Here is a 119729-nt window from a genome sequence, read left to right as displayed (position 1 = left end):
CCCTCCTGAGTCACCTGGGGTGATGGTGATGGCTGGTGACGTCAACAGGATCCTAGCAGCAGTATTTTGTACCAGCTGAAGTCTGTTAATTGTGTGTGCTGGGAGATCAGCCAAAAGGCCATTACCACAGTCTAAAGGAGATAAAATAGAGGCCTAAACATGGTTCTGTGCATCAACAATCAAGAACTATTCCTAAGGCAGTAAAGGGAGATTTTCACTCTACCAGAGATATATAATTCTTATGTTAAGCTTCAAAGCCTAAGAAGAGAATAAAGATGTGCTGGAGCCTGGAAGTTCCTACTGAGATCCAAACTTTCCCAAAGTTCAAGGGTGATCCCTGGTTCTGATTCAGGCCTATCTCTAGAAGAAACTTCATTAGATAGTTACAAAAAAGAAAAGAAAAAAAAGACAAAGATGGAAGCCAGTGTCTCGACTGGACAAGCAACAGCTCTGGTTTGGCTGAATTGAATTAAAGCTCTAGACATCTAAGCCTTTATATTGGGTAGCCAAGCAAACAGCACAAAGATGTGAGAAATATTAGAACTATTTTAAAATTCACCCTAACATATGTATCATTAGAATAGGAATTCAATTTCAAATCCACATTGATTCATTCAATTGCTGACAGTGACTTGCATACACAGATTAAAAGCAAGGATCCAATCTCACAGCTCTTTGGGGCACCCAAGACAATTGATTTTACTGTCTGGGCAAAAGGTCAATGTTAATTATTTCAGTTTAAGTGTTACTGCATATTATAGCCCAATTCCCCCATTTAAAAAAATAGAAGCTATTGACTAGAACTGTACAAAAAGGAAGGAGGAGGGGAACCACACACACAAATCCATACTATTGCAAGCTATCTGGGTTTGAATTAGAAAAAGATAATGGAAAGGTTGCAGGTTTGTGTAAAATTAGCTCTGCAGTTAGCAGTCTACTTTGCAGGCGTCACAGTTCAGGGCAACTGCACCTGTATTTCCCCTCCATAGTTCAGCAAAGGTATCCACTCTAGGCTCTCAGCTGTCGCCTCTCTTGGGTAGAGAGCCACGCTTCTGTCCTTCCTGACTGGGGTTCTTCCAAGCCACACAGTTTGGATATAAAAGGACCTATTATTTTCTGAGAACAGTAGGAACCATCTCGGATTCACAGATAATATTGTCTCAGTTGTAGACACAGCCTTAGAATCTATTTCCAATCTCTACCTAAAAATCTATGTAAGAAAAGAATATCCTAAGTGCCATCTACAAACTATAATGTGACATAAAAAAGCCATCTTTCTATATGATAGAACTGGTTCTAATCTTCCCATTAGAACAAATGTCATCGTAAAGAATATCTGCCAACAATGTGATGTAAAACCGCACCATGCATCATGAAAAATAATTGCAATACAATTACTCCTGAATTATAAAAATGTCAAATAGGTGCAATAAGACAAGAGCCTGAGAACATATGAAAAACTGCTCAGCATAGATAATTATATATGTTTGAACAAAATCTCAAGAAATAAAACCTCTGCTGCCCAGTGTAATCATGCCAAAATCATTCTTATTATAGCAGTGGTTTTTGGATCCGCAATTTTAAAATCAGCTCCCCGCAGAGGACTTTATAAAGGCAAAATTAGTTGACTTTTCTCTCTGATAGTTATAAACCATGTACTCAGCAGCAGAACCAGTAGCCATCTTCTCCCCTCCTTTGCTTTCTCTCTATAGTTCCGTTTCAGCAAGGTAGAGTACCTGTATAACTGTAAGCAGGTGAGTAGTCACATTCACTTCTGTAGGACTGCTCGTACTTAAAATTACACATGTGCTGAAGTACCTGCTAGATTGGCCTGTAAGGATGGCAATAGAAAACTTGAAGGTTATTTATAACACTTTGTACTTCCATAGCTCCTTTCATCTAGGATCTCAAAGCACTGTACAAATTTTCGTGAACATGGCCTCATACCACTACGGTGAGGTAGATAAATATTATCCCAATTCTGAAGATGGAGAAAGTAAGGCCCAGATGAGGTAAACGTGACTTGCCCACAGTCACACAGGAAATTTGCAGAAGAACCACCATAGAAATCTTGTCTCCTGACTCTTTTCATTATTTAGGGCCTGACTTTACAAGGTGACAGGAACCTTCAAATTCCATTCACTCGCACGACAGTTAGGAGACACAGGATTGGGTCCTTAGTTTTAGGAGGTAAAAATATAAACTGGGGCATTTTAAAATGATCAAAAATTATTCTGAGGGCAAAGGGACACAGTACTCTTTGGAAAGAAAAGTGTAGAACACAAGGGGAAAGGAAGACGAGTAAATTTTTTGCTACCTTATGAAAGTTCACTTCACATGTTTTCAGATTTGGGATCTAATATTTGAGGCAATCATAAAAATAACTCAACATTATCCAGCTTCCACTCAAAAGGGGGGTTATACGATATCTAACCCCCTAGGGATGCTACAGATTATTCTCATTTGAGAGTTAATATGAAACTGGTCCTGTCTGCACACTTCACTGTTGGTCTGGAGTGATGCTCACTTCAGGGATTTGGTTCCAACTGTTGTGGTGTTTCCTTCAAGCAGAATAAGCAAGAATTGCAAGGGCTTCCCCAAAAGTCCCAATTTAATTATGGCTGGAAAGTGAAAAAATAAACAAACATCTTTTTTATATATTCCCCTGCCCCAAACTGAAATCAAACCTTGTACTGGTGCTGCACTTCTGAGGGCCAGTCTTTGCTACTGTCTTTGAAAAGGGGGTTATTCATATCCTGCAGCAGGGGGGAGGGGGGAATCAGACCTGGGGTTTTCCAATTCCTCTAAGAAGTTGAAAGTTTTTCCAAGAATACACATACCAAAGAAGGAATAAAACTATGCAAATGTTATTTAGTAGCATAACCACATAACTTCTGAGGGTATTCACAGAGCAGTTCTCTTATAATCAATAGTCTTAATAAACTAGTAATTTCGTAGCTGTTATCTTCCAGCCTTCAAAGTGTATTTTTATCACATTTAATGGTTGTTTATAGCTTAGAGAACTTTGAGTAGATGTGCTGGTTTTCCCACTTTCACAAATATGCGTTCTCAACTCCTTGATAATTGTATTTCAGGGTTTTAATTGGTCCTTAACACTATTTACAAAGCATTCTGGTTTTAATATGTGTTTGCTCTTCTGGTATGTATAGTTCATAGTCCTACGGACATTATTCAACATTATTCATTGCTGCTGACAAGATTTATCAGCACTGTTGTGTATTAGGATTTATTCCAATTATTCAAAATACAGATTCAAGGTTCTGTGCTCATAGACTATAGTGCCTAAATACCATGGGGATGAGCAACACAGAAATGGATATGTTAAGTGGAAGATTATAATGTTTTTAACCTACAGATAGCCTTTACTCTGAGGCTGTCACAACAATCACACATTTTATTGAATCAAGTCTCATCTTGCTTCTTTACCTCACAGGAGGAGTTATCATCCCTGTTTTCCAGATGGAGAAACTGACCTTACGAGACCCTGCCTGAAGTGAGGCCACAAGCCTGAGTCAAAGCTGGACTCAAACCCAATTCTTCTGCCTCCCCGTCTGTGCTTTAACCACATGGCTATCCTATCACACCTTTTAATTTATTTTATTTTCAGAGCCACTTTGGAGTCTTCCGAAACAACTACATAAGTAGCAGGTTATCTTCAGACTGTCAAAGACCATTGCTTCCAGTAATTATTTTTGTGTCTCAGACAGACTGAAAGATATTCTACTTTTTCCTTTCCTACCAAGGAATCAACTGTAGAGAGAAGAAGAGGAGGATTCACCTAATAATTGGAAGAGTGACCCTTTCTTTGAGGTGTGGAAATAGACACTGTGCACTCCACTAAAACAAAGTAGTCATGAACAGTGCCTGTCTAGCATCATGATTATTCAGCTATTCTTACTAGAAAACATCTTGTAGGGAACTATGCTTCATTGGCAGGGAGATGAATTAGTCACAGCTACTACCTACATTAAGTTAAACAATTCTCACACACACAAGAATGATTAAAGTGGTAATTTTCAAAAACATGAGATTCTAGTCTTTGCCTCTCCTATCACATCTCTGTTTCCTGTCACTGAAGTGGTCACCTTTTTAATCACATTGAAGTCTCTGGATCAGTATATACAGGACCAAATCCTTGTCCCATGGAAGTCAACTGGAATTCTGGCATTGACTTCAAAGATGGCTACTGTTGGAACCATAGAATATTTCTGCTTTAACCACTATGGTCCAGATTTTTAAAGGTATTTAGGTGTTACTCTGCTCAGTGTTGCAAAGCCTAACTGACATACAACTCTAAGTCCCATTTTCAAAAGTGACTTTGACACTTCAGCTCCTAAGTCTCACTGAAAGTCAATAGGATTTAGGTGCCTAAGTGCCAGAGCCTCAAAGGTCTTTAGGTGCTTAATTTCCATTGAAAAAAACCAGTGGAAGTTAGGCACCTAAATACCTTTGAGGATCTGGGCTTACATTACTTTTGAAAATGAGACTTAGGAGCCTAAGTCAGCTAGGACTTGCAACACTGAGCAGGGCAACACCTAAATACTTTTAAAAATCTCGGCCTGTGTTAAAAAAAATTACACTTGTACTGCCAAAGAAGTCAGCGAAATGTCCATGAAGTTTTCCCCTCAAGAAATGTGGCAAGAGCTAATTTGACTTTTCCAGCACATGAAGAGAAGTTTAGATCATTTGCCCTTTAGCCATAAAACCACATAGGCAACCAGTACTCAACCAACTCAAAGCAGGTAGTAGGTTAGTACTTGTTGGAGTTGAGCCAAACACAAGTGCCTGGGCTACTTCCTGGCCAGTTTTTACTATTTTAAATGGACTCTAGAACCAAGAGATTTCCTTTCTGGTGCTGGCCTATTCACTTGACAGATGGCCTGCCAAAATATAACTTGTACAGACAGTCAGCCCTCTGTTACACCAACCGTGACCACTAGGAGCCCTGGAAAGAACAAGTGCTTTTATAGCAAGCCCCACTGCAAGAACTAGTTGTCCCATCTTCACAGAGCTATCCCTTTAAAGAAGATGCTTTCAAGGATTTCAAGATCCAGATCCACAAAGGTACTTAGGCAACTAAGCCCCAAACTTACACAACATTGCGATCCACAAAACTCCCACGCGGCTGCCATCTAACCCTGCAGGGGCCTCAACTCACTCAGTGTCTAAGTTTGTGCAGTAAAAGTTCCCTCAGTGCCTATGTTTCTGGCTGGGGGCATGCGCATTACTGCCTCCCTCTAGAAGTCCACATGCTCATCTCACATATAAGCCCCAGTGCAATTTTCAAACTGTGGGAAGATAGGCACTTCTCTTCCTAAGCCGTGTGCAGGGCCTGATGCAGTAGGTGTGCTCAGAGGCCACATAAAACAGTCAGGACAGAGGAGGTGGTAGCCCAGTGGTTAGGGTGCTCACCTGGGCTGTAGGAAACCCTCAGTTCAAGTCCCTATTCTGCCTGCTGAAGATACCAGATTGGAACAGCAGTCTACTAACTCTCAGGTGAGTATCCTCACCACTGAGTCTCAGTCTCCATGGCCCAATTAATATTGAGTTAATTAAAGTGGAACAGCTTCAATTGAATAGCATATCCCCTAAGCTAGTGGTCCAGATTTGTCAATCTGACCCAAAGCCTTTTGCTGGGGGCAAAGGGGATTTGTCAGAGGCAGGACTTCTTTTTGAACCCACTTCAGTCCTGAGCTGCTGTTGTTGGTTTCCACCTAAAATCTCACCTGCTTCAATACTGGTGTAACCCTAAATATATTATTAGGTCTATTGCCACCTTTCCTCAATCACTTTGCATTAAGCATTCTAAGTACTATATTAAGGGGTAAAACCAGTGAGCAGATTGACTAAAGGGTTTCATCAAGACCATACAGCAGTTATTCTCCCTGCCTGACCCCAAAATCAGGCAAACTAACATCAAATAAGGAATTGTTGTCATCTACCCCAATTGGCAAGCCTTCTAGCTCTACCCCTCTTCCCATGATCTCATTTGCTCTCAATCAGCAACACCTGTGAGAAACAGGTGCCCCACCCCAAATAAAAATCCTTTAAAGACAAAAATCAACAGTGGAATAGGGAATATTCCCCATTAAAATGTGTGTAGGAAGCAGAGTGTATTTACTATAGTGTTTTCAATCTGGTTTTATACTATAGTTATATCTTCCAAGATAATAAAGAAAGGGCACCCTAATGCACCAGCAGCTATGTAAGAGGTGCTCCCCAAAATGGAATAGGTGTGCATTCTGGTCATAGTACTTTCTTCTTCCTTGTGGCTTCTTCCCTGGTTTGGGACCAGGTTTGTTAAACTATGAAAGAGAACCCAGATGGGGCTGCAGGTGATCTCTGTAGCTTGCTTTTCTCCAGCCATCAAAAATGAATGAAACTCATCCTAGTCCCTTTTAGAGAAGGTGGCAGACATAGATACTGGTATGATACAAAGTTTCCCTCATCCCCCACAGTCCTACCCAGAACTAAGCAAACTCTGTGATACCGCTAGCCAAGTTTTGGCTTTAGAACCCTGTTTGAATTTAAAAAGAACACTGGTTGAGAAAGGGGCTCAACTGATGCTTGGATGTGTGTTTCAGGGCTTCTGGATTTGGTATTTATGGGCCATTGCAGAAATAAGTTTGGTATCAGGTGTAAAGGTTACTGCCCTAAGTTCAGTGAATTTTGGATCTGGGATTCTGACTTGGGCCTATCCATGTCATTTATATACTATCTTGCATCTCTATTACTTAATAATAGGTAGGTATAACAGCTGCTAAAGGGTAGGAAGCATGTGTGCATATAAGTATCTATATAGTTAGATGAAACCAAAAAAGAATCTCTGTTCCAACAACTTGCAAAGTGAGGACTTGATAGTTCTATTTAGAAACAGGGGGTCTGATTCACCATTGCCTTTCACCCTGTGTAGTCATTTACACCTGTGCAAAGTGGGTGCAGAACACTACCATTTGGGACAGGTATAAAAGGCTATGCACAGTAGTGGAGAATCATGTCTAGGAGGTCGGACAAGTTTTCTGTAAACTTCTTAATGGATTGCCCAGTGGGGACATTGTAAACTTGTAGAACCTTCCCAATTTCTCTTTAAGTTGACTATATATTGGTCAGGCTAAAAAAACTGTGCTGGTTTTGGATCCTCTTTTATTGCTTTTTCTCTTCATTAATACACTGGAATTACTTTCTTGTAAAACCTGCTTATTGTACTTAAATGTACTAGCATTTCTTACTTTTCTAATTAACTTTATCTGAATTTCAACCAAAAATAACAAGAAATGTAATAATGATAAGATATTGTTCACCTAAAAACATGCATTCTTTCTATCTTTATCTCTTTGCTTGCAGTTTCTCACTTGTTGCTTAATTAAGGTATCAGAATATTAGCCCCAAATTATTTTCTTGATCTAGTACTTGAATTCTACTGAAACAATTTAGCCTTTCTCAGTATTTAACCTTTATCTGTAACATGCAGATACAATTTGGCACATATTGTATTCGATTCACATAATTTAATGGGTAATATTATTGGGGGGGGGGGGGCCTTGTTCATAACCAGACAAACTAATTAAATAAACAGATTGGATTCAGCAACTTTGTGCACTCAGAGAAGTTTAAATACTGGTGTCCCTCATGCTCCTTGATCTTGAATGTAACAGCACTAAAGTGATAAGTACCCTGAGGAATTGTGGTAGTAAGGTGTGGAATTCAAAGCAAGGGTTTTACCAGTTTGTTAATTACAGTGGAGGATAACAGAAGTGTACATATAACCTAACCCACTCAATTTAGTCTTGCTCAGCACAGCTAAGTATGCCTGTTACAGACCTTAGAGACTTACAAGAAAAACAACTTCTGAACCACACTGCTGAGAGGGAGAAAAGGAAATTCTCCAGGAAAGGCAAGCATGATGGAGACTCATCTGGGTTCAAGTCTCAGAAGAAACTTCAGGTGGCCATTTGCCTGCTGTTGATGGAGCTGTGTGAGAGGTTTACTTTCTTTGGCATTGTCTGCAATATGATTCTCTTTTGCACTATCAAACTTGGCTATCCCAACTACCAGGCAGCCATCATAAACATGTGCTTTATAGGTGCCTCCATGTTATCGCCTGTGTTTATGGGCTGGCTTGCTGAACATCTGGTGGGGAGGATCAAGCTGGTGTATATCTGCATATTTCTCCACTTTCTAGGTAGGTGCTATGCCATGATTATTTCATCTACAATGTGCTTTTTGTATGCAATTCTGCTCTAATAAGTCAGTTTTTTAAAAAGTACTATAGAAACATACTATTCCTTACTTATATGCAAATCCAATAATTGTCTCCAACCTGGTGGCATTACCAAAGTTCTTTAATAGCTAAGGACTTAACTTTTCTTTCACAAAATGTACTGGAGTAGATTTGCTAATATACCTTAACGAAACATTATTTTGAACAATACTAAATAATGTTTGTAAAATAAGGTCTACATTTTCAAAGGTGACTAGAGATTTTGGGTGCTGCAGTCTGAGAGCCTAAACTGTGATGCCATAAAGTGGCTTAACTTTTCAGAAAGCAGGCACTCAGTATTTTCTGAAACTGAGCCCCTTTAAGGTAGCAGGTTGGGCACCCACAGTCACTAGTCACTTCTGGAAAATTCAGTGATATAACCACTTGTTAAAGTCCATAATTTGCAATGCATTTCTCCAATTGGTGCAAATTTATGGGGTTCTGCTGTATTTAAAAGCTACATGGTTGTTAATAAGACGTATATGTTGCATAGACAAACTTTGAACTCGGAAGCCACATTTTGATGCTTACCTTTAGGGCCTGACTCATATTAGCACTATCTGACTCCTTTGCCCACCCAATGGGCTAAAATCTTTTATACAAAGTTCAGGATACACTTCTTAAAATAGTTTTCCAGGTAACTTACATGTGTGAATTTTACTGACCCATGATTTTCTGTACATTTGAAGTCCTTTCAATATACAGATATGTAATATATGGACACCTCCTACTGATCCTCCACATAGAGGCTGGAATGGGGGACAGTATGAAACTTTAGATATGCACAGCTATTAGTATGGGTTATCAAGGAGATTGGGTGATATAGAGGGTGGAGCCACTCCCCTTCCTAGACAAACTGAGTTTGCAAGTCTCTGCTCACTTTGTATAACTGTCATGTGGAATTTAGTAAATGTCAAAGCTGATGATTGCTTTCTCAGCCTGAGTTGAGCTGATCTAAAAACTGAATTATCTTTTGTCTCTAGGACAGAGTTGAGGTGAAACAGGGACCTTAAGATTGATACTCAGATCAGGCAGGTACAACTAGACAGTAACAGTCGATCTCTGATGCTGCAGCCTGTCCTTTAAACTACACAACTACTAGAATTAACTTCATAAAATCACCAACTTTTAAGTGAACAGCACAGGCAGAAGATGAGGGCAGAACAAGTTATTGCTGCTCCAGGGCCACATTAACATAAACATTGGAAATTCACCCAGATTTCCATAACTCTATACTAAAATAGATATCATTTGCATTGCCACTTGATGTATAGCAGACACACAAGCTTATTCACATTTACTCATCCCAAGAGTTTGTTTGCATGCAGGCAAATAAGTTGTTATTTAGATAGGCATCAGAATAGCATTGGAGTAATTGAGATAATTTCTGAATTGGTCTTCTCTCAAGGCAACATTTATGTCCTCTTGACCTCCATCCAGAAGTGTGAGTTTGAATTCAGTTGTGTGCAGCAGGTACCCTGAGGTCATGTTTCAGAAAGCTTTGCACTGGAAACTCTAGCGCCTCCTTTAGAGTGCTGCCACAGCAGGAAATAATTCTGTGTTGTGTGCATCAGCTATAAAAACACCTGCTGTGGATGACTGAAGAGAAATCGTCGCAAGAATTTAAAAGAAAAAAATGACACAGAGGATCAAGTGGGTCAGTGGAAAGGAGGAAGAAGGGGGCCGCTTTGTCTAGATTGCCAAGGCACTGTATGAACTACCTGAGAAAATGACTTCCTTTGTATCCTCTTCCTTACTCCATAAACTTCCTGTTTGGAATCCCCTTGCCCTTTGATTCTAGATTACAAAAAAAAAAAAGACATCGCAGTGGGACAAATTGACTCTAATGGTAAAACAAGGATAAATTGTTGAACTGTATACTGAATATACTGCATCAGACCACTTAACCGTCCATTGACAACTGTCAGAGGTAGCACAAAGCATTTTCCAAAGAGGAACAAATGTCACTATAGCAAGGGGAAGTTTCTTGGAAAATAAACATAAAATATTAGGGATGATGATTTGATACTAGACTTGTTAGTGTACGTACAATGCATGGGATATGACTCTTTATTGTGGGAGCTTATTACAAATTTTTGCTTAATCCATCATCCTGGGGCCGGAGTTTCAGATTTTGATGTTTAGTATCACAATCCTGGTCTCCTGTTGCCATGCTTGAAGCAGACATGTGTGCAAATATTATGTAAATGATGTATTTGCAATCTCACTCAAAATACACTTAAAAGGCTCATCAAATATGGGAGCATCACTTTGCTTATAGAAACAACGCTGTAGATTGGAGGTGCCAAATCTCAACTACAGAGTCCTAAAATGTGTTCTGGGGCTAACTTTTTCTGAAGCTGCAAAGGGAAGAGTAAAACTGATAAAATAAGTAAAAATAATCAAATAGCATATCTGAGAATACATCATAACATTTGCCAAATTATCTGATGAATATTGTTCATCTAGCTATAGTGATAAACTACAGCTTTTGAGTTCAAGCAAGCAATTTCTATTAATCCATCTAGATAGATAAAAGAGTAGCACAAATTATGGTCATGTTTCTTTATTTGTAAAGAGAACTTCTATGCCACTTAACTGCAGCCCTCTGGCCCCAGGCCAGCCCTGAAAGCAGTGAAGTTCAGGTACTTCTGCCATATGTAGTCAATATTCTTGCCTAATAGTAGTATTCAGAAAAGTTCTGGACTTGTAGTTGTACCCACATCTCACTCTAAAGGAATGAATAATTTTCTCTCCCATTGCGTGTTTAGATTTTTTTTTTTTTTTACTAATTTAGAGACTAATTCCAATATAGCTGTTAATCTAGAAAATAAATACTGGATTCAATGCTTCATCATTTTAACCAGTTACATATGTCCATTTTCTTCCCCATTGCAGGTACAGCCCTACTACCTGTTGTTGCCTTCCCCTTTGAAGATTTTTATATAGACAGACACTATATCTTTCACCCGCTAGCCAAAAAGGAGCAGAAAATACTCTTCTACTTTGGGCTATTAACAGCCTGCTTTGGATCAGGAGGCATAAGAGCTGTAGTTTGTCCACTGAGTGCATACAACCTTGAGGATTTTGAACCAAAGGAACTTCTTTCTTTTTTCAATTGGTGAGTTTCTTAATATTGCAATAGAACAACTGTGTGAGATGATGGAGCTTAATTAAAAACTCAAGTGCATCTCAATTTTTTTTAAATGAATTTATATAGAAAATCTCATTTTTAGCTGTAATAATTAGTTTTCAAAAGGACTACCTAAATTTCCTTCCAGGAACATAGATTCATAAATCTTAAGGCCAGAAGGAACCACTCTGATCATCTAGTCTGACTTCCTGCATAGCACAGGCCAGGGACTTTCACCCAGGGTGAATCAAAGTCAAGTGATTTGCCCAACTTGACACAGAATTAATAAGCAAGTTGCTATTTAGAACCAAGTTATTCTATTTGAGTTCTTACACTATGGTACTTAAAGGCCTGTCAGGGATGTGGTGAAGTTGCTTGCTGGGTCTCAATCCTTTGTTCTAGGTTGAGTAGACTCCGTAGAGGTGGCAAAGTTCCTTGAACACATATAAGTACCAGCACTAAAATAAAAAAATCAAAACATCACATTTGGAACTGTCGTTTACTTCAAGATGTGGTCGATTTCCTCATGTGAGCAGTGGTGATAGAAAGATAGGCCTCAGAGATTCTCTTTCCAGCTGTGACTGACAGTTTAGGACATCAGGTAAGTCACTTGACTTCTGTTCTTCAATTTAAACATCTATATAGTTACCAGGGCTGGCTGGAAAATTTCAGACAAAAACATCTTTCATTGGAAAATGGGGCTTCATCAAAATCACAATTTTCTACAGAAAAAGAATTTCCATTGGAAAAATTGACATGTAACATTTTGTCAACCCAAAATGAACTGTTTCCTTTTGGTTAACAAGCTGAAATGGAACACTTTGACATTTACAAATTATTTTTTTCCTGGACACTGTTCCACAAAATTTCAACAGTTCAAGATTTTTGTTCTGATTTGGGACAAAATGATGAAATACTAGAATTTCCCTGGGACAGAAATTCCTTTATTAGATATGCACAAATATTTACCTACCTCAGAGGGAGTTTTGTGATACTTAATGTTTGCCAATTATCCAGAAATTCTTGATTGAGAGGTGCTATACATGTGCCATGAATTGTTGGTACTACTAAAAATAAATCAAAGTGTATCTATTATGAACTGAAACTGAGCACATTTGAATATTGATAATGCCTCACTGATGAATCAATGAAGAATTTATTAGGTCATATTTCTGTTCGTATGGGGATGGCTTCAGGGCCGGCGCAACCCATTAGGCGACCTAGGTGGTTGCCTAGGGCGCTGCGATTTGGGGAGCGGCGACCGCGGTGGTATTTTGGCGGCGGGACCTTCCGCCGCCTCTGTGGGGAGGCGGCATTTCGAGGTGGGACCTTCCACTGCCCTAGGGCGGCGGAAAAGCTGGCGGCGCTCCTGGATGGCTTTCAGGGCTATTCTTTTTCCTCCCCGCAGTTATGTTAATATTGAAGATTTTTGGATTAAATCCAAACTTCAGTGAATAGTGTAGCTTTACTAAAGGTGGAAAAGATGTTTGATTCCTTAAAACAGATTCTGCCTCCTTGACCTGCCCAAAGGAGAGAGAAAAACATCCTCCTTTTTTATTCTATTCTGAGTTTTAATCCTTAATTAGCAACATCATTTTGATTAAATAAGACTCTGGAGGATTAAGACTGGAGAGCAATCAGTTGTTCTGAAAGATTGCTCTGGAGAATTTATTGTACTATGGTTTTAGTCATTCAGACTTGTGTTTAATCAAAGTGACATTTCTCAGTGTTGATTACAAAGGAGACATAACGACAGAATGAATAAAATATTTCCTTGGGGGAATCCAAATGGGTCAGTTCTTGGGGCTTTGGAAGTATCAGGAAAGGTGTGTGTGATTAAAAACTAATTTCTGCAGTTGTTTGGCATCTGAGGCAGGAACCATATGATTTGTAATCTTAAAACTAACAAAATGGGGTTTACTTCTTCGCATTTCCTGGTCTCATTACAACCTCATAAGTATATAATCATACGCTGTTTTCTCTTCTTGGTAGATTCTTTGTCACAAGAATAAATGTTTAAAATACATATATATTTAATGAGACAGTTGCACACTGTTGCTTTTTAGCAAAATCTAGATTCTTATCCAACCTGCTTTACTTCAGAAATCAAGCCTAACAGCTTTTCAAAAATCAGACTTCTTGCAAAGGAGTGTGTAACTATGATCTTAACCCTAGTGTGTGGTGAGGGCTGCATTACACTTCTAGGGCCAGAATCCAATCTCTGGAACAAACTAGGTGTAAAATCATGGAAATAAATGGAATTTCACCAATGTTAAACTAAGAAGAGGAAAACTGGGTCCTGAGAGTCTGAAGCCTGGGGCTGTAAGTTAAGGCTGTAAACTGGTACTACTTCTTGATGCATGAGAACTCCCATTGCTATCGATGGGAGCTGAGCAAAAAGGTCGGGGACAGAAAATGGTCCTTAAATCCTCACCAGCAACTGAGCTGGTAAAACAAAATTGCCTTGAGCATTGAGGTGTTGGAAAATTGTGGTTTGTATAGGACCACTTCTATATCTGTCCTTGTCTTCTATTCCTTCTCCATCTTGCTTGGTGTTTCCCTTTTCCTTCTACTAATATTTCTTTCCTTTTTTGTTTGCCTCAACTCAATCTCTCAATTATTTTCATCACTCCTATTTTGTATTTATCTCCTTTTTTGTTCCTTTCTCCCCATGTTCACTACCATGGCCACTGAATTTTTGTTCCCTGCGGGTGTCAGAAGGGCTTTCCTTTCTGCAAAGCCTCATTGTCAAATGAAGAAAAGTATGGTAAACAAATGTTTCTGCATAGTTTTGGAAATGGACCATTATCTGGTACTTGAGTGTATCTTAGTCCAAACTCCATTGTCTATAGCTAGCCTAGCTTCTGTATAACACTCTTCATCAGTAGATATCAAAACACTTTACAAGGAGGTCAGTATCATTATCTCCATTTTACAGATGGGGTAACCGATGCATGGAGTGGGCGAGTGACTTAGCCAAGGTCACCTAGCATATCATGGCAGAGCCAGGAATAGAACGCAGGTCTCCTGAGTCCTAGTTCAGTGCTGTATCCATTAGGCAACACTGACTCTCCTAAGCTAACTTTCTCAGAAATAGAGTCAGAAACAGAGCTGGTCGAAAAACAGAATTTCTATTCCACAGAAAATTGAAACAGGATGAAACAAAATTTCAGCCTCAAGTTCAAAAGTAAAACTCAAAATTTTTCATGAAACGAAACATTCCAAAGCACATCGCTTTGACCCTATAGAATATAATACATACATAAAAGTCAAAACAAAACATTTGGCTAACTTCCTATTGAAAACATTGGCATGATTGGTATGTTCCCGTGAAACTTTTTGATTTTGTCAATTTCCCATCGCCTCTAAACAGAACCTTGGGGCAGAATCTGTGCTACTTCATTTTTTAAAAAGCAGCCACCAACCCCTTTTCTCCCAATAAAACTTTGCATTTCTCAGAATGGAAATCAAGCTGTTTACCTGGCAAGTATGAAGGCCTCAGTCATCACTGCTGGAATGTGAACCTGTGATCTCAGGGAGTATAAGCAAACCTGAGGTTCAGACTTCTGAGCCTTCTGGAATATCTTGATTAAAGCTTAACACTCCAACACTGATTTATCTGACCTGAATGTGTACCACCAAAATATCCCTGGAAATCCTGTAATACCTGGTGCATGAAAAATGCTAAAGCAACTAGTAAATGGCCAAACTACCTCAGAGTAAGAGGTTGCAGAAGCAAGTATTGTGATCAAGGGCTGAACAGAATGGGGTTAGGCTTTTCTTACTCCACTCAAAGGCAGCATAAAATACCTGGCTGTTCCTGGTATAATTATTTGAAGTGAAATACTTAAGATGCTGACATTTAAACTGTAATTATAAAGCTTCTAAGCTAACACCCAACTGAGATGAATAGGGTAGTTCTCACCAGAAAGAGAGTGTTTTTCTGGATGTCTGTGGACTTTATAGGACAACGTGGAAGCTATTCAAATTTGGACGGTGTCTTCACAATAGACCTACAGCCTTGCTTAAAAATGAGAAAACAAACTGCTGGGGCCAGCAGCAAAGTGCCAGTATGACATTCCAGCCAGTTCTTTTCCCTCCCCACCTTCCACCACCAATCACATGAATCATGCTGTGGCAGACTAGCCCCACCTGCCAGATAGCCCTTTTTACTCAGCATATTGTATGGGCAGAACTACTAATAGGGGAAGCAAATTTAAGTCATTTGAAAGATGCTAGTGGAGATTTCCCACCTCCCCAGTTGGCCTTGAAGTAGTTCCATAGTCATTTCATAATTCTGCCCAAAGGCTTAGCAGGATCTCTTGGGTTACAGGTTGATTGTATTGATGACCGTTTTTGTAGAGCCAGGGGCCTTTAGTGGCTGTAGAACCCGTGCTTTGCCATAGAATAATACTCTAGCAGGAATGCTTTCTCTTCTATATACATACATATTTCTAGTTTTCAGGGTTGTGAAGAACAGATTTAAAAATTTTATTAAAGTGGATGTTTAAAATTAAATTTACACAAGTTAAAAGGGAAGGTACTGGACATCTGGAGTCAGTCTTGGTAGTACAAATCAATGCAAAGATGTCTTCCTGAATCTGCAGGTAGTCTGAAACAATAACTTTGAAGAGTTGAATGAATCCATTCTTTTCAGTGATTAACGCTAAAAACTAAATACGATTTAAATGTCAACTATTTTACTGATTCTCATTTAATCAGAAACAAGCAGCTAATTATATTAATGTTCAGATCTAATTCATTTAAAATCTCCTTTATACAATCTAATAATCATAGCAGTGTAGGACCGGATGGGACCTCGAGAGGTCATCTAATCCCCTGCACGCAAGGCAGGAATACATAATAACTAGACCATACCTGACAGGTGTTTGTCTAACCTGTTCTTAAAAACCTCCAATAACAGAGATTCCACAACCTCCCTAGGCAATTTGTTCCAGTGCTTAACTAGCCTGACACTTAGGAAGTTTTTCCTAATATCCAGCCTAAACTTTCCTTCCTGCAATTTAAGATCATTGCTTATTGTTGTATCCTCAGAGGTTATCAAGAACAATTTTTCATCCTCCTCCTTGTAATAACTTTTTATATACTTGAAAGCTGTTGTTATGTCCCCCCTCAGTCTTCTCTTCTCTAGAATAAACAAACCCAATTTTTTTTCAATCATTCCTTATAGCCATCTTTTCTAGACCTTTAATCATTTTTGATGCTCTCCTTTGGACTTTCTCCAATTTGTCCATATCTTTCCTGAAATATGGCACCCAGAACTGGACACAATACTCCAGCTGAGGCCTTATCAGTGCGGAGTAGACTGGAAGAATTATTTATTGAGTCTGGCTTGCAACACTCCTGCTAATATATCGAGAATGGTGTTTGCTTTTTTTGCAACAGTGTCACACTGTTGACTCATATTTAGCTTACAATCCACAATAACTCCTAGATCCCTTTCTGCACTACTCCTTCCTAGGCAGTCATTTCCCATTTTGTATGTTTGCAACTGATTGTTCCTTCCTAAGTGGATTACTTTGCATTTGTCCTTGTTGAATTTTATCCTATTACTTCAGACCATTTCTCCAGTTTATTTTGAATCTTCCAAAGCACTTGCAACCCCTCTCAGCTTGGTATCATGCACAAACTTTATAAATGTACTCTCTATACCATTATCTAAATCATTGACTAAGATATTGGACAGAACAAGGACTGATCCCTGTGGGACCCCATTTGATATGCCCTTCTAGCTTGACTATGAACCACTGATAACTACTCTTGGTGAACAGTTTTCCAACCAGTTATGCACCCACCTTATAGTAGCTCCATCTAGGCTGTAATTCCCTAGTTTGTTATGAGAAGGTCATGCGAGACAATATCAAAAGCCTTACTAAAATCTAGATGTACCACATCTACTGCTCCCCCCCACACACACACACATCCACAGGGCTTGTTACCTTGTCAAAGAAAGCTATCAGGTTGGTTTAACATGATTTGTTCTTGACAAATCCATACTGATAGTTACTTATCACCTTATTATCTTCTAGGTGTTTGAAAATTGATTGCTTGATTATTTGCTCCATTATCTTTCCGGATACTGAAGTTAAGCTGACTGGTCTGTAATTCACCGGGTTGTCCTTATTCCCCTTTGTATAGATTGCCACTATGTTTGCCCTCTTCCAGTCCTCTGAAATCTCTCTCGTCTTCCATGACTTTTCAAAGATAATCACTAATGGCTCAGATATCTTCTCAGTCAGCCTCTTGAGTATTCTAGAAATGTATTTTATCAGGCCCTGATGACTTGAAGACATCTAATTTGTCTAAATAATTTTTAACTTGGTCTTTCCGTATTTTAGCCTCAGAGTTTGCCTCATTTTCACTGGCATTCACTATGTTAGACATCCAATTGCTACTAAATGTTTTGGTGAAAACTGAAACAAACCCATTTAGTACTTCTGCCGTTTCCACATTTTCTGTTATTGTTTCCCACACCTCACTGAATAATGGGCCTACCCTGACCTTGGTCTTACTCTTGCTTCTAATGGATTTGTAGAATGTTTTCTTGTTACCATTGATGTCTCTAGCTAGTTTAATCTCATTTTATGTCTTGGCCTTTCTAATGTTGTCCCTACATGCTTGTGTTGTTTGTTTATATTCATCCTTTGTAATTTGACCTAGTTTCTACTTTTTGTAGGACTCCTTTTTTGATTTTTAGATCATTGAAGATCTCCTGGTTAAGCCAGGGTGGTCTCTTGCCATACTTCCTACCTTTCCTATGCAGTGGGATAGTTTGCTCTTGTGTCCATAATAATGTCTCTTTGCCAACTCTCTCAAATTGTGCTTTCCCTTAGCCTTGCTTCCCATGGGATCTTGCGTACCAACTCCCTGAGTTTGCTAAAGTCTGCATTCTTGAAATCTATTATCTTTATTGTTCTGTTTTTCCCTCCTACCATTCCTTAGAATCATGAACTCTATCATTTCATGGTCACTTTCACCCAAGCTGCCTTCTATTTTCAGATTCTCAGCTATGATCCTCCCAGCCTTGGGGGTACAGAGCTTTTCCTCCTCCCTCTTTGGGGGTGATTCCTCATCACCCATTGCCAAGGCAGCATAATGGTTCTTCATCACCATGGTTGGTGGGTTGTTCATAGCTAGTTCATGATGCTACCATAGAACTTCCAGTCTGCTACATCAGGGTGCCACAGAATCTGGGGCCTTGTCATAGAAAGAATTTATGTAGTCTGTGAAAGGTCTTACCTGGTGATTTTTTTTGTTTGTTTGTTTCTCTCACTACTATCCTGACCACTAGCCCTACAACTCCATTATAGTCATCCTCAGAGGGGGAGCTATTCCACCTATACAGTAATGATGTTTGAAATATGAAGGGGCGCTAAACAGTGATTAGAGTGTTTGGCCTTTCAAACACCCAACACCCCCTCCCCTCCCGCCAACCCCAGCAGATGTGTGGTCTCCAACAGTGCAGTTTGCTGCACTGGTGCCTGTAAGACTGCTTAGCTACTGAATCCAGGGCTCGAATCTCAAGTATCCTGCCTGTCTCTACCCCAAAGTGGTCTCTCAGATGCTCTGAAGAATGCAATGGAATGTCAGGAAAGGAGGTGGGGCATCAAAATCAGAAACAAGCCATAGCCTCATGTCTGTCTAGGTCTTATATACAATTCATCACTGTGACATGATGATCATGATGGTCCCTTCTGGTCTATGACATGAGCACCTCTCGGAATTTTGAAATGTGCACATCAAGATACATTTCTCTTTCTCTCTTCCCTCCAGTCAGCAAAGACTCGATATTTTTTCTTTACTTATTTTGGTGGCAGTATTGTGAGAAAGCTAGATCAAGGAAGTGTGCTTTAAATTTTGATCTCAGGGCACCAAGATTTATGGAGGTCCTAATTTCTTCTCAGAATGAGTTCCAGTTGCTGAAAAAAGTCCATCTTCTGCACATATGGGTTTCATTCTTTAGGCTGCCATTTCTAGTGGAACACAATGGACATTATAGTCATGTAGGGTGAGACAGCCTGGGCTGATCTCATGTAGAGCTCTGGAGACCAGGATTAAAACCTTGAACTTGGCCAGCATCTGGAGCTGTTTGCCCCTATCGTGCAATTTTAAACTTAAACACAAAATTGCCAGAAGAGGGCCAAAGCCAATGCAAAACGCTTCCATAATCTTTAATACCTTATTTCCAAAGTGGCTAACACCAAACCCCAGACAACTGCTTTACATTTAAATTTTAAAAAAACCCCTCTAATGGTATCATATCTCATTGCAGAAATGGTTTAAAAGACACAGCACTAGCTAAAAATAATTAAAGTTGAAATTTTCAGGGACTTTTTCAGATGGCTTTGGAGGATGGTTTAAGCCTGGAAGTCCCTGCTTCCTGGCATATGTAGTATTGCTAGTCCCCCTGACAACTGCCAAATGCTTCTCGGCAGCACTGAGTTCATCCAAATTGGATTTGTCATTATTCTTTCCTCGGCCACTGCCTGTATTACACTAGGCTTGCTGCTTAAAAGTGCCCTCCTGCCCACTGCTTCTAAGCCACTGTCAGATGCTCTTCTTCCCTAACAAGGCAAGAGAGATTATTTTGTTTTGAGTTGAACAAACTCGGGTATTGTCACTCCTCCACGTCTTCAGCATTATAAAGGCTTTTCTTCTTGGTTCTAGCTAGTTAGGCCAATGACAGAGTAGTCAGAAGCACTACAGTAATGATCTCAACATTGTAACTTACAGTGATGCCACTACAGTTTTCTGGGCAATTACAACAGACTAGCAAGGAGCCTTTTAAAGGGAAGAAGCAGAGGCAACGCAGATGGGCCTTTGGTGTTTAATAGCAACTGCTTTTTCTCCCCTCCCGCCCCTTCCCCTCTCCTCAAGGTTCACAGCCAAAACATTGGTCTGATCTTTAATACATGTTCTCTGATGTAGAGGACAGTGATACTAGACAGATTTGCAGCTCCAGCTGAGCTGATAGTATGCCCTGCCCACTCACTTGTGCTTAAGATAAAAAGTTGTAAAGCCAATAAGGGTGAGGTGAGCAAGAATAGCTAAGGTCATCTCTCCTGCTTGTTTATTTTAAGTGAATTCAAGACTAATGATGCATGCTAGATTGACAGCGCAAAGACTCAAGTTCTTTGATCATTATCTGCAGGACAGGTAGAACCCAAGGCAATAGCAATACGCGCTCCTCCAGGCTTCCTCAATGTGTCTCAATCTCAATACACAGAGTCCATCTGTGGGTGTGGGGGTGGGTGTGAAATCAGTTACCTCCATGCTCAGTCAGTCCTTGCTCTCAGTGCAGTGGCTCTCAGCAAGGGTGACAACTGTGGTGGTGCTCTCACTTTGATACTGAAACTGCATACAAAAGAAATCTAAGCAATGTGTTCTGTTGATTGTTGAGTTCTTGTTTATATTCTTTAAAATAGCATTAGCTTTTTAACCCATTCAGAAGTTTGAGACATGTTTTAAAGAGGCTTGATTTTTGTCATTTTCATGCTGAGCATCCACTCTCTGAAAATCAGGGCAATAATAAGGTGTCTCAAGTTTGATACAGAGATTACTGAGTGAGATTTCTTTGGCCTGTGTTATGCAGGAGGTCAGATTAGATCAGTGGTGGGCAACCTACGGCCTGCGGGCCGCATGCAACCCATCAGGGTAAGCTGATTGCGGGCCGCGAGACATTTTGCAGACGTTGACCATCTGCAGGCATGGCCCCCCCCCCCACAGCTTCCAGTGGCCGCGGTTCACTGTTCCCGGCCAATGGGAGTGGCAGGGCAGGAAGCAGCGTCCCTGCATCCTGCCGCTTCCCGCAGCTCCCGTTGGCCGGGAACAGCAAACTACGGCCACTGGGAACTGCGGGGGACCATGCACGCAGACGGTCGATGTCCGCAAAATGTCTCGCGGCCCGCAGTCAGCTTACCCTGTTGGGCCGTAGGTTGCCCACCACTGTGCTAGAGTCAGCAAGGAAACACTTTCTCCTTGTGTATAGAATTATACATTCGGCATGGGGCATTATGGGTTTTTTCATCTTCCTTCGAAACGGTGTTGCCAACTCCACACATTCAAAAACCTTATTCAGGCATCCATAAACCAAGAGATTGACTTAAAAATCATGAGTTTAAAAAAATGGGGGTACTTTTTGTCTTCTGGCTTTTGAGCCTTTAGGCATCAATATTTTTTCTACAACCATGCAGGCTAGAAACTTGGTCTGTTTTTATAAGTAAATGCTGAGACTCTCCCATAATCAAGTGAAAGTTCATGTAAACTGTCAGGCTATGCAGGATCCAGTGCAGTGTGGTGCATACCATACAGATGTAAAGACACCCCACTCACTGTTGTTAAAGTAAGTAAACTTTTTAACTTCAGAATGCTTAAAACTACTTTTTGCAACAGAATTGCATTCTTAATTACTTGCATCTCTTCACCAGTTTCCCTCTTAGAATAACTTTTGTCTGTTTACCATAGGTTTTATTGGCTGGTTAACTTAAATTCAGCAGTTGTCTTTGTTAGCATTTCTTATATCCAGCAATCTTTGGCCAAGAACCTTGGTTTTCTTATCCCATTTGTGTCTGTGCTTATGGCCCTGATCACAATTCACATGGTGCGCAGTGAAATGATTTACCAGCCCAAAAAAGGTAAGATGCAAATATCTGTCTCTTAGAAATGTTTTAAAGGTGACTTTAAAAAATTGTTTAACTGTTCTTTCCCCAAAGCTACATCCATTCTGTCTGCACTCATTTTGGACTTAATCCTGCTGAGCGCCTCCTGTGAAGGGCTGAACATCTTCTACTGCCATTAACTTCAGCACTTTGCAGTATCAGGCCCATACAAAACCAGTTAAAACAGGCCCTTACCAGGAGGTGGCTGCATCACGGGAGATCTGATGCTGATTTTCTATTTTAAAGCTATCATTGCTGCAATGTAGGCTATTACAATAGAACCTCAGAGCTACAAACGCCTCCGGAATGGAGGTTGTTCGTAACTCTGAAATGTTTGTAACTCTGAACAAAATGGTATGGTTCTTTCAAAAGTTTATAACTGAAAATTGAGTTAATACAGCTTTGAAACTTTACTATGCAGAAGAAAAATGCTGCTTTTAACCATCTTAATTTAAATGAAACAAGCACAGAAACAGTTTCCTCACCTTGTCAATTTTTTTTTTAACTTTCCCTTTATTTTTTTAGTAGTTTACAGGTTTTGTTTTTGTTTTTTTTGTCTCTGCTACTGTCTGATTGTGCACTTCCGGTTCCAAATAAGGTGTGTGGTTGACTGGTCAGTTCGTAACTCTAGTGTTCATAACTCTGAAGGCCTGCTGTATCCCTAAAACTAAATATTAGAAATGTTGAACTGTTTAAACATGCAGATAGCTTTGAGTACTTTAAAACAAAGAAATTTTTACAGCATCTCCCAGCTTGTTGCAACATTTTAACATATAGCAACTCCTTAAAGTACTTTGATTCTGCTTTATAACTTGTAAAATGCAATTTGTATGCAGTAGGAGGAGGTGAACCCTACCAAATGCAAGAAATTAAGCTACCAAAAAAGAGAATAAAAGCTTAATGTTAAAATAAACCCTGATTGTTTAATCAGTGGAAAAATATAGTTAATAGAAATATAGTTAGATGGATGTTGGCAGTGTTATTGTTGCCATGTTGGTCCCAGGATAAGAGAGAGAGTGGGTGAGGTAATATCTTTTATTGGACCAACTTCTGTTTGTGGAAGGGACAAGCTTTCAAGTTTTACAGAGCTGAGAAAGACCTTGGTGAAGCTCAAAACTTTGTCCCTTCTCCCAACAGAAGTTGGTCCAATAAAAGCTATTACCTCACCCACCTTGTGTCTCTTACTTTTGAATGACGGCTATTGTTTCTGGAATTTTCAGACACATTAATTACTCACATATATGAAGCATCTTTGAGTTCCAAGGTGAGATTAAGATTCAACCCCATGATGCTGTGATCAGGTGGCTTCTCCTACCTGCTTCAAATACAATTCACCTAAGCTGAGACAAGACAAAGCTTCCCTGGAATTTGTGCTATTTCCTTTTGAGGATAAAACCAGTTGTGACGGGTTGGATCACAGAAACCCCCTTGGGAGCTGCCACCCGATGTGCCAAGACTACCCCTGCTTCTGTTTTCCCTGCCAGCTTAGGGCTCCAGCACCCTGTCTTGCTGAGCCAGCCACTCCTGTCTGGCTCCAACACAGACTCAGGGTCTGAATCACTTGTCCCAAAACTGCAAGTTTACCCAAAAACAGCTCACAGGAGTGTGCTTGTCTTTAGCACTCAGATGCCCAACTCCCAATGGGGTCTAAACCCAGATAAATCCGTTTTACCCTGCATAAAGCTTATGCAGGGCAAACTCATAAATTGTTCGCCCTCTATAACACAGATAGAGAGATATGCACAGCTGTTTGCTCCCCCAAGTATTAATACATACTCTGAGTAAATTACTAAATAAAAAGTGATTTTATTAAATACAGACAGTAGGATTTAAGTGGTTCAAAGTAGTAACAGACAGAACAAAGTAAGTCACAAGCAAAATAAAATAAAATGCGCAAATCTATGCCTAATCAAACTAAATACAGATAATCTCACCCTCAGAGATGCTTCAGTAAGTTTTTCTCAGACTGGACACCTTCCAGGCCTGGGCACAATTCTTTCCCCTGGTACAGCTTTTGTTCCAGCTTAGGTGTTAGCTAGGGGCTTCTCCATGATGGCTCCTCTCCCCTCTCTGTTCTCTTCCACCCCTTTATATATCTTTTGCATAAGGCGGGAACTCTTTGTCCCTCTGGGTTTTCACCCCCCCTCACTGGAAAAGCACCAGGTTAAAGATGGATTCCAGTTCAGGTGACATGATCACATGTCACTGCAAGACTTCATTACTCACTTGCCAGCACACACATATACAGGAAGACTCACAGGTAAACACAGCCATCTGCAGACAATGGGAGTCATCAAGATTCCAAACCATCATTAATGGCCCACACTTTACATAATTACAATAGGCCCTCAGAGTTACATTTTATATTTCTAGTTTTAGATACCAGAGTGGTACATTTATACAAATCAGATGATCATACTCAGTAGATTATGCACTTTGTAATGATACCTTACAAGAGACCTTTTGCACGAAGCATATCCCAGTTGCATTATATTCACTTATATTTTTATAAAACCATGTAGACTGCACAACATCACACCAGTCTCCCTGACAAGGCTGGCTACTGTCAGGGCTGCTCAGGCCCCATGCTGAAGTCATAGAATCATAGAATATCAGGGTTGGAAGGGACCTCAGGAGGTCATCTAGTCCCGCCCCCTGCTCAAAGCAGGACCAATCCCCAGACAGATTTTTACCCCAGTTCCCTAAGTGGCCCCCTCAAGGATTGAACTCACAACCCTGGGTTTAGCAGGCCAATGCTCAAACCACTGAGCTATCCTCCCTCCCCCCCCGAGAACTGCGTCCTCTGAGAACCATTCCCTGTACCCTAAGGTCAAGGTGTAGGGTGACCAGATTGTCCATTTTTAAAGGGACAGTCCCATTTTGGGGGACTTTTTCTTATATAGGCGCCTATTACCCTTCACCCCGTCCCGATTTTTCACAGTTGCTATCTGTCACCCTATCAAGGTGGGGCAATGTCACGTGCAACAATGAGTCAGCAAATCACACACCTCTTCTGAGTCTCTACTACTTTGCGCTCTGGATAGTATTTTACTCCCGTTTTGCACAAGTATAAGCTTTATCAAATCACATTGGTAGTGTTGCACGTAATGTGTACAGGTGCAAAGAACAGAGGCTGGGATTTTCAGAGGAGCCTCAGGAAGTTAGGGACCCAAATCCCATTGATTTTTTTTCAGTGGACTCTTTTGAAAATTCCTGCCAGAAACTGAAGACAGTGGAGATTCTGGCTCATGGCATGTTGACACCAAGGACATATCTGAACAAAAGCCGTGGATCTGAATGTACTTAGCATGAGGAAATTTGTATCTGAACTTTGCAGCTTGAGCCAGCCTGTCTGTTATGGAAAATTCACAGCACCGAAGCAAGATTTACTCGGTTCCTTATGGTCACAGCAAAGAAAACAAGAGATACCAAGAACTTTTTGGTAATAGAAGTGGCCTTACAAAAATGTTAATTGCCCTACAAAGTCAGCACAGGCAGCACTTGTTTGTATATCATTGCTTAATGTTTTTCTGAACGAATGTTGTTTGGTTTAATTAATATTTTGCAAGTTTCAACAGAATTGCCCATTTTTGGAGTAGTAATCTGAGGGCTTTTAATCCTTATTTTGGCTCCTTCCAATAAAATGACTACATTGGAAATTCTTTAGAGCCATAATTCAAATTCAGAGGTGACCTTAAAGAAATGATTTTTATATATGCTCCCTTTTTATTTTAAGGTAACATTTCCAATGTGGACCATGCATTCCATCATGTTTAGCGGTCAAGCATTGACTTCATTTGCATTTCTTCCCACTGCTATAATTTTAAGAACTGGCAGGTGACCAAAGATGAGAAAAAATGTGTGTCTACCATCTAGAGTACAATGTAGGCTTTTTATTATAATTAAGTAGCATAGATATTCATGATTAGATCAAGGTCAGAGTAGCAGAACATCAGAGCCAAAAGCTGTAAGTATAAAGAAGGGGAAAGATTGCTTTCTAAACGTTTTTATTTTAGTGTCTAAACAGATGTACATTTCCAAGGAAACGTTAAAAATCTCAACATGTATAAACATGAAATGGATAATGTTGATATATACTGAGGTACATGGTTATGTCTGTAGAACAGATATCTGTTGCAATGATAGTGCTGCATATCATATGATTTCTGTACCTTCTCCCTTTGCCCTTCTTACCCCATGCCTTCCTGAATTACTGCTTCAATTAATGTCAAAATTCGAACAGTGTATTTCTCTGAAATTACACTCCTCCTTAAAAAGCAGGGGTGACTCCTGGCACTACTAATATCAGTGGCAAAGCTTTTATTGACATCACTGAGGCCAGAATTTCACCCAAGTTGTTCATTTAAACAAAACTGCAACTACAGATAAACAAGCTTCATACACAGGTTGAGTTCCAGATTTGTCTGTCTTGTTTACCAGGGAGGGACCACAACCCGTCTGGAACTCTACACATTGTTCAGAAATATCTAGTAGCTAAATAGTATACTGCAAGTAAATACATCATTGCCTTCTTACTCTTGTGCAGAACAAAATATTTTCTAGATCTTCATAAGCGGTTGATTCTCAGATTGTATTATGAAAGGAGGGAAATTGTTCTAATAAGAAATGCATTGAAATGTCGGGGCTCGACAATAACCTGTCATCCATGTTAAATCTTCTTTCCAATGTGAATAATGGAACTTAAGTCTGAATTTTTTAATGGTGGTTGTTTCCAAGTGTAATCTGCAATAAACTGGATATGCTACAACGCAAACATTTCTTAAGGTGTAACATTTTTCTTTATTCATCTTGTCCACCTATTTAATAAATGGGTACAGCTGTCTAAGACCTTAATCTCCTGAAAGGGCTGATTTCAAGAGGAGTCTAGGGTTCCTTACTTCTCACAGGACTAGGCTGTAACTGCACCTCCTGTAAATGAGTGCATTCTTTGTAATGACACAATGTCAACTGTGGGGCAAAAAGCTAGAGATAGCTAGCTACAGCCCCAAATCACGACAGCTGATGAAAACTATACCCTTACGCAAGTTCTCTAATGTCCATTTTCACTTCTAAAAGGCCTCTTCATATTGATTAGAGAATCCAGAATCTATACCCTCTTCCTTTTTTCTGATCAGTTTATCTTAATTTGAACACTCCTATAAAGATTGCTTTTTCTTCTTGGTTATGTTTTTAGACCTCAAAACTTTTTTTTTTAAAAAGAGTACGTAAGCCAGAAGACTCGATAACTTGGATCCATATTGTATATTTCCCTCTCTGTTAGGGAGATCTTATTTATCAATGCCAACAGTCCAGCTGTGGATACTAAGCAGCCAGAGAGTGGGTTTAAATCGTGATTAGCCAATAGCCATTGCTTTCTTAGTTCTTTCCTGGCATTAAGTGAATAAATACAGTGTTTGTGATAGGTGCCAACTCAGGAGATGAACTCCACCATGAATAAATGAAATAGGCCCCAGGCAGCAGCAGTGCAAACTTACCTCACACCTCCCTGTCAGTATGTCTCAACCCTGGGATGACCTTTGTGGGATAAAGGCATTTAAGATCTATCTATCTATCTACCTATCTATCTATCCAATCATACTCATATTACCCCTCCTTTACTGTAGTATCCAAGTGACTCAAACACCACTGTGAGGTAGAGAAGTGCTATTACCCCGTTTGACAGATTGGGAACTGAGGCACAGAGAGTAAGTGATTTGCCTGAGATTGCACAGGCAGAGCAGGAATGTGACCCCAGGACTCCCAGGCCCTAGGCTAGGACCGAATGACTGAACCATCCTTCCTGTCTAAGTTTCCATACTTGTACCATTGCTGGTTTCTCTGAGACTGACAACAAGGATGGTAATTGCGGTTGAGGTTTTTGTTGTTTTGCTAGGAACTAGACTGAGAACCCCTAATTTATTTCAGACAGCCTATCACATGGCCATCAGAAGGTAATATTTTTAATAACGACTAACCTGGCCATGAAATATGACCATAACAAGTTCTCTATCCCATTAGCATCCGCTGAGCCATACCTCAATCCACCAGTGCCTCCCTCTTTCATTGACAGTATTGTTGGCGGGCTCACTACTGGCTTTAATGGAAAACGACCCAGATCAAATCAATACAAAACACATTCAAAGGAAAATATTAATATAGTACCTGCTCAGCCATAACAATAAATCATTCCAAAGTGTTAACGGGTATTAAAAAAAAATCATTCTTCCTACTGAAGACAAGGCCACAACCTGTATACCTTCAGTAGGGCAGTTTAGGGTGGATGCTGCAACCAAACTTGGCCCTATATGTTCAAGTTGTCTTGTAAAGATGAACGCATTGGAACAAATCTGGTCTGCTACATCCTTTGGAAATGACCAAGATAAATCATACCCAGTTGTATTTTGTTCCAAAAGCGATTTGGCTTGTCTTCAGTTTGGCAGCAAGTAAAACGTACTGATGCATGATGTCTCTGATCATTCGCAGGTAGTTCCCAGCTGACCACCTTTGGGGTAGTTGCTAATGCACTGAAAATGTGCTGTGTGAGATACCGCCACCTTCGTGGAGATGTGACAAGCTGGTTAGATCTTGCCAAGGAAAACTATGGTGGCTGGTACAGTGAGACTCATGTGGAAAGCACTAAGTTGCTTGTCAGGCTCTTTCCGCTCTTTGCCTTTCAAATTCTATATAGAATGTGCATCATTCAGGTGAGTAAAAAGCTTTTAATCCTAAATTCCCATGATTATTAAAATATGATGAAATATATTTAATACAATTGTATATCTAGTTTCTTGGTATGGTCTTCAACAGCTGCTTTACCAGTACAGTAGTCTTGATTTACTAAAACTTACCAGGCTATGGCCACATTGACTCTCATAAACTAAGGATGATTGGCTTGGTCAGCACTTGGGAGAGAGCCTCAGGTGACGCAGGAAGACCAGTACGTGCTACTTTTTTCTTTGAATCATTATTGTTCTAGTACCCAGTGCTAGGGTGCTCTGCTGCTGGAGTTGCTGTGATTCAGGTGAGGACCTACGCACTTGTGGTTATTAAAGACAGAATACCAGTGCTCGTTAGAAATACCATTATCTCCAATTTCCTCAACAAATTGTAATTCATTTGATATTTTCCACCGCAGACTTTCTCTGTAGTCCTAGTTGTATGCTCTTTATACTGCGCTGGAGGGGATGTGTTGCTGGTGTGTCCCGCCCCAGAGGTGGGTGTATTTCAGTGGTGGATAAAGTGATCCTTTCACAGCCTGTGTAGGGGGTCTCTCTGCTTCTGGGGAAGAGGTGCTGTATAAATGTGAAAGTGTCATGCAGATCTACTTAGGTAGACATGATTTTTTGACTGGATGTTCCAGGTTAAGCAGAAGTTTTCAAGGTAGTTTACCCTGTGGCAACCTGCTTAGCTGTATGTTACTGAGCAGGCTTTGCACTTCACTTCCACTGATTGGTGCTAAAATTAGTGCATAGTGCTAGGCTGCTTGAGGAAAAAAAATCTTAAAATACCATATCTTAATTATACTGCTATTATTGACAGTCATTCCTGAGACAGCCTTTTCCTAAAAATAAAAAAGTTGATGTTGACACTTGACATTACTAGCCACTACAAGGTGACAATGAACCTCTATTGACATTGATTATAGTCAGAATATTCAGGCATGTATTTGAAAAGGGAGTCAAAAATTTTGAAGGGGATGATTTTTGTACTTGATGCAGAGGAAGCAATGATTTCAAGGCTTGAGCTTTTTCTTTGATTAGGCAATCGATTAATATTGCTTCTGTAAAGATGAATAGCGCTTTCTCTATATTATGAACAGATTTGTGTGCCTGTGATTCCTGCTGATAATGTTATTCCTATTAATAACATCAACTTTCATGTGCAATTGGTAACAGAAACCAGAGGTCTATAAGTTGTGCAGCAACCATTCTGAGTTCAGCCACCATTTCTTTGTTCACCTTAGGTTTTTGCATAGTTTGTATCCTCCTCTGGAGATGAGCAGTGGAAAATCTTTTCTTTTTTTTTTAAAGAGATTTAACATTCTGAATAACCCTAAAAGTCCTGAACAAACTGGAATCATTGACTTTGTCCTCACCCACAACTATTTCACATTTGGGGACAATATATAATATATACCTTCAAGTCAGCGGCACTGCTATGGGTACCCGCATGGCCCCACAGTATGCCAACATTTTTATGGCTGACTTAGGACAACGCTTCCTTAGCTCTCGTCCCCTAACGCCCCTACTCTACTTGCGCCACATTGATGACATCTTCATCATCTGGACCCGTGGAAAAGAAGCCCTTGAGGAATTCCACCATGATTTCAATAATTTCCATCCCACCATCAACCTCAGCCTAGATCAATCCACACAAGCGGTCCATTTCCTGGACACTACTGTGCTAATAAGCGATGGTCACATAAATACCACCGTATACCGGAAACCTACTGACCTCTATACTTACCTACATGCCTCCAGCTTCCATCCAGGACACACCACAAGATCCATTGTCTACAGCCAAGCTCTAAGATATAACCGTATTTGCTCCAATCCCTCAGATAGAGACAAGCACCTACAAGATCTCTATCAAGCATTCTTAAAACTACAATACCCACCTGCTGAAGTGAACAAACAGATTGACAGAGCCAGACGAGTACCCAGAAGTCACCTCCTACAAGACAGGCCCAACAAAGAAAATAACAGAACACCACTAGCTGTCACCTTCAGCCCCCAACTAAAACCTCTCCAGCGCGTCATCAGAGATCTACAACCTATCCTGAAAGATGATCCTTTACTCTCACAGATCTTGGGAGACAGACCTGTCCTCGCTTACAGACAACCCCCCAACCTAAAGCAAATACTCACCAGCAACCACACATCACTGAACAAAAACACTGACCCAGGAACCTATCCTTGTAACAAAGCCCAATGCCAACTCTGTCCACATATCTATTCAAGTGACATCATCATAGGGCCTAATCACATCAGCCATACCATCAGGGGCTCGTTCACCTGCACATCTACCAATGTGATATGTGCCAGCAATGCCCCTCTGCCATGTACATTGGCCAAACCGGACAGTCTCTACACAAAAGAATTAATGGACACAAATCTGACATCAGGAATCATAATACTCAAAAACCAGTGGGAGAACACTTTAACCTGTCTGGCCATTCAATGACAGACCTGCGGGTGGCTATCTTACAACAGAAAAACTTCAAAAACAGACTCCAATGAGAGACTGCTGAGCTGGAATTGATATGCAAACTAGACACAATCAACTCAGGATTGAATAAGGACTGGGAATGGCTGAGCCATTACAAACATTGAATCTATCTCCCCTTGTAAGTATTCTCACACTTCTTATCAAACTGTCTGTATTGAGCTATCTTGATTATCACTTAAAAAGTTTTTTTTTCTCTTACTTAATTGGCCTCTCAGAGTTGGTAAGACAACTCCCACCTGTTCATGCTCTCTGTATGTGTGTGTATATATATCTCCTCAATATATGTTTCACTCTATATGTATCCGAAGAAGTGGGCTGTAGCCCACGAAAGCTTATGCTCTAATAAATTTGTTAGTCTTTAAGGTGCCACAAGTACTCCTGTTCTTTTTGTGGATACAGACTAACACGGCTGCTACGCTGAAACCTGGAATCATTTTGTCCGCCACTGACTTGCAGACACCTTTAAAGGTGAAAACATGGCAACTGTTTTAGGAATGCCTAACAACACTGAACAACAATTTAGGACAGCAATTGGATACTAGATCTAACTGAAGCAGCAAGAGGCTTAAGTAATTGGAAAGTAATTATCGGAGTTGGAATTTCCCCAGGAAACCAAGATTAACATGATGATGTTATGAGAAGCACCATGGGGTCCTCTGTGTAAGTGCTCCAGACCTCAGTTTTATGTCTCATCTGAAAGAATTATGGAAAACAAAGCTAATGTAAATAACATTAGTTTCATACATTTGTCAAATCAGAGATTCTTGCTCAAATGCATTTAATTGAATTGATTTACATTGGGTTTATCAGCAGATAACTGGGTTTACTGAGAGATTCATCTTATTCTGGAGAGTTAGCAGGAGTAGAAGGCATAGACTTGTGGTAAAGATACAGGGGTAGGCATCAAGAGATCTGGGTTCTATACCCAGCTGTTCTGTGTGACCTGGGCAAGTCATCTCTCTCTCTCTCCCCCTATCAGTCTGTATAATGATACTTCCCTGCTGCATGTAGGGATTGTGAGGCTTAATTCATCAATGTTTATAAGGTATGAGGCTAGAAAAGAAAGAGACTTGTTTCTTAACTTTGGTAAGAACTGCTCTGATACCATGATGATGAGTGACTTTGTAAAAACCTATGTGGCCCCCAGGGAGATTACCTGATTCCTGGGACTCTGTCTGCTGGCATCTCAGGGAGAGGCACATTGTCCCTGGTAGGGAGGGGGGGCCAATGCAAACTCGGAGTCTGCCTGGCAACCAAAAGGGAGTGAGATGCCCTTCCTAGGGAGTTCAGGAAAGGGGATAAACCATTTTTTGAGTCAGTCTGGAGCCAGCCAGGGCAAGGGCAGGACTGGCTGTGTGGTGAGTCCCAGGCCTGCATGCAAGGTTCCTCCTGAGAACTGGCCTCTAGGGACCTGAAAGCAAGATCCCTCAGCTGGGCTTTTCCTTCTCCACTGTTGATTCCCAGTTTGTAGAGTTTTGCTGAGAAACTTCCCCAGCCAGGCTGAGTTAGCCCTCCAGCTCCCGAGGTGAGACCAGTCACCACATGGTCAGCTCTGCTCTGTCCACTAGTTCAGGGCTGTTGCCTGTTGTGTGTGTGTCTGGACACTTGGCTAGGAGACTACAGTTTGGATTTTAGTACAGTTGTGTAATCTGCACCTTGAGCCCTGTACCCCTTTGTGGTGAGGGGAAATCCTGGGACCGAAGCAGCCTGATTCCTGCCTGAAGAGGATCCCAGCCAGCAGAGATCAGCCCCTCTGCAGTGACTGAGGAGTCCAGCGTCATCTCCGAACCTGAGGATCATTCGTGGAGTTTGTGAGTGCACCATCTTTTAGTTAGTCAGTCAGGGAATTTGTTTTGGGGACCCCTACTCCCTGAACTGTGTCCTCAAGCCAGGGAGTGAGGGTTTGGGGATTTTATAACCTGCTGCATATTAAACCTCTGGAGGGATTTACCACCACCTCCCACTTGTAAGTCCTTTGAGCTGTACTGAACCCCATCAGCCACACTGCTAAACCACTGCAGAGAAGAATTTTGTGGTTATAGGTCATCAAGGGCTCCAACAAAGAATGCGTACCAATGGGACACTAATCTTACATTTGCTACATCAAGTCACATGACTGGGGAAAATCACAGGTATTAGCAGCGTGGGCACTGGTGAACCTAAAAATAGTGTTTTACCCTGTTATGTTATATTTGTCTCCTGTTTAATATAATTATTGTGTTGAATATATTGTATGTGTTTGTGTTATTTCTTGGAAGTCTCCAACTATCTAGCAAATAAGTGGGGAATTACCCTGTGGTTAGAATTTTCCTCCCAACCTGCCCTGCTGACCTTTCCAGGAAAGAGCGAGGGGGTTGGAGGCACCACCAAATAAATTCATAGGAAAAGATAAAGAAGATACACCCTGCTGAGTGGGTGGCGGGATCCAGAAGAACCCAGACCTGTCCATCAAAATCTGTAAGCAGATTGGCATTAAAGAAGGTAACCGGGTGGAGGGGAGCGCTACACCTAGATAGACCTTCATTGTAAGATACAAAAGAAATACAAACTGTCCCCTGTTGTGGTGGGATACACCAATCGGATCCTATAAATCTACTTTGATTTCACTGGACTTGGGGGACTGGCACTAGTGGGCCTCTCTCCTTCCAATTATCAGTTTCTCTCTTCATTTACTGACCTAGAAATACAGAGAAATGCTGTTTATTACTGTTATGCTTATCAATCAAGTTTTGCAAGTGTTAGTCTGGTTCTAAAGAGCATGGCCAAATATTCATCCTGTACATCATACTGGTGCATCTGTTAGATATGACTTGCTGACATGGGTATCTAAAAAATTACTGCTGTCTTTATAATGATATATTCCTGCTTGTTTTTTTCTGTAAAATAAGTTCATGTCTCACTTTCCTATGGGAGGTTTGTGGCTGATCAATTCTATTAAAAAAAATTGTTTTCCTGCAGTATAAGGAGCAACTAAAACTTCTTTCAGAGTTACTGCTATGAGTTCAATCAATCGCTTTAATGAAGGATAGACAAAGAAGCTGATACTCAATGGTCATATTTGCTGATCCTGTTATACTGAGGGGCAATTGAAACGGAGGTAAAAATTTAGCTCTCAACAGAGGATGACGATGACAGCATCACAACAGCAGGCAGATAATTGATTAATTTTGTTATGGTTGGGCCTTCTCTTTGAGAGTCTAGTAACAGATCTGCAAGTAGCATTTCAACTTGAAGAAGAGAAGATGGAACAAGATCCATTTGGAAGAGGTTTCCAAATATATTAGAATTTTGTCCCTTCAAAAAAGCCTAAAACTAGTATACTAATAAACAGGGTTTTTCCCCAATGCAGATTCCTTCAGGATATTATCTCCAGACCATGAATTCCAACTTGAATTTGAATGGATTTCTCTTGCCAATTGCAGCAATGAATGTGATAAGCATCATACCCTTATTAATCCTTGCTCCTGTTTTGGAATGCATCAACACTCATCTATTGAGTTCCAAGAGAGGCAGACGCTCTCCAACAGTTTACATTAGTGAGTATGAAATACATACGTATAGGGTCTTCATCTGCATTTCATTCCTGATTGAAATACTAAACTAGCTGATGGATAAGAAGGGTGCACTTGCTGGATGACGCTATCAGCGTATATGAAATTATGAACGCTGAGATGGAAAACCAACTGTTTTGGGGTTGTCCCCAGGATGGATACTACTTGAAATGATTGGCTGTAACTGAGCCAAGGAAACATGCTGGTGATTAAGAAAAGGTCTCCACCTCCATTTAGAGACAGGTTGGGGGAAATCATTTTGCCATGAGCCACTAAAAACAGACAAAAAGTTTTGAGACAGACCACTCAAGGATGTACTAGAGGGACAGTCCTGAGTCCCTCGGTGAGAATTTGCTAACCACCTAAAAGGTTTCTGCTAGTTCCAGTTTGATTCCTATAATGCCTGGTTTTCCGAGTATGAAAAGTTGTGTCTTGTCTTTACCCTCTGTAAATATAACCATGAAACATTTACAAATGTGTAGTTGTTGTGGCTGCGCAGTGCTAGAACACACCAAAGTCCTTGGGTGCCAGTCATGTGCTCGGTGTACACCACTCAGAGGCAACCAGTGTAGGTGCTTCAGCCGCTAGGCCTTGTAGGCAATAGCCCTGGTGGGGCCCAATAACCACTCAGACAAATGCCTAAGTGAAAGGGTATTTTACTGGGGCTGGTAGGAAAGGAAAAGCTTGCAGATGCCCTAGGTACAGAGTCTTTAACAATTACAGTTCAAAGTGAGCAAAAGCAGTTCTTGTTTGGGTCCCTGGGGCAGTCCAATTGAGAGTCAGAGCTTGTCAGACCTAGTGTCTCGGCTACCTTCTCCAGTCTAAATCTGGATCAAAATCTGAAATTCCCAGTAGGCTCTATTTCTGTAAGAGGTCAAGCAATAACCATGATTCTAAATCTCTCCCAAAATGTTGGTGCATTTCCCATCTAGAGACAAATTTTGCAAATTTGGAACTCATCCCTTGTCAGTTCATATCTGAGAAGAACAATGTTCACCCATTTATTTATTTAAATCTGTCTCCAGTCACAAGGATTTCCAGACAAAGCGAACTCTATTCCTGTTTATTTTATCATCCACCCTGCAGTGTAAACTTTTCAGACAAAACTGTTCATAAACCAGTATTTCCTCTTCTGTATTAATTCAGTGCCCTGTGGCATGGAGCACAGTCAGTGCTGAAATGCAGAAGTATTAATCTGACTAAAGTTAGACCAATTAAGGCTGTTATTAAGTCTTACACAAACTAGAAGCGTATAACCCAGCAGGTGGCAATTAACCCTGGTTTTCAAAAAAACATCTAAATTAAACCACAAAAAGTACATTCAGATAATAATGTTTTCCTTAAAACCATGGAAATTCCAAATGGGTGCTAGGGTGCTATCTTATTGTTCTTTACTGCAGCAGAATACATGAGGTGGCTTATTCTTAATGGTTCCATTTTTAAAAATAGCCTCCCATTTTGTGCCCACAAATAACTTGAGGTGCAATTAACTGTGGGTGCAAGCGATGGCTGTTAGATATCTAACTCATGATTGCACCTGCAAATCTGCTAGAGCTGAAAGTGCCAGCATTTTGTGCCAGAAGTTAATTAGGTTCACAATTATTTGCAGGAGCAAAATTGAAAGTGTAAATAGGCTGTTGGTTTTAAGCCAGGTCCTAATGCATTCAAATGCAAATTTCATAACAGAAAAGAAACCCAATAACAGTGATATTAGAGAAACTTTAAAAAAAAATTAAGACAAAGTTACAATAAAACATTAACCTACTACATTATATATTACTTATTCATGATCAGGTTAATATCAAAGAACCTGGCTAAAGACTAAAAATCTTTAAAGATGTAACTGCATAAATAATATAAACTATGCATTATTAATCCAACAGTAACATTACCTTTGGAACTATTGTGGTTTGTCATGTAAATCCTTATATGCAGAATGTTTAAAAATTCTATTTACCCAATAGACTATATTAGATCTTCCAAAAACATTGTTTTCTTTTTATAAATTAGGGATGATTGAACTGATATGAAAAATTAGCGAACCTAAATCTTATCCCCAAACTTATTCTGAACCTGAACCTCTCTCTGAGACATGCATGTATTCAGTCAACTTCTTTAAGATTATTTCTCATATTTGTGGAATTCTTATATTTCTTGATTCAATAAAGTGACAAGGATTCAAAAAAGAAATGGCCATATATGTGGATAATGATAATATCCAGATGTACAATAAGGATTTTTAAAAATAAAGTGATATTAATCCTTTTGCTGCAGGATATAAAGGGGAGTTAGGAATAAACTTTCTCTATTCCATAATTGCTTACTGTAGGATTTCATGCATCTTCCTCTGAAGCAACTGGAATTGGCTGCTGTTGCAGATAAGAGACTGGATTAGATGGACTGCATGGTAATTCCTAGGTTAGGTTGATATTTAATGCATTTTTGGCTCAACTAGAGGTAGGAAATGTTGTCTCTTGGCCAGTAATAACACACTTTAGGGCTCTTAAAGATTTCTGGTAGAGGATTCTTTAATTTTGCAGGCAAAAGTTTTCCCACTGGAAAATAGGTGAGGCAGAATCAAGATATTAGTGCAATTTGTTTACAGGATGTGCACAAGTTCTGTTCCTTTGAACGAAGATCACAAACTGCACTCAGGGGACCTTCTCTTGGAAAAACCTCAGCTAAAGCCCTGCTATTCTGTCCCTAAGGGCATGGCTACACAGGGATCATACATCGCATTAATTTAAGTTTATTCACCTTCAAGTGCCTTGCGTCCACACACAGCATTTTTTTAAAAGTGAATTATTCAGCATTTTAGGTCACAGTAATTAATCCCCTTTGGAACAGGAGTAACTCTACTTCACCATTTGTTCATGCCATGGTTCGTGCTACACATTAATCAATTCTAAGGCCAGAAGGGACCACAGTGATCATCTAGTCTGACCTCCTGCATAACACTGACTGTAGGACTTCTCTAAATGAATTTCTCTTTGAACTAGAACAGATCTTTTAGAAAAAAAACTACTAATCTTGATTTTAAAATTGCCAGTGATGAACAATCCCCACAACCCGTGGTAAGTTGTCCCAATACCTAGTTATCCTCACTGTTCCAGTCTGAATTTGTCTAACTTCATACTTCCAGCATTTGCCTGCTAGACTGAAGAGCTCTTTATCAAATATGTGTTCCCCATGTACGTACTTAGTCTGTGATCAAATCACATTCTCTTTGTTAAGCTAAATAAACTGAGCTCCTTGAGTCTGTCACTATAAGACAGATTTTGTTTTCTAATCCTTTGATCATTCTTATGGCTCTTCTCTGAACCATCTACTATTTTTCAACTTCTTTCTTGTATTGTGGACACCAGAACTGAACAGCAGTCACAACTGTGCCAAATACAAAGATAATATTACCTCCTTGCTGCTACTTAATATTTCCCTATTTATGCAGCCAAGGCTACCACTACATCCAATTCCTAACTACACTATTTCTGGCAGTACTCCAACTGCTATCCCACACCTGGATTGGCCTCTCTCTGTACCATCCACTGCTTCAGGGTCATCTTGGCCAGATGTTCTTTCTCCCTTTAAATGATGGCATGCAGTCAGAAGTGCCCCGTTCCAATACCAGGTAGTGGTAAGGTCACAAACCCATTAAAGCATCCATGCTTCCCTACAGACCGCTGCAGAGCTCCTGGACTTGATTGACCTTTTTGGAGAGCTAGTCCCATCTGATGAAGTTATCGGAATGCAAACCTCATCAGGACACAGTCAGAACAAATGAAGAGAGGTCATGCTCCCAGAGCTGGTTTCAGTGCCAAGTCTAAGCAAAGGAGCTCCAGCAGAAGTACCCAAAAGCAAGGAACAAGAGTGGGCCTCTAGTAATGCTCCCACTACCCACCCATACTACAATGACCTGGACCTCATTTTTTACAAGCAATGCTACCACCACACCTAAGAATGATATGATGGATAGTTTTCCACAAAGTGTCCAAGACAATATGGAAAGGGCCCTTGACCCCATGTGTAGGAGGAGGTCTGATCAGGAGGAGATTTTTCTGGGCACCCAAGAACAGTACGACACAGCAGATTCAGAGATTATACAAGAATTCCATGTGGCCAGCCATACTGAAACTGCTGTTGAAGAGAGCTCTACCAGCAGCCAACCTGAAAATGCAGTGGATGGGAGTTGTACCACTAATTACTGTGTGCCGTATTACAATACAACAATACAGAGGAATTCAAACAACTTTTTTTCTGGGTAAAGCAGCTGTCTACCGCCATGTTAGTTACACCAGTAGCCTCTCTCTTTCTGCTGGATTTTTAACCCCTTCACCCTGCAACTTGCTCAAAATGGCATTTGTGCCACAGATTTAAAGAGAGAATGTTTTATTTCCTTGGAGTATTAAATCCCACAACCATCAGCAACACTTGCTGCTTCATTTTCCCCCTTCCTGAGATGCTCTCCTTTCCTCCCCCATCATCCACAGCATCATCCCTTGTGCTTGGCTCACAGTGCCATTAGTGGCCTCAGCTTTTAGCCAACTTGAAATTTTGAAGTAAATGCAAGGGGAGTTTTAAGGCATTCATGGTTATCAGAAATCCTTGGAATTAGAGCAATTATTGCAGGATTCTATTTATTTTGCAGTATACTTTATGCTGATTTGTGAGTGTCATAAAAGAGAATTTAAGTCAAAGCCAGAGCCCTATTTTGACATGCACATTGCAAGGCAAAGTAGTTCTCTCAAGACTGCGTATATAACTAGTGTTTCCCGTCTACTCCTGCACTAGCTGGGAGGGACATCATCCTGGTCAAGGCCAGCACTGCATATTTTCTGGGTTTGCCCATTGCCTTTCTGAACGAGTCTCTTCTATGTGTCCTGAGGACCTGCCTGAGGGTAACATCCACCAACAGAAGGACAGCCAGCAGAGGTGCACTTGTAATTAACAATCTGCCCTTTGCTGACCCCTTCACCCACCCAGCCAGCATTTTTAAAGGGTCCTATACAAGAGGGAAGTAATTTGGAAAATGTCTTACCATCTCAAAATGAGCCAGAGTGGGAAGAGAATTCCACATTCCAAAATTGCGAGGAAAAGCAATATTTTATCATTGTCAGCATGGAGACTAGGAGTGATACAGTATGTACTTGTGTTTTTTCTGACTCCCTTTAGCACCTGTAACACACTGCTCCATGCATATAGGGGACTTATCACCTGCTGAGAGGCTGACAAACCTCTGATGGGAGGGAAAAAAGGACACAAGGATATGTTCAAGGAATGAGGCACTGCAAAGAGGGAAGTGTGTAGAAAAGGTTTCCTGGAGCAATCACAAAGGCTCAAAATGGAGTAGCTGACCCTAGAAAAGGACACAATGCAGAGGCAAACAGCTGTGATGGAGCACCTTTTGTTACAAAGGTCACGACCACCTCCTGACTCCCGTGCTTCAGAGCCAAGCTCCAGCCTGAGCCACAACTTCAAAGCGCTGTCTACACAGCTGTTTTTAGAGCACAAGCCCTGCAAAGCCAAGTCTGTTGACCGAGGCTGGGAGGGTCGCTTCTGTGAGCTGTGTAGACATACCCTCCAGGATCCTAGAGGAAAACTGAGGATTATTATCAGAGATGTTCACAAGCTTATGCAGTGGCTAGGGCTTCTTTTTCTGTTTGTGCAGTGCTGCTATGTATTGGTTAGTGCTCATGAGACATATGCTACTGGGCACCACAGTGTTGATTGTTCCTGAAGGAGGTCTGTCCCATCCCCTAAGATGAGGCATCAGCTGAAACTGTAGTGGTTTTATTTGGCTTACATAGGACTCAAACTCGTGTATTGCTCAGGTCTTGCTTTATTTCTCTGAATGTCCTCAATACCGAGCATTTTGTGAATTCATGAATTCTCATAATGGCTTCAAACTCACCACCAGGTGAAGTAGGAATTTTCCCAGGAGTGTCACCATACCCATGAATCAACATACTTCATTGACACTTTGAGGCTCCTTTACCTGGGTAATCACTTGCACTTTCTCTGGATCTGATCTGATCCTTGCCCATCAATGATCTGGCCTAGAAATGAGATTCTGCCTTTTTACAATTTGCACTTGTCATTGTTAGTCCTGCTTTCTCCAGTTTTTCCAGGACTGTAAACAGATGTTGGTCATGTAGGGTCAATCAGTAAATAATGAGATAAGGATCCATTTGGCAGAAAACCCCTTCCAGGAGTTGACATTGTCCTTTGGAAGTGTTCAGGAGCAGATGGTATTCCAAATGGTAGCCTATTGAAATAAAACTTTCCAAAAGGTATAATGAAGATCATTAACATTGCAGATTCTGCAGCAAGTGGTATCTGCCAAAACCCAGATGGAATATCCAATTTTAAGACATCTGTTTCAGTTAGTTGTCCAAGACTGTGTTCAACATATAGGAGTATATGTTGCTCTCTACTACAGATATTCTTATTGGACTTAGTAAGGTTTACACAGTTCCAAACTTTGTCATTTGGCTTTGGGACCACTACCATGCCAGCACACCATTCAGGTGGGTGTCTATTCTGGAAATTATACCCATCTGATCTACGCAGCTGAACTCTTCTTTCACCCTGGGCAGTAATGGGAGGGGGTGTCAACAGAGCAAATGGTATAAGTTTAATGTGGTTTCTCCCTCCATTTCCCCCAGTTCTTGGAATAATTTTGGGAACCTCTTCCTGATCTCAGGTTCTAGGGCTATGATTAGTAGGTGGCTAGTAGCGCAGTGCATAGGCCATCTACAATGTAGACCTCTTTGGATGTAGTCTTCTTTCTGAGTTAGTGGCCAAAAATTTTCCTTTCACATTTAATGGGGACTGTCCTAGGAGTTTCAATATCTTTTTGTTAGCTCTTGACGTGTTGGTGGTTTCATCCTACTGAAAAATTATTCTGAAATCACTGTTATAGCAACGCCTGTGTCTATTTTGGAGTTTGCTTTATATTTTCACAAGGCAATTGTGGATGATCAATGGTGGTTCTTTTTGGTTATCTCCTACGGCTCTAAAGTAGGAGTGCCTTTTGGGTCGTGTTCTTGAAAGACAGCTGTTACCATATATTTAGATTGGCAGACTGCTGCATTATGTCCCTTTTTTTAAAGACCTTTTCTGCATTTGGTGTTTCTTGTTGGACAAAGCTGTTTGCTGTGAGGTGGTTTGCCACACCATGGGCATTCTTTCATGCTCTTGCTGTATTCCTTTTCTTTACTCCATGTTAGCAATCACTCTCCTTGGGTCCCTTTGTACTTGTACTGGTCTGGGTAGGTTTGGTTTCTGGGCATTCTGAGAGATTTTCCTCCCCATATCTGTGGTATCTACAGTGGATTCTTCCTCAAAGTTACTCCTGAGAAGAATGTCTTGCTTCTTTATGTATCGACTTTGGAGGACTATGTTCTTGGCTGTCTCTAGTGTGAGATTAGGATCATTTTGAAGTGTTTCTGATAGTTGGCTGTCCCTCAGCCCTCAAGTAAGCCTGTCTCTGATAAATTCTTCACTCATCTCCCCATAGCCACAGCGTTGGATTAAGTTGTGCAGGGCTGTTTATGAAATCATTCACTGACTCCCCTTCTCTTGCTTGTATAAGTGAAATTGTGCCTGCTCAAAAAAATCACATTGCAGTGTGGCAAGAAATACTTATACAATTTTTCAACTGTATTGAACTATTTCATCTGAGCAGTTGTGAGGCTTCTGGGAATGATAATATTCTCTTCTACAGATCCCATTGTATACAGCAGGGTATTAACTTGTTTCTCCTCTAACTGCTGGTGTAAACTGGAAGCCTGACAGAACATCTGGGATCTGCTTACCCAGAGTGGCCATCCCTCAGAGTGACGAAAATCAAATTCTGCTGGGGTTGGTATTTAAAAAAATGCTGGGTAAGATGTAGCCACTTCTACTACTTTACCTATACTATAGTGTTTCCACCCCCACACCCTTTTTTCTTGCCTCTGTGTGGATTGAGGTGATGTGGCCCTTTAAGGGAGCAAACTGTTGTTGCTGTGTCCCTAGCTTTAGCTTCACTTTCTTACCCTCACTCACTGTTGCAGCTTGGACTCACTATAACAGAGTTCTCTGGGTTCTGTGTTTTCAGGCTTCTTTGCATTTTCTCCCAGCTCCGTTCAGTTTTTTGGCTGTTCTGGCTTGTCTGGAGGGCTTGTTTCTCTGTTTCCCTTTCCCCCCTTTTTGTAGGGGTGTTCTGTTATCTTATGGATGTTTATTTAATCCCACTCTGACACGAGGTAGAGATTAGAGACTCACCTGTGGTTGGGGTGAATGCAAAAGAAGACTGACTTTATTTCCTACACAGTCTTACCTCCTTGTTCTATGCCCCCTAGTGGTCACGCTAAATGTTGACAACTAATACCACCCCACCAACCTCCTGGAGATGGAGAAGAACACATCATCACTTACAGGAGATTGTGACCACTCCATAGTTTGGCGATGCTATAGTTCCATTGGTCTTAAATTTGCACTATGTTCATGTTTAATTGTTTTTCTTCAATTAATATAATTTGTTACCTATGTTATTTGTTACCTCAATAGATATTTTTGATAAAACTTGATTAAAAAATGTCATTGAGGAACCGCTCCCCCATGTAAATTCTTCATAAAACTCAATACACAAACATATTTTAGTAGTTTTCTTGGTAACAATACCTTTATTACCCACAACTAACCCCTGGCCTCATAGTAGGAGCACAACATTTCCCTGACCAGTTGGGTCATTTTTCAGAAGCACCCACTCCAGCTGTACATGAAAGAGCAGTATGCTAAGCCACACTCTGTGACTTCCACTGCACTGCAGCAATGTCTATGCAGGTTGTTTCTGCCCAGCAAGCTTGTGTGCACTAACCTACCATACAGTCAGTCCTTGAGTGATGTGTGAAGGAGGTCTCAGGCTGCCATCCTTGGAATCTCTAAGTAATTATAGATGACAACTTCCTAACTCAAGAAGCGTTGCATCCAGCACAGAGGGGATTTTATATTAGACTTTGTCATGATAAATAAAGAGGAACTGATCACAGAACTAAAAATTAGTGGTAGCTTAGGTACAAGTGATCATGACTTTATTCTGCTTGCACATAAATTGAATCAAATCCAAACAATTAATACTTGGTGCTTTAAAAGGGCCAATTTCACAAATCTAAAACCAACTATGAGCTAAATCAATTGGGAGAAATAATTTAAACAGAAAAATGTAAATGATAATTGGGGATTGCTTAAGAACATTTTACTAGATGTCCAAAAAGCCACAATCAAGCAAAAAGGCCACACTTTTAAAAAATGGCTTAAGGGGAAAGGGAAAGCAGTTATAATAAGAATAACATATAACAAATGGAAGAAATCTTGATAGTAATGACTAGAAACCAGAAGTTAGGAATTATAGAAAATTGCTAAGGGACGCAAAAGGACACAAGACAAACTCTCTGGCCAGCAAAGTAAGGACACAATTTTATTTTTAAGTATATAAGGAATAAGAGAAATCCTAACAATGGTACAGGTCCATTTCTAGATAGAAAAGGTAGCATTGTCAATAATAATACAGAAAAGCAGAAGTGTTCAATAAATATTTGTTTTATATTTGGGGAAAAGCCAGATGATTTATTACTTTCCATTCCATCAGTAACTGAGGATGTAAAAAAAGCTGCTGCTGCTGCTAGACATTTTTAAATCAGCAGATCAAGATAACTTGTATCCAGGAATTTTTAAAGAGCTGTCTGAGAAGCTTTCTGGACCATTAGTGATGATTTTCAATAACTTTTGGAATACTATAGAAGTTCAAGAGGATTGGAAGAAAGCTAATGTTGTTCCAATATTTAAAAAGGGTAAATGGAATGACCCAGATAACAATAGGCCTGTCAGCATGGCATTGATCCCAGGCTAATGAACAGTTGATATAGGAGTTCATTTATAAATAATTAAAGGAAGGTAACATTAATGCTAGTCAAGATCAGTTTATGGAAAACAGATCCTGTCAAACTAACTTGATATCTTTGTTTAATATGATTACAAGTTTGGTTGATAAAGGTTATAGTGTTGATGTATTCTATTTAGACTTTGTAAGGCATTTGACTTGAACTGCATGATATTTTGATTCAGAAATTAGAATGATACAAAATCAACACGGCACACAGCAAATGGCTTAAAAACTGGCTAATTCAAAGGTCAAAATATAATCATAAATGCAGAATCATCATTAACTATGTGTGGTCAGGGATTGGTTCTTGGCACTATGCTATTTAACATTTTTATCAATGACCTGGAAGGAAACAACAAGTCATCACTGAATGTTTGCAGATGGCAGAAAGATTGGGGGAGTGGTAAATAGTGAAGAGGATGAGTTACTGATATAGAGCTGTATCCATCACTTGGTAATTTGAGTGCAAGCAAATACTATGTGTTTTTAATACTAACAAATGTAACATTGTACATCTAAGAACAAAGAACATTACCCATACTTACCGGATGGGAACTATATCCTAGAAAGCAGTAACTTTAAAAAGGACTTGGGGTCATGGTGGCCAATCAGCTGAACATTAGCTCTCTGTGTGACACTGTAGCCAAAAAGATTAATGAGATCTGTGGATATATAAACAGGGGACTATGGTGTAGGAGTAAGGTGGCTATATTATCTCTTTATTGGGCACTGGAATACAGTGCCCATTTTTGGTGTCAACAATTCAAGAAGTATGTTGAAAAATTGGAGAGGGTTCAGACAAAAATCATAAGAATACTGAATGGTTCAAGACAACCTGCTATCATAAGTATAAATCCAAGTATCCAAAACCTCTTTTTTTTTGTGGGGGGGGGGAGGGAGGCAAAGGGCTTAGATATGGGAGTGAGGTCCAGTGGCTAGAAGAGATGAGTGGAAACTGGGTCTCTCTTGGTTTCTCTGTTCCTAGCTCTATCAGATTTGTGACCCTGGGCAAGTCTCTTAACTTCAGTCGTCCTGGATACCTAATAGTAGGGTATTCAGATGTTAAATACATATTTGTGAAGTGGTTTGATACCCAGGGTGAAAAACACCATATATAAAATACCAAGTAGTAATATTTTTCTATCTGAATCCTCTGTGGCTTGCCCAACACTAACATAGCTTTTTATTTGGGGAACTTTTGACATAATAGATTGCAAGAAGCTCCTTGAGGGCTTTATACCTATCCTTGACATGATGCATCTGCTATAAAATTCTCTCCTGTCATTGATTTTCAAGCAATAATTCGTCCAGGTTCCTAATAAACACTAAAGGGGCCTTAATCAATGATAAAATCTTCCCAGAAAGCAGTTTTTGTTTTTAAAAAAGTGTATTACGAGTTCTAGAAATGCAAGAAAGCTTCAGACTGGTGGCAGGGGTTAGAAAGAAGTTTTGCTGGGGGAAAGGAGACAACACGACTTTATTTTGGGTCATGTGGCTACCAAAACCTTCAATGTTCTATCTCTTTTGTCTCAACTTCGGTGTAATCTTGACTTTGGCATAATTTAAACAGTCTCAGAAACAACCACCCTTTGAATATTGTAGTTCAGGTGGTGAACAATTTTGGGATACAGAACACCATGAGGCTTCATAAACCAAGGTGAACCAGCACACAGCTCAGATATTTGGGCCTGAACTGTCACAAGTGACCCCTAATTCTAAGCAAATACAATTTTTTGTAGCCAGCTCCGGTATCTTAGGGCTTGATTCTCAGGGATATTGAAATTTTGCAATTCCAGATTAAGTCAATTAGAGCTGCAAGTGCCCAGGACCTATGAAATGCAGGTGTCCCAAATTGGGCACCTAAAATTAGAGGTCACTTCTGAAAATTTGGGCCTCAGTATAAATTTGTGGAGTTACAACAATTTCTGTCTGTCTACTCAATAGATACCCAATAGCATAAATGTGTGGTATACGTACTGTTGCTAGCTACCATCCCTCACACCTACGTTGCAGTCCATAGCATTTAAAACACCACCTGGTCAGAAGGATAGTGTTTTATAGCTACTTTACACTCATCTTGCACAGGTCGGGAGGGTGAGTAGAGAAGCAGACCCCACTTTTAATCATTTCTGCAACAGCATCTAACAATGGTTCATGAGTCATCCAGTGATATTATTGGATGCTCAGAGGCAACTGTAGTCATGTGATCTCTTGTGATCAAGATCTTTGAGATATGAGTGGAAACTAGAGAGCTGTGAACTTTCAAATCCATATTATAGCTTTTATGCCATTTCCTCTCTGTTAAGAACCAAACTTAAGGGGATTGCTTGAATCTGGGTTCACATGAAAACTTCTGCTTCACTATAACAAAAACAAATACAGTTATTTAAGAATGAGATTACTTTTCTTTTCCAGTACTGCAGCCTCACCTTATCTTAAAATGTTAAACAATATAGCAAAAAGTGTATCTCTAATAAATGTATTTTCAAAAGATTAGGTCAGTAGAATTCACCCAGATCAAGCCAAGCTCAGTTAATATGTATGGGGACGGTGTGAAAAGGCTGAGCTAGTTAAAGGGGCCCCCCCAAAAAGTTACCTGTCCTGTAATGTTAAATAAGATATTTTAACTCTTAACTCATAAGTATGGATACAATTTTGTTGTGGTAAAACTAAGCAAAATTCATGGAACAGTTATGGGGAAAAGGTACAAAATCAGAGTATGGTCATGGTGGGGCTGAAGCTGAAGCCAGAGCCTGGCTGCCCAGGGCTGACAGCCAGAGCTCAGCAGCCTGGGGCTAAAGCTGAAGCTGAAGAAGTCACAGAGATCTGTTAAAGTCACAGAACCCGTGACCTGTGTGACCAAATCATATCCTTCTTCATAAGCTACTAAATAGATTTTCTGCACCCATGTGGAGCCCTACTGAAATTGAGGGGGCCTCATGAGGATGCCAGGTGTCTGCCAGTGCGTACTGCAGTTCAGAATCAGGGACAAGGGGGCTAAAACCACCTTTACAAATTAAATTAAATGCAACCTTAACTATGGAGCTGCTAATGATACCTTGCTAATAAGAGCTTCAAAAAAGCTCTGAGTGGTCCTAACTGGGTCTTGTGCTCTTCCACATCTAGTGAATGCGCTGACAAGACACAGATCATGTGGGTACATCCCTTGATCAGACCATTACCCTTTTACTGGCAATGTAAAATGCATCCAGGGGAATTTCCTCATGCTCTTTGTAGCCTTCTCACCTTACTCCCACCCTCTTCTCCTCCTGCTTTATGCCTTCACTCATGTGACCCCTCATACCTTCAAAAGTCTCCTTTTCCTCCTCCACTTACCATCTTCTCTCTCCCTTAAAATGCTTCTTTAAAAAATGCCATCTCCTTTCTCACAGTTTGTGACCCCCAAAGCTGACGTCCCTGTGCTCAACTCTTGCCCTTTGTCTTATCTTGTTTAGACTGTAAGCTCCTGAGGGCAGAGAACACTTCTTATCTATGTGCTGAAGTGCTGTGCAAATGTGTTGTGCTGTATGCATGAATAATTAAGAACTCACTGAACTCCATTTTGTTACCATGTTTTTGTAAAGAATACATTACAATCATATGTCACTTGACTATACTGGAATCCTATAACTTCATTCTTGTCAAAAAGCCTCTCTCTCTATTTGCTCCATTTACCCAGTTGTAGGTCATCTCTCTGCGGCTCTGTCTGTGATGGTTGCTGGCTTTTCTGAAATACACAGGAAACACTTCCCTCAGGTGGAACAGACTCTGTCAGGCCAGGTGCTTCCAGTTTCCTCCATGCCTTGTTTTCATCTGGCTCCTCAGTACATTTTACTTGGAGTGGCTGAAGCTTTGGTAACTCCCACCTGTAAGTACATTTTATCAGCTAACAGGGAATTACATTAACTTCACAAGAAGAATTAGAATGACTGGCATCTGATTTCTCACCCCTGGCTCTCTTCCACAGGTTTTCTGAATAGGCCTATTCATCACCTGCACTGAAGGAGCTTAATTTCTGTTCTTTGCTGTACTACAGAGTGAACAATAATGTTCTCTGAGATTAGGAGGAACTTAGAATTTGTCAGACCTGGTCAGCCCATTGGACCATTAAATCTAGTAATCCACTCATGAGCAGTGGAGCCAATAACTGCACTAGGCAAACTCCATCCTTTCCCGCTTGTATGTTGACTTTCTACCCTCTGCAAGTTGTTAATTTATACTGAGAAGTATGAGATTTGATTACTCTTATTTTAGCTCGCATAACTACAAATGTTGTTCGCCTTCAAAAATTATGCAGAGCTCTTTTAAAACAGTTGTTTTACACTAACAGTAGTTGACTAAATGACCTTCTCAAGCAGTGAATTCCACAGAAAGAATAATATATTGTGTATATTTCTCTTCTTGTTTTTATTGTTCTAAAACAATTTCAGAAGTGTTCAGACTTTACATAGGGGTAGGAAATAGCTTGAATATTTTGAGTGTTTGAATTGTCATTCTTATACTCTTAGATTTCTAGGAACTGAGGGTCATGGTCTCACTCAAAAGATAATTTTCCCTGGATGTAATGCTTAGTACATACATAATGCCTCTTCATCCATACATTTCAAGCACTTTACTGAGGCAGGTGAATGTGGTTTCTAGGTTACAGGCTAAGTGTAACAGAAAATTGTGACCTTCACTATTTAGCTTAAAAAAGAAAGGGTTAAGAGGTGACTTGATCGTAGTCTATAAGTATCTGTATGAGGAGAAGATTTTTTGATGATAGAGGACTCTTTAATCTAGCAGACAAAGGCTTAACAAGGTCCAATGGCTGGAAGATTAAACTCGATAAATTCCAACTAGAAATAAGGCACAAGTTCCTAAAAGTAAGGGTAATTAACCATTGGAGCAACTTACCTAGGGATGTAGTGGGTTCTCTATCACTCAGTCTTTAAATCAAGAGTGGATGGCTTTCTATAAGATATGCTCTAGCTCAACTAGGAGATATGGATTTGATGCAGGAACTGCCTGGTAGCATTCTATGGCCTGTGATATGCCGAGGTCAGATTAGATGATCATAGTTTTAAGACCAAGACAAATGTTCAAAAATGTACACAAATTTTGGACATCTTGGGTTTGGTGTATTCAATCTGAGGGCCTAGCTTTGAGGTGCTGACCCTTAGGACTCCCACTGATGCCAATGTTCCCATGATACATTAGAGGGGTTATTTATTATCTTGTCTAAAACAATTATCTGTTAGTTACCTTTTAACACAGGGTTTTGTGAGAATCCCTTTCCCAGGCTGATCCCTCTAGTTCTGTTATTACCTTTAAAACATTACATTAAAGGAACATTAAGGTTGCAAAGTCAAGTTCTAAAAAGGTAGGAAATGCTGGAATTAAGGTTGCTGGTGCATCCTGTTGGTAGGGTTGCTGAGGCTCTTGAAAGCTTGATTTTGCAACCGTCACGTTATTTATAGCTGTTCTTTTACAGTGTAATTTCCTAAGCTTTTTTAAAAAAGCAACCTGAATAAACAAATTCCATCATGTGGAACAACACACACACATGCACACACATCCTGCCATGGGTCATCAGCTGGGTTAAGGATCTTTAGATTCACTACGCAGACATATGCCACTTAAGCTAATGGAGTAACTGGTAGTGTTAGGCTGTTATCCACTTCTTCCATCAGCTTTCTAAGAGATTCTTCTACTTCTCTGGATATTTCTAAGCCAAGCATGAATAAAGTGCAGCCCATGGAGTTCTGCCCTTTGCCACTCTCACCGCACAGCTGCAGAGTGAAGACAAAACTGGTGAATTCAGGCAATTCCTGTTCTGTTAAAGATACAAACATATTATTATGGTTGCATTAAACTTAAGATACAGTTGAAAGTTTTAAATTTATCTCTGTGGCTCCTAGCATTTTGCCCACTCCTAGCATTTTGCCCACACCAACTAAACAGAGGAACTTTGTTCTTATGTGACCCTGATGTAGGCTGCTAGTTGAAGCAGCTACCCTCCTGTTACCAGGTCAACTCAAATCCTGAACCTGTTCAGGAGGAACAAAATTTCTGCAAGAAATCCATGGCTGCCTATGGCTTTATTCCTCAAAAACTCTTAACATTGTTCCTTTAAAAACATCTACAGAGAGTTGAAAGATAGGACTCCTATAATAAATCCTTCTAGGAGCACTCAGTATCTCCAAGGAGTTTTGTGGGGTGGTTTCAAGCCCGCAAAGAACACCTGTTCTTTATTAAGGAGTATTTAGTTCTTGTTACAGTACTTTCATCTTTTAAAATTTGCTAAATTTAAAGCATGTTTCAAATATGTTGATTGGTAGCTATGGCTAAAGACACACACAGACTGGGAGCAAAAAGTCAACAACAGAGAGAGCAAGAATATAATAGAGCTAAATGAACAACCTGAACTAGTTCACACTAGCTAAGTTAATCTGCCAATAGAGAATTTATATACTGTGACTGTTTTGTCAAACAAAGGGTAACCACATCTGCAATGTCTGATGATGCATTGCAAAAATATCTGCATTTCTAGTACAAGTGTCTCAAAGTACTTTGCGAATGCTGAGTCTCATAACAAACAGTCTCTTAGTTAAGGAATATATAGGGGATCACTTCGCCCACCACTGAAATGCAATAGTCTCTCTAGGGTAGAATGCAGCAGCTGTTTAATAGCTCACAGAAACACTGTGGGAGAAGTGAAGAATACGAGTGCAATTGAAACATCAGGAGTAATTTAGGTAAGCAGAATGCAATTACCAGAGCTGAATTTGTCCAGGACGTGTGCTTTACACCCCTACTCTTGCAAAAAGAAAGCTCCATCTGCACTTAATGATTACAAGTGGTCTGGATATTGGTTTTACAGCTTCTTAGGCTTTGTCTTCCCTGCTAAAATAAGTGTCTTTTTTATCTTGGGGTAACTAATGTGTGCAAGCTATCCTGAGGTAAAACAAACAAACACAGTGAAGACTCGGAACTTCAGTTTTACCATGAGGTAAACTCACCAGTGTCAACCCCTGGAATGGGTATAGGGACATTTACCTCATGGTTTATCTCATAATACAACTAAACAATCCTATAGCCCTTCTGTTAGTTACCCCACATTTAAAAAAAACACCTTTTTTTTTTCGGCAGTGAAGACTAGGCCACAGACTGTACTGTCATACACACAGCACACCATATGGTCACCTTCCCCTTCCCCACAAATTCTGGTTTCACTCCTAAGTGAGGTAAAAGCACCACTTACTGAAATCAGGTTCAAAACCTAAATTCTTAATAGGATTTCCAAATCCTTCATTTGGACTTCCAAATCAAGGATGGGGACAGTGATTGTATTGTGTCAGTTGTACTCCGTGATGATTCAAGCATCCAAATGTGGAATTGGGATCTCCCATCGACAGTCTTTGCATTGTGAATTCTTTCCATGAAGGTTGCTGCAATATCAGCTAAGGAGGGGGAAAGGGAGAGGAGACGGAGGATTGGAGTTCCTAGGAGTAGATGCAGCAGGAGCTCCAAAAATGAGATTATGAAGACTAGAGACTTTGGCAACAGTTGAAGCTGATTCTGAAGAGAACAAACAGCTGTGCAGAAAACTGGGCAGGAAACATTTGTGAATCATAACAGAAATTCTAGTGAGGCAGAAGTCCAAATTAATAATTGGCAAATAGTCTTGATGGGTCACTTTTCATGATGAAAGAAGCAGTTCTGCTCATTATCAACTGTTTTTTCTCTGATATTCTTAAAAATTGAAATCCAGGAGGAGGCAAGTCCCTTGTTCAATTTGGCTTGTTCACATAAAGACACCTTCTGTACCTCCCTAATAATCTAGTTTAATAACTTATTTGTAATTAGGCTAAAGGCGACGAACTGGTTTGCTTCACTCTTTTTTAAGTAATTGCTGGTTTTGTACTAAAGGTGCAACTACCTAAACATCACTGTGAAGGAGTGAATATATGGCAAATGATGAGTTACCAGGGGGAATTTACTGCTTGTTGAAGGTGTTGCATTGATAACCACAGAGACTGAGTTCTCTATTTGTTCCGCAGAAGAGGTATAACACAGAGAGGTGATGCAAGCCTGCTCCATGAGGGAGGAGGCTTCTCCTTAGAGCAGGGGTTGGCAACCTCTGGGGGAAACGGCACGGGCAAGGGATGTGCTGGCCGCGGCTTCCCGCCACCCCCATTGACCTGGGATGGCGAACCGCGGCCAGTGGGAGCCGCGATCGGCTGAACCTGCTGACGCGGCAGGTAAACAAACTGGCCCGGCCCACCAGGGTGCTTACCCTGGTGAGCCGCGTGCCAGAGGTTGCCGACCCCTGCCTTAGAGACACGAGATTGTTTCAATACTGGGCTTGGGGTCTCTCCAAGGCTGCTCACAAGGTTCCCTGCCAACAGCTGTCTCCAGACTAGTCTCTCTTCCTATAAGCAAAGAGTCTTTGGATAGTAAGGAGTCTAGGTCACTGCCATCCAGGACTGCATTTACACAGGTGACCTAAAGATTAAAGGCTCTATTCCACATTCTAGTTTTGATCTCTAGAGCCATATAATTTCCTTTAATAGCATTGCACAAAAGTATTGTTCTACTTAAATGAAAAAAAAGGTCCTTTATTGATTACTTTGATTTGAACTTTTATTTTCTACTGACTCTCCTGACCACTGAGCAAAGCCATTGCAAAGGAACAGGGTGATGATTAAATCCCACTGCACCATTTCTGAAATGCTTGAACATCACTGTAGCATTAGGCTGTACACTAAACTTTTTTGGGGAAAGGTGCAAAAATCCCCTACTGATGCATCTCCACCTATCAGGGTGGGGAGCATGAATGTAGCAAAGTTGCTGAAGCCACTAGCATTGTTAACATATCATTAAATGCTGCTCAAAACAAATCTAAATGACACCATCTAAAAACACTGGTAACCATGTCATCCTTGTCTCCACTAGCACCCCCAATTGTTGGTAGCACTAGTGGAATTGCTGCTAATAACAGTGGAAAACTTTTGTGTAGATAAAGCAATGTAGTGCATTAAGAAACAGCTCTAACCTCTCTAAAGCCTCCCCAAGCTACCACATGTAGCCTCTGCTGTTTTTGTTTTGTTAGTAAGATCCCTCAACTAGAGAGGGTTAGACTTTTGGTTACGACATGGGACTGGAAGTTGGGATGGAGACGCAAGATTTCTCAAAACTGATTAGTGACTTTGTGAAGGAGAGGTCCTTAAGTTTTTTGGGTGCCTGGCATCAAATACCTTAAATTAAGAGTCTGAATTTCAGAGGTACTGATCTTCCACCCTCTGAAAATCCAAGCCTCTTCAAGGTTTCTCAAGGTGGGCCCCCAAAATCACTAGTCACTCTTGAAAATATGGGTTCTATTCCTAGCTCTGCCACTTGCAGTGACTTGCCTGAGGTCACATACAGCATCTCACAGCCTGCTTCCTCTTGTATAAAATGGAGAAATGAGAACTTTCCCACTTGAGGAAGTTTGAGGCTAAATTAAGTAATTGTAAAATGCACTGTGATCATTGGATGGAAAGGAATACACACATGCAAAGTAGCAGTATTACTAGATGACTGATTTTGGGATGGTCCATTGTATGATCATTTTAAGCAGGCTTAACTTAGAATGTGATACTTCAATAGGTTATAGGTTTGGTTGCCTTTCCATAATGAGTCAGTTTCACCGTATATTTAAAAAGTAGTGGAATATAAGCTTCATGTTGTATCCTGTTGCAGTAGGCTCTGGGCTTTTTTCTTTTTCAAATTTATTGCATTTCTAATGATTGTATCTTTCGCCTGGCCATCCCTGAAAGGTTATTTCCTTGTGTAACTTGTAACTATCTTCTGCTTCCTTGCAAAGGTTCCTTACTAACATTCAGGCTTGTGCCAGGCAGAATTCGAGGGATCGCCATGCACTTTTTGACCATCTTCAATGGAGCTGGTTGTTTTATGGGAGCCTTTATTGTTCAGACAACATACATAGGCTCTCAAGGTAAGAATGTGCTCATGCTGTATGTTTGCGAGATGAGTTTTCTAATCCTACTGGCTATTGATTTGGAGAAGCATGTAACAGCATAAGAGTGGCTGTCAAAGTTTATTGATTTACTTTCACAATTAAGATAGAATTAAGATAGGAAATAGACTTGCAGCTGTATTCATCAAATTGTAATGAGTCCTCTTACTTTTGATAGGTGGAGTAATTAGAGAATGGCATCTGTGAGGAGCCCCATGTTTTCTATTCTGAAATCATGGGCAATAAATTGGCTATCAAGCACCCTTCATCCACCAGAACCCTCAGCACGTGTCTATCCCCAGCCACATTTACTTGGGGATCATCCGAGCCACCAGAATGTGTGTTCAATGCTTTACAAAAGGTAGAATAGTAGAATACATTGTAGGTACATTGTACCAGGGTCTTGAGAGTACGGACAAGAAAAATAGGTTGAGATTTGCAAAACTGACTAGGAGATTTAGACACCCAGTTCCTATTGAAATAATGAGAAATGTGTGGCTAAATCCCTCCAGGACCATATTTTGCCACCCTATCTCACACAGGGTAGTATCTTACTCTGCAAATAGTCATTGACTTTAATGGGATCATCAATGGCATAAGGTACTACTCAGTGGGAGCAAAGGTGTGTCAGTCTGATGCTTAGTCAGCTATGAAAAGCTCAACCTTGAACTTCATGCAGCAGGCAAAATAAGGATAAAGTTGAACCTCATCCCAAAGCTGAAACCAAGCTCTGAACCTTTCTTTTGAAGTTAAAATATTTCCTTGGTCTTTCATTTTTCACACATGTCCAGGTGCTGCCAGAACCCAAAAGTAAGAAAACGACGTGACAATATATTTTCACAGTATTTCTATCCCACTTAGAAAAGAGCTAGCATTCCCAGAAAACTCATTCTCATGACATTTCTAAGCCAATTCCGTACATTCAACCAATTGAAAGCATTTATTATAAACCTGACCTTCTGGTTACTCTTCTGAATTGGTCATGGTAGGAATCTGGCGCACAGTTCTTAAAAACACCTTTTTTGTTAGATACACCTTTGTTAGATACAGTTAGTATGTAGGAGTTCTCTATTTTATAATTACCTTTAAAACATGAGGAAGTATTTAGAGAAAAGGGATAGGGCCTCCTCTGTTTATATGTCCAAAATAGTTACCATATTCGAAGTAATCAGTTTTACTGATTGCTTGACATCCATAAATTTGATCATTACCACATTTCAAGAAATCACCCTTTTTAACATGCTACTGTTGCTGGCTGTAGTACAAACTACAGCTGTAGTTAAAATACTTGCCAATTTTCAGAGCTGCTTGGGTTGCACCTATGTCTCCAAGAGACATTATCCTGGGGAACAGTGCAGTTAAAAAGATTGTGTATCATTGAAAAAGTATGCATCAGAAAATATTAATCCATGCTTCCAAGATCTGGATGTACAAGTAGTTGGTATGTTAATCTGTTTCACTTCTGTAATGAAGTTTCTCTTATATTTGCTTAAGTTAACAACTTCAACTAGATAGAATTTTATTTCAAGCCATGAGTTTCATCTAGAAATGGAAACGGATATTAAAATGATTAGCTCAACAAGTCACCTTCAAGTCTTCAAGCAGAAAGGCCAACAGGCATAATAGTTGAGGTTACAGCTGGTCAAAAAGTTTCCAATAAATAAATGGAGATATCCTATCTCCTAGAACTGGAAGGGACCTTGAAAGGTCATTGAGTCCAGCCCCCTGCCTTTACTAGCAGGACCAAATACTGTTTTTGCCCCAGATCCCTAAGTGGCCCCCTCAAGGATTGAACTCACAACCCTGGGTTTAGCAGGCCAATGTTCAAACCACTGAGCTATCCCTCCCCCCCAGGCACATTTCCTTTTGAAATGTTGATTTCATTAAATCAGCATTTTCCCAGAATGTAATCAACTTTGTCAGAATTTTCAGTGATAAAATTATCAAAATGATTTTTTTATGAAAAAGTTGGAATATTTTGTTTTGTTGAGGAAAAATGTTTTATTTCAACTATCATTTTGATATTTGTTATAATTAAATGTAACATAATTTATATGATATTATAAAAGTCAAAATGCTTAGACTCATATCATGTAACAACATGATGTCATTTTATATATTTTTGTTATACCAATTATAATAGGAAATTACTGATTATAAAGAAAATATAAAATCAAAGAAAAGTCAAAATGGAAACAAATTTTTTGAGGGGGAACAAAACTCTTTGACCCAAAACAAATGTTTTTTAGCAATTTTTGATTCACAGGTAATTTCGCAATTTCAACTTTTTGTTCCAATTCAGAACAAAAATATTTAGAATTGTCAGAATTTCCTATGGAAAGGAAATTCTGAGTTTCAACCAGCTGTCGTTGAGATTTTCAAAGGCAATTGGCGGATTTAACCATTCATCTCTTACATTTTTATGGGAGTTGTGTGGCTAAATCCCCATGTCAGCTTTGCAAAATCTCAAGCCACATCTTTATCTCCATTACTGACTTCCTGTGAGTGAACACAGGACTTTGATACCTCCCCAGAAGGGGAATGAACTGAACTGTAAACAGTGACTCATCTGGAGAGCAGGGGCAGTTGAGGCTTGCCAGGGGGCAAAGGTCTCCAGGGAGGAAGCCCTGGGGGCACTGCTCCATTCCAGAACTGGGATCACTTGAGAGCTAGCCCAGAAGAGGCTGAGGAATAAGTCCTGGGAGTGCTACAGGAAGAGACCAACTGAGCGTACTGTGATAGTTGGACTTGTTGGACTTGTACCCCAGAAGGGGTTTGTTTTGTTCACATATGGACTGTATATGACTCGGCTGGTGGGCTGAGTTGCCAAAGATCCGCTGAGGAGGGTGGTAGCCGGTGGAAGGCACTATGAGCAGCGCAGAGCTGAAAAAGGACAGGCACGCACATATCCGATAGAGGGCGTTCATGAGAGGTGAGTGGATCCCATCACAGGTCTCCATGATGTAAGATTGAAGGTCTCAACAATGCAGGAAATCACTTTCCTGTACTACTTCTCCTCAAAGGCAGCACTTCTGAGAATGACACTAGGGGCCAGTACCAATTAGCCAATACTGACATTAGCTACACCCCGATCCCTCAAAAAGTTAAGTTCCATGATAAAGAGTGCTAAAAAATAATCAATATCTGAACAACTCATGGTGCAGGAGGAAGGCAAACCAATTTGAATTGGTTGCTTTTAAACCAGCTGAACCTGGGTTAGGTTCTGAAGTCCAGACCTTGTTCTGTCACAGTGAAGTAGGATGACACGTGAATTGTGCTGTTGTGTGGATGTTAGGCTACCGACGCTTTTGCATTGTCCCATGATTCAGGTTTACTGGAACAAAAGCCTAAACTATTTTGCATTCTCCCACCCTTAGTTCAGTGGTACCTATGCTCTTGGGAAGCTGTTCAGAACATACTGAATTAGAGTCAGTGAAAGGATAAAACTTGTGAATTACACTGCTGAGCATGGAAGGTGTTGATTAAACTACTTCAACCTTTTTTGGATCGTGCTCCATATCACTAGCTTAGGATATTTTTTATTGGAACAGTTGATCAGCTATCAGTCACACAGAGTCTAGGCTGCATTAATCACATTTTAACTCATCTAAGGAGGATGGTGTGAATATGATAAAATAAGACTTCTTGAAATCTGATGAGTGCAAACAGATGACGGGTGACAGTGATATTTTCAGTACGAGCTGGGAAACTGATCTCTTTTGCATCTTTTACCTCTCCTGACATTTTAATGGAAGAGATGCAAAACTAAACCTGTCCTCCTTTGCTAATCATTTCAGAATAAATGTATCTAAAAGTAGTAATGCAAATATGTAAAGGGGGGGTGGGTCAGAGGGGAGGAAATTAGTCCAGATTGCCTCTTTCTGTTAAGATCTCTGGTACCAATATCCTCACTTATGAGTTTTAACATACCTGTGTGATTAGCACCAAAATATGATACTGCCAAAAGACTTTTTACAGTCCAGATGGCAGTGTCCACTGATACCTGTTTAACCAATAAGGATTCGAGACAGCATGTACTAAGACTTAGACTTGGGCGTGATAAGCATTAACTATATCCCATCACTTGATAAATTGATTGAGGGATATGTGAAGCTCTTGAAAGATTTGAATTTAAGTGGGTTTTTTTAACTCCAAGTCTCAGTAGTGGGTTAAATGTAAGTATCTGGGATTTATTCAGGATAGTCTAGTCTGTGGGATGGATTCACTGTGTTCTATATGTACCTTTTAACTATGAGTTTATGGCATTATCTATATGGCAGTAAACAAACTGCACTATCCATCCAGCTTGGGGCTCTGCTGTGCCTTCACGGTACAGCCCTGCAAGGGAGGTGGTGTAGCTAGAGCTCCAGGCACAGCCCTGAAGATGCAGCATCCATTTTTCTCTGTATCCAGGTGGACCTGCTAGCTTGTGTGGACAAATGGAGGTTCTATAGCCTTGCCTTTCCCTACCGGCTGTGGAGAGGCTAGTGCCTGCAACAGCACTAGCTTCATGCATATGCTTTGTGCTCCATGCAAATCTGGCATAATGTGGTCCTTGCATTCCCCATATTAGGCCAGGCTTTGCATGGAGCACAGAGGGCATGAGGCTGCTCTTGCCCTCCTGCCCAACCCAACCCGCTACCTCTTTCTCTGTATACATGTGCAAGGCCAGGCACCATTGTCTTAGGGTAGATCTACATTGCAGCTGGGAGCAAGCCTCCCAGCCTGGGTAGACAGAGATTTGCTAACAGGGCTCAAGCAAGAGTGGTAAAAATAGGCGTGTGGAGCCCGCCCAAGCTCCAGCCCAAGCCAGAATGTCCATATTGTTATTTTTAGCATGCTAGCTTGAGCCCCACTAAGGCTGTGAGGCCTTTTATATTGCCACCCATCACTGTAGTATATGAGCATCTTCTATGTAAAATTGATTGCAATGGCTCTAATTAGGTTAAGTAGCTCTTCCAATCAGTCATGGAACACACACACAATTCATTGACACCCAAAAGGGAAAGGATCTCAATCTATCCATGGTTAGAAGTAGCTGATAACATTTCACAGCATGAATCAACAATGAGAATTTTCATGTTGGAATAAACTTGAAAATAGGGGAACTGTTGTGCAAGTCTAATTCCCAGCGAGCCAGTATCCACATGACAAACCATCCCCACAACTGGGACTTCTGTTGGCAATCTCAGTAGAAAAGCCCAGGACTTGACCGAGGTGTGGAGATACTGCCAACTAAAAGCACAGACACTACAAATCAGTGTCTGGGACACCAGCTCCTGGAATTCTGTGATTACAACAGACTCTCAGCTTCCATTTAAAACAATGAACAATCAAAACAGACCAAGTAAGGTTCTGTGTCTCATTGTGTAGAAGAAAAGCTTGAAAACATGAACAGACTTTAATCCATGCAGGGAGGCTTTGAGTCTTCAGACAGCCCGAAGCAATAGCGCCTAGCAGAGTGAGCTGCCTCGTGTGTCTCAATGGAATTTTAACTCCAAGCCCTATTGCTTTGTTGAGGCCACCTCAGCAGACGATGCTGAGTGGGTGCAGGATAGAACTGGATGGATGTCACACCCTCACTCCCCATGGAAAATTTCAACTTTTCGTTTAAAAGAAAATCTAAGTCAAAACTTTCTGTGGACATTTTTTTAAACAAAAGCCCAATGTTCAGCTGAAAAACCGTTTTGACTGAAAATTTTGGACCGTCCCTTGTGTATCAGGCCTGGGCCACCCACGCAAATACATGCTGGCTACTGGGTAAGTATTTGGAAGACTCCCAGTACTGCTGTCACCCCCGCCTATCTGGAGGAGGATCTCTGCTACTACTGGGGAGAGACTGGCCCCTGCTGCCAGTACTGGGGTGGTGGGGGAGAAGGGAGCCCCACTGCTGCCTCCCACTTTGAGTGCAGCGGGGGGCATGACACAGGGGCAGGATTTGTCACAGTGTGCCTATTGTCTGCCCTGAAGGCAGAACAACTTTCTCACCCCAAAACTAGCCCTTCTGATTCAGGGAAAGGGGTGCTTGCATTGTTGTTGCTTTCCTTGTCAATTTTCTATTACACTATTGTCTAAAGACCCCACTTCAGATCTGGGCCCCACTGGGTTAGGCACTGTTCAAACACAAGGCAGAGAAAGAGCACGAGGGAAAATAAACCCAGAGAGAAGTAACGTATCGAAGGTCACACAGGAGGTCAATGGCGCCGCATGGAGTAGCACCCAAGTCTCCTGATTCCCAGTCCAGTGTCCTAGCCACTAGATCATACTGCTTATTGCCAGGACCGGCTCTAGCTTTTTTGCCGCCCCAAGCAGCAAAGGGGCAAAAAAAAACAGAGAAAGCCGCGATCGGCGGCACTTCGGCGGCAGCTCCACCGCACCGCTTCATTCTTCGGCGGCAATTCGGTGGCCGGTCCTTCCCTCTGAGAGGGACCAAGGGACCCGCCGCCGAATTGCCGCCAAAGACCCGGACGTGCCACCCCTTTCCATTGGCCGCCCCAAGCACCTGCTTCCTGCACTGGTGCCTGGAGCTGGCCCTGCTTATTGCTATACTTGTTCTGCAGATGAAAAGAGGGCTTCCGTCTCCAACACTATTAATTTGGTGTCCTTCACCAGCACTGAAAACACAGTCTCAGGGACTCCATTTTGGGTCTGTTCTCTTGGAAGCCACAAACTCCGCAGAGCACAGGCGTGGAACTAAATTCATTTTTCTTATAATTCAGTAGTATTTTAATGACATCGTTTCTATTTGGATTTCTGGTAAACTCAGTTCCATTACGAAGCTCCTGCTGCTTACATAGTTAGACCAATAGATGTAAATAATCCAACAGACTGTGTGAACTCTGCTTTGACAAGCTGTAGTACAGAACCCCATGCTTGCTTTTCCTTTCATCAGATACACTCACTCTCCCTCCTTCTTCTATCGGCCACTGGGGGATGTAAAATGAAAAACTGCCTGATTGTGAATTATGACAGTAAAAGTTTATATGCTACTAAAATGAAGTTATGGTACCTGGGAGCTCAGTCAACTGACAATGTTAAATGATACGTTTTAAAACTAGTTCTGAGATAATACCACAAAGGGAGCCACACATGCAGAGGTGAGGTAGTGCTGCTCTCTGACAGGCGGCGAGGCATCGCTGTGCAGAACAAAGTCTGGAGAAGGATGAGGGAAAACTACTGTACTGATTACAGTTGATCCTTATTGATCCAGAGAGATCTAAAGGGGACTGCTTAGGGGAGCGAGAGATGTTTACAACCTTGAGGTACGGATGAAAGTGTATGAGGATGAAAGAGGAAAGCAGAGATTCTTTTTTCATTCCTTTGACTGGTCACTCTCTCAAACTGAAGTCGTTTCCTTCTCCTCCTCATTCTAATTAGGTTAAGTAGCTCTTGCAAACTGAGCTAAGAATGCCAACAGACAGCTTAGGTCAAGTAAGGCTATTAGTTTTCACTGGCACAACTGCAAAAGGAAAAGTTATTTTTTTCTTATTCCCCTTTTAGCAAAGGCTTCTGGGGAAAAGCTGCTTTCTAATGCTAGCGGACTTCACGTTGGAAATGGGGGAGTGATGAAAGCTGTTGTTTTTCTTGGTGATAAGCAGGCTGAGTTCCCAGTTAGAATAAGGGCTTGATACTGCCTTGTAGAGTTTTGCTCTGATATTTTAGCTCCTCTGCCACTCTGTGGTTTCAGTTTGGTTTTGTGTGTTAACTATATTTGATCATCCTTCAAGAACTGAACTTCTGGAAATCCAGTCTAACTAATGACTGGCTTCCTTCTGTGAAATCCAATCTCTACAGTTACCAAAAGCAAATCTGCTTCTGCAATTATGATGTGCACAGCATATCTGACAGGCAGGGGGAAACTTTTAAAGTATTGCAGTTACCCAAAATTCTTGAGGTGTTTTGGATTGTATGTGCATATGTGCCACTGTCCTTTACTTGATGGAACTTGAAGTGCTGAAATGTGTCAAAAGCTCTATACTACCAAGAGGCCAAGTGGTAGGGGTCTGTGCTTATAGAGTATTTACAAATAGCTATGGTGTGCAGCATAAAGAGGACCAGAAAGGCCTAGCTGTTGCAGATCCCTGGCCAGTATGTTAAGCAACAAAAAGGCAAAGCTTCCTATTTTTTCAGTGACTGGTGGATGGTGCTGCTGGAAGGCCTGAAGCACTTTGACTTTACCTTTCTCAGATATTCATTAGCACATTTCCCATTCACAGCAAAGTTTGAGAAATGTGGTTTTGTTCCAAATGGTGCGGGGGGGGGAGGGAGGAAGGAGAAAGAAACTGGGACTTGCTGGACAAGAAGACTGGATCTGGGTGCTGTGTTAGGGAGACTGCAAATGGCTGGGTGAACAGACTGGGATTGGGAGCCAGTAAGTGGGAGGGAGACTGAGATTGCATGAGGAGCTACAGAGAGACTTGGACTGGCTGGGAAAGGAGATGGGGACTAGGAACCAGTGGGGAGGGAAAGGAGGAGAGGAAGGGGCAGAGGCACATCCGACAAGGAATTGGTGTTGGGTGGAGAACTGGGACTTGCTGGACAATGAGCCTGAGACAATGAGCGGGGAGGGCGGGGAAACTGAGGTTGAATGAAGAGTTCAGGTAGAGAGACTGGGACTGGGAGCCAGTTAGGGCAGGAATGTGAGCAAGGGGGAGTGGCTGGATGCCAGGGTGAGGGAAGAGACAAATTGGATGAGGTGTATCGTTCTGAGACTGGCTGGATAAGGAAACTGCAGTGGAGTTAGGGGTAGACTGGGGTGAGACTAGGATTTGCTGGGCAAGGAAAGTGGGACTGGGATGAGACGTCTGAGGAGTGGAAAGTGGAAGATACTAATAATTTTGTCTCAAGAGCAGGGTTTAATAGGGTGCCATAAATAAGGCCTGGGGCACCTATTGCTCAATGAGAAAAAAACAAAATATTGAATAACTTCTCACAAAGTGAGCACCATTCATTCTGTGCACTCAGTGAGTGTCCTGTGGAAAAAATAGTATATGAGCATGTAACTAAAGACTGCATTGCATATACACATGAGGTTTAATTAAGGTTGTATGGGCAACCTTAGTTCTGCATTTCCCAACTTTAAAATACTTGACTTTGCAACCTTAATAATGTTCTCTTTAATGTAGATTTTTTGTGTGTGATACAAGTATATAGAAGATGATCGGAGAGGAAGGATAGTCCAATGTTCAGGGTGCTAAGTAGAGACCTAGCTCAATTCCCTGATCTACCATAGATTCCTTTGTGACTTTGGATATGTAATTTAGTTTCTCTATGCCTAAATTACCCATCTGTAAAAGGGTATAATAGATGCGTTAAAGACTGTGAGGCGCTCAGATAATGGGGCTATATAAATATCTATGATAGAATTCAAAGCACCCATCACTGTAGAATCTGTGTGATCTTACACAAGCTTATATTTCAGTAACTTATATGTGACCTACCTCTTAGCCAGTTGAATAAACTAACACTGCTTCAAATATTTGCTTCACTAGGCAATTGGTTCCCAAACTTCCTAAATGAGGGTAACTTGGAGAGATTCTACTTCTTCTTGGCTTCATTAATGGTGGTGAACACCTTGGGGTTCTGGACCATTTCACATAGGTAAGTACCAGAAAATGAGGCTCTGACACTTCACTAGTTTGTGTGTAGGATTTCTCATTAAAATTACAAGTAAACCTTATAACAAAGCGGTGCTGACTGAGCAGCCTAGAGGTAGTTCATTGGATTACCATGCCGAGGGTCAGAGATCAGGATTTTCCCTCTTCCCCCTTGGAGAGAAGGGGCTAGAAAGTACTTTGACTGGGATAAGATTAAAAACAAAATATACATCCTTTGTCCCAGTTGTTTAAGGGGTCTTAAAAATCTAAAATTCTGTGAAGAATGCTAACACTAAAGATGGAAGGGAACTGTTTAGGGGAATGTAAGTATAATGGGATGGAATAGAACAAAGGAATGCATAAGGAATGTTTCCTGCTTCTCAGCTGTATACTAATGTCAGCTAGACTCCCTGGTGGAGATGGTGGAATGACTCAAGTCACTCAAATGCAGGAATCAATTCTATATTGCCAGTAGGCCTTAGATTATATAATCCAGGGGTTCCCAAACTGTGGCCAATAGGACCACCAATAATGTTTGCAAAACTGTCTGGGGACATGGTGCTGTCTCTACCTCCTTGTTTCCAGCTGCTGAAACATATTAAAATCCAAAAATACATAACTAATATTTTCCCTCTAATCAACAGTTGTCATGGGGATGCTATTCAGTCACCAACAGAAGGACAGGCAGCCCACACCATTGCAAATGGGAAGGAAGGGGTCCAACAGATAAACTCTCTCTATTAAAATGTGATTCACACTATTAAAAACATCGAGAACCCTTGAGATAAACTAATTGAACTTTGCTAATTCTAATTTCTATGATTCTTCTGCTGGAAGGCTGGTAGCTTGATATGGGCACTAAGTATTCTTGAAGTGAATACCTCTGAGGGAAATGTGCTTCTAGTAACAGGGCCTGATTAAAAATCTGACTTGTTTTATTACAGATTTCCCTAACTTTGCAACACCAAGGACCACGCTGGCATCTTGCCAACCACATAAATGCCATATCTAATCCAAATCTGAATTTATACCACGAGGCAGCAATGTCTAGTTGCTAATCTAGAGGGTTAGCTCTGGACTATATTTTTGACTCAGATTCTTGCAATGGATAGATCAATTTCTTCTCTGTGTACCTCAGTTTCCCCCATATAAAGTGGAATACCATTATCCACAAGTTCAGTAAAGTGCTTTGAGGCCCATTGCTGAAAAATACAAGTACGAATTATTCAACAAGTACTGTATTTTCCTAAGTGTTCATTTATTTCATGCCTGTTCCTTTAAATTATCAAGACTATAGACTACTACCTAGCTTTTCTACAGCACTTTTCATCAGTAGATCTCAAAGTGCTATTATCTGCATTTTACAGATGGGGAAAACTGAGGCACAGGGAGGGAAGTGACTAGCCCAAGGCCACACAGCAAAATCCCAGCAGAGCAAATCCTTAAAAGGAGGGTCATATTGCTTTGGTTTTTTTTATTTGCAGATACAGCAATCTGAATCAAGAATATGACCAAGGGTTCAGAGGAAGCATCCTTGACAAGAAACTTCTGCAGCATGAAAAGTCTCCCAAGTTTTATGACAGTGTCCTAGAATATTCTTCCACTTTGTCTCCTATGGAGACAACCCTATAAAATTTTACCCTTAATTGACAGACCTGGCATCAGAGTGCAGTCTACCTGCTTTGTTGCAGTCAGTCATCTGGCATATTTTAATGAAACTGCCTATGTATTTATGAATGGCCTTAGCAATAATACCGATTTGTTGTTATATTTTTTACCAAGTACCACAAACAACTGCAAGCTTAGGGCCTGTCCCTGTAGCTGCTCCAGCAGCATAATTCCGGTTGCTGTCAATGAGAGCTCCACAAGCAAAATGGCTATAGAGCAGAGCCTTTTAAATGGTGAGGGGAAATGTATAATGTGTTAACATATGTATTTAATTATGGCTTAAACTGAATAAAGTCACTTAAAAATTTGTTTAGCAAATCATTGAGTCACACATTTACATATAAACAATTTTAAAATATCTTGTTTGGAGTCAGTGTTGCGTACTAGACGGAACAAGTGGGTTGGAACTCAGGAGATTTGTGTTCTATTCCCGGCTGGATCACCTTGGGCAAATCGTTTCACCTCTCTGGACCTTGATTTCCCCCTCTGTAAAATGGGGATAATACTGGTCTCTTTTGTAAAGCACTTTAAGAGCTACTAATCAAAAGCACTCTGTGCAAGAGTTAGGTGGTACTATTATAATTATTTAAATAACCCCAATTATTTTGCTCATCAAATGCATGTACAGGAATCACTTCACTCATCACCTCTGGAATACAGTAGCTGTTTAACAACCTCACCTGGCAAAAATACAATGGAGTTTTTAAATGTAAGAATACTATATCCAAAAAACCCCTGAAAGATAGGGAAATAACTCCCAACTTTGGAATTTGACATGTTGACAGTGGGGCTACTAATCATTCCCTTGTCAGCAGTGTCATGGGATTTTAATGACTACAAGTAGGTGAGACCCTTTTAAAATCTCACTGGGAACATGGAACAGTTAGCTTCACAGTTCTCTTCCCTTAAACACTGTGCTGGGGGATTTGCTGTACAGGGTACATCTACACAGCAAAAAAACAAACAAACAAACAAACAAAAAAACCCCACAGCAGTGAGTCTGAGAGCCCCGGTCAACTAATTCGGGCTTGTGGTATGGGGTAAAAATAGCCATGTAGTCATTCAGACTTGGGCTGGAGGCTGGGGTCTGAAACCCCATGATGCGGGAGGACTCTGAGCCCAGGCTTCAGTCCGAGCCTGAACATCTACACTGCTATTTTTTGCTCTGTGGCGCAAACCTGAGTCAGTTCACCCATGCTCTGAGACTCGTCGTTGCAGTATTTTTTGCTGTGTAGACACATGTGCCCATAGTGGTTCGGAGGGAAGAGAACTGCCTTCTATAAAAGTGACAGGTTCTTTTGCAATAGGGCTTGCATCCAAGTACTGACCAGATCTGTCACTGTTAAGCTTGTGGGATCTGATTTAATCCCTGAGAAAATCTACAGTGTGGTCAACTCTCAAGACTTACTATGTATTATTTCTATTGCAGTAGAGCCTAGGAGTCACAGCAGGACCTCACTATGCTAGGGAAAAAGAACAAAAAGACAGTCCCTGCCCCAAAGAGCTTATTGCAAATGTCACCATATTTGGTGTGTGACCCAGTGTGCCTGGGGCAGCCCTCAATATAAATGCCAAGATCAGGGCAATCTGCAAACGGGAGAGCAGATACTCCCAAAACTGGTGGTTATCACTGAAGTTAAACTCACTAACCAGCCACAGGCTGCACTTCTGATTTCCCACACTAGTTATCAAGAAGTTAAAAAAGGAAATCACACAGCGCCCTTATTGCATTCCAGTTCTCTGGTTCCCAATCAGCACCTAGGTCCAGTACAGTGAGAAGTTATTTTAAAACTCTGCTCACATAAGCAAAATGTTTTTCTGAACCCCAAAGGGTCAGCCACGTTACCAGGTCAGTATTAGGTTGGATCTTACCCAAAATACCATTCTGCCAGCCAATCCTTTACTGTCTAAAACTAAAGGTTTACAGTAAAGAAAAAAGGAAGAACAAGAAGAGACATGTTAAATGGTTAAGCAATCAGATACATACGGAGACTTCAAAGTCCATATATCAGGTTCTTAGCAGTACTGGTGAGTTTGCTGGCTTGAAAGTCCCTCTGGAACACATCCACAGCTTGGATGGGTCATTCAGTCCCTTGTTCAGAGCTTCAGTTTATAGAAAAGCATCCCAGAGGTCTGAAGCAGGAATGAACACAAAATGGAGAAGATGCAGCTGCCTTTTACATTCTTTTGCCATGTGACTGGTACTTCCTGTGTCCCAAACACAAGCTTCACAGCACATGGCTATCTGGCATGGAAAAGCCTTAGAGTTCTGTCCATAGACATGCCCCTACATATCTTGCTGACTCATAAGGTGTACTCCCTGGTCTTTCAATGGGTTTATTGTACAGCTGATGACCCTTGATGGGCCATTGAACAGGCTAGGCAGTGCTGATGCCAATCTGTCTGGAGTGTTATCCAGAAACACAGCACAAGTTTGTAAATATAGATATTCCCTAGATATCTATTACCCACAATACAAAGGTGATACAAACATATAAACAAGATTATCATATTTAGTGAATTATAACTTTTCCACTGATACCTGATGTAAGCAGAGTCAGGATGAGCTCTACCCTGACATCTGGTGGTGAATTATGGCGAGTGTGGAAAAGAACTCCAGGGGCTGATCTTGTTTGCATAGGCACACCCACTCGCCTGGCAGGAAACACAGCAACTGAAAGTGGTTACTTTGGCTGGTGTGGGATCCCCAGTTTCTCTATTATTGGGGCAGGAAGAATAAAGTTTTGTTACCCTGATTCTGTGAATCAAGGCCAGTGGAACTGTTGTATGACAGAAGGACTGAGTGAGTCCTTCACCATTACCTAAGTAGCACTTGCTTGACAAGGGGCATGGGTTACAAAACCCAGTGAATTGAGAGAGGATGGGGACAGGTATTTGTACCTGATGGTATGGGCCCCCTCTGAGGGTCCGAAACACCAATTGCACCACCTCCTCTCTCCACTGTTGAATGTCAGAGTTAACTTTGATTCCCTTAGGAGTCTAGTTACAGGCTGCTGAGCTGAATTCACTTTGGGCTAATGGTGCACCAGCACTGGGGCTCCCCTACTATACTATGAGCTGAAATCGCTAAGAGCTGAAATCACAAAAGAGCTGATGTTATTAAGAGCTGAGATCACTGAGGCTATGTTAACTAGTGGGGGAGCCTGAAGCTATATTGCTCAGCAGCTGGCGGAGCAATTTGTGGGGACGACTGGAGGAGCAGCGAGCGGCGTGGAGCCTTGCGGGGCCGGTTGGAGTGGCCCAAGGAACGGCGAGCGGAGCTGTTTGCGGGGACGGCTGGAACTGCTCACAGGTCGGTGAGCGGAGCGGAGTGGAGCGGAGCAGCTTGTAGAGCGGAGCAGTTCGTGGGATGGCAGGAAAGTGGACTGGCTCGTGGTAAAGGCTGCGGCGGAACCCCCACGGAGAAACAGACGGCTGGCCAGCCTCGGATCACGTAAGGTGCCCCTTAACACCCTGCGTGCCCCCCCCCTTTTACTCTGGGGCTGCACTGACCAGGGGCAGAGACTTTGGGGGTTGTTGAACTTTTGGGACTTTGGGTGGTTGCTGGACCCCAGAGACTTTGGGGATGTTGGACTTTGGGGACTCTGGGTGATTTTTGGGTTGCTGGATTCAAGAACCAAAGGGAAAGGACACAGCCCAATTTGCTGGGGTGGGTTTTGCTCATGGTTTGTGTTATGAATCCTGTTTGTGGTGTTTTTCCAATTTTATGCTGATGTCGTTTACCTCATGTTATTAAACATTTTCTGCTACACTCAGACTCCGTGCTTGCGAGAGGGGAAGTATTGCCTCTTAGAGGTACCCAGGGGGGTGGTATGTAATTGTCCCAGGTCACTGGGTGGGGGCTCGAGCCGGTTTTGCATTGTGTTATTGAAACGGAACCCCTAGATACAGAACCCGGCCCTTGTTGCTGCCAACTTAGATGGGCAGAAGGGTTACACTTACATGATATAGCTGGTAAGATTCATTGCACTTTTATAATGACGATGGGCAATCACTCGTTACCAAGTTTGATCATCTTCCATGGGAGTTATGGGTCCTCAGGTGGCTAATGAGGCCAATCCTTGAACCACAAGTTCTATTACAATGAGGGCAGATGTTTTCAGGCTCAGCAGGAGGCTGTTGACCATGACTGGAAACCAGTCTCTTCTTCCTCCTGCGCCTCTTGTCCGCTTCGGCTTGTCGGTGAGCAAGTTCAAAATGCAGGCGACCATCACGTAGGACTTCACTCCATTTTAAGCGATCCTGGGCAAGTGTCTCCCAAGTGTCAATGTCAATATTACACTTTTTTGTCCTTCAGCAAGTCCTTATAATGCTTCTGTTGTCCACCCACATTACGGTGCCCTTCTTTCAGCTGAGAGAACAGGACCTGTTTTGGGCGGCGATGGTCTGGCATCCAGACAATGTGACCAGTCCAGCAGAATTGCTGATGGATGATCATTGCCTCGATATTGGTGGTCTTTGCCTCTTCCAGAACACTAATATTTGGTGCACCTATCTTCCCTTTAATCTTCAGAATCTTACGAAGGCTGCGTTGATGGTGCCTCTCAAGGACTTCCAAGTGGTGTCTATAGGTTGTCCAAGTTTTGGACCCATACAGCAGTGTTGGGAGAATAACAGCTTGATAAACAAGAAGCTCGGTGTCTGTTCGAATGTTGTGATCTTCAAAAACCCTGTGCCATAAACTAGAAAAAGCTACACTGGCATAGCTCAGGAGATGTTGAATTTCTGCATCAATACCTGCCTTGGTTGAAAGATGACTTCCAAGGTAGAGGAAATAATTGACATTCTCCACTGTCACTTCATTGAGTTTGATAGATGGGGTATGTAATACCTCATTTGGAGAGGGCTGATAGAGCACTTTAGTCTTCTTGATATTAAGAGTTGAAACCAAGACATGCGTAAGCATCGGCAGACACATTCAAGATAGTTTGAAGATCTTTCTCAGAGTGGGTAAAGATTGCATTGTCATCAGCATACTGAACAGCTTTCCATCCATTCTGTAAATGATTTCAATGCCATCTGTAAATTTCCCAGCAATTAGGTAAAGAATGATGGCAATAAAAACCGCAAACATGGTTGGAGCGATGATACAGCCCTGTCTGACTCCTGTTTGTACTTTGAAAGGTTCACTCTGGGAGCCAGTGCTGCTCAGAACAGTCACTTTCATGTTATCATGAAGCAATTGAGGACATTGATGTATTTATCAGGACATCCGTTCTTAGAAAGTACAGTCCAAAGGGCACAGCGATTCACTGAATCAAAGGCTTTAGTTAGATCAATAAAAGCCATGTACAGTGGTCGGTTTTGCGCCCGACACTTTTCTTGCAGCTGCCGTGCTATGAAGATCATATCTGCAGTTCCACGACATGGTCGGAAACCATTCTATGACTCCAGTAAAATTTCTTCTGATAGGGGCAGAAGGCGGGTTGCAAGGATCTGCGCCAGAACTTTGCCTGCAATGGCTAGGACAGAGATATCATGATAATTTCCACAATCCACTTTATCCCCTTTCTTGAAGAGGGTGACAATCAGGGCATCCCTCATTTCACTGGGTATCTCCTCCTTTATCCAGATTTTAAGGATAAGCAGGTAAAGCTGCCAAATTAGCTCTGGTCCACCGTTTTTAAAGATTTCAGCGGGGATCCCATTTGGACCTTCTGCCTTGTTCTTCATCTGCTTGGTGGCATTGTGTACCGCATACAAATTGGGAGGGTCTCTGAGCTCATCCCTCAATGGTATCTGCTAACCTAGTGAATGTGAACCTGTTTCTCACTAGGGACTGGTCCCAGCAACTATTCCGCTTTCTACTATCATAGGTTAAGGTGATCTCTCTTTATGTCACAGGGTGGTGACCTGGGTTCTTGGTACTGATGAGCCTGGGTTCAGTTCCCGCTGATGAACATATATATCTACAGTCTCTCATATATTCACACTGATGGGCTTCAAACTTTATGAGAACAGTTCATGACAGGAGGAAAAGCCTGACACCTGGTGGCAGTACAGAATGCATTCCAACTACAAATATCAAACAATCTATTGTGATGATGGATGTATCGTATCCCCTTCCCCTCACAAGGGGAAGAAAGTTAACTAACTCCCTGCAAAGGAAAGAAACCCTGCCACAGTCATGATGGGAGGAGCAAGCAGCTCAACCTCATTGAGGGGGGGGGATGTGAAATGAGCTTTGGGAGGGGCCTTTCCACCCAGCAGCATCTCACTTGCATCCTGGACCTGGGCTGAAGAGGACCCTGTTTCTAGGGTTGGGTAGGCTGCAGTAGTAGATTTGCTTTTGGCTAGAGGGCTAAAGAAGTGAACTACCAAAAAATAGAGATTCCCTCCCTCCAGAGGAAGGACTTTAAGGCAGTGGCCGTGCACCTGATGGAGAGGTAGGCTAGGTGTAAGGTATTGTTTACCCCTTCTTAGCCCAAGTGGTTATAAAAATTTGGGTTCTAGTGGATTCTTTACATTAGGAGGATGGAATTAGATGTTTCTATTATTCAATCCAGTTACTTATCATGAATATACCTAAAGTCTTGTTTCCCCAAATGCAGCAGGGATCAAACAGGAGACAAGTTCTTTGCTCACAGAAGTTCACAACTCCAAGCCTCTTTCCAGCCAGGCAGCACTTAGCCCAAAAGCTCTTTCTAGCTTTTTTTCCTCAGGATCACACTAGCGATTCTTCTGTGGCTGTTTTTGGCTTTCTGCTGCTTCTCTTTCACCTTCTCTGGTGTTTCTCCCTGCCTATATCTCATATAGACACACAGCCCCACCAATCAGTGCCCTAACCCCTGCATTGTCTATATCAGTCCATAGAAACCCCATGGGCCACATGGGTCCATTTCTACTCAAGCCTTGTCATGTGCCTGTGCTGTGTTTTAGCCAGTGGCTCCTGTTGTTTCAGCTATTTTGTTCCATCAAGGAGCTCAATTGCTTTTTACACTTACACTGAGTAAAAGACACCCACCAGCTTCAGCAAGGTTTAACCCACCACATAATAGTATTTATACCATGCTCCGCATGATACCTGACAAACTAGCAGACAAGCTTCTAGGTGGTTGGGATCTCATTAAACCAGAATACTGAGACTCTAAATCACCAAGAGTTATTGATCAGGTCTCCACTGCATGTGTAATTGCACAGCACTCTTCCACTGTTTTGTCCCAGCATGCACTGGGATCAGTGTAAATGATTCTGTTGATTCAGTCTCCTCTTTGGTAGAAGCCAAGTACTCTTCATGGAGCTGGGCCGGTTAGTTACAAAGGCCAAGGGGGCAATGTAGGGGTGGGAGAGGCGAATGAGTGTGTAGAGTAACGTAAAGAGAAGCTCTGGAATGTCAACATAGCCTCTCCTTGCCCAGGATATTGTTAATATATGATAGTTTTGGTAGGAAAAACAAATGTTAAGGCCCAGTTGCCTATGCTTGTTGTCTTATTTGATATTTGTACTGTACTGTGAGAAGTAAATCCAGGAATATGTACTCTAATCCTTCAATGCAAGAGTTCCAGTTCTGAAGCAAGTTGTGAATGAACAACCAACTAGTAGAGGTTGTGCACTTAAGGGGATGGATCATTCCAGAAGTCTTAATTTAAGGGGTATGCTGTCTAGCAGCCCAGAGCCTGGCTACTCAAACAGTTGCTTTGTACACAGTAAGTAATTCCATTTTAATATTCATGGATGTTGCTGGTTATCAAGTGTTCATCTAAAGGGTTAAATGTATATGGTGCAAAACACAAAAAAGAGACCGGTTCTGTTCCAAACAATTTCCTGGGCACCACAGTTAAGGCACAATGCGTGGGACAACGTTTCAGGTAAGGGAGGGTGGAGAGAGATCACTGGTGAGGATTAGGATATCCATCTGTTAACTTTGCATTGATGATAGAACACATGCTCCCAATTGGAACAAGATGCATTAAAAGAGCAATTTTACTTCCAGTGCCTAGCAACAATGTCATTGAGCACCTGCAATAGTTTAAACATTAAGTGTAATTGGCTTTGCTTGACACAAATCTGTAGTTTTGTAAATAAGAACAGTTCAGTTTCCATGTAATACCAATTAGCTGAAAGGAATGCTTTGTTTGCTGAAGTCTGCAGCTTTGCAGAAGAAAGATAGAGTTGTTAAGGCTCAGTACTAGACTCAGAAGATATGGGTCCTATGCCCTGGCTCTGCCACAGATTTTGTGTTTGTCCCTGGGTAAATCACTTAATCTCTTTGACTCACTTTCCCAATCTGTAAAATGAAGAATAATGTTCCTAGGTGTCTTGGGAGCTCTCTCCAATGATCTTTACAAAGAAAGTTAAGGTCTTCAAGTGACAGTTCTTTACCTTTGTAGAACACCTTCTTTTTGTCTGCTGTACTCTTACAATAATAAGTGGCACAAAGACTAGCAAAGTTCCCTGGCTCTGTCATGCAATGATTTTTTTTTAATTGCACCTACTACTGGAGCTTGAAAATCCTCATGAATCTTCTAGAGCCATTGTCTCTGTTCATGGAGTGGTAGAAGAATGAGGGAATGAACTATCTGACTGGAAAATGGGTCTTGTTCTGCTTCTGTTGGAGACCTAGGCTCTGGAGGAGAGGCTATTTAGAAGAAAGCTTTGCTTGCATGCCTAGAAGAGAACTGTATGTTTTTTTAAACTTCTTTGTATTTCCTTTATTTTCAATGTCTGAAAAGCCAGAAGCATCAACTTTCTAGAAACTGCAGCATTCACTGTAAGTTTGCCTTAGAAATGAGCAGGCATTCTTGCTTCACAAGAGGCACTTTCTGGGGGAATGTTTCCATTAGCATGGTTTCTCTTTTGTCACTAATGTAAGTCCACTTTAAAACTAATGCAAGACACCTCACCATGCCTTTTTGTCATTAATCGAATGGAAATTATCACTTCTCTTCTACTCTCCTGTCTATAGCAACTCTTGATTTGGAATTACTATTCCATTTGCCCAGCCCCTTTAATCCTTTTGATTTTAAAAGTCCGATTCCACCTGTGACTGCTTCTCTAAGTATAGCTTTCCTTGATTCAAAGAAGTTTTCTATTTCTATTGCATGATTTACACAATATATTTGTACTGGCACATGGTAAAGCCTTAAAGACGACCTGCACATTTTTACTGTACACAATTCTCTTGGCTTTACCAATATATGGTAGCAAGACTAAAAACCATTCAACTAATTAGGTTTTTTTTGCGGGGGGAAGATCCTGAGATTTCTAGGCCTACTGAGATTACAGGCTGCTCCATGTTATAGTGTGGGGTGGGAGCACTGTATTGGAGCACCATAACTATCATGTTATACATTCACCATATAGGTTGCACAAAAAGGTCTTTCTTTTTAAAAACCATGTGACCTGGTGGCTTTTATTTACGTCCTGTTAAGATTAAAACATGTTGCAATATATTAAATACCAAAGTCACTAGAGATTGCTGGAGCTGGATCTAACCTCTTCCAAAGTTAAAGGTTTTGGGTAGAACTTTTTGATGAAATTTGAAATATGCTGGTTCAACAAACGTTTCACAAAAAAGTACTGGTTTCCACTTAACTTTTTTTTATGAAGGTTTTAGAGAGAGCACAAGAGACAGATACTGTAGCCTGGGAGTTAGGGTACCTGTTTGGGATGTGGGAGATCCTGGTTTAAGTGCCTGTTCTTTCTAATTTGGCATGATCTAGGAGGAAAAGCTCTGCTCTGAATCAGGCAGAGCTGAGATTTGAACCTGGGTCTCCTGCATCCCAGACACAGATAGACACACACAGGCCTCTCTCTGAAGAGAATGCTGTTTTTTGTGAAAACGTTTGAAAGGTTTTGGTTTTGGTTTTGTTCCAATGCAGAATGAAAACAAATCTCAAAACCTCAAAAGTTGCCATGAAATGGAATTGTTATCCTTTGGTTAGCTCTAGTTTTGGGCCTATATGACACCTTTTAAAAACAAACAAAACACTGCAATAACTTATTCCTATGGGGTGTCTTCATGTATTTGGCAATACACTTCTCTTGCTGATATTATGTTACCAGCATTGCATTAGCAGGATCAGCAGTGAGGTAGCAACTAGAGGACTGCAGAAGTGTTTATGTAAAAATGCATTGTAGTCTCTTTCAGCCTAGCTATTGGGGTGGATGAGAAGATAGGGTTATGTCACTTATTGCAGTGAAATTGGCCTTCTGGAAATAATGTGGCTAAAGTAATAACCAATCTCCAAAAAAGAAGGCTGTTTGCCTTAGTGTAGTTGAAAAGAGGAGGAAGCAAACTGAATCACAAATTCATTTACAAAGCAAAACACTAGATTGTACATAAACTGAAAATTTGAACAGACCATGGCAAAAATTCTGTTTTTTAAACTCTTTTGATTTCAATTGAACAAGCAATACTGGTGATTCCAAAATTCAGCGTATCAATATGTGGAGCTCTTTCCTACTGTCCTTGGATCATTTGTTTTGAAGTATTCGATGCATATGATGCAAAACACATCCCCAGTGGTGGAGACATGTAAGACGCTGAATAATAGAAAATGGTGCTTGTGTCCTGGAAACAGGAACACAGAATACAATGGAATAAGGAGACTTCAATGGGAAACTTCACTGAAGAAATCCCAAAGGTGCAGATTATGTAGATATTGGAAAAGGAAAAGATAGCTTCCACAAGAGGGAAATCACAATTCTATTCCCCTCCCATTCCTTTCAAATGACTTTGCTGAGAAAGTGGTACCTTGTTAAAAATATTATCGTTTCATTGTAGAAAAATTTGCTGTTTTGTATTTTGGCATTTTTCAGGTATTGTAGCATTTTCCAGCAGCGCATCCAACACTTATTTCTGTGACTGATACTTGAGCTCCTACAAACATGCATACACATGCCTCACAGAAATTTTGTTACAGAGAAAAAAGTCCTGATGTTGTGGGAATGAAGTATTCCAATTTTTTGTTTTGAATTTTTAATGTTGTATGATATACATTTTAAATAGTCCAAATCAAACAAAATATTTTACATTTATCAAAAGGAAACGTTTTGATTGATCGTCAGAAGAATTTTCTTTCACAGAAAATTTTTAAATTTTAGGGTTCCATTTAACATTCTGAATGAAGCCAAATTTCAAAAATCTTGGAATTTTTCACAAAATCAGAATTTCCATCCTCCACACAGTTCTCGTTATGGGATCTTTGGGTGAAAGTAAGGAAGCTGCATAAGGCCATGATATGTGTGTTATTGGATGTGTAGAAGTTGAGAGAATGGGCCTGAGTCGTGCCCATTTTGGGAAGTGATTGCTGGGCAAGATGGCGCAAGACTGCGTTGAGTCTATGGGAACTAAGAATTCATTCTCTTGTTGGATTAAGGGAAAGTTTACAGACCAGAGTCTTGTGTTTCATCCTTTGGAACAGGACAGTCATGTTAGCTGATGGTCTGAATTGCATCTATTAGGGTTAAGATCTGTTAGTGGGAGTGTGAACATGTAATGGATGAATGTCTCATATCTGAAATATATAATGGGAAGAGGGTTCTACAGATAATAATGCTGGCTGAAGTATTTATAGTGCAGTCAGCACATTTTTTCTATCTGTGAATTACCTTTTAACCTTTGCATATTTTGTTCATCATTTGATTAATGGTTTATGTGAACTATTCTCTGCCATTATTACTTTGAATACATACTATACATAGTGTGTGATTGGTCAGCTAAGTCACATGATATTGCTATTCCTTTCTGACCTGTGCAGTTAGTCAAAATTCAGGGTTCTGCAAGTTCTTTCTGTTAGGAGAGGAGAAAATGATGATGGAGTCAGGTATTTCTCTGCAATCCTGTTGTTTACAAAGAATGCACTTAAAATCTGGTTTCCCTGAACACTGCAGGAATCAGATGGGGCACAGTTCCAAGCCCCTTTCCAGCCGGCACTTAAACCAAAAGCTCTCCCTCTAAGTTTTTTTTCCCTCAGGGCATGTTCCCAATGCTAGTTCTAGCTGTGTCCATGAGTTTCTGCTGGTGGTGTCTCTGATTCTCTGGTGCTTCTCTTTGACTCTCTTACACTTTTTTCTGTCACACACACCTTTCTAGTAAAACTATACCCAGTGAAACACCTCTGCCCACCTGGATCTGTTTCTGACTGGAAGTTCCTGTTGTTTCAGCTTCCATAAATGGACTTAATGGTTTCTTACAACTATGTTAAATAAAAGGTGGTGATTACCCTACCAGCTTTGAGGAGCTTTAACCCAACCTGTAACAATATCATTTCTGCTCTCCAGTTTTGAATGGCTTCCAAAATCACAAAGAGCTTTCAAGCTAGCAACATACATATTTGAGTACATTCATATACTCACTAGTGTGCGTGACACATGCCCTTTCCACAAACATTTGCACATCCTGGAACATTCATGGAGAGTGATGTAAGGGTCCCAAATAATCAGCAAAGCAAATTTGTGGTTTAGTCAAACGTTTGTGAATACCTTTCTGAGGTATTCACACAACTCTGGTAATGAATGAAGCATGTGGATCCTTTAGAAATACTTAGAGACAGTGGCCCAATTTAAATTATTTATTGAACACTGAAACACAAATCGCACATTAAATCCCCAAGCTTCAGGGGGGCAGGGGGAAGAGTGTCTCTCTGGCAGGTCACATAACACCAGTCACTCAAATGTCAGTGGTACCCCTGCACATACGTAAGTAAGGCTGCTTGACACCTCTGAGAATATTTCTCATGTTAGATCTGTGGTAAATGAGCACATGGTCCAGAATAATTAATGGTAACACTTCAGTCCCTTTTTGACAGAGTTGTGTTGCTTGTGCAATTTGCGCTGGTCTGTCTATTTAACTGCAATCAGCCATGCCTGAAAGACAGGAAAGAACAAGATGGACAAGTGTGTCAGTGAGTGAACCTCTTTGCCGTAATTAGAAATGCACAGGGAATAAATTATCCTCTAATTCAAGCTGTCCAGCTCACGCTAATAATAACAACCCAAGAAGCAATCTGTTTATAAAAATCAAACTAAATTTGTGAGAATGTTTCCTGCAGCATGAATCTCATCATGTAGCATTACGTCAGTTTATCATGTATAAATGTCTTTATCAGTGCAGTTTCTGTCTGGAAGACATGTTGATTTTGTAGATGACTTTGTTATTGATTACTTAGATCTAGTCAAAATTACCCTGGCCAGAGGATTCAGAGCTAAACATTGATCCTCTGGGCCAGCTTCTCTCCTGGTCTAATTTAACTAAGTTAATTGACATTAGATCAGGGATACATTGAATAAAATTAGAGCATGGGTGACTTGGCTTAGGAAGTTTGTGCTCAGTAGACTCCTTTATACTTCGTTCTTCTTTGTTCCAGCCACTGAGGGGAAGGGTCAATTCTGTGGAGGATGGGAGAGAAGTCTGTTGTTTTTATGTATCCCTTCAAAGCACTTTTCATGTGAGGCTCTCTTTGTGCTTTAGAAATATTGGTAAACTTAACCTGGTAGCACCCCTATGAGGTCAGTTGTTGGTATCACCATTTTACAGAAGTGGAGATTTAAGTGAATTATCTGGGCTATTTTGTGTCAGAGCTTGTGGCAGAAAGAAACCAGATCTCTTTGTCTTCCAATTCCTTGCTTCAGCTCCAGGACCAGCTTTCCTCCACCAAATCAGATGAAACTGCATAGACTTTTGGCAGAGTCTATAGACATCATCCTGATGCAACCATGTTTGGTTCACAGGGAGCTACATCAGTGAAAATGCTAGCAATAAACTGAACCAAAACTCTGCATAGGAGCATGCCTGAACTTCAGGGAAGTTAGCCTTTGAATCTTAACGTTAGGGCTCAATATCGTCTCTAAAGAGAAGAGAGATAATTTCATAGAAATAGATTATAAGGGCCAGAAGGGATCATTGTGATCATCTAACTTGACCTCCTGTATAACACAGGCCATAAGACTTCCCAGAATTAAAGCTTGTTTGAACTAGAGCATGGCTTTCAGAAAAACATCCAATCTTGATTTTAAAATTGCATGGCGAAGAATCCACCACAACCCTTGGTAAGTTGTTTACTGTTAAAAATTTGCTCCTTATTTGCAGTCTGAATTTGTCTGGCTTCCAGCCATTGGATTTTGTTAGACCTTTGTCTGCTAGACTGAAGAGACCTTTATTATCAAATTTTGTTCCCCATGTAGGTACCTTTAGACTGTGATCAAGTCACCATTTAGCCTTCTCTTTATTAAGCTAAACATATTCAGGGAGCTCTATCACTATAAGGCAGATTTTCAAATTCTTTAATCATTCTTGTAGCTCTTCTCTGAACCTTCTCCAGTTTATCAATATCCTTCTTGAATTATTGACAGCAGACCTGGACACAATATTCCAGTAGTGGTCGCACCAGTGCCAAATACAGAGGCAATATAACCTCCGTACCCCTTCTCGATACTCCCGCTGTTTATTCATGCAAGATTGTGTTAGTTCTTTAGGCTCAGGGTATAAGGCTCCTATCCTTACCCACGGGACTCAGGAAGAAACATGGTCAATTTAAGTACCCATCCTTTCCCTCAGGGCTCTATGGGTCTGCAGAACCTTTTCCCAGTGAAAGAGCCTTACTCAGTTGTTCTCTAAACATCTATTTATTAGCAACACACACAGAATACATGTACAAGCAAATCTCTTATGCTCACCACTCCCAATATATAGGCAAATTTCACCCCATGTCTAGTCAGGATCCACTCATCTGGGGATTCCCGGTGATGCCTCTGCACGTCATGGTCGTGCGGAGGGGTCAGAGTTCCAGCAGCTTGATGTTGAACTGCAGTCCGGAAATGGTTTCCAAAGAGCATTGCTTTTCATTTACATTATATAGGTAAAACTAGCTCCTTCCTTCAAATCTACTAAACCTATTACATTGTCCTAAATAACAAAAACGTTAACCAATTACACACTGGCACCTGTGTGTCCTCCTTCCTGCCCAAGTTTTTTACATGTTATCTTTCATGCCCAAATTGTAACTTAGTTGTGACCTGCTCTGTTTATGCAGATGGTCAGCATAAAAATGCTGGTCTGAGCTTATCTTACCGTTTATTGAGTCTCTTTCTGTATCCTCCCTAATTTTTCCCAGTGCCTGGGTGTCTTTACTTTACAACCTTGGTGGTTATAACACTCGTTAGGAACATTCCTGAGGTGGGGGTGCTTTATCAGCAGCAGAACATTGTTTTTTCGATTTTAGTGGTGAACTCCCCAAGTTTCACCCAAGGCTGTTTTAACTTGGGGGGATGGGGAGTTGATCAGGTCTCAGGCCTACAGCGCTATGTCAGCAGGAGAGCTTCTCCCGCGGACATAGGTACTGCCTTTCACACAGGGGAATGAACCACACCAACTGGAGAGCTCTCTCCCGTCAGCTTAAGTGTCTTCAAGAAAGTGCTAAAGTGGCATCAGTGCAGCTGTGCCGATGTAGCATTTTAAGTGTAGACCTGTCCTAAATTTCAGAGACAGCTTGAAACTACTGAGCCCCAGAAGCATCTAGCCCAAGTGGTCAACTGTTTTTGCTCCTGAGCTGGGCCCTGAGTCTGGTCAGGTGATTGTTCCAACACAGTATCTGGTAATAGACTGTATGGGCCTGATCCTGCAAGCTGCTGAGTGCTCTCAATTGATTTCAGTGGGAGCTGAGTGTGCATAGAGGCCTGCAGGAAGGTACTCAATACCCAGAAGACCCTTCCAGAGTGACAGTAAGAGTGAGAGAATTAGCTTCATAACATGGAGTCTATAAACTTGAATGCACTGTACACACTTTAAAATTGGGAAAGTAATCAGGGCCTGGGATTAGATTTGTTACTTATCGTCCTTTAGAGCCAAAAAACATAAAGAAACTGCTCGAAATTGGAACAGCTGTCATAAAGCATCTCTGACATTTTTAAGCAATCTGGGATCTTTGGATGAAGAGTCATGATAGTAACTGTTTTTCTGGAATGCTCAAATATACACATGAATTTTCTCTGTTGGACAATGTACCTGAAAAGAGAATACTAAACACAAGCAGTCACCCTAAAAAGTACTAATTGTTGCCTTGGCTAATAGCTCACTAGCTGCAGTATTTCTTACACTAAGTGTGTGTAGCAAGGCCAGATTCTGATCAGGAAATGTATAGAGGTACAGTTTAAACAACAAAATTCTCTTTCCAGGGCTTCTGGTTTATTTACAGGTGTCTCTTCAAACAAAATAATACACATTAGAAAAGTCACTGGCCATTAATTCAGAGCAAATAATTTATTCAAATGCAAAACATGAAATTGTCAAATTAATTCACCATTCCAATTTATTCATGTTTATTTGCCCCCCCCCCCCCCCCTGAACAACTCAGTTTGACTGTCTGAATATGACATTTGTACTGTGTCAGTTACCATCTGTAGCGGGGTAGGCACCCGCTCCTGCTCTGAGGGGTTTGAAACAGTCCTGGCAGAGGGCTGCAGCTCTAAAAGGTGGGCTGATTGGGGAAGCAGCCACAGCTGGGCCACACCCCAATCAGGCCACAGCTGGCCTGTATAAGAAGGCTGGGAGCCAGGAGCCTCTCTCTGCCTTCAGAGGGAGAAGGGTCTGGCTGCAGCAAGCTAGAGACAGGGTACCTGAGTGGAGCAGGGCTGGAGACAGGCTGAGGAACTGGGGAGCTCCAGCCTGGAAAACCCCAGGCTGTGGCCTAGCGGAAGGCCAAGGGGTACAGAGGTCAGCCCAGAGCTAGGCCAAGGCAGCAGGTCCAAACCCAACCTTGTCGATGATGAGTGGCCTATACTGCAGTCTGCCCCAGGGAACAGTGGCTAGTTGGAGACTGGCAGTGGCCTTATCCTGAGGTGAGGTAGGGATAGTGGGTGGGGGTTCCCCAGGGAGGGGAGACCCTAGTACTGTGTGGGTACTGCCAGGGGGCAGCACCCAGAGCAAGGGGCACTAGGGTCCTGGGAGGGACACGGAGCTGGTAGAGGACAAGGCGGATCACCGGCCTGCAGGGGGTGCTCCAGGACGCTGGAAGAGCTAATTCCCGAAGCAACCAGTAGGAGGTGCCGCAGGGGTGAGTCTGCATCTCTACACCATCCATAAGTCATGTTTCTGTTCCCTGATTGGTAACAGCACAAATTGCAAATTTAGAACATAACAATCAAATGCTCAATTAGACATTTGTTTTCCATTACTAATCAAGCTTCAAATTCATCCTCGCTCGTATTTGTGCTACTAAAGGTTTTCACAGTCTGGTTCTCTGATACCTGAAGTAGGAATTCCTGAGCTCACTGAAGGCCATGGCAAAACTCCCATTGACTTTAGTGTGGCCAGGATTCACTGTTGGGGCTTTTCTTCACTTCAGGCTAAATTGGTGCCGCTGCAATCGATGCAGCGGCATCGATTTAGATGGTCTGGTGAAGACACGATAAGTTGATGAGAGAGCGCTGTCCTGTCGACTTCAGTACTCCACCTCAATGAAAGACGGTAGCTATGTCAACGGGACAGCGTCTGCTGCCGAAGTAGCAATTGCTGCAGTTGCCACAGGATATTATTAAACGCCTAGCAGCCGAGAGGTAGTCTCCATGATATTGAGTGAGAGGGGAGGTAGCCAATCCTGTTATTAAGATATGGTCCATACTTTGAAAAAGTCTGATATGCTGATGCTAACAGAGCATGACAATGTACACAAGGGAACATAATTGAATTGAAATTTGCTTTTGAATGACCATTAGTGGGAAATTCTGCCCTCTTGCCTCCAAACACATTCATGCTGTTCTCTCAGCTCTTATAACAATAGATAAAGCACTAACTTTCTTCACTTTTACAAAACAATCCTGGCTCACTCTTTTTTGTCACATGGCACCATAAACCAAAACTTCAGATCCCTATATCCCCACACTGTGAGGGTTTAATTTAACACTGTCCTAGGAGTCTTTTTTTCCAGAAATGATATGAAAACTCCTATTATCTTTGTGTTGTAATAATAATTTTTATCCTTACCACACAGCCCCCCCCCCCAGCATTTTGTTCCTGAAGTAAGCACTGCTCCTACACTGCACCAACACAATTGTTTCCTTGTGTGCTCATCTCCCCTTGCATTCCTTACTTCAGAGATTCCCCTGCAGCATGACAGAAATATCCTGTGTTCCCATCTTCCCTTCCCCTCTGCATCATTATAATATGTCCCATTTTGCCCCCACTCTGTTCTGCTCTCCAACCCAAACATTCTTGAGAGCACTTGCTTTCCCAACTCTTTCACATACTCTGCTACCCAAGCTTGTTCTGCACTGTAATATTACAGGAATTCCCCAACTCTGAGCATTGGAGAAGGACTAGAAAAATAAGCAAACATTATCTGTAGGATTTGATATAGAAGAGCATCTTTTCAGTGATTGTAGTTTTCAGGTCTCTTCTACCTGTAAGGGGTGACCAAAGCAATGTTTCCAACACAACCCAATGCAGTGGCACGCTCTCACTACTCTTTGTCGAACCGCTTCTTTCTGTCACTGCCAGTTAAGAGATGCCTCAGCTGCATTTGAGGAACAGTGGGGACATCCAGTGGTCACATGGGTTAATTAATTGCAGCAGAATCCTTCAGCAAGCTTAGGGTTTCCAAGTGTTCTTATCTTCCTAAGGATGCATTTGACTTGTTTTTCATCACAGATGATTCTGCTGTAAAGTGGCTGACAGAGATTGCTTTTGGGTTTGATTTCTTTCTTTGTGGATATGTGCGCATGTTGTAAGTTATACCTATCAGTGTTTGAAACCAATAAACTGGGTCATTTGCAGAAGAAAAGGGGACATCTTGTAATTACAGTCTAAATCCAGTTGGTGCATTCTGAGGAGGGAGTGGGGGAAAACTATAGCTATTTTGTTAAATGTAAAATATAGGACCATTTGCTATGCATGTTACTCTTGGCTGGCTATTGGATGGCTTATGGGGAATGAGTCAGTGTCTAATGTACACTTCACAAACTACTGTAAAAATTGGCACTAATTGACTCACTCATTAGCAGTCTCAGCAGAAAAAAAATTGATGACTGCCCTGTCGTAGTGTTGCCAACTCTTACCATTTTTATACACTCTAAAATTACAAGATCTGCAATGAGAATCTAAGCTTTTTTTTAAGTACATATTTAGCCCTTATGGTTGCGGACAACAGCTTGAAAACACGAAGGGAATGCAACTTAAATGCTCAGGAATCAGGAGGCAACAAAAAGACCCCTGCCCATTTTTTTAAATATCATGATTTTTAAACCATTTTCATGATTTTTAGGGGCTGGACTTGTGATTTTTGTTGCTTGAAGCTGAAAATACAGCTGTCTTCTCACCTTTAGAGCTGTTTTTTCCTTGCCAGGGTGGTGACAAATGGCTGGAGCAATGTGTGGGGGAAGCTTGTATGGCTTTTGTTTCTTGCCTAAACTGCTTCAATTTCCAGACCTGTTAACCTAACAGCGTAGAGAGAAAGGAGGATTCTCATAGTGAGGGTGCTAGCCTCAGCGTCAGGAGACCAGCATTCAAGTCCTGGCTCTGCCACAGACTTCCTCGATGACCTTGGGTGAATCACTTAGTCTCTCTTTGCCTCAGTTCCCCATTTTTCCTCAGTAAAAAGGGATAACACCATTTCCCTACCTCTCAGGATTGTTGTGGGGATAATTACATTAAAGATTCTGAGGTGCTCAATACTATGATAATGAGAACCATAAAAATCACATTACAAAGATTTTTCACGAGAAATATCATTTATTTGAAATATCATCTATGTAATGAGAGAGGTGGAGAGAGATGACAGTGGGGTATAAAAGTTTTATCGACATGAGTTTGTGATGACTTCCATAGGAGAGGCCCATGAGACCTTCCTGTCTCCCATATGAGGCAGAGAGAGCATTTATATAAAACCACCCACTACCGGGGTATTAAGAGGCTGTTACAAGATGAGCCGCTGTGAGTTCTGGCCAATGAAGGACCAAAGTCCTCCAGTCTTTCCTTGTTTTAATTATCATCTTCCATATCAATGCTGCTGCTGAGCTCTTTGCATGCCCCACTATATGGGGGGAGATTAAAATGCATTGTGTACCGAACATGGCAAGGCTTCAGCAAATCCTATACCCTGTTAGGGAGTTCCATAGCATGGGAATGTGAGCCAAGAAAACCCTGTGCCATTGGCTTCTGACTTTTACCCTGTCAGTAACACTGTGTCAGTTGATTGTCGGGCTCCACACGATCTCCACCATCTGCTGGAGCAGCAATTCCTCCTCTGAGTCCAATGGCAGCAGGAGAGACCGAATTACCAAATTGGCCTCTCCTGCTCCCTTTTCAGAGGAAGGATAATATTTGGCTTCTTGGGCTGTGGGTCTTCAGATGCTGCAGAACTTCTAGCACAGAGGGTCATCGCAGCCTGTGTAGGGACTGCAGCTGGGAACTGGTATTGATTTTGCAGAGGGCAGTGGGGAGAAGTGCATGGTCACAGGTGAGGATGGAACAAGACTAGTCCTCAGAGGTGTTACTTCAGATTCAGCCCCCAAAAATCCAGAATTGGTCCTGGTCACTCCCACCTAATTTCCTTCCCCGTTTCCTCCCTCTTCCTCTCCTCTCGCAGCTCCTAAGCCCTAGTCAGTCTAGTTACTCTCCAGGCCCTGAAGCATCTCTTCCCCCCAGCTGCCAGAGATCCTCATGCTGCTTTCTCGTACTGCACAGCTGCTGCCCTTGTCCTAACCTATCCCCCTCTCCCAGGAGCAGCACCAGGGTTTTTGGCGCCCTAGGCGGGGGTTCTTCCGCGCTCCCGGACATTGGCAGCAATTCTGCGGCGGGGAGGGGGGGGGTCCTTCTGCGCTCCCGGTCTTCGGGCCACTTCGACGGCAGGTCCCGGAGCGAGTGAAGGACCCGCTGCAGAATTGCCGCCGAAGACCCGGAGCGCGGAAGGACCCCCTGCTGCCGAATTGCCTCCGAGGGCGGCAAAATGCCAACCCCCAAATCCTGGTGCCCTAGGAGACCACCTAGGTCGCCTAAATGGAAGCGCCGGCCCTGCCCTCTCCTCAGTTCTTCCCTGCCTCTAGCCTCACCTTCAGACATGTCCTGCTTTGTTACTGCTGGTTCCTAGACTGAGGGAGGAGTTGGGAGCCAAAGCTGGGCAAACTGGGACCGACAGTGGGAGGAACTGTGGTGTCTTGGGGAATGGAAGAGCATAACCTGTCAGGCAGGTTGGATCTTTCTTTTTTTTTAAGAGCCCCGTTCTCCCAGTGACCAGAAACTTTCCCTCCTCTCTAGTGCATCTCCCTGCCCCTCAATAGCCTATGGAAAACTCTGAAAATTGGATTGTTTTGGTGATATTCACCTAAGAATTAGCCAGTTTCCAACAGATGAATGAGTTATGAGCACAACTCTTGGGGAAAAAGACACTGTAGATTGCAAGGAAGCCATGAGTACGCTCAGTATTTTCCCCTTAGAAAATCAAAATCAAATCCCCCAAGGTACCCCTAATTAGAGGTCACTCTTGAAAATTTGGGCCTAAGTGACTCAGTGGCAGACTTAGGAATATAACCTGGCTCCTGCTCCACTGTTCTAGTAACTAGGCCACACTCCTTTCCCAAAGGAGTTGCTTCTGATATTGTGTGTTTTCAAACAACTTACAATAATATGCATTTGAAGTTCTTTCTATTCCAATCCTGCCAACAGAGAAGTCTAATGACTATCATCAGTAGTGGATATTGCAAAGATATTTTTCTTTTCTTGAGATGAGCCGTTCCATTTTTTTGCTTGAAGTTTAACTTGATTATGCATTCATTAAAGAGGAGTGATGGCAATGATTAAACAAAAACATCTTTAAAATGCAGAGTTCATTTCAACCCATTTGGTTTTGTTACACACAAATTGGATTTGCATTGCATCCCGCACAGCAGGTACTCCACTTGAAATCAAAGACAGATGCTTTTATGGGATTAGAAAGAATATCTTGAGGAGTTGGGGGGGGGGGGGGGGGGCGGGGGAGTGTGAGAGTGGGGGGTTTTGGTTTTTTTTTTTTACTTTTTGTGTAGTAATAACATAAAAATGAATAATGATGATGGTATTGCTGTTTTATCTGTCTTGAGTATTATTAATATTATTGTTCACTTACAATTAAAAGGAAATGAGAGCCCCATTGTAAGTTGAGTTGTTGACAAAACAAAAATATTTAATTTTGGATTCCTTTTCTCATAAATATCTAACGATACCTGAAACTATTTGAATTTTAATTGTAATGGCTTAGAATGAAAATATTTGACTGTTTAACTGAATCATATCAAGTGGGAACATTGAAAGTTTAGTTTGAAAATAAGCATTAATTCAAATGTCTCCCCAAGAACTGACATTAGAACTTTAACCCATTCGCTGTAGACATGACGGGGAAGGTCTGTTTATTTTGCACCTTGTGAAGACATGTTCCTGGCTATATCACCTGAGACTGGGATCTTGTGTGATAAATAGGATCAAGATAATTCATTTTCTCTCATGGGTGATCTCAAAGGAAAACTGAGATGTTCCAGGAAGTGACGCCAATGATTCAGAAGGTGCCATCATGTGGATGAGACTAAAACCAAGATCCTGACCACTTCCTTAAAGCTCTTTCTACACTTTTTACCAGAGTATGGCTATTAACCCTGATGCTGGCAATTACATTCTACTTACTTCAGTTGGATAATGGATTCTTTTCTCTGTGTGGTATAGAGCTGTTATGCACTGCTAAGCAGCTGCCATCTTTAACCCCTGAGAAGGCTTCAAAATAGTGATTCATCCATGAAGGGCTGATCTGGCAGGCACTCTGCTCAGACATCCTGTTGACTTTAATAGCATTTCTGTGTGTGGCGCACTTGCAGAATCAGGCCCTTCTGGCCTGATTTTTCTAAAGTAACTAGTAATTTTGGATGATTTAATTTTTGAGTCTCTAATTTGAGACACCTTAAAGAGGCCTGACTTTCAGAGAGTGGGTGTTAACACTTTCTGAAAATCAGGTTTCTTTAAGATGTCTCAGATTGGGCACCCAAAGCCACCAGTTAAGTAGACAACTTTGGCTGTAATCTGTGAAGTGCTTTGGGAAACCTTTGGGATGAAAGATGCTATATAAATGTAGGCCGATTAGACCAAATACATTCCTGGTGTAACTACTGTGTATATAGTGATCGCATTATTCTGGATACTCTGGCTTACTGTCACTTACTAATAGCAACCTTAGTTACAAAAGTGGTTGCTAAACAACTTCCATAATAACCCCCTGATTTCATATATTCTTAACTTTCTGAAAGTCACTTTTTGGACTGAAATACTTTGTTTAGTCCTTGACTAAAGGTGTAATTTAAAAAAAAAATTCCTTCAGACAATTTTGAGACATGGGAGTGTGAAAAAATATCCTTCCATTATAAAAACAAAACAAAAAACCCTCTAGCCACACTTACTGGAATAGGGTCAAAATGGGAAACTTTACATGACTATAGTTCAAGGAAGAAGAGAGTGGAGGTAGAAGGATTATTATTTGAATTGCAGTAGTGCCCAAAGGCTCTGTTTGGGTTGAGGTTCAAACACAAAAGAAGACATTGTCCTTACCCCCAAAGACTTCTTAATGTAGTTTGAAACCAGACACTAGATATAACAATAGAGAGATGATTCAAGAGGGGGCTGGTGAACAGGTGAATCATCATCATTGAACAGGGGAACAGTAAAATCACATGATTATCTATAATTTTTGTGCACAACCTGGTGGTTCCAAGCAGTTTAAATAATATATGGAGATGTACCTATCTCATAGAACTGGAAGGGATCCTGAAAGGTCATCAAGTCCAGCCCCCTGCCTTCACTAGCAGGACCAAGTATTGATTTTGCTCCAGATCCTGAAGTGGCCCCCTCAAGGATTGAACTCACAACCCTGAATTTAGCAGGCCAATGCTCAAACCATTGAGCTAGCCCTCCCTCCCTGCCTCCCAAATTTGAATTCTTAGTAAGTTAATAAATTTTGTCAATATCAGCTCATCTGGCTTGGCCCTCAAACTAGCTATTGTTGGATAAACTCAGCTATTGAACTCGAACTCAGTGGAGAGATTCCAACTGATTTCATTGGGCTCTGTATCAGGTCCTGATTTCTTGTAGGTCTTGCTTCACTATGCATTCTTTCTGACTGACTTGACCATGTAGTTAGGCAGGATCAAGGAATGCTGTTCAGAACAATTTGCATGTGGATGATTGAAACACACAGAGCAAAACTGCCAGTACAAAATTGCTTTGATATTGAGGTCAGGAGAGTTTGGGGTGTTCATAAAATTGCAGATCCCATAATTTAAAGTTTCCTGAAAATTTTGGATCCAAAATTCTACCATATTGTGTACGTTTTCAATGAATGATCACAGAAATAAGGTCCTGCATGAGACTGCATTCTGGCCACACCCATTTACCTCAGTGAGGTTTGGGCATCAAAGCCTAAATGTGAATGCTAAATTAGTTATGGACAGGCAATTAAAAAGACAACCCTAGGAAATTAAATAGAAGCATATTCTTTATTGCAACATTAGGGTTCCATAATTAAAAAAATCACAAGTCAGAAAATAAAAACCTTAAGATTCTGAAAGGGATGTTAACTCAGCCACATTACAGATCCACCTAGTACTTTTTCCTCTTCCTGTTTTCTGGTCAAATATGTAACTTGACATATTACTTTTTATATCATAATATATCTACTATAAAATATATAGGATGCATGCAATAGAGTTAACATGGCTAAAGAAACACCAATTTTGCATTTTTTGGCTTTCTATATAGTGCAATAAAGCAGGTTGTTGCCCTGGTTGCTAACCACTTTGGACAACGTGTTAAAATTCTGGTTCCTTTTTGTTGTTCCCTTGCAATGCTGTATGAGGTTGCTCATTCTGGTCTATTTTTAGTTATTCTCAACTATGGAACTGTGTCTTAGCACTTCTTGTAGAGCTGGTGGCAGTTTTGATAACATCCAATTCAGGAAACCTATACATGTTCTGATATGTTGTTGTTGTCCTTTGCCTGGATATATTCATTAAGTATTAGCATAAACAGTGGTGTGTGAACCTCAAAACAAAGTTCTGAGTGTGGCACAGAACTAGATGCAAAATCCAGATGTTTATCAGACTATTTCAGAACTTCTATGTTCTAGAAAATGGGTTGGAAACATCATGAGATCAAGCTTACTTCTAAGATGCTTCCTAGTTTCAGCCATATTGGAAGTATTTTGAAATATTCTTTGCTGTAATGTATTTAGGACTTGCAAATTGAGCAATGACCGAAACCAGGAAGTACAAAGGAGCATGATAGTAGGGCATCTGAGACCATACCTGCATAAGTTCCCCTGACAATCTATTTCAGCCTGTTAAATACTGCTTTCTTCTTGTTGAGCTCTCCTGGTAGAGGAAAAAAGGAAGGAGACAAAATTAGAAAATGCCAGAGATAGTAAAAGGCATGATGTTTATATGGGGGAAGATAGGATTAATGGAGACGAGACATGGAGGGAGAGGTAAAGGAGCAGAAGTTTGGAACTGAAAACCGGTGTTGTGGTCAGGGGTCTTTTGGCAGACAGAAGGAGGGAACTGTATCAAGTGAATGGTAGAATGGAGTTGAAGGAGGACCTGGTTTTGTTGGGAGTAGGGAGTGAAAGGATAGGAAATGGAAGAGTGAGAGCATGGAAGGTTTAGCTAAACAGTCAATTTTTTTCAAAGATTAATTGAATTATCACACTAGAGATGGCCCAGAGCTGTGAAGTTCAGATCCAATCTCCCAGTGTTCAGGGGCTCAGATCAGTTTTTGGAGTTTTAGCTCTCCTTCTTCAAAACTCCTGAGATCTGTCTATCACTGGAGTACTTGCAAGATCAAGTCCTAGGTGTAGATGTTGAGTTTTTTGATTGGATTCCTTATTCTGAAAACCAAGAGCAGAGCAATCTTGCTCAATATATCTCCTGTAATAAATTCCAAACAGACCCAGTATCTAGCAACCAACTTCTATTGGATTAAAGTTTTGTCTGACCTACTTGAGAAGAATCCAACTTCTCATTTGAGAAGGCAACTTCTCGTTTAACTACATGCAGAACAATACCCTCCTATTCATCTTTCACTCAGTGGCCCTCTCACTAAATGCTTAAATCAACATACAAAATCCTGAGAAAGATATTCATGCTTGAAAATACACACAAGGTAATTTGAGAGCAAATTTTAGGCCATTTTGAACTATAAAGTCATTCTTCCACCCCAACAGATGCTAATGAGATTCAGATCAATATATTCGGATATGAAAGGTCAATCTGCTTCCCCTCTCCTGTTATCCGTTAACAATGTGTTGTAAGGCTTAGATTTTCAAGAAGGACCTTTTAATAGATGTTTGCTTTCTATTGAACTTTTAGAGAGAAATTTAAGGTTCCACCTTTGAATTTATCATTCCAATATCTCAATGAGTTTGTTTTGCTTATTGAAGAAAAATATCACTACCTGCGAACAACATTTTGATATTCAATTACCAAATGATCATTTAAAGGCCTTCTACTCTGAAGTTAAGTTTCTTGTGAGGCTTTTTGAGGGTTTTATGATGATTTTTTAAAAACATTCTTAGCAGTATAGAATTTTCTGTTAGTTAGAATTTATTAATCCTGGATGTAGAGTCCTATGTCCAAGGGAGGGATCTTGCTATACATTGTATATGTGTTAATATGATATTGGTCATATGTTATATATTAGCATTTGACTTAGAAAAGCTGTTTATATGGGAAGTCTTTCTACTTCGTGTCTGATGAAAGTTCTCAGTAGCTATGAGCCTGAACCTGGGAGACGCTGAGCACCCTAAATTTTCACGGAAGTCAAAGGGAATTGGAAGAGACACAGAACTTCACAGGATTTGTACCCATCTCCTTGTTACTTGACATGATGGTTCAGTCAATTTTCTTTCTCTCGGCTCTTTAATAGACAACTTCACATCCATGACAGAGTAATAATAAAAACAACAATGGATTTTTGAATGCTTTTTACTCTTTAAAGTACTGTGCTGAGTTCTCAGACTTTTGGAGCTATTTGTGTTTGCAAGGTCTCTTTCTGCTCACTCTTTCAGCCTCTATCCTATGTGAGATCCATGGTGTTCCTCCTCAAAAATTGGTCTGGTGCTTACAAATAGCAAATCAGAAACACCCAGCTCATAAAATATGAAAACCTCCACAAAGTCATTCAGATAACATGGTGATAGGTGCAGTATAAGAACCTAAATAGAACTTTCATCACTCTCGCTCTATGTTAAGCCTTGTTGAAACACAAAGTTGTATCATTGAAACTATACTGGCATACTTAAATAAAACAACTACCCCTCCTGTGGTGGACAAAGTTATGTCAATATAAAAGGGTCTTAAACTGGTCTGACTATTCCCATACAGGAAGGTGAATAAACTATACCAGTAAATGGCATCTTCATACCAATATAACTATGCCCACTGTAGTGGCAGTACCCAAGATTGGTGTTTTATAAAATATATACTCTAGTTCAAAAGGAATTATTGGGGAAGCTCTGTGGGCTGTGTTATATGGGAATTCAGTCTAGATGATCACAGTGGTCCCTTCTGGCCTGAGACACTATAAACAATTAGGCAGGAGGGTGGGGGAAATCACACCTCTAAAATAGTTATAATGGTACAAAACCAGTGTGTTGACCACACCTTAGAGTTTCAGTGCTGTCACCTATCACTGTAGTATCTTTATAATGAACTTCCTCCCCACCTCTGGTCTGAATTAGGCTGAATTTGATCATCTTCCAGGCACATTGCAAAAACTATTTGACAGGGTTTAGGGGAAAGCTTTTGAGGATATGTTCCTTGAGAGCATATGGGTTGTTTGTTTGTTTGCTTGCTTTGATTGGCTGGCTGAGTTGATTTGATCAATATTGGGATGAGCTTAGTTTATTCAGACATGATTTTTAGGTCCACTTGGCTGTCATAATTATGTTGTTGTCAGGGTGCCTACAGCTCTTTGTACCGGCGTTTTTAAACTATTGCTTTTCTAAAGAAATTAACATTCTGAGTGCCTTCCTGGTAAAATAGATTGGTGATAGCAAAGTCTTTAGTGGACTCAGTCTCAGGCTCTTCTCCCTTTCTGGATTATAGGTAACTCTATTTAATTAAGGTCTATTTGCTGCTTGTTGTTTTGGGGGACAGTGAAGGGATGTTAGTCATTCTGGTTTATGGTGGAAAAGCTTTATCAAAGAGGAAGCTTCTGCAGTTTTTCCTAAAAGGTGGTTCAGATTCTGGTTTCCTCTAAACTCCTCTGGAAGTTGATTCCACAGCTACAGTGGCTTAAATTAATAGTGTTGCCAGCACAGAGGGCCCGAGGGGGCAACAGCGGGGTTCGTTGCCCGGTGCGCTTCGCGCCAATGAACACACCAGGGTGGAGAAGCAGACAAAGTTTATTCAAGAGCTCTGAATAGGCACTAGGAGACCAGTATGTCTCAAATCAAGTGCACTGAGACAAGCAGTTTTTCCCTTTTTATTCTTTTTTTTCCCCTTCCCTACCTACCCCCCCTTCCTCCCTCTGCAGCAGTTACATTAAACGACCTTGGCTGTGCAGCTTGTTCGCACTGTTCCTTTCTGCAAGTAATCTTGTTCTTCAGCTAGAAGCATGTAGGTTCCCCTTATCACTACCGCTTGCCAGCTGCTGGCCTGTGAGGTTAGTAAAGGTTAACATGGAGGGGCTTTGGTTCACTTTGGCCTAGTGCGGGGGGGGGCTTCATCGACTCTCGTGGTCTTCCAACCCCCCGAGTTACCTAGGGTGATGCCTAGTGACACCAACAACTCCCTCCTTTGAGAACACTCAAAAGGCACCGGCTTGAGTTTTCTCATAATTTGAGGACAAAATGTGATTTAAGGCCATGGTCTTAGGATCATTGATTAAAGGGAAAAAGAAGGTGTCTTGACTTCTAGAGGTGGTACATACTTTAACCATTAAACATTTCAGGCATGAGAAGAGAGGTAGGGTGAGGAAACAAAGTCGCTGCGACTGTCCAAAGGGAGCACAAGGCATTCCTAGCAAACCTTATTGTCGCTTAAATAACAGTTTAAGTCTCAGATCATGGCTGGAAGTTTTTTTTCAGCAGGCTGGACGGTCCACTGTTCAGGAGCGGGCACTGCCTTCGGAGGGGAGTGATGAATCCAGTTCTTGTGTCCTTCGACCTTTGCTGCTGTATGGGAAACCAACAGGACGGTGTGGGGTCCCTTCCACTGCTCTTGGAGAGGCTCGTCCTTCCAGGTCTGAACGAGTACGGAATCGCCTGGCTGCAAGGAGTGGATCGGGGCATCCAGCAGAAGAGGCTGTGAATCTTTGGTGTACCTGTGGCGAGAAGAAAGAACAGCAGACAGAGAGCACATGTACTGAGATAAGAAACCGTATCCCATTTCCCACTCCCCTGCCAGAACCGGTGTACCGTTCAGAGGCCATGCCCTTCCAAACATAATCTCGAAGAGACTGAGCCCTAATCTGCCCTTAGGGAGAGCGCGGACGCAGAACAAAATGAGGAGCAAAGCATCAGGCCATCGAAGAGAAGCCGCCTGACAGACCTTTGAGAGGTGTCGCTTAAGAGTCTGATTTGTACGCTCCACTACCCCACTGGCCTGCGGTCACTATGGCGTGTGGAGCTTCCAGGGGATCTGTAGGGCATCCGATATCTTTTGAATGACTTGTGACGTGAAGTGTGTTCCGTTGTCAGATTCCATCCAGTGGGAGAGCCCGAAGCGGGGAATGATCTCCTTGACAAATTTGAGGGCCACTGTTTTGGCAATGTTGTTACGGCATGGGAAGGCTTCAGGCCATCCGCTGAATCGATCCACCAAGACGAGGAGGTATCTGAACCCTTGGGTCCGGGGGAACTCAGTAAAATCTATTTGCCAAACCAATCCTGGGCTTGGGGTAGGTTCCAGAGTGGCTGGTGGCACTGACGCTCCCGGTCGAGGGTTATTCTTTTGGCAGAGCAGACATTCAGCCTGTACCTGGGATGCTATGAGTCTAAGTCCAGAGGTTAGAAAATATTTACTCATAAGTTGGGTAAGAGCCTCCCTGCCAGCGTATAATTCTTTGTTTCTTCACCAGGGTCAGTTCTTAATGTCTTTTGTAGTCAGGAATCCCTGGACTTTATGGTTTCAATGAAGCAAGTGTTCCTTCTTCTCTTTTCCTGAAACAGTGTGGTTCAGCATCATACAGGGGAGAGGTTACTAGCACATCACCCTGTAATGGTTTTGCTTCTTCTAGAAAAATCCAAAGGCACAGTAGGTCTGTCAGTGGACAAGGGAGAGGTTACTAGCACTTCACCTTGTCTTTTTTTTCTTTTTCCTGCTGTCCAGAAGGCACAGCAGAGCTAGAAGGAGAAATAGGCTTATCAGTAGGAGAGTCCTCCCGAGGTGGAGGGGTCTTTTTACAGTGAGAAGCATGGGTCCAGGTAGGCAGTCCTTGGCACTTCACAGCGGTGTTGGTGGTTAACAGGACTTGGAAAGGGCCTTTCCAGTGTGGAGCCAAAGCAGTCTTTCGTTGATGGACTTTACGTAGACTCAGTCTCCTTGTTTCAATGAATGGCAGGGCTGCTAGGGTCTTTGGTTAGCACTTCTTTTATCTGTGAGAAAAGAAACCTAACACATTTCATTAATGCCTGGCAGTGTTTTGCAGATCTCATAGTTGCTTGGGCACATTCAGGCCCCCCTTTTCTTGGTTGTCAGCCAAGTCTTAGCTGTGAACAATGTCCTTGGATGGGGCCAGCATCTTATCTTTGTATTGAGCTTGCTAGCTATATTTTTTTCCTCAGTTAACTCGTTCTGTTCTTTTTCCTTCTCCCCTTCTTGGCTTCTTTTAACCTACAATGGAAACTTCCACTCTTCACTCATACACCTCTTCCCAACAATGAACACATACACATTGCCATTATACAGTACATTAGTCTTAGTATTCAATGTATGCCATATACACCATTCCAGTAAAATAACTTCTATACAGAGCTTTGGAGCAACAAACCAGGACGAGCACACCCACTTTTGAGGAGTCCACTCGGTACAACCTCTGGTGTCCAATAGCTTTCCTTTTTAAAACCTTAAATGCCTTGTCGGCTTCTGAGGACCAGTGAAAGGGGTCGTGATCCGCTCCCTTAACACGTTCGTACAAGGGTTTAGCCCACAGTCCAAACTCTGGGATCCATATTCTGCAGAAGCCTACCATACCCAGAAACGCCCTAAGCCGTTTACGATTGCTTGGGATAGGAACTTGGCAGATAGCTTCCTTGCTTTCAAATGAAAGCTGACGATCCCCCTGCCTTATGTGAAACCCTAAGTATTGTACTTCTGGGAGGGCAATTTGAGCCTTACTCCATGCTACTCGATATCCTCGGAGTCCAACAAAGTTCAGGAGGCTCACAGTGGCTTTATGGAGTCAAATTACACTTTTGCAAAATATCTGTTCTATTTCGTAAAGCCATAAACAATTGCGCATGCATATGTTCGTTCCATTTACCCGTTCGCTGACAAAACAGGAGTAATTGAAGGATCGTGTTATAATTAAGTGATCCTTCCGGTGGCCACCTTTCCTGGTCCTCTAGCTGATATTGACGCCAGTCTACTGTACAGAACCTTTTTAATCTACATTTAGTTATTGGATTTGCGTCAAACACTTTCCAATTTGCTAGAATGCATTCTAAGGGCGTACACCGTGCCCTGCCTGTCGTACTCTGTCCCTGCCCCATGGCCTAGGGTGACACTGGGCGTCCCCAGTTCCTAACAGGCAAAAGTCCACACCACTGGACTGTTCCTACCTTATCCAAGGGACCGGTTCCTCACCGTCGCCAGCAACCGCTTCTCCACTATCCGAGCGCGTTGCACCGTTGTGCCCTCCGGGGTCGATCAAACCGCATCTCTGCCGAGGCCCCCGATGAAGTCACTGGTGCGCGCTGGGCATTGGTTGTCGCCGCAATCCGTCGGCTGCCGGGAGGGATCCGGGCAAGGCTAAATTTCAGCCTCGAGCCCACCCAGGGACGCCAAAACTGTTGCCTGCACAGAGGGCCCGAGGGGGCAACAGCAGGGTTCGTTGCCCGGTGCGCTTCGCGCCAATGAACACACCAGGGTGGAGAAGCAGACAAAGTTTATTCAAGAGCTCTGAATAGGCACTAGGAGACCAGCATGTCTCAAATCAAGTGCACTGAGACAAGCAGTTTTTCCCTTTTTATTCTTTTTTTTCCTTTCCCTACCTACCCCTCCCCCCCTCCCTCTGCAGCAGTTACATTAAATGACCTTGGCTGTGCAGCTTGTTCGCACTGTTCCTTTCTGCAAGTAATCTTGTTCTTCAGCTAGAAGCATGTAGGTTCCCCTTATCACTACCGCTTGCCAGCTGCTGGCCTGTGAGGTTAGTAAAGGTTAACATGGAGGGGCTTTGGTTCGCTTTGGCCTAGTGCGGGGGGGCTTCGACTCTCGTGGCCTTCCAACCCCCCGACTTGCCTAGGGTGATACCTAGTGACACCAACCATAGGAAATAAGTGTGGTTACCTCATATCTGTTGGCAAATACAGACTTCTTTTTAGTGGTGATTGCTGCATATACCTGTAACTCTTATTAGATCATTTGGATATGCTGATTGACAACAGCACTCTTGTGTTTTTGACTTGCTTGTCAAATTTGGACGTAAGAATTGCCAGTATGAATGGTTTAAAAGTGATAGCTATTTGCAGCATATGTCTGACAAGAAGGATAGGTGGTGATGTATGAGTCAATTGTATGTTGTTTTGTAGTGAGGTAAATTTTTAATCACATTTCATAAGTATTTTAGGTAGAGAAAGTAATTGATCAGAGGGACACAGAGGGGCATAAATATTTCATGCCATCTCCTAAAAATAAAAGGAGTTCTGTGGGCTCTTTCATGAATGTGTATGGTTTTTATATGGTTCAGGATGAGGGAATTTATTCATGAATGTTGAAAAGAAAAGATAACAATCACAACAGATGCTGGAATTGGTTGAGACTCCAGTGACTTACACAGCTTCATTTTGAAGCAGTTAGTACTTTTGTGGGAAAGGGGCTTGTAAACACTTTCCTTTTTAAAAAAAATAAAATAAAATCTCCATACATGGTGACACACCTTTTTCCTACTTCACTCAATTCCATTGCTAATTCATTCAGACCCTCCCCTACTTGGAACTGACAGAGTATAATATTATCATTGTAAGCTGGGAGAAGAGAGCTTTCTTCTGCAATGCTAAACTACTCTTCACTTGGAAAAAAGTATGGGAAAGGGAGGATACAAAAGACGGTTCAACATCATCACCACCAAAACCACGTGGCAATTATTCAAAAAATTGTGGGTTTTTTGGAATAGGGCTTAGCATGTAGAGAAGAACACTATTAAGCAAAAATAAATCCAGGAGATTGTAAACGCTTCATGACGGGGACCATATTTTCATATGCATTTGTACAGCACAGTGGGACCCGGACCCTGGTTGAGGCCTCTAAACATTACATTGCCCCCCTCCATAAAACATTATGGTAAAAGAATGTTAAAGTGGGAGAGTCAGGCATTTTTAAAGTTAGAAAATGCCAGAATTGCACTGAATGATACAATAGTCCTATAGGAAAAAACACTATGAGAGTATGTAACTAAAGACTGTATCATAATGCACATGCACAATGGGGCAGATTTAAGGTTGCAAATGGTTACAAATTAATTTAGGTAGTCAGTAAATCAAAGCAACCAACAACAAAAAACTCTTCTTTCCACCCCATATTTGCTCCAGAAATTCTGATGTTTCCTAACTTGAATGCTTGACTCTGCCACCTTAACTTTGTTTTAATAGGGTGGGGGTTGTTTTGGTCTGCAGTTAGGCTAAGACTGTAAATGTCCACACTGCAGAGTGGTCCTGTTTGCAGCTTGAGTGGAAGCAGCACTCAGGCTTTAGCCTACTGTCCAGAATGGCACAAATAGCCCAGGAGGAAAGCACAACCACACTTGGAAGAAAGAGGGGGTGGGGTTGTGTGTGTGTGTGTGTGTGTGTGTGTCTCTCTCACTCTCTGAATTGTGGGAGTATTTGGGAATGAGGCTAAGAGTGGCTGTTCTCTCTCTATTTCTTTCAGCTGTGGAAATGGGGTTTTGGTTTTCTGTTTGTTTAGTTTTGTGGTTGTTGTGGGATTTCTTTTGTTTTAGCAGGCTTTTGTCTGTCCGCAGGGCCAGGATGGCCAGCCAAGGGAGACAGTTTGTTGTGGATTCTGAGGATTTAACTTGTGATTGGCTGCCTGGAACGGGCCAGGCTGAGAGTGCCACACTCAGGGCAGACTGCAAGAAATAGGGCAGAGAATCCCCAAGCTGGTGGTTTATTCTATAATTGGATTCACCAACAAAAGAGTTTTTGCAGTAGCAGTACCCCACTAGTTAACCAGAAGCCAAACACAGTTCAACTTAGGCATTCCTGCCCTTGGCTCCCATCCAGATGAACAGCTCTAATATGGTGAGGGGTTATTGAAAACCTAATTCACTATATGTGAGGTTCTTACTAATCCCAGAGGATCAGACACATACCCTCAGGTCAATTTATATTTCAGATCTTACCCAAATATCACGCCGTCAGCCAATCCTTAGTAAACTAACTAAAGATTTATTAAGAAAAGAAGAGTTAGAATTTGGTTAATAAATCATATACATACAAATGTTTGCAAAGTCCTCATATCAGGTTTATAGCAGTGGTGGAATAGGCTGCTGGCTTGTAAAGTCTCTGATAACTTCCAAAAGATTGGGAGATCCTCAATCCATAGTTCAAGATGCTCCTTTTTAGTTGTAAATCCACAGTCCAGAGAATTAGGGCAAGGAAAGAGGCACAATGGAGATGTCTCCGGATGTCTTTTTATATCCTCTGCTGTGTGCATGGAAAATTACTTTCACACGCAAAGCCCGCAACCCCTGTTTGTAGAAAGTTACTGGCCCAAGATGGAGTCCAGGATCACATGAGCATATCACATGGTCTGCTGAATCACAGGGTGTGGCCATTGGCCCCTCGCTGGCTGAGACATCCTCGGGAAGGGCTAGCTAGGGCAAGATGAGTTTCTTCTCTGGCCCATTGTGAATGCTGAAGGTCCTTGATGGGCCACCACTACATAGCCGTCTAGCCTTGGTGTAAATTTATCTGGAGGGTATCATCCAGGAATACAACACAGGTTTAAGATACAAGCACATAGACAATATTCATAACTTCAGATACAAAGATGATACATGCATATAAACAGTATAATCCTACTTGGCAAATCATAACTTTTCCATTGACATCTTACATGACCTACTTTGTACAAGATTTATGGTAATTGTATAACAGTAGTTATACCAATTCTATAAATGTTTATCTTTAATCATACAGCATCACATAACCCCTGGCTTGCGGATTTTGCCTCCAGGTTCTAATCTGCCTGTGTGAGGAGTGTGTTCTAGCTATGGGGAAGGTGTTTGTGTTTAAAAATGCGGGCTATGTCTCCTTCCTGAGCAAGGCTGTTGTGTTTGTTGCCTCACTTAGCCTTGTTGAGCAGGTGGTTGTGGAGAGTATTATTGAATGTTTTTGTCCCTGTAGTGCCCCTCTGTTAAAGCCACTCTCCGTGTTCCTCCCTTTTTAGGCAATGAGCAGCTGGCTAGAGACCTGGCGAGTTATGGTAAGATCACTTGCCTGTAAAGCTCTAGAGTTTGGCATGCCTTGTCTTTATGTAGCCAGGTTTATATGATACTAAACAATGTTTCCAAATTTCTAAAGTTTCCTGAAGTATAGGATTGGGGAGTGTGACCACACTGGGCTTGTTGCCACTGAGGACATGGTCTGTTTTCATTGTGGGAGTCTGGCACATTTGGTTAATCAGTGCCCTAAGGAGAGACAGGCTGCCTCTGGGAACAGTGACCCCATCCCTTGGAATGTGGAGGTTTCTGAGAGTACAGCACAGGGAGTGGTGGCTGTGGTGGAGACTGAGTCCCAACAGGCTCCAAATGTCTCTGGGGATGCTGGTTTGTGCTGTGGGGGCGGGGTTAGTGCCACCTTTACAATCTTGGGACATGGCATTACTGGCTCCTGACTCAGTGGCCTCTCGGCCTGAGCCCCACTGTGAAATGGAGGCTGTGCTATGGATTCCGCAGCCTTGGCTGTGGATTTTGGCTTGCTGGCAAAGCAAAAAATAGCCATTGAAGGTGGAGGCGGCTCTAGTTGGGAAGTACACTGCTGAGGATGATTCTTTGGTTGGGGGCATGGAGAACTCTCAGCTATTAGTTTTGCCCCCTTAGTCCCAGCAGCCCCCCCCTCAAGTTCAGTAGTGACTGACTCGGAGAGTGTGAGCAATGCCGAATTCACAGATTCTTTGGATCCTGAATTCCCTGAGGGGGGGATATACTCCAGATGCTATTGGTAGGCTTCTGGGTGAGACTAAAGGGAAACGTGGAGTAGAGGTGGCAGATTGGTTTCCTGATTTTGATTTGATTTTGTTGTCTGCTCAGTATACAATGAGACATGTCTCTGTGTCTGAGTTTGACAAACAGAAGCAGTACAGATTGAAAAAACTGATGACCAAAGTGCATGTCTCTTTGACCAGTGAAAATGTTGGGGAATGAATGGATCTAGGAGAACGTGGTGTTTTTTGTTTGAGTGGGGGTGCAGGCTCTGTCTATCTTTTTCTTACTTTTTTCTGGTGATTACTGGTCTGATGGATAATTTTGTATGTGGCTCTCTGAATGTGAATGGGTGCAGGGACATCAGAAAACATATGGCTCTTTTTTTAAGTGTGTGTCCAGAGAAAGGTGGACATTCCAATTTTTCAGGTGACTCACACAGATGCAGGCAACCAAACTCATGGACTCCCTAGTTGGAGAGAAGTTTTTTCAGTGTCCTGGTTCCATGGCAAGCTCAGGGGTTGTCATTCTCTTTGCAGATAGGGTGAAGCCTGATTCAGTGGTTGTGCAGGAAGTTGTTCCATGACATTCATAAATGGGTTGAGCTACTTTTGAGCAACATCTTCTTTTTTGATTACTATAGGGAAAGACAGGGTGTGTTGCTCGGGCGGGGGGGGGGGTGCAAGGGGGGGAGGCGTGTTTGGTTTTTTCCAGAGGTTCGGTGCACTTTTGGCAAATTGTTTGACAAATGACATTTTATTTTGAGGGGCATTTTTAATTGTACTCTTAATGAGAAATTGGATAGGAATCATTTGGAACCACATCCTCTGTCTGCTCAGAGACTTGCAACTCTTTTACAGGATTCTGACATATTGATGTGTGATGACATTTTCATCCTTATGCACAGCAATATGCCTGGTTGAGTGCAGTGCCAGGTCTTTCCCTATGGCCCATTTGGACCATCTTTGTTTTTACTCATCATTTGTCTTGTTTGCTTTCTAGCTGTATTGTCCCTACTGGGATTTCAGATTATGGTTTAGTCTTACGTGTGTTGTCTCTTCCTTCTATTCAATACTGTTGTCCATATTAGCATTTTAACACTCACTTTTTATAAGATGTTCACTTTCTGGATTCTCTCAATTATTTTTGGGGTGCTTAGGTTGCCTCAAAGGATGTTTTTCCCCTCCCTGAGGCAATGGTGGGAGGTGAGTAAAGTTAAATGTTTTTGTCACCAATACTTTCAGCAGACAACCCTGAGTCTTCACCAGAGTATGAGTTGGGGATTGTAGAACTTGAAAAAGCCTTTCATAGCACTAATGATGTTGGGTTGCCTGAGAGCTTGAAATATAAAAAACATCTCTTGCAATACCTATTGGATAGCCAAGCTCAGGGAGCACTAGTTAGAGCCCCATTTCAGGGCCTTTCTCAAATGGATGCGCCTACTCAGTTTTTCTTTAGCCTGGAAAAGAAACACATGGAACAGAAGATGATTGGCCGCTTCAAGATGTTGTCGGGCCAACTGCTTTCAGAACCTGTGGGGATTAGGAACTTTTTGCTGTGAATTTTTTCTCAGACCTCTATGCTGCAGAGTTTGTGTGTCTATCTGAGACTCGACAACTCCTTGAGGATCTTCTTAGGATCTCAGCATTGGACATGGACAGACTTGAACAGGACCTGACACTCTCAGAACTGACTTCTGTCCTAAATGGCTTTGCTCCAGAGAAGGCAGCTGGTATCAATGCCTTGCCTGTTGGGCCTTTGGGCCTGACTTGCTCCAGATTTTTTCAGGAGAACATCACAGAGAAGATATTGCCACTCACTTGTCATTAAGAGATTCTTACTGTGTTGCCTAAGAAGTGGAGACCTGTGTACCTAATTTGCTCAATATATAATCTTTTTTCAAAGGCCTTGGAAAATACACTGGAAACTGTGATTGGTTTGATCATGCACACTGATCAGACCTATTGCATCCCCAACAGGTCCATTTTTGATAAACCCGTCTTATTACGGGATGTCATTTTGTCCTAAAAAAAAAAAAGCTTGATTTGCACATTGGGTTGATGTTTCTTGATTAAAAGAAGGCTTTTGATCATGTAGATCATGGGTGTTTGGTTTTGGGCTCAGGTTTGTCTCCTGCATTCAGTTACTGTATAATGAGACATATAGTCTACTTAAGGTGAATAGTGTTCTGAGTGCCCTCTTTCCAGTTTGTAGGGGAATCAGAAAGCATTGTTCCCAGTCTGCACTCTTTTGAGCAGGCTTCCTCAGCTTGCATATATTGGTGGAAGAGTGACACACTCCTGATGGGGGCTTGGGTGATCTCCTGCCCCCTGACTTTATCTGTCGGGGCTATTGTGGAACCAAACTGGTTTTAAGGCACTGGGATTCATGCCGGAACCAGATGATATTTTGGATCAGAACTGGGGGAGGAGGAGGGGAGAGTTCTGGAAAAGTTGGAGGGGAGGTTGCAAAGGTAGAAATGGCATTTGCCTCAACTCTCCATCCAAGGGCAGGTGTCAGTCATTAATAATTTAATTGCCTCTGTGTTGTGGCATAAGTGTACTGTTTTGGATCCACCTCCACTCTTTTTAGAAAAAGTTCAGAAGGTTCTTTTGGACTTTTTCTGGACTGGCCATCACTGGCTGAGGCAGAGTATTTTGTAGCTGCCCATTATGGAAGGGGGTCCAGGTCTCATTGATCTTTTGAGCAGAGTTGCTACTTTTTGGTTACAGTCTCTGCAACAGCTATTTGGAGATTAGCCTGTTCCTTGGAAACAACTGGCCTTTGCTTTTCTTTGGCAGTTAGAGGGTTTGGGTTTTGATCAGGACCTTTTTGTGTTGGACCCTGGGTGCCTCACTTTTTGAGTTGTTACCCCGTTTTTATCAAAGCCTTTTTAACAGTTGGAGATTTATTTTAAGCTGAGGCCACAGGGATAGGCAACTGGAGTGCCCAGGTCTGCTTGCCATGAGGATTCCTAGTTTTGTTTCTAGGAGTCTTCTCTTCCCTTACTGCAGCAGGTGTAACAAAACTGGTTCATTTAATTGATTTTACTAATTTTATGTGGATCTCAGCAGGTATCTTGGCTGTCAAGCCTGGCTTTTATTCCATTCACTGGGTTTCTCAGTTTTTATCAGGGATGGTCTCAGCCCTTCTTAGAGGCAGTTTTGCCAGTCTGCACAGTTGCCTCCTTAAGCGAGCCATTCCTGATTATACTAATGTTTCTATTTTCTTGCCTGTTGCTCCTGCTGTGGACTGGGATGTTGACAAATCTGGCAGCTTTGCCTTCAACAGGTCTTCTGAATTTACTTTTAATAGCTTAGGCCATATTTAAAATAATACACTGGTGGTAGAGATTTGTCCTTTTTGAACATTTGTTGATTATCCCGATACAATATGGAGAAGAGCACTTCAGTGATGGACTCCAGCCAGCTAGCCTGGTGAACAGTATACAAGTCTCCAATTGCAAAGAGGATGGTTGATCTCTAATGGCGAATTCTTCACAGGGCTATTGCCACAAATACATTTGTGCAGCATGTGACTCCAGAGGTGTCAATGTCATGTCCTTTTTTGACATGGAGGAGACTGTTTTTCATGTTTTTTACTTGTTCTTACTTTTTACTGTTAAGTATAGGTTCACAAATAGATCTGTGATATGCTTTGCAACTTCATTTTGGATCAAGCAAAGATGTCCATTTTAAAAAGAAGACGAAGTAAATTATTTGGTACTGCCAATGTTCTTTGGGTTTTGTAGATTTTAGTGGCTTTGTCTTCATCTGGAGTTTATAAGTGATTTGGATCAATTTATTCAGCATTGGCTATTGGAAATGCAACTTGTACTGCTGGGGATGGGCAATTATTTTTGAGTTTGTAATTCATTTTTCAGTTTCTACTGTTTCTGTCCTGACTTTATTAAGTCTTTTTAAACATCAAAATCTCTATCAGGTTAGGGGCAACGCCCAAGAAAGAACTTGTGTTAACTTTGCTGAGGACAAACCCTTAGTCTCCAAAGGGGTAAGATTAGCAGAGGCAGTTTTGATTGTTTAAGAAACTGGCTGCTGGCATGGATGTGGTGGTGGAGTGTGTGTCTGTGTGTGTCTGTGTATATAAACATAAATAGATGCTAATTATAGAATAGTTCTAGAAAATGTCCGTGGGAAACCAGCCTATTAAATCCAATAAACGCATTACCAGGTCCCCTCCCGGTCTGTTATCCAACTTTGGTAATGCCATCATCAATCCACAAAATAATTCTCTGCTTAAAAGCTGGATTGTGGTCTCAATTTTTCTTTTCCTCATGTTACTGCTCATCTCCTTTCTAGCACAACACCCTGTTTAAACAGACTGTGAAAATATAGATTGGGTGATCTGTCTCTTTTAGCCCATCCTGTGATGAAATTTCTACTGTACTATTTTATTGTGACATTACCTGACTAGATAAAGCCATTTTCTTTCTGAGAAGCAAAAGGAGCTAGCAGTGTCTACATAAATCGTGTTACTCATCTCATGCTGAGACAAGAGTTCCCAAAGGGAGATCCTTTGGGACAATTCCATACTCTGTAGAAAAACAGAGGCATAATCTGCGTTTGAAGAACAGGGTTTATCAGTTTTATAAGGTTGCTGTTATTACAATAAACATTTTTTGTCCAGCTATCACATTTTATTTTAACAAATGTGGTGGTTAAAGTCTAAAGCAAAAATGAAGGAAAAATCTCTCTTTTTTTTTTTTTTCTCTAAAGCCTGTGACATTGCTGTTTGTCTATAATGTTGTCGAGCTGTATAGATGTCTCAGAATAAATGTTGACCTTATCACCCTGAAGTTAGGAGCCATATCACCCTAAGATTGCTTCTTTGAATCTTACCCAGCATTGGCTTATTACTACCTGATGGAGATTTGGCAGCCTCTGTTAAATCAGTTAGTAGAAGCAGCTCACTTCTAATAACACCTTGCTTTTATATAGCGCTCTTCATTGAAGATTTTAAATTTGCTTTACAAAAGAAAAGTTTCCTTAGCCCCATTTATAGCTGGGGAAACTGAGGCATGGAGAGGTGAGTGACTGGAGAGTGTCAAAGGCAGGTCAGTAGCAGAACCTGGACTAGAACCCAGGTATCCTCATTGCCAGTCCAGTGCACTCGTACACTGGACAAAGCTGCCTACTTCCTGTAGAATAGTCCATTGTTCCTAATAGATCAATGGCACAAAAGCCACTGTCATAGCTAGCACTGCTTGTTGATGGTTTCAGCAGAGAGGCCAAGAAGTGAGTACCCTAGAGACTGAACTACTAGAGGCTGGCCTTTTAACTCAGGACTGGAGGGTAGTACACAAGAGCTTGCAGAGCTACTGCTTGTGCTGTCGCTGTTTTGTGGATACGCTGAGAATTGGGTTTCCACTCTGCGTCCTCCTCAGAATCCATCGTTTGGATGCTGTGATCTTCACCATGTCCCTGTGGGGGGAGAGGGTGCAATAAGCAACCAAACAGTAATAATACTTTACACTTCTATAGTACCTTAACTCAAACCACTTTGCAAACATTGAAGAATTAAACATCCTAGCATTCCTGTGGAGTAGGTGAGTCTTGTCTCCATTTTATAGTTGGGGGATACTGAGGCACCAAGAGATTAAGTGACATGCTGTCACGGGATTCAGGGGTGCAATCCAGATCAGTGAGGGTTTGTCATCTCTTACCCTGTAACCCTAGGTGTCTGAAATGCCATGCTGCTGTGGCTCATAACCTGGACACCAGCAGAAAAGCATGCAGCTCACACCCTGAGTGTCTGAGTGCTATGCAGCCTGTTGTGGTTGAGCAGCTCAGACCCCAGCAGCTCGTCTACAGCCCCACTCTGACTTCCACCTGCCTTGGCTACAACCAGCAAGGTGACTTCAACACCACTCCCAGTTCCTAATTTTCCAGTACCATGTGCTCTGCTATATCCAGCCCTTTCCTGGACAGTTCAAAGAAAGGTTTGTTTGTTCCTTTAAAGAAACAAAAGTACTTCGCAGCTGATTGATTGGGGGTAAATACACAATATCCTTTAAACACAGCACTGAGTTAGTTTACAATAAAAAAACAATGAACAAAATATACATAGGATTAAATGGATTCAACTATAAGGAATGAAGACAAGTTAAAAGAAAAATAAAATAAAATATGCTTCTAAAAGTCTAAAACTTGATCTAGCAAGGTACTGGCTTTGTTCAAGATGTTTTTTCTCTTAAAAATCAACAATCTTCCTTCTGGATAGCTCAGTGGTTTGAGCATTGCCCTGCTAAACCCAGAGTTGTGAGTTCAATCCTTGAGGGGGGGCCACTTAGGGATCTGGGGCAAAATCAGTATTTGGTCCTGCTACTGAAGGCAGGGGGCTGGACTTGATGACCTTTCAAGGTCCCTTCCAGTGCTAGGAGATAGGATAGGATATCTCCATTTCCCAGCCATGGCTGACTTTCTCTTAATCAGGTCCTTCCACAAAAAGCATAATTGTTTCGCTTGTCTTCCTAAGTGAAAGATCTTTGCCTATGCAGGTTTCTCATCTATACTCCGTTTCCAGAGACTTCAGTCCCCACTTGGTTGAAGAACCCATCTTTCTCAGCTTGCAAGAGCTCTGTTCCCTTGCGACTAGTGATGGAGCTAAAGATGGCTTCTGTCTTTGCTTATATCTTCCAAACCTCAATGATCTTGTTTCAAGAGGCAGGATGATCTCATGCTGTTCTTCTCTTCCTGTGGGCTTCCCATTCTCTTGATGATTTCTGTGTAAATGGAGCTTCGATTGTTTTTGATGACACCTTGCTTAATCTCATTGAAGGCACATTGCCTTCTCTCCCATCTGGGGGAGAAACTGTTTAAAGAATAATATCATTAAGTATCCATATTTCCTCATATAATAATGCATACATTTCACAATGATATTAATCACCAGTGTCATTAGTTTTCAGAAGACCTCACTCTATACACTTTTATAATATAGCAATGTATTATGCAATCAGTTGATTCAATTGCTTATCACTAAGGCTGTGAGTTTGTCATGGAGGTCACGGATTCCATGACTTTGTGACCTCCCTGAATTCTGGTGTGGCTGGCTCCAGGCAGGGCTGCCCAGAGCAGGGGGCAAATGGGGCAATTTGCCCCAGGCCCTGGGCCCTGCAGGGGCCCCCACAAGAATATAGTATTCTATAGTATTGCAACTTTTTCTATGGAAGGGGCCCCCAAAATTGCTTTGCCCCAAGCCCCCTGAATCCTCTGGGCGGCCCTGGCTCCAGGGCTGCCTGAGCAGCTCAGGCAGCCTATGGGCCAGTCGCACCAGCCGCTGCTGGGGCAGTCTCGGGCCACCGCCCTTCCCACCCCAGCAGCAGCAGGAGGAGTTTGGGTGTGGGAGGGGGCTCAGGGCTGGGAGTTGGGGCACAGGAGGGGGTGAGGGCTCTGGGCGGCACTTGCCATGGGGAGGGTCCCCGGAAGCGGCAACATGTCCCTCCCTCCCTCAGCTCCTAGCTCCGCACGCTGCCTCCGCCCACAGGCACTGCCCCTGCAGCTCCCATTGGCCGCGGTTCCCAGCCTATGGGAGCCACAGAACTGGCAGCACGCGGAGCTAGGAGCTTAGGGGGGACAAGTTGTCATTTCTGAGAAGCCGGATAGGGACCCTGCCAGCCCCGCCAACTCCCCCCACCCCCAGCACCAGAGGAGGTACCAGGCTGCTCCCACCTGAGCACCCATGGCACCCCCTGGACCACCCTCTCCTCAGCACTCACAGCACCCCCTAGACTGTCCCCCCAGCACCTGTGGGGTCCCCTGCGCACCTGTAGTGCCCCCCAGGCTGCCCTCCTCCCAGCACCTGTGGGCCCCCCATGAGCACCCGCAGCACTCCTAAGATTTAGTCAGGGGTGTAGTACAAGTCATGGATAAGCACAGGCCGTGAATTTTTATTGCCCGTGACCTGTCCATGACCTTTACTAAAAATACCTGTGACTAAAACGTAGCCTTACTTATCACTTGACATTCAGCCACCCTGTCTTTATAGCCCAGTAAACCTTTGCAATGTATTCTTTGAAAAGTAAAACCCAGACCAAGCTTTTCTTACCTGCTGGGGCATAGACACCATGCAGTCTCCTCCCCCACTTGTTAGCAGGTAAACAACGATATCAAGCTATGTAAATGTACCTGTACCTTCATTCTCTGCCTAATGACCAGGCTGCTGGTTAGAGTAGCAAACATATTCCTTTGTCCAGGGCAGATCTGTTTACCAACTCCCCCGATATATCTGGTTTAAACACCCGTTAGTCATAATTATAACATATATCCATAATTCTTAATAGGCACCATGCACATACATCACACAAAAATATTAGTCAGTGAGTTATTAGTTTTCCGATGACACATCACATGATGCCTGTTTAGATAAGTATCATGTCACCGGTGTGTGTGAGACATAGTCATGCCCGACAAGAGTTGCTGACCCAGAATAGTGAACCACAAATGGGCCTCTGTGTCACACATGCCCACAGTCTGTAGCAAACTCAAGAATAGAATCAAGGTGTCTGCTCCTTACTGAGGTGCTGTGTGCCCTTGTCTCCACAGAGTGCTTGTTTCGTCACAGGATGCTTCTAGCAAATTGCAGCATCATACCGCAGGTCTCCTGACATCTATTCCTGTGTCTTAACCACAGGACCAATTTCCCCTCCCTAAAAGTACAGTGACTTCAGAAATACATCAAAAATTAGATATATACTACCTTCAATTCATATTTCTTTTATCCAGGCTTTTGTTGAGCACTATTTGTTTTCCTTTATCATGCCTATTTTTGAGTAACTTAATTTTCCAGCTTAATCTAACAAGCTCCATTCTGAAATACTGGAGAAATCTTAGTTAGCTGATTCATCTCATCTGGGGTCCTGTTCCTCCTTTTGATAAAGTGTTGCTGGCTATTCTGTATGTTCTACATTGCATTCCTTCCCCAGCCCTCACCCCCACCCTTGTATAGAACTATCTGTATCATATAGGAACAATCAAACATTTTTTATTTTTCCCAGTGTAACTGAGAAATGTAATATTTATCACAGGTTACTCAGAAAGAAGAAGAAAGGAGAATCTATGAATGTTGCCCTCAGCTGTGTTTCTGTCAAGGCACAGTGCATGTCCCAGTCCACTTCTGTTTTGCTCAGCATGTTCGTTCTGCTCACTACAAGGTATAATGCAACAAGACTGATGAAGTCAGTTGCCCACTGGCCATGTGAAGGGAAAAAAACAACCAAACCTGGTTGGTTGTTATTGCTACTAAAGTGTTAAACAAATCTCCCAGCAGCTAAACTCCCTTCCCTTTTTATTACTTACAATACCTTGTAAATTAAATATTTATTAACAGAAAACAGCTTTGCTCACTGACTGATCTTGCAAACATGGGACAAATCCACCAGAGTTGGCCAATAGCCAGTTGGTTATTCAGGCTGCTAAAGGAAATTGGCCTTGTGAAAGGCAAACTCTATATGATTTTTATTTCACAAGAACAAACTGTTAACAAACCTACTTTTCCAGTTGTATTCAGCCCTCATGAAAATCCTGAGCAGGGTAGTCACTCTTCTTTTGAAGATGACTTCATTTTGTTTGATAGTACCTATCTTGAAATGCACCCAAGACATTTCAAATTCAAGTAAATCTAGACAGTTGTCAGTCCAATTAATGTGCCAGGCCCAAGCCTTGTGAAATGAAAAGATTTTTAAAGCAGCTGTTTCTATGATTGTCCTCTGTTTGGAATGGAAGGCTGTAGATGTGAAGATGGGGACATAACCTTTGTGCCCCTGCCAGGTCCAACTCCAGCAAGCCCCCCACTTGGATCTCAGGACATAATGGTATATAAAAATGAGGGGGGAAAAGCATCTGAGACCCAGTCCATTAAAGGCCTTAAAATGTAAAACCAAGATCTTCACCTCATTCTACGCCTGCACATGCAGGTGGCATAGTGAACACTGCGACCTGTCAACTGTGGCAGGATATCCCTTTTGATACAGATGTTGACGGAAACAGACTATAGTTAGTCACAAAAATCACTAATACAGTAGGAAATAATTGAGATTATAGTTATCAGACAACTAAGCTACTTGGAAACAAACAGGTACTGAACACTGTGTCCACCCTCCATTACATACACTGAACTGCAAAAGGCACACACCTCTCAATATCTCCACCAATGCATTTTGCCAATGAGACAATATTCTATTTGTCACTACAACGGCCCATCCCACAGGGACCCAGATTCCTATCCCCTAAAGTTTCTTGTGATGGGCCATTCACCTCACTCTAGCCCTGGAGTGGCTAATATAGGCAAGAGAGGGTAATTAGCCATAGACTGCACCTGGAGGGGCACTAGACGCAATGAAGCGTAACAAGAAATGAAGCTCATCTGGGCAGAAACAGGTGGGGCGTCTATAAAGTCAGAGGGGTGGCCTGTGGTCATGCACCCTGATACAAGGATGGGGGAGGAGACTAGGAGCTTGTAATAGGCAGTGTAGGGAGCAGTCCAGGGAAGGAGCCATAAGGTCTGGAAGAAGAAAGATCTGAGCTGCTGGATCAAGGGTCCCTGGATTAGAACCTGGTGTACAGGGCAGGCCCAGGTTCCCCTTCAAGCTACTGTGGGAGTGGCACATAAGGGGCAGCCTAGTTGGGGGCTGACAGGGACAGTTTGGAAGGAGACTTTGATAATATCCTGGAAGGGGGTGGGCGGGGACTTCAGTGTGACTTGACCAGAGAGCTGAGCCATGAAGAGGAAAGTGCTGCAGCTCTGGGAGTGTGAGAGAAGCCATGGAGAGAATGAGTGGGATGACCAGCTGAGTAACCACAGGAAGGGGCATCAGACCATGTGGCAAGCTAATCCCCAGATGGGCCACTAGGAGGCACCAGAGTGAGCACCCATTACATTTCCCCTAGCAGCAATAACCCAATAGTGGTGCTAATATCTTCTATGATCCAAAGTATAGATCTCTCTCCAAACACTACTTAACAGTTGCCAAAAATGATCTCTCAGCTCACAGGTCTGAGTGTCATTCATTCCCTCTGCCCTAGTATTGGGTGGAGTAAGAGACATGCAGATCAGGGGCATTATTTTCATTGCCTGATGTAGCAATCAGATGGCAAGGTAGGGTCCATTTTCCTTCTCTGTGCATTGGTTGGCCCTTCTTTGCTTTAACAGGAAACTTTGCAGAACAGTTTCCTAACATGCACCGGAATCTCAGCTCTTATCAAGGGGGAGTGATAGCTCAGTGGTTTGAGCATTGGCCTGCTAAATCCAGGGTTGTACATTCAATCCTTGAGGGGGCCACTTAGGGATCAGGGTCCCTTCCAGTTCTGAGATGGGTATATCTCCATATATTATTTATTATATTATTATCTTTGCTGTATTTGGGTTTTCTAGCATCTCTCTTCATCTCCGGATGCCTTTTGTAGACATACGGTAGTGCTGGTAAAACATGTTGGCTTGGCAGACCTGGGGTCAGAAATCCCCTAATCGAGGAACAGGACAGACCACAACAGTGGAAGCTCCCCTCTCTGCTATTTCACCAACGGTCCAGCCCCTGGCCCTCACCTCCAGAGTGTAGTTCATAAAGCAGTTCAGTCTTTGTAGGCATGCAGTCCTTGGGCTCTGATCCGAGATTGCCATTACAAGTGATGTTCTCATTGGCAGCTTTTATTATATAGAAGCCAGTTCACTAGGAAGTGGATCAGATCATTAATGCATTTCATATAAGCCTCCAGCTGACCATTAGAGGATAATTAGCCGCTACCAGGCTGGGCACATTTGATCCAGTGGCTGACAGAGAGAAAATCACATGGACCTTTCTTCAGTTCTCGTGTAAGAATATTCCACCTCCTTGATATTTACTCTCTCCGATATTTGAAGGTGTATATTTTATCACTCCTTAAATGTTTTGCCAAGCTAGAAATATGTAAATATTAAATCTACCTTTTAGATTTGTGCCAAGATACACAAATGTTGCTGTACAGGCAGAAGCCAAGCAACACAAATCTCTGCACTTTCTTCATTCAACAAGCAGGGACAGCATGTTGTAAGGTGAACTCCAGCAACATGCCCATTTGAAGCCACTCATTTAGGTTGTGAAGCATTTGGCATTTAAATTTAAATTTGGTAATTACATTTCCAGAGCACATAGGTTGCTTTCATCTAAGATCCTTGCACAGCTGCACAAAGTACCTCTCCCACTGCATGGCCAAGCAGGGTGGCAATAAATGACCATTGTTGGGAATATCCTACTTAAGGAAAATTCTATGTCCACATCTTTAGTTGCTTATGTCAGAGTAGCTGCTTTACTGTAACTCTATTTGTATATGTAGTTATTTCCGTTGTAAAGCTACTCATCAGCAAATGACTGTTAGCTCTGCTAAGGCTATTTAAGGGCCATTGCCCCCAAGAAGATTGGAAACTCTTTCCTGCTCATTTGCCCAATTTGCACTGATTGAGCTTCTCAGCCTGTCACAGCTTAGCTGCCCTGCTTCCATTTCCAGGTCAATGAGGCATCACTACATGTAGAGAATGGGTTAGAGGAGGGTGATAGCTGTTATGTTTCACAGCAGACACACAGAGAAGTTAATTCAAAACATGAAATACTCTCGCTGGAAGGTTGCAACGTAACACTACTTCATTGCTTAGAATTCAGAAAGCTAACACTAGGGTGACCAGATGTCCCAATTTTATAGGGACAGCCCCAATATGTGGGGCTTTGTCTTATATAGGTGCCTATTACCCTTCACCCTGTGTCCCAATTTTTCACGCTTGCTGTCTGGTCACCCTAGCTAACACACAAGAATTCAAAAACAGAGAGAGATAAAGCAGGCTGCTCCCTAAGGCAGAGGGGCACAACTCAACCGACCTGCAGAACTGACTGAAGCTAGACGCAGATTGCATGCTTCCCTATAGAGCTCTCTAGCCTTCTCTACCTGTAACTGGTAGCTTACAAATTTAATACAGTTTTACACCACAGTAACTCAGGGAGCTCATCTGGGGTCACCCTAGCAAATGTAGTTGTATCCATTGTCTGCCACATTAATTGCAGATTGGCAGAGGGGTAGGAGGTTAGCCTAATTTCTGTCTCCACACTCCAGCTCCCACTGCTGAATATTGGTTCCTGCCTGTCCACTGGTGGGGTGTGATTTTTTTTTTTTTTTAATCTTGCCCATGGTAAGTGATAAATGGGTAGGCAATGGATGAGGCTATAAATAGTAATATATGCACCAAAGAGCCCCAAGACACAACAGAAATTTGTCACAAACACTGCCTGTGCTGATGTGACTTTCTTTTGTCGGAGAACGGATTTGTGTACTATTCAGCTGGGTGCACTGTGAGTATAATGTTAAATATATATATTTTACTGTGCCTATATTTGCTATATACATGCACCACTACCTACAATATACTGTTAATCACCCTGCTTTGCTTTTCCTTACTAAGATTTACAAATGTACTATCAACTGTATCCAATTCTGTGGCATAACTCTCACTGAAGTGGGAAGCACCAACTGGGGCAAGCCTCAAGTCCTTTTACTTTGTTAGCTGTAGTGATCATGAGTAAGTTGATTTAGTTGGGGGACGAGGCCAAATTATTACCCCCAAGCACAATTGTGGAGTGCAGAATTTGTCCTTTAGACTCCTCAGCTTAAAACCGGACCCCAGGTACTGCCTTCCACAGGTCTGATTGCTTTTGCTCAGTCTCGTCTTACACACGGGACGGCAAATTACATCCGATTTTATACCCGTGCAACCCCAGCGAAGTCCCCTGATTTGTGCTATGTAATTGAGGGCAGAATTTGGCTCAGGGTCTGTCTTGTGTAATACTTACAAGGTGAAGAGAAACACTTCAGTAGGGGCCTCAAATATAGCTTATATAAAGGAAGACTTCCCCACTAATTGGTCTCTAAGCATTATTCATCTCTTTTGTCACCATATTCACTCACACCTGCAGGAGCACAAAGAGCTGCAGCATGCCCATGTATGGCTTCATCTGGCCTCTTAACATGCTGTCAGTTGCTGAATATCATAGGACTATGTTAACCTTTGGAGCATAATGTGTCTTTAATGCAGTTACAGGAGGACTACCATGATATGTTCCACATCTATAAGTATCAAAAATGTTTTTTCCTGGGGGATTGGATGGCCCAAGGGATACTAGTCATGGGAGCCTTTCACCTCTGAAATAGGGTTTGTTTGTTTGATCTGAAAGTGAATAGCCACCTTATGGCAACAAGTGTCCTATGTGAAATGAACTGGTGGTCCCAACTGAGTTCCCAGGAGACAATTCCACACCACACTGTTCACCACTCGCACTACCATAGTTACCATGAACTGACATCTTGAGACTAGTCTTGCAGAAAAGCAGGCAATGGAGACTTAATTACACTCACTCCCTAGAAGTAACAAAGAGTCCTGTGGCACCTTATAGACTAACAGATGTATTGGAGCATAAGCTTTCGTGGGTGAATACCCACTTTGTCAGACGCATGCCCTAGAAGTAGTTTCACCTACGTAGGTTCTCTTAGCAATGTGAAAGAAGCTATTGCCTATGCTGTACCCGTATGTATCCTGGCCAAATAGAGGATTTCAGTGTCCGGGCCTATCTGGTCCCTTTAACAAGCACTGGCGTTTGGGGTGGGGAATTTAAAAAGAAAAAAAATACCCATTGTCGATAAATTGTCTAGTCAATTGCTTGGCTACACTTTGGTTCATTACAAAATATACTTGAGACCAAATAAGCAACATCTGTCAGGTTTATTGTTAAAAGTCAATAATAGTATAGTACTGGAAAAAAGGTTCAGTACAATACCAGTTTCTGGGAAGCCATCTTGTGCAGCGTTGTTACATTCACCTTACACAGAAGGTGTACTTCAAAGTTGCATATTTCAGCTGGTAGTATTTATAGGATATAGTTACAAAACTCTTTACATGTCACTAAAATCCAACCCACCAGTTCATACCAGTTCCTTAACTAATTGTTCTGTACCTTCCTTTATTTTTGTTTTGAATACTAGCATTCCAGGTACTAGTCTCTGAAGGTACCTCCCCAGCTTGTACCAGGGAAGAACATTAATGTATTTTGCCCCTTGACAAGTTTCCTTTTTTTTAAAATGCCAAAGCTGATGTCAGTTTTGCAAACTGTAATGGGATATTTAGCTTAAGTGAACAGGAGTACAGAAAGGCATAGGCCAATTCAGGTCATATAGATAGATATAGATATCATATGCTTTTTATATATAGATATATATTAATATATAGATAGGTAGATATATGCTTAATGCATATTAATATATGCAGTGTGAATAATACATATTGATAATATGATATATAGCTAGATAGATACATGGTGCTGACCACTGTATGTCGGTCTAATATATCAGTATTTACAATGAACTAGTGTAATCCTTCCAACCTGCAGCCAACTTTAGCATTGCATTCTGTGACAGATCAACCACGTACCATGCTTATAACACCTATCTCCATGTTTAGGCCATTTAACACTTGCAGTCCTTATACCTCTTCTATCTCCTTTCCGACGGCATCACTCACAAGAAGATACTTCTTGAGCATCTTTCTCTGCATTTTTAGGTGGAGCTGCTAGGGCTATCCTCTTGAGCAATGGGGGAAATGACAGGACGGCAAAAGGCAGCAGTAGACATCGTCAATGTCAACTCATGGTGTCCAATCATGTAAATTAGCCTAATAAAAATGGATAGCGATGGATTAACTCTATTAGAGTGATCCTTTATTTCAAAGCAACCACTTACAATCTTCTTTACCGCACTCTTCTACCCAGAATTTTCCTACTAGACTTCTCAGAAACCACTGTCATAGCACCGCCTAATGTCCATACTGGTAATTTTGGTTTGTCATTAATTTAAGACTGCAATGAAGATAGGAAGCCGTGAAAATCAAAGGCAGGGTTTTTTCTCTGTTTGCTCAAGTATTTGTTAGTGTAGCTGGAAAGCTACTGCCACAAAAGCCACCTTGCCTCTCACTATTTTGATTGCCCAACCCTCCCATCTACTCAGCAAGGCAATCTTCTCAGATATCTGATGCAGTCTCTTCATGCGGAAATGGGTAAGACGCAGGGAACAACTTCTCTCTTTAGGGGAAGGGATTGAAAACCTCACCTCTAATAGGAATATCCTGGATGGATGAGTGAAAAGCACCAAGGCGTCCAGAAGAGACTGCATGCAAAATATAGGCTCTCAAATATAGACATTATGGAAATACAACCGTTAGAAAATGTGCTGCTTAAGAACAGCGGATCCTTTTGGAGAGGGTGGCACAGGGTGTGCTGTGGAAATGGTCTGTACTACAAAAGTAGACCTCATAGTGCCTGGGGAGATAGGACAACAGACTCTATTGCAAGATTTTCAGTACTTCCTGCTTCCACTGAGGTCAGCAACACAGCAAGAATTTTAGCTCTTCCAATTCCAAACTCTGAATGGTTCATGTCTTTCTAGTTTATCGTCAAGACCAAAGTGTTCCAGCATTATGGAGTCAATAGTATGTATTTCCATCTTTTATATTTTTTATTATTATTATTTATTTTTATTTTTATTTTTTATGAGGTCAAATCCTGAAGTCCTTTACTCAACAAAAAGTCCTATTGAGTCAAACATGAATCTTGCCTGAGAAATGATGAAGTAAAAACTGAGGGCCAGACTGTGCCATCCCCTGGAAAAACCCATAGGCTAGGGAAGCAGCAAGGGGAAAACTTCTTTGCAGAGATGTATCCAAATTTTTCAGTCATTGTGGCTCATTTTATGTCCCCTCATGCCTGCCCCAATGCCAGACAGCAGAAGCGGGGGTTTCTATCTCCAGGATCCATCCATGGGGGTACAAGGCCTCTGCACCAGTTCTGGAAAGAATCCCTGTTTTGAGTTGCTGCAGCAGCATATGTGCATAATATACAGGGGAAAGCATCAAAAATAATGAGAAATAATCGTGTGAATAAGACATATTTGCTCCATACAAAGAGCTGGGATTCCTGATGTGTGATTATCCTAGCCCCTGGCAGCTGGTGAGTATGTCTGTGCTAGCTGACATGTCTACACCCCATCTGAAGTTTGTCAGTTAACAAGTGAGATTGTTAAGCTTTCTGGTGGGGATTTTTCATAGCAGATGTTTTTCTTCACTTACCATTTTGTTTTAATTATTCCTGATGTTTTGCTTATCAAATTGCAGGCTTCTTCAAAGGAAAAGGAATAAGCAGTTGTCATAACAACAAAGCTTCTCATTACCATAGGAACCTCTGACAGCTTTATTTAAAAAATATATATATATAGATGTAAGCAGAGTCAGGATGAGCTCTACCCTGACATCTGGTGGTGA

The 119729-nt window shown here is 41.7% G+C and overlaps 1 protein-coding gene across 1 annotated transcript; it reads left to right on the top strand.

Annotated features, from left to right (window-relative positions):
* Positions 1–7827: 7827 nt before the first annotated feature.
* SLC15A5 (solute carrier family 15 member 5) lies at positions 7828–66025 on the top strand. Its single transcript, XM_026652194.1, has 9 exons — positions 7828–8203; positions 11180–11402; positions 21900–22069; positions 28577–28797; positions 34671–34857; positions 48477–48665; positions 54645–54776; positions 64289–64397; positions 65878–66025. Exons 1-9 carry the CDS (start codon positions 7828–7830, stop codon positions 66023–66025), a joined length of 1755 nt encoding a protein of 584 aa, XP_026507979.1.
* The last annotated feature ends 53704 nt before the right edge of the window (positions 66026–119729 follow it).

Source organism: Terrapene carolina, unplaced genomic scaffold, assembly GCF_002925995.2.
Source record: "Terrapene carolina triunguis isolate 2854851 unplaced genomic scaffold, T_m_triunguis-2.0 Scaffold112, whole genome shotgun sequence".
Classification (NCBI taxonomy): Eukaryota; Metazoa; Chordata; order Testudines; family Emydidae; genus Terrapene; species Terrapene triunguis.
Note: the sequence above shows the minus strand (reverse complement) of the source record. Positions and strands in the feature narration are given on the sequence as shown.

What these genes read in the sequence shown, in the direction of transcription:
- SLC15A5 (XM_026652194.1), top strand. Translation starts at nt 7,828, where the DNA reads ATGCCTGTTACAGACCTTAGAGACTTACAAGAAAAACAACTTCTGAAC. An exon ending in GATTTACCAGCCCAAAAAAG is followed by an intron (nt 22,070 to 28,576) that starts GTAAGATGCAAA and finishes GATCATTCGCAG; the next exon opens with GTAGTTCCCAGCTGACCACC. An exon ending in AGCTTTGGTAACTCCCACCT is followed by an intron (nt 48,666 to 54,644) that starts GTAAGTACATTT and finishes TTCCTTGCAAAG; the next exon opens with GTTCCTTACTAACATTCAGG.